The sequence below is a fragment of the Pistacia vera genome, unplaced genomic scaffold (assembly GCF_008641045.1).
Source record: "Pistacia vera cultivar Batoury unplaced genomic scaffold, PisVer_v2 Contig146, whole genome shotgun sequence".
NCBI lineage: Eukaryota > Viridiplantae > Streptophyta > Magnoliopsida > Sapindales > Anacardiaceae > Pistacia > Pistacia vera.
The window spans coordinates 1315546-1438897 of record NW_022195532.1 but is presented as its reverse complement, the minus strand read 5'-3'; the positions used below and the strand labels follow the sequence as shown (position 1 = coordinate 1438897).

The window sequence follows — 123352 nt, the reverse complement described above, 5'->3', positions numbered from 1 at the left end:
CTCAAAGATCTCACCATCAAGGGGATGACAAAAATAAGAAGTATCAGTTCTGAAACTTATGGAGAGAACTCCTCAAAGCCTTTTCTGGAGACACTTTGTTTTGAAGATTTGCCAAATGGAAGCATTGGGAGTCTATCGATGAAAGTGATCATGATGGAATTTTGCCTCATCTTATAAAACTTTCAATTCTGAAATGCCCAATCTCTTTATTAAATGATTAGAAATTTAATTAATTATAACATTACATTATAAATTTATAATACGATTACTTAATTAATTATAATATTATATTATAATTAAATAATTATTTAATTAATTATAATATTATATTATAAACAAATTAATTATAATATATTATATTAAATATTTATAATATAATTACTTAATTCATTATAGTATGATTACATAATTAATTATAACATTACATAATTATTTAATTGATTATTACATTATATTATAAACATTAATTATAACATTACATTATAAACAAATGATTACTTAATTAAATTATTAAAAATTTAATTAATTAAGCATTATATTATAGTTAAATAATTACTGAATTAAATTATAATATTATTACATTACATTATATTATGATCACTTAATTAATTATATCATTACATAGTTAAATGATTACTTAATTAGTTATAAATTTATAACATTACATTATAAACATTAGTAATTTACTACATTATTACATTACTTAATTAAATGATTAAAAATTTAATTAATTATAACATTATATTATAGAGTTATAGTATGATTACTTAATCAATTATAACATTCCATTATAGATTTACTTAATCAATTATAACATTCCGTTATAAACATTAGTATATTAATTAAATGATTAGAAATTTAATTAATTACAATATTAAATTATAGATTTATAGTATGATTACTTAATTCATTATAACATTACATTATAATATGATCACATAATTAATTATAACATTATAAAATTAAATGATTACTTAATTGATTATAACATTATATTATAAACATTAGTAATCTACTACATAAACATTAGCACAATACATTATAAACAAATGATTACTTAATTAAATTATTACGTAATTAATTATAACATTATTACATTGCATTATATTATGATCACTTAATTAATTATAGCATTACATAGTTAAATGATTACTTAATTAGTTGTAAATTTATAACATTACATTATAAATATTATTAATTTACTACATTAGTCATTAGTACATTACTTAATTAAATGGTTAAAAAATCTAATTAATTGTAACATTACATTATAAATTTATAGTATGATTACTTAATTAATGATAATATTAAATTATAAACATTAGTACAATATTTAATTAAATAATTAAAATTTTAATTAATTATAACATTATATTATACATATGTAGTATGATTACTTAATTAATTATAACATTACATTATAATTAAATAATTACTTAATTAATTACAATATTATTATATTACATTATAAACAAACATTAAATTAACAATTTACAGATGAATAATTGCTTGTGTCTTGGTTCTGATTGAGAAATTTTAGAAAAATTGTGATGAATTGATTGAATTCAAGTGTTGCCTAGAGATTAGAGGATTTATGAGTTACATTGGACACAAATGAATGAGTAATCAAAATTTTTTAGGGGTGTATTTGTAAACTTTTATGGTATTTTTGTCATTTTTAAACTATTAGGGGGGTAATTGATTTTTTACAGGTATCCGGGAAAGGAACCGGAACTTTCATTTTAGGTTCTGGTTTCTTGAATTTAAGAACCTACATTGTGTGGTTCCAGTTCCGATTCCTTTTTTTGGGAACCTGAACTATGCGGTTCCGGTTCCGGTTCCGGTTCCCCCAAAAAATGCAGGGTACCCGGAACCGCTCACCCCTAAAAATTGCCATAAAAGTTTTTTGAGCAAAACTTCAACCTTCAGTGCAACATAAATTCTTACCTGCTTTTAGGGAAGGCTTCTATTCATTATTTGATTTGTTAGTAGTAAATCCTTTGCTGCAATCACCGGGAAAAAAATATAAAAATTCATCAAACTATGGATCAGATCTGTTTAACACTGTAACAATAATGTTATCAAAGCAAAGGAGAAGAAATCAAAAGACAATATAGTAACTTTCAAAGATGTCAACAGCAACATCAACAACAAAATAGGGTGGACAATATGCAGCACCCGCCAGAACTAAAAGCCTAAAAAGGCAAAAAATGCAACTATAGTTAATTCCCAGCATTCTCGGAGAATATCAAATGATTCAGAGAAGAAACATGGCAATAAAACTACTCCCACTCTCAACCCAATGAACGCAAATGCAATCGCCTATCAGTTGAATCAAGGGAAATATATAATGCTAGTACGTTATAAATTCAGCTTCTATAAAGAAAAGTAAATGATTTCAACCATGTGCGGCGAATAAATCACCCACCTAACAAACTAACAAAGACTTTTAATGGAGGCCCAAAACATTTAAGCAAAGAGAATTACTATACCATGTCATTTCTGAATTCCCCAAACCAAGCTATGGCTGAGCAACATAACCAGGAAATGTCGTGCCAACAACAGGACCTCCAATATCACAAGGATGATGGCCCCCAAATTTCCCCTCTACCACTAGGAATTGGCCTCTTTATAATATCAAACTACAAGGATATTAAAGGGTTAGACGCATTTTTCATAACACTGACAAAAACCACATTCTGAGGAGATCAATAAACAGAATAATTGATAATCATTGATATGAAAAACCTTGTATGACTTCCCATTATTAGGAAATGCATTTTTTTTTTCATTTGTCAAACCTTGAACTCCATGATTACATCATAAATAATGATCTGAAACACCAAAGAACTAATGAAAAACTAGTAGTATTTTAATATTGAACACTTAAGTTTACATAAATAATAATTGGTGGATTCTTAAAGCAATACGTCTCTAGAAAAGGATTATTGGTAGTATGTCAATGAAAAGTATCATATAAAAACTAAAAGAAGCACAAGTATAAAGTCAAAAGACTATAAATGAAATAATTATTACCAATGGAGTGCAATCCAATGGTAGAATAAGCACGAACAACATTGGATTTCGCAAGACAACCCTCCACGTTTGCTAATGGGACAAGCTTTTGTACACTTTTTTTCTTTTTTCTCTAATTTCTGTTTTTCTATTTTTCTGTTTTTTCTTTTTTTCTCTGTTCTCTTTTTAACTTTCATTTTTCCCTTCCTTTCATTTTTTTTTTTCTTTTTCCTCTATTTTTCTTTTCAACCACCTGTCATGCCGCAATAATGTTATTAAATTGATTGTCGCATGAGTAGCCGTTTGCCATCTGTAACTGCAAGGCCAAAAAATAGAAGAGGGGAGGTTAAGTAAACTCAACAAATGAATGAAAATGAAAGACTTCAGATCAAGAGAAGAAAACAAAAGCTAGTATAAACTACCTAGATTGCATTGGAACAAAAAGCGGCCAATGTGCTGCGAAACAAAAGCTAGAGATCACAAAGGACCTACAAGAAGGCCTGCACCACAAGATAACCAAACTAAGAAACTTTGCAACACCGAATCGGCGTAAAAATCTTATTGAGTAAAACTTTAACCTTCAATGCAACATAAATTCTTACTGAAGGCTTCTATTCATTATTTTTCCTTGTTTTCTTTTCAACAAGGATCAGCCACCTGTAAAGCTGCAATAATTTTCTTAAATTGACTGCAGCATGCACAGGTGTTTGTCATATATAACTGCGAAAGCAAAAATCAAAAAAGGGCAGGTTGAGAAAACACAAGAAATGAATAAAAATGAAAGACTTTGGATCAAGAGAAGAAAACCGAATCCAGTATAAACTAACTAAATTATATTGGAACAAACAGCAGCCCAAAGTGCTACGGAACAAAAGCTGGAGATCAAGATGGACCTGGAAAAAGGCCTACACCACTGGATAACCACACTAAGAAACTTTGCAAAATCAGTGTAAAAGTCTCATTGAACAAAACTTTAACCTTCAATTCAACATTAATTCTTACCTGGTGTCAGGGAAGGCTTCCATTCATTATTTGATTTGTTAGTACTAATTCCTTTGTTGCATTCAATGGGAAAAAATATAAAAATCCATCAAACCACGGAACTGAATTGTTTAGCACCGCAACAATAATGTTATCAAAGCGAAGGAGAAAAGATCAAAAGACAATATAATAACTTATCAAAGAAATGGTAGATATAACACTACTAACCTTGAGGAACCAGTCGAAGATGTCCGACCTAACGAGCAAGGGTGATAAGCACCATCAATAGCAAAATATGGTGCATAATACATAGAATCCAAAGCTTTTGTAGCACCGGCCAGAACTGCAAGCCTAAGAAAGCAAAAACAACAACCACAATTCATTACCAGCATTCTCGGAGAAAGCAAAGCATGAACATCAAAAGATATATAAGAGCAGATACATCAGAGAAGAAACATGGTAGTAACACTACCCCCACTCTAAACCTAATGAATGCAAAGGCAATCGTCTATAAGTTGAATCAAGGGAAATATTTAATGCTGGTACAATATAAATTATGCTTCAATAAAGAAAAGTAAATGATTTCAACATTGAGTAGCAAATCAATCACCCACCTAACAAACTAACAAAGACGTTTAAAGGAAGCCCAAAACAATTAAGCAAAGAGAGAATTACTATACCATGTCATTTCATAATTCACCAAACCAAGCTATGGTTGAGCAACATAACCAGGAAATACCATGCCAATAGGCAATAGCAGGAACTCCTATACCACAAGGATGCTGGCCCCCAAATTTCCCCTCCACCATTAGGAAATGGCCTTTTTACAATATGAAAACAGGAAGGATATTAAAGGGTTAGACCTTTTTTCAGAAGGTTGACAAAAATCACACTCTAAAGAGATCAATAAATAGAATAATTAAAAATCATTGATTTGAAGAACCTTGTATGACATACCATTATTAGAAACTATATTTTTTTGTTCGTTGGTACAACCTTGAACTCCATGATTGCATCATAAATAATGATCCGAAACACCACAAAGTTGATGAAAAACCAAGAGTATTTTCGTATTGAACACTTAAATCTACATAAATAATAATAGGAGGATTCTTAAAGCAATATGACTTTAAAAAATGATTATAAGGAGTATGTCAATGAAAACTATCATATAAAAACTAAGAAATTAAAAGAAGCATAAATACAAACTCAAAAGACAATAAATGGAATAATTATTACCTGTGGACTGCCATCCAATAGCAGAATAAGGACGGACAACCTTAGATTTTAAAAAACAAACCTCCACATCACGCCAATGGGACAAGCATTTGCACACTTTTTTTCCTTTTTTTTTTTCATTTTTTTTCTCAATTTTCTCTTCTGTCTCCTTTTTTTTTTTTTTTTCCTTTTTCTTCTCTTCCTCTCTCACTCTAACTCTCGGCCGAACCCACTCTTTCTTCTCTCCTTCTTTCTTTTTTTTTTTTTTTTTTTTTTTTTCCTTCTTTTTTCTTTTCAACTACCTATTAGGCCACAAGGATGTTATTAAATTGTCTATAGCATGAGCAGCCGTTTGCCATATATTACTGTAAGACCAAAAAATATAAGAGGGAAGGTTAAGTAAACTCAACAAATGAATGAAAATGAAAGACTTCAGATCAAGAGAAGAAACAGAAGCCAACATAAACTACCTATATTTCATTAGAACAAATAGCAACCCAAAGTGCTTCGGCACAAAAGCTGGAGATCACAATGGACCTTGAAAAAGGCCTGCACCACCAGATAACCACACTAAGAAACTTTGCAACACCAAATCATCGAAAAAGTCATATTGAGAAAAACTTCAACCATCAATGCAACATAAATTCTTACTTGGTTTCAGGGAAGCCTTTCATTCATTATTAGATTTGTTAGTAGCTATTTCTTTGCTGCTTTCAATGGGAAAAAATATAAAAATCCATCAAACCATGGTTTAGCACCACAACAATAATGTTATCAAAGCGAATGAGAAAAAAAATCAAAAGACAATATAGTAACTTATCAAACAAATGGCAAATATAACACTACCAACCTTGAGGAACCAGTCGAAGATGTCTGACCTAATGAGCAAAGATGATAAGCACCATCAACAACAATATATGGTGGACAATATGTAGCACCCAAAGCCATTGCAGCACCCGCCAGAAGTGGAAGCCTAAAAAAGCAACAACAGCAACCACAGTTATTTCCTAGCATTTTCGGAGAAAGCAAAGCATGAACATCAAAAGATTTAAAAGAGCAAATACATCAAAGAAGAAACATGGTAGTAACACTACCCCCACTCTCAACCCAATGAACGCAAATGAAATCGCCTATCAATTGAATCAAGGGAGATATTTAATGTCGATACATTATAAATTCAGCTTCAATAAAGAAAAGTAAATGATTTCAACCATGTGCAGCGAATCAATCACCCAGCTAACAAACTAACAAAGACGTTTAGAGGAAACCCAAAACATTTAAGCAAAGAGAGAACTACTATACCATGTCATTTCGACATTCCCCAAACCAAGCTGTGGCTGAGCAACATAACAAGGAAATGTCATGCCAACAGCAGGAACCCCAATACCACAAGGATGCTGGCCCCAAATTTCCCTTCCACCACTAGGAATTGGCCTCTTTATAATCTGAGACATGAAGTATATTAAATCGTTAAACCTATTTTTCAGAACGTTGAAAAAAATAACACTCTTAAGGAGATCAATAAACAGAATAATTGAAAATCATTGATATGAAGAACCTTGTATGATGTCCCATTATTAGGAACCGCATTTTGTTGTTAATTGAAAATCATTTAATATAATATGAGAGGAAGTATATTAAACCGTTAAACCTATTTTTCAGAGCATTGAAAAAAATAACACTCTTAAGGAGATCAATAAACAAAATAATTGAAAATATTGATATGAAGAACCTTGTATGACGTCCCATTATTAGGAATTGCATTTTGTTGTTCATTTATCAAACCTTGAACTCCATGATTACATCACAAATAATTATCTGAAACACCAAAAAAAATTATTGAAAAACTAATAGTATTTTCATATTGAACACTTAAGTTTACAAAATAGTAATTATTGGATTCTTAAAGCAATATGTCTCTAGTAAAGGATTATTGGTAGCATGTCAGTGAAACTATCATATGAAAACTGAAAAATAAATAGAAGCACAAATACAAAGTCAAAAGACTGTAAATGAAATAACAATTACCTGTGGAGTGCCACCAAATGGATGAATAAGCAATGTCTCCACGTTCTGCAAATGGGAGAAGCATTTGTACATTTTTTTCCTCTCTGTTTTTCATTTTTTCTCTTCTTCTTTTTTTTTTTTCCTTTGATTTTTTTTTTTTTTAGATTGTATTGGAACAAACAGCAGCCCAATGTGCTCCGAAACAAAAGCTGGAGATCGCAAAGGACCTGGAAGAAGGCCTGCACCACTAGATAACCACACAAAGAAACATTGCAATATAGAATCAGCGTAAAATTCTTATTGAGCAAAACATTAACCTAGGCCTCCATTAAGTATTTTTCCTTGTTTTCTTTTTCTCTTTTCTTCTTTTTTTCTTTTCAACAAGGATCTGCCTCCTGTCAGGCTGCAATGATGTTATTAAATTGACTACAGCATGCGCAGGGGTTTCTCATATATAACTGTAAAATAAAAAATCAGAAGAGAGAAGGTCGACTAAACACAACAAATGAATGAAAATGAAAGATTTCAAATCAAGAGAAGAAAACAAATAGTAGTTTAAACTATCCATTAAGTATTTTTCCTTGTTTTCTTTTTCTTTTTCATTTTTCTTCTTTTTTTATTTTCAACAAGGATCTGCCTCCTATCAGGCTACAATAATGTTATTAAATTGTCTGTAGCTTGTGCAAGGGTTTCTCGTAAATAATTGTGAAGTCAAAAATAACAAGAGAGAATGTTGAGTAAACACATCAAATGAATGAAAATGAAAGATTTCATATCAAGAGAAGAAAATAGAAGCCAGTATAAACTACCTAAATTGTATTGGAAAAACAGCGGCCTAAAGTGCTTCAAAACAAAAGCTAGAGATCACAATGGAACTGGAAAAAGGCCTGCACCACCAGATAACCACAGTAAGAAACTTGCAACACCGAATAGGTGTAAAAGTCTTATTGAGCAAAACTTCAACCTTCACTACAACATAAATTCTTACCTAGTTTCAGGGAAGGCTTTCATTCATTATTTGATTTGTTAGTAGCTCTTTCTTTGCTGCAATCAATGGAAAAAAAAAATATAAAAAGCCATCAAATCAAGGAACAGAACTTTTAACACTGCAACAATAATGTTACCAAAGCGAAAGAGAAAATATCAAGAGACAATATAATAACTTATCAAAGAAAAGGCAGATATAACACTACTAACCTTGAGGAACCAGTCGAAGATGTCTGACCTAACGCGCAAGGATGATAAGCACCATCAACAACAATATATGGTGGACAATATGTAGCACCCAAAGCTGCTACAACTCCTGCAACACCCACCAGAACTCGAAGCCTAAAAAATCAACAACAGCAACCATAGTTATTTCCCAGCATTTTCGGAGAAAGCAAAGCATGAACATCAAAAGATTTAAAAGAGCAAATACATCAGAGAAGAAACATGGTAGTAACACTACTCCACTCTCAACCCAATGAACGCAAATGAAATCACCTATCAATTGAATCAAGGGAAATATTTAATGCTGGTACATTATAAACTCAGCTTCAATAAGGAAAAGTAAATAATTTCAATCCTGTGCAGCGAATCAATCACCTAGCTAACAAACTAACAAAGACATTTAAGGGAAGCCCAAAACATTTAAGTAAAGAGAGAACTGCTATACCATGTTGCTACAAAAGGACTATTGGTAGTATGTTAGTGAAACACATCATATAAAAACCATCCAATGAAAACAAAGTCAAAAGACTGTAAAAGAAATAATTATTACCTGTGGAATACGATCCAATGGATGAATAAGCAATATGTCTCCACATCATGCCAATGGGACAAGCATTTGTACACTTTCCTTCCTCATTTTTTCCTCTATTTCACTTATTATTTTTTTTTTTCGCTTTTCACTTTTTTTTTTCTTCTTTTTTTCTTTTCAACAACCTGTTAGACCGCAAGGATGTTATTAAATTGTCTGTAGCATGAGCAGCCGTTTGCCACCTATAACTACAAGACCCAAAAACAGAAGAGACAAGGTTAGTAAACTATACAAATGTATGAAAATAAAAGACTTTACATCAAACGAAGAAAACAGAAGCTTGCACTGTAAAAGCAAAAATCAAAAGAGAAAATGTTGAGTAAACAAAACAAATGAATCAAAATCAAACATTCCAGATCAAGAGAAGAAAACAGAAGCCAATAAAAACTACCTAAATATTATTGGAAAAACAGCAGCCCAAAGAGCTTCGAAACAAAAGCTGGAGATCACAATGGACCTGGAAAAAGGCCTGCCAATGGGACAACCATTTGTACACTTTCCTTCCTCTCTTTTATCATTTCTTTTTCTTCTCTTTTACTCTTTTTTTTTTTCACTTTTTTTTTCCTTTTCTCTTTTTTCGCCTTTTCTTTTTTTTCATTTTTCTTCTTTTTCTTCTTTTTTCTTTTCAACAACTTGTCAAGCCGCAAGGATGTTATTAAATTGTCTGTAGAATGAGCAGCCATTTGCCATCAATAACTACAAGACCAAAAAACAGAAGAGAGAAGGTTAGTAAACTATACAAATGTATGAAAATGAAAGACTTCAGATCAAAAGAAGAAAACAAAAGCTTGCGTAAACTACCTATAAAGTATTGGAACAAACAATAGCCCAATGTGCTCCGGAACAAAAGCTTGAGATCACAAAAGACCTGAAGAAGGCCTATAACACCAGATAACCACACTAAGAAACTTTGCAATACAGAATCAACGTAAAATTCTTATTGAGCAATACTTTAACCTTCAATGCAACATAAATTCTTACCTTGTTTTCTTTTTCTTTTTCTTTTTCATTTTTTTTCTTTTCAACAAGGATCTTGCCTCCTGTCAGGCTGCAATAGTGTTATTGAATTGACTGCAGCATGTACAGGGGTTTCTCATATATAACTGTAAAAGCAAAAATCAGAAGAGAGAGGGTTGAGTAAACACAACAAATGAATGAAAATGAGAGATTCCAGATCAAGAGAAGAAAGTAGAAGCCAATATAAACTACCTAAATAGTATTGGAAAAACAGCGACCTAAAGTGCTTTGAAAAAAAGGCTGGAGATCACAATGGACCTGGAAAAAGGCCTGCCAATGGGAGAAACATTTGTACACTTCCCTTGCTCTTTTTTTTTCATTTTTTTTCTTTTTCTCTTATTTCATTTTTTTTCTCTTTTTCTTTTTTCATTTTTTTTTCCTTTTTTCCTTTTCTTTTTTTTCTTTTTTTTTTCTTTTTTTCTTTTCAACAACCTGTCAAGCCACAAGGATGTTATTAAACTGTCTGTAGCATGAGCAGCCGTTTGCCATCTATAACTACAAGACAAAAAAGCAGAAGAGAGAAGGTTAGTGAACTATACAAATGTATGAAAATGAAAGACTTTAGATCAAAAGAAGAAAACAGTTGTATTGGAACAAACAACAGCCTAATGTACTTTGGAACAAAAGCTTGAGATCACAAAGGACCTGAAGAAGGCCTGTAACAAGATAACCACACTAAGAAACTTTGCAATACAGAATCAGCGTAAAATTCTTATTGAGCAAAACTTTAACTTTCAATGCAACATAAATTCTTACCTTGTTTTCTTTTTCTTTTTCATTTTTCTTCTTTTTTTTTTTTCAACAAGGATCTGCCTCCTGTCAGTCTGCAATAATGTTATTAAATTGATTGCAGCATGCGCAGGGATTTCTCATATATAACTGTAAAAGCAAAAATCAGAAGAGAGAATGTTGAGTAAACACAACAAATGAATGAAAATGAAAAATTCCAGATCAAGAGAAGAAAATAGAAGCCAATAGAAACTACCTAAATAGTATTGAAAATATAGCGGCCCAACGAGCTTCCAAACAGAAGCTGGAGATCACAATGGACCTAGAAAAAGGCCTGCCAATGGGACAAGCATTTGTACACTTTCCTTCCTCTTTTTTTTTTTTTTTTCTTCCTTTTTCTTTTCAACAACCTGTTAGACCACAAGGATGTTATTAAATTTTCTGTAGCATGAGCAGCTGTTTGTCATCTATAGCTACAAAGACCAAAAAACAAAAGAGGGAAGGTTAAGTAAACTCAACAAATGTGTGAAAATGAAAGACTTCAGATCAACAGAAGAAAACAGAAGCCTTTATAAACTACCTAGATTGTATTGGAACAAACAGTAGCCCAATGTGCTCCGGAACAAAAGCTAGAGATCAGAAAGGACCTAGAAGAAGACCTGCACCACCAGATAACCACACTAAGAAACTTTGCAATACAGAATCAACATAAAATTCTTATTAAGTAAAACTTGAACCTTCAATGCAGCGTAAATTCTTACTTGGCTTAAGGAAAGGCCTCCACTTAGTATTTTTCCTTGTTTTCTTTTTCTTTTTTCTTCTTTTTTCTTTTCAACAAGGATCTACCTCCTGTCAGGCTACAATAATGTTATTAAATTGACTGCTGGATGCGCAAGGGTTTCTCATATATAACTATAAAATAAAAAATGAGAAGAGAGAATGTTGAGAAAACACAACAAATGAATGAAAATGAAAAATTCCAGATCAAGAGAAGAAAACAGAAGCCAATATAAACTACCTAAATAGTATTGGAAAAACAGCAGCCCAAAGTGCTTCGAAACAAAAGCTAGAGATCACAATGGACCTGGAAAAAGGCCTGCACCACCAGATAACTACACTCAGAAACTTTGCAACACTGAATCGGTGTAAAAGTCTTATTGAGCAAAACTTCAACCTCCAATGCAACATAAATTCTTACCTAGTTTCAACGAAGGCTTCCATTCATTATTTGATTATTTGATTTGTTAGTACTAATTCCTTTGCTGTAATCAATGGGAAAAAATATAAAAATCCATCAAACCAGGGAACAGAACTGTTTAACACAACAACAATAATGTTATCAAAGCAAAGGAAAAGATCAAAAGACAATATAGTAACAGATCATCTAAGTGACAGATAAAACACTACTAACCTTGAGGAACTAGTTCGAGATGTCAGACCTAATAGGCAAGGATGATAAGCACCATTAACAGCAATACATGGTGGACAATATGTAGTACTCAAAGCTCCTGCAGCACCCGCCAGAACCGGAAGCCTAAAAAAGTAACAATAGCAACCACAGTTAATTCCCAGCATTCTCGAAGAAAGCAAAGCATGAACATTAAAAGATTTAAAAGAGTAGATACATCAGAGAAGAAACATGGTAGTAACACTACCCCACTCTCAACCCAATGAACGCAAATGAAATCACCTATCAATATGTAGATATTGGGTTGATTGTTAGAATTGTATTAGAATTCCTATAGAGAATTGAACATGCAAATTTTTTCGTGGAACATGAAGTTTGCATACTCACACATATTTAGGTACCTCACTTATAATAAATGAAACTTTTAGTGTATATAGTATTGAAAACTTAGCATTACTACAAGTGAAGCATGATAAAGATAAAACTATGTAGTGATAATCCTACGAATCTGCACTCCCAAGTCCCATCATCAACTAGATCCACTCTAGTGATTGTCAATTCTTGAATAATAGCATTGAGTTTTGTATAAATTGGTCCCCACTCTCGATTGTGAACCCTCTTCCTTAAACTCACAAGTTTCTCAGCATATGGAGAGGGGCTCATCAAAGCTGTTGATTTCCCTGAGGAATTACCAGATGGTGCTATCACGAAATGCTTAATCCCCGTAACAAATTCAGTCAAGTTGAACTGCATCGCCAAGCTATCTATCTGCTCAGACACTATCTCATAAACCGTGGTAGTGTATCTATCCACCATTCCAGGCACATCATTCTCCTCCATCCACTGCTTAACACCCATTCTCTCGGCATAATTACTCTCTTCAACATGTGATTTGATTGAAATCACAACATCTTTTCCTTCAAAACCAATCTTATAAGAGTAATGAATATTATGTAAACAAGACAAGAAAAGACAAATCACTAATAACTTGTGCTCTTCATATACGCATCCAACTCAACCATCAAACAATTGCTCGAATATACAGACCCCACAAATCGGGATAGATTTCATCCAAACGATGAGATGTCTTGACTTTCATGAACTTTAATAATGGTTTATACAGACCCCACAAATCGGGGTAGATTTCATCCGAGCGATGAGATGTCTTGACTTTCCGATGTTTGTTTCTTATGCTAAAAAAAAGGAATATTCTAATGTAGGTCATGTCTACTCCGACACACACTTTGCATTGAGGTATACTTCTTTTTCAATAGTGACAATTTAAAAATTTAGAACTTAGATCAGAAGATGATACTAATTCAACTTTAAACGGATATAATTTTGAATCATACTACAAATTCAGACTCTCTTATATAAAGCATGGTTGTCTTTTGTAAAAAGCATAAGTGAACGACTTGTCAGTTCTTTTGGAAAGATTCTGAAGTAAAATCTTTAACTATTACATGAACATCTTGAAGCACTTCATTGATATGAAAAAAGAAAACTACCCTTATTCAGTACAAAGACAACAATCAAATGAAGGGGTGCTCTGAAGAATATCACCATCTTCTTTTACTTTGAACTTTGCATGATTGATCTTGAAAGCATTGCACTTGCAGACTTGATACATGAAGGATAAGTGCTTCATCAACCATCAATACTGGTATAATCTGTTGCAATGAAAACATAAAAGAACTGAAAAAGCTATGCATGCCAAAAAGCTAAATGCATACATAAACAGAATCAAATAAAAAGGGTGACCCCAAGAATCTAACAAAAGAAATGCAGTTATAGCTGAACGAAGAGAATCCCACCAATGTAAGTGAAGAAAAGCAAAGCCAAGGTATAGAGGTCCATAGCTTAAACCTGTAACAACAATTCAACCAGGAGAGGCATAGCTTTGGTTGAGAAGGCACATAACCACAAAGGAAGAATCTTATTCCAAGCATAAATTTCTCAACCTTTTTTGGAAAAAAACAAAAATCAATTGCTAAAAGAATGGCTTCTAAGTAAACAATAGTAGTTTTTCACACCATCTTATTATTTATAGGTTAGTATCATCTATGTGACATTGACATATGTAAACAATGAGATTATGGGATGAATGATGTGGGAATATCATACAAGGAAACACATTATTTATGATAAATAATTTGGTGTAAGCCTTGGAAACTCTCACCATTGCAACTCTGTAATTATATAAATCTCAGATAAGTTACCGATACTTTTCACTGAAGGTAGAGAACGAGTTACCAATGATTAAACTATGGATTGAAATTTTAGGTATTGAATTGTAAATTTGACTGACCTGATATACTTGTTTCTGAGATTAAATATAGCTCATTCTTCCTTCTCTGGATCATATAGATGAATCTTCTATCTATTTTAACACAAGGGATGTCGGCTATCTTAGACCATTCTCGACCTTTACCCCTTTTGCATTGTTTTCTTCAGAAGAGGACAGTTATTAATGTATAATTCTAGAAGTGAAGATGGTAGACCATCCTCTGGAAAAGTTGTAAGCTTTGGGCAATCATGAATCCTCAGACATTCAAGAGAGGTTAGATCACGAAAGCCTTTGGAAGATAAGTTTTTCAATCTAGGAAACTCTGAAATGGCCAGATAAGTTAGAGTGGTGGCCACCATCATTCCCTTCTCATCCTCTGGAAAAGACACTACAATTGGACATCCACCTATATCCAGACTTGCAAAGCAGGTGAACTTTGTGCAATCCCCACTCCTTCAGTGGCTTATAGATTTCTTGATTATTGGTAACTGAAAGAGATCTTCGACTGGTGGAGAAACCTTCCATTGGAAACGATTTGATACTCAAACAACCCCATATTGAGAAACATTGGAGACGACTGAGATTATGAATGTCGTCGAGCAGGTCTCTAAGTGTCTTACATTCAGACAAACAAACATATAAACTAGTGTTGGGAAGCCCTCCTTCTGGGAAGGAAACAAGGTTTGAGAAATGTTCATTGGCCGTCAGGTAAAGAATCAAGATGTTCATATCCTGCGATAGTTATTGTCCCAAGAGACATGTTACTATGGAACCTCTCTGCTATCGACTCTAGCTTTGAGCAAAACAGAATATCAACATGTGTGAGCACAATGGGTAACTGGCCTCTTGGTGATAAGCACATGAGAGATGGACATTCTTTGATATACAAGTCCTCAAGAAGAGATGCAGAGGCACTACAATTATCCATCTGTATTTCCAAACAAAAACTGCAATTTCTCACAATCTATTGTTGAAAGTTGTCTTAAGGATGGAGGTAGCTGATCTTTCACCATGAATGCCGAAGTATGACAACCTTTGTGGTCCTTTTGGAGGTTTTTCATAATGGTAACGGGAATGAAGGCGCTGATAGAAGCAAGGGTAGAGCCACTTTATTAACACTAACAGTGATTTTAACGACTTTGATACAAGCTAATATAAGATGGAATGAACCTATCTTTGATATCTCATCTTCAAATAAAGTTTGCACGCTGTAATTTGCTATTGGCCACTTCTCACATACTAAAATGAAGTAAAATGGAACAATAGAGAGGCAAACCTCCACAGTAGAAGGAAAATTTATTACTTAGAGAGAAAAAAATATACACCTAGATAGAGTGGGCCGTGATAAGCCGTACCTCCCAAACTGCTCTAATATATCATAAAAGAACTGAAAAAGCTAAATGCATACATAAAACAGAATCAAATAAAAAGGGTTACCCACCAAGAATTTGAAAAAAGAAACACAGTTATAACTAAAGGAAGAGAATCTCATCAATTAAGTAAAGAAAAAATAGAGCCAAGATTTATAAGCAAGCTACCAGTTAAATTCTTGTTAGGATCCCACATTGAAAGGGAAAAGGGTAGGCATGTGGGTTATATAGGCTTGGGCACCCTCCCTTGACAAGCCGATTTTCCAAGGAGAGTTCTACCCAATCTCATGAAAGACCGATAGCCCAACCCAAATTATTGAGTTATTGAAGTGGGTTCCTATCAATTGGTATCAGAGCATGATCTAGCGCACGTGTGGCAAGCTGACCCGTGGTAGGCTGAACTTGGACCCGGGCTGTTACCCAGAGAAAAGGCATGGAGACCCGAGGAAAAGGGGTTCCGCGTAGTCACCCAAGGGGTAAAGAGGCCGATGTGGACGTCGGTTGCGGAAGCATGGTGGAATGTTAGGATCCCACATTGAAAGGGAAAAGGGTAGGCATGTGGGTTATATAGGCTTGAACACCCTCCCTTGACAAGCCAATTTTCCAAGGAGAGTTCTACCCAAGCCCATGAAAGACCCATGGCCCAGCCCAAATTGTTGAGTTATGGGAGTGGGTTCCTATCAATTCCCCTCTTGAAAATAACAATTTAGCTAGGAAAGGCATAACTTTGATTGAGAAGGCACATAACCACAAAGGAAGAATGTAAAACCTCGTTTTTAATCCTAATATATATATATATATGTATCATACATATTCTTTGTGATTTTAATTTTTATCCAAGGGGAGTTTTTAAAAGTTTCATTGGGAGTGAAAATGAAAGGAATGAGAACCTTTGGGTTTGCATGTGACTAAGGGGAGAAATCTGGGCATTTTTTAACAGAAGCTGATGTGATAGGGTCATCGTGAGAATAAAAGAATTTTGGGGTAGTTTCATAATTTCAAGAAACTGTCTTATATATAAACTGGGCTATCGCCCAAAATGAAGAAGAAGAGAGAAAAACACAGAAAGACGAAAGGAAGAAGAAGAAAACGAAAAGTAAAAAGAGGAGGGAAGAATGGGTTTGGCCAAGAGGTAGAGTGAGAGTGAAAGTAAAGCGAAAATGGAGGAGAAATTTGAAACAGATCACTCCCATTTGGTTTCGGGTGTGGAAGAAAAGAGTGCTTGAAGCTTTCAATTTTAGTTCGGCTGAGCTGAATTTGTGAGTGGCAAAAACCAAACCCTTTTTCTCAATATTCTAGCTTACATGTGTCAATTGAGATGGACATTTAATTGGGTTCTGAAAGTTTGTGCTGAAATTAAGTGTTAATTGTTGAGTCTTGTTTTGAAAATATGAAGAATTTTACATGCATGGAGATACATTGCATCCAAATGTTTGAATCACACGCTGCATGTCATTTCTTTAAGATTATGGTTGAAATCCCTAGAATTTGCTTTTAAATTGAATAATCAGTATGTTTAGTACATGGGTGAAATCTCAATTGGTAAGTGGATTAAACCAAAATTCTTCTTTAAAAACTTAAATTCATGACTGTATGTTAAGTAATGTGTCATATCATGCCGTCTGTTGCATCTTGCTGTTAAGTGCAAATTTCTTTGCTTGCATGTCCTCGGCTGAACATGGAATGAGTGAAACTGTCCTAGATCTGACTTTAATAAAGTTTATTTGTGTTGCATGTCACCAGATTTTCCTATAAACATAAGACTCATGTTTGCATGTTAATATTTTGTTGAGAATCTGGCTATTTTGTGAAGCTATTTAAAAATCTTTTCTCTTCATGCTTCGGCTAGGTTGTTACCAGTGTTAGTGTAAGTAAATAAATGGTGGTTGTGTTGCTGGATAATATACTTAGGTGTTTTGGCCTGGACAATAGACTTGATGGTGTTGGAAGTATGCTTTAAATGAAATAAATAGCTTAATATTAGCTGCATGTACATATTTGATTTTAGCACCTTTTTATTGATGAAAAATCAGAAAAAAAATAAAATAAAATAAATAAATGGGTGTGTTATGATTTGTATTTGTCTTATTTATATACATATAACTAGGCTGAATTGGTTGGATTATTGCACTAGTTTTGGTCCGAAAATGTGTGACTTCATGCATCATATTCTTTGGTAGGAAATTCTAAACTGGTCAGATCAGTTAGAGAGGTGGGCAACATCATTCCCATCTCATCCTCCGGAAAAGACACTGCATCTGGACATCCACCTATCTGCAGGTTTGTAAGGCAGGTGAACTTGTGCAATCCCCACTCCTTCAGTGGCTTATAGATTTCGTGATTACCGGTAATTGTAAGAGATCTTAGGCTGGTAGGGAAACCTTCTACTGGAAACAATTTGATACTTGAATGACTCCTTATTGATAATTCTTAGAGACAGCTAAGGTTGTGAATACCGTAGGGCAGGTCTCTGAGTGTCTTACATCCAGACAAACAAACATGTAAATTAGTGTAAGCCCTCCTTCTGGGAAGGAAACAAGGTTTGAAAACTGTACATATATATGATAAAGATGGTTAAGATTGCATAGGCCCTCCCTCAGGTAACGAATTAAGATTTTCACATCCCAAGATAAATATTGTCCCAAGAGACATGGTACTATCAAAACTCTCTGCTATGGACTCTAGCTTTGAGCAATCCCAAATGTCAAGATGTGTGAGTGCCATGGGTAACTGTCCTCTTGGTGATATGCACATCAGAGATGGACATTCTTTGATACACAAGTTACTTAAGAAGAAATGCAGAGGCACTACAGTTATCCTCTATATCACCATACAAAAATTGCAATTTCTCACAATCTTTTATTGAAAGCTGTTTTAGAGATGGAGGTAGCTGACCTTTGACAATGAATGCAAGTGAATGACAACCTTCAATATGCAACCTTTCAAGACAAGAATTTTCATGCTTCATTCCCTTAGGTAAGGATGTTAACGCAGGGCAATTTATAATCTCAAGTTCACTTAGACTCAGCAAAAAACCGTCCTGTGGAAAAGAAACAAGAGTTGGGCTATCTTTGTCGTGCTTCACTTGTAGTAATGCTAAGTTTTCAATACTATATACACTAAAAGTTTCATTTATTATAAGTGAGGTACCTAAATATGTGTGAGTATGCAAACTTCATGTTCCACGAAAAAATTTGCATGTTCAATTCTCTATAGGAATTCTAATACAATTCTAACAATCAACCCAATATCTACATATTGATATAGAATATTGTATTCAAAGATTAAAGATTAGAAAAACTTGATTCTATCATAGCTTCAAATTCCTTGAATTCCTTGCAAGTAGTGGTCAATCTTTCTTTCCAGGAATGCTCCAGAATGATGACTTTCAAATAGGGTTCAGCATTCAATTGTGTTTTGGAAAAGAGATTTAACCAATTTATGTCAATGTATTGGGCCCTCCCATTAAGGTCTAATAAATTCTAAAAGATCATTACAAGTCCAAACCCACACTTGTCTCAACTCATATTATTCAAAATGAAATATTTTAAATAAATTTTGAAATAATCACATAAACTCATCAGAATATTTCATTAGATTATGTATTTATCCAGTTTTATCAAACCAAAACATAATTAATGTTAGCCCGCAACTAGGGAATTTTCTAACTTTCTGTACTTTTTCAACGTCTTGGACAACCATCAAATTAAAATTTCAGAATATTGAATGAGAGAAAGCAGGTTTAGACCAATTCTTGAAAGTTGATGCATGTAACGCATTGCAAGCCATTTTGTCAAAATTGTTGAAACAAGGATTTAGTCTACAACAGCAAGGCCTATATGGTATTGGCCCAATAAAAGCCTTCCCAGCCGTCGACGCCACCGTTTTAGAATACGAAGAATACAGCGTTCAACTCCCTTCTCTTATTTTTATTTTCATTACATTTCTTACGTAAAGAAATCCAATACGCCCATCGTTTAGATTGCTCTATGTTTGAATTACTTGTTGGCCAATTTCAAACATAGGGCAAGTTCATTAAACACATGGTTCAAAGTGACGTTCAAGGAAGGGAAGTCTTATTTGGCAATGCCAATACAATCTTCTTTTGTCTTTTGTCAACAAAATAATCCTGGCTCGCTGGGTAGTTAGGTAATACTTTTTAGTTTATAATAAAAGATTTATAGCATAATTTAATCTCTGATTAGTAAAAGGGTATCAAGTTTTGATGCATCTCAAAAGATAGAGAATCAGGATTGAGTAATGCTACACTTACATCACTTTTTTATACAATTTTCATTACATCATGATGTGGTATATGTCATAACCACACAAAATTTTAATTATTTTGAATTTTTAATATTATAATAGAATTTGTGTGGTTATAGCATATGCCACATTATGATGTCTACAAAATAGTATAAATATAGCATTACTCATCAGGATTTTTACACCTAGGCTCATTCCATTCGCCCAGTACGCGTAATTGCCGCGCTGGGAATCATTCGAACATCCCATGGCATGAGATATTCTGCTCCACAAGAACATGATCAACCGAAATCTCTACTTCATCAAATCAAACAACTAGTATTAATTCTATACCAATCTGCAATGACGTAAATACCCTTTTTTTTTTACCAAAATTAAATTAATTAATGATAATTAATTTGTATTAGTAGGGTTTAATCTTTGTGCCGATTCTCTTGGGCTCAAGAAAGTAACTCAATTATAGACCGCCTTTCTCTTTTTAATCCACCAACTTCTGGTGCCGGTGGCATCTTAACCTTTATTATCACTCTTGTCTCTGTATATAAGTTAGAAACATACAACATAACTTCCGCAAATCTGAAACTTCTACAAACCCTAATCTCTTAAATTTTCATTTTATTCGTCCATGGGATCAAGCCCGATCAGCCTTCAAACCGTATTGTGTGCACCAGGAGTGAGGGGAAGGAGAGCCACGGCATTCAGAAAAGATGGGTTGACTGAATTTATGCAGTCAATTATGTTCAAAAAACAAGAACTGAAAGAACCCTTTTACGTACTCGATTTAGGAGTTGTCGTTTCGCTCTTTGACAAATGGACCCGCAGCCTTCCTACTGTTCGTCCATTTTACGCCGTCAAATGTAACCCTGAGCCTGCTCTTCTGGGTGCACTTGCGGCTCTCGGGGCAAACTTTGACTGCGCGAGCCGGGCAGAGATTGAAGCCGTTTTAGCACTGGGGTTGAAACCGGACCGGATCGTTTATGCAAACCCGTGTAAACCAGAGTCTCATATTAAGTACGCAGCAAGTGTCGGCGTTAATTTAACAACTTTTGATTCGAGAGACGAAATTCAGAAGATCCGGAAATGGCATCCGAAATGTGATTTACTATTAAGGATCAAAGCGCCAGAGGACGGTGGAGCAAGGTGTCCACTGGGCCCGAAATACGGTGCACTTCCCGATGAAATTGCGCCACTACTCCAAGCCGCTCTAGCTGCGGGACTCAGTGTCACCGGTGTTTCGTTTCATATAGGAAGCGGAGACACACACTCTCGCGCGTATCATGGAGCCATAGCGGCGGCTAAAACGGTTTTCGAAACAGCAACTAGGCTTGGTGTGCCCAAAATGAATGTACTAAATATTGGTGGCGGTTTTACGGCTGACCCGAAATTTGATGAAGCAGCTTCAGTGGTGAAATCTGCTCTTCAAACTTATTTCCCAAACGAACCGGGATTGAGTGTCATATCCGAGCCTGGTCGATTTTTTGCGGAGTCAGCTTTCACGTTGGCCACAAACGTAATAGGGAAGCGTGTTCGGGATGAACTAAGGGAGTATTGGATTAACGACGGGATTTACGATTCTATGAATTGCATTCTGTATGATCATGCAACTGTCACGTGCACGCCCCTTGCTTGCACGTCGAATCGTGCAAACCCCACGTGCAAGGGATTGAGGACCTACAACTCCACGGTGTTTGGACCAACATGCGATGCTCTAGATACAGTATTGACCGGTTACCAGTTACCTGAACTTCAGGTGAACGACTGGCTTGTGTTTCCGAATATGGGTGCTTATACGGCTGCTGCTGGCTCCAGTTTCAACGGGTTTAACACGGCTTCCATTTTGACTCATCTTGCGTACCGTAATCCAACCTAAGCCATTTCATGGTTATGTTATTCTATGCTATGCTTAATGGTGGCTTACTCGAGAAAATGTAATTTAGTTTTTGTTTTGTTACTTGACCAATTATTACTGTCATGTATATCGAAGCAATGTACCAATTAATTTTAGGTCATAAAGACTATCTTTTTAACTCTGCTTCTTACTCTTAATTTGCCCAAATTTAGTTATTTGAAATATAGTACCATTAATATGAATCATTTAGCACATGACAAAACCTTAGGTTAAATCTTATATTACCTGATATATTAGACTTGTAGGCTGTTCGATAGACTCTGGCTTGACCCTTTAAGATGCATGCAAATTGACCAAACACCTAATTAAAAAAAAAAAAAAAAAACACATTAATGTGAACAAAATTGAATATTCTGAATTTCTGATAGAAATAGTGATTAGGCCCAGCTCATATTAGCCTACATTTGGTCCAACCCAGTTTCCTCGATGGGCCGTGACTAAACTAGTGGGATTTATGAGAATTGAGAAGCCGTTAGACTGCTTGCCTGAATTTGTGATCAAGCTCAACAGATAGGTTGCAACGACAGTCACGTCTCTGTTTTTGCGCTCCATCGCCATGGAAACTCTAAGCTCCTCTGCTTCAATCGTTTCCTCATCTTCTTCTCCTCTCTCTGTCTTCTCCATCAAGACTACCAAAAACTCACCAACTAGGCTTCTCCGATTCCAATCTCCTTCCAAAAGTAAGATCCTCTCAATCTTTTTCCATTTTATCATTTCATTCTTCTTTTTTCCTTTTTCTTTCCTAATATAAGTCTTTCTGTTGACACAGAGAACGGTAAAGACTACGATCTCCAATCGAACTCCGATGAGACCAGCATCGTCCCTCTTTTCAGCAACCAAACACTCTCAAAGGTAAAACTTCACAACATAATTTACTGATCAGATTCTGAATTGATTTTTTTGGGTGGAAAAATGGTAATTGCGTTATGTTTGATGGAATCAGGATGATGCGATGGGATTAGTTCTTAGTGCAGCATCAGTGAGAGGATGGACAACAGGTTCAGGTATGGAAGGTCCATCCGTGCCAGCTGGAGCTGAGGACGGATCCAGTACAGAGAAGGTCTCAACATTCCCCTGGTCTCTCTTCACAAAATCACCACGTAGGCGCATGCGCGTTGCTTTCACTTGCAATGTTTGTGGCCAGAGAACTACTCGCGCTATCAATCCTCATGCTTATACTGACGGCACCGTTTTTGTTCAGGTAATTTACGAAATTGATGAAAAAAAATTTATGTTTAATTGTTAGGGTTGTCTTATGTGAATTGATTTGATTCATGGTTTTTGCAGTGCTGTGGCTGCAATGTGTTTCATAAGTTGGTGGATAATTTGAATCTGTTTCATGAGATGAAGTGTTATGTGAGTCCAAGTTTCAATTATAGAGATCCCAAATGGGATTTGGGTGGCTTCAAGTTGTTTGATATGGACGACGAAGATAGTAACGATGTGTTTCCTATGTAAAGAGGTGAAATAATGGCTTGTATACTGTACATTCCTTCTGTTAAACTGTGATGTTTATTTAGATGATGTGTACATAATTACTATTTTAGATGGGTTAGTGTAATTAAATAAGCTATTGGATTCATTTAAAGCTGGTACATTTATGTAGTGGATCTTTATGATATATTGGAAAAACATGGAACCTTAATATTGATAGGGATTTCTATAGCAATATATTGCATGCTTTGCAGATATGAAATGCTCCCAATATTTGTTATTGCTTTGGTTTGGCTACTCTTCACTCAAGGTTAGGATTAATTTTTTGGTTAGATATTGGAATGGCTTTAAGAAGGGCAAAATTTTGTGATAGTATTTATGAAAAGCTATGACTTTTGGTGTGAGTGCTTTTCTTCTTGTGGCTTTATTGGTAGCATATTATTCTCTCTGGTGGTTGTTGATGAACTAAGCTAGAGAGCGGGATATGTTGGTTGGTTTAAAGAATATGTTTGCATTTTTGTTTTTATCTGGGAACTTAGCTTTGATTTAGTTAACATGTTGGTTTCTCTGTGGTATGCTGTGTTAACTAAGAGACTTCCATGTGTGATTGGTTAAATCAATACCACTTTCATGTATTGTGGTATGTTAAATCAGTATTCAGTTGTCCCACTTTCATATATTGTTTTGACTAAGTTAAATCAGTGCCAAGTATTGCCATTTTCATGTATTTTTCTAAGTTTAATTAGTACTGAATATTCCCACAATACTAGTTTGGTTATAGTTTTATTAATATAACCAAAAATCTTGAAGCTGTTTAGGTTTGTAGAAGAAAAAGAGCTCCATGTAGAGTTTTTAATCCAAATTACCCACAAAGGTTTTTATCTGTGAAAAATTATAAAACAAAAATGTAAATCCCATGAACCATTTCCTTAATTTCATTGCAATGGAATTTTTGTGTATAGAAGACAAGTAGATTCTTATTGTTATATTTCTAATTTTCTACAATTATTCATGTTATTTATTTATTTACTTATTTTGTCTTTCTGCTACTGAGGAAGCTATTTACATTAAATAAACTGTCTGCATTCTTTTTAGGTTGCTTAGATAACTTAGTTAACTGCAAACGACAGAGTAAATGGCTTTATTGGGTCGTAAGGGTGTAACTGCTATTCATTTTTAATTTAGGCAAGAAGTGATTGTTTTTAGTTTTATTGCCTTGGCTTTACACTTTTCGGAATAGGTTGGCATTGTTCTGTATGAATGACTCTAGGAAATGTGTAGGGATGGGCTGATAGGCAATTCATAGTTTTTGGCTTTGTTTAGTGACTGATGATGTTTTATTTGAGGTGCTCACATGAATGATGGAATGGAGCATACATAGGACATAACTGGTATCTGACCAGATTAAATTAAAAATGTTATTGCTAGTCACAAAATCCTATTGGTTTTCCATAATAATGAGAGAGGCAGAATAATCTTTAATTGAATTCATACAACATGTGAGTGCATTTATTTATATCATGTGGTTGATTAAATTTACAGAACAGTTACTTCAAAGAAAATTATGTTATTACTAATGTGGTTGATAAGATCACAAGATACCTTTCTCCAGCCTTAAAAATCTTGATAGTAATTAGACTAGAATTCAAGAGATGTTAATCTTCGTGTATCATATTGGGCCATCAGTCTTCTTTTTCCAATTCCGAATGGAGTTTGTGTGATCGAATTCCTTTAGTTACACCAAGCTTTCAAGTTGGCCCATGTTCCTGTAATGTAGAGAGTGCTACGAGATGACCTCTTTAGTATTTGTCCATTGCAACCTTCGACAGTTCTGCGTGTGATTACTCAAACATTGCTGAGGTTTTGAAAGTTTAAACTAGGTTTAATAGATTTTGATGTTTGATTGAAAAGGTTCCATATCCAATTCATTAACGTACGAAATGTTGGCCTCGAACATGAAATCTAATAACCACCATTGCACCTGAGCAACCTGTGTCACATATGTGATTAGGGGCCGGCCGTCTTGGTAAAATATCTATTGCATCAACATCATTTGTACCACATATTTGGTTTATTAAATAATGCATGATATCTTATTGGGGCTGTCCATATTCAAAACTAACCTTTGTCTCATTTTATAACCTCAATACGTGGGAAATATCTTTGCCCAAACTGAACACATAAGGAGGGGAATTCCATTAAGGAATATGTATGTTGTGGGGGTAAGCCCGGTAAGGTAACCTAGTTTATACCATTTTATTAGCCCCTTAAAGCGATGGCATCCACGTGGGGTTAATCTAATGGTACAAAATTGGGGCAACATCTACCATTTGATCATTTGATCAAATCAATCAAACTTCTGGCCCGGAAATACAATCCATCATTTGAAGTAGTGATTAGTTTGTAAATGAAGCCAAATTCGACCCGCAAATTCCAGGCAAAACTTATCCTCTTCCTCTCCAATTCGCTACTTCTTATATATTCCCATTCTCTACCTCACATCACCACGTTGATGCCACGTCAACAGATAGTATCCAACCTAGCCAATGAGATTGATTCTCAGTGGATTACCCATGTCTGTACGCGCCCACTTTGTCATCCATTTATCTAAACATGTTCATCCTCAAATATAAACCACACAAAAAGAACTTGGCAATCGAGTCACCTTAATAAGAACCAACCTCACTCTCTTCCTCTTTTGATTCCCTCAACTCATAGCTCTTTAACACAACCCACAAAGAAGATAAAATTAACTATCAACAATGGCCACTGTCACCTCCGCAGCAGTTGCTATCCCATCATTCACTGGCCTTAAAGCCGGTGCATCTACAGCCAGAGTGAGTTCCAGTGTCAAGGTTTCTGCCTCTCCTGTTCCTAGGATGAGTGTGAAGGCCTCACTCAAAGATTTTGGTGTTGCTGTTGCAGCCACAGCTGCTAGTGCAATGCTTGCTAGCAATGCCATGGCCATTGAGATTTTACTTGGTGGTGATGATGGGTCATTGGCTTTTGTTCCAAGCTCTTTCTCTATTAGCCCTGGAGAAAAGATTGTGTTCAAGAACAACGCTGGGTTCCCACACAACGTTGTGTTCGATGAGGACGAGATTCCAAGTGGTGTTGATGCATCAAAAATCTCCATGTCTGACGAGGACCTCCTCAATGCCCCTGGAGAGACTTATGCTGTTACTTTGACTGAGAAAGGAGAATATTCTTTCTACTGTTCCCCTCACCAGGGAGCTGGAATGGTGGGAAAGGTGACCGTTAACTAAGTGTCCATCAATCAAGACTTTGTTTGGGTCATCTCATAATCTTTTTCTTCTTTTTCCAATTTGGTGGTAATTGAGTGAGTCTATATGAGTATCAGACTTGGGGCCTGGGGGACGAGAGCAGTGTATGTGGTGCACCAAACCAATATATGCTTTTGTAATTTTCATGTATTTTGCAATGTAGATTAATTAAATTTATGCTTTTTATTTCTTTGTAATTATCTGAATATTTACTCTATACCCAATTCTTCCATTTTTTTTATGCGTAATTAAATTATATTGAAATAAGTTGGAGTGCATTTGGGGTAAAGGATAAATCTAAACTTGATGAGACCAATTTCAGTATTAAAAATTCATTACAAGGAAGCAAGCATCACCTCTCAAAAGTTTAAATGACAAGTTTCATTATTTCCTGAACTTCAATTGCCAGAACTCAGAAGTACTTCCAACTTTTATTGCCTCTTTTACAAATTGAATTTCAAGTTAGCTCTCTCTTTCATTCCGTTCCCTCCATATACATAACGGAGGTGGGATGACTGTACAATTACATTACGAAGTGAATCACCTTTTAATGTATCATAAATTAGATTGTACAAGAGAACTATATGTTCACATATACCTTGCCCCACCTTTTGGGTCAAGTTGATTTGTGAGTATGAAAATTAAAGGCGTTTATGTAGTTAGTGCATCAGGAAGATTTGTACGTGCTCCAAGCACCTTACCACCAACATCTGGGAATGTTTCAAATCCAGGCAAAGGGCTTTCTTTGCCATCGCTATTTACCTCCACTGGATATTTGAGAAGGTGACCCTGCAATAGCGTAAAAGCCTCTTCCGTGAAACTCTTCCAGTTATCTTCGGCAATCTTGTTCACAAACTTCACACAATCCAAACTTTCTGGTTCCCTGAAGCGACAATCGACCATCCCCAAGTGTTCTGCCCACAGTGACATTCTGTATCCATAAATCTGCAGATGCCATCAATTACTCTCAGATTCAGAATTAAATGCAGTAGTCTATTTCAAGTAGGCAAGTTTGTAAGCATGCCCAATTTCCCATACGTTAAATAATCAATTAATCAACTGCATTTGATTGGTTCAGCCCACGGTATATAGCAACCGAAAAACTCTAAAGCATGCAATTAATTATGTGATGTAACTTGTCAAATGATGAGGAAGTACAAACCTGACCGCGCGGATGTTCCTTCTTCTTACCCCATGTGTGATGGGGTTGATAGGCCCCTATGGCTATCTCAGTGTCTCTGGAACCAGCCATAGATCGCTGATTAATATTGGCAGATCCCAAAATTACATACTCATCATCAACAATCATTCCCTTGGCATGCACATAAATCATGAAGCGTTGAAATTTCTGTGAGGCTGAAACCTGAAAATAGATTATGAAGTACTTATTTCTCAAATTTGTCATGATGTAATAGAATTATAATGTTCCCAGTCATAAATTTACCAGATGTTGAAGACAACAAGAAAGCATGATAATTGTTTCAACAGTTTTAGTAAAAATAACATAAAATAAAATCAGTGTAGTATAATTACCGACTCTCCACTGGTGGCTGTACGGTTACTTGAATCAGACCCTTCTTTGGGAATTTCTTCTCGATTACCAAGACAGTAAAAGTTTAGGTAGTCTTGTGGATGTGCATCCACCATATCCATGGACTTCAACTCTTTTGCTATGATTCCATACATCATTTGCCTGGTCTGTCCCTGCAAAAGCAAAAATGCAAATTAACACCAAAAATTATGGTTTCACGTCAGTGTCATGTATAAAAACACACCCTCCACAAAACATAAGTCCTGTTGACCACCAAAACCGATTTTGTTACCAGCTTTTGGGTTAAGCATGTCACTGTTGTGAAAAGGCAGAACTATATATTAAACTGCTTCCATTAGGACTTAAAATACCACTTTTGATATGATGGTTTATGATTAGTTAACTCAATACAATCAATATGTTCACAACTCCAATTTAGCACCTCCTTTCTCAACTTCCAGTGCTTTAACTTGCCTACTTGACCTCTTGGATTGAGACGATTACATGTCCAATTACCTGCCAAAAGAGAATTGCTTGGACGGAGGCAGAAGAAGGGACACCCTCGGGCCACATCGGTATGACAACATAAACTGCAAATCTCTCTTTTGCTCTGATCTTACTAGCAATCTTCAATGCCAACTCCATTGGGATCAGATTATCAGCATCTAACAACACCAATACAGTAATGACTTTAAGAAGAAAGATTTAATAATAGGAAAGAAGAAATTGCCAAACTATAACTGAACATAAACCCTGGTCAGAAATAAACATAAAAGCGCATAAAAAAAATAAAAGGACAGGTCAGTGCTGAAAATTTAGGGATAGAAATGTAATATGCAGAAAAGTGAAAGATGGAAGTGAACCTGCATCTTTGTAAGAAGGCCACCCGTATGATGATCCAAGGAAATATTGGTTCTCAATATATATAAAGTGTTGTGCAGATCTAATTGCCTGAATATATGCTTTTTGAATGCTCTGGTCTATCACCAAATTTTTGGCACAAACAAGATTCTGCATTAAAAGAGAAAGTTATCAATAGACCAACTACTTTATATTGCACAAAACATGAGAAATACAACAAGCACACACCAGACTAAAAGAGTGCAAATATGAGTCAATTTATAGATTTTTTTTGTTATGTTCGGTATTTATGTCACAAGGGGGAAAAAAACAAGAATAAGAAACCTGAGCTTCAGCTTGAAAAACATCTTTCGGAAATCCTTTCACAGATCCAGAATCTATAGATCGAAAAACCTGACATTTAGAAAGATCAATAGAGATTAAAATATTACCAAACAATTAAAAAATAATCAAAACTTTGCATCAGGAACTGCCAATTAATTAACCTGAACATGCCAATTTTCAGGATCTTCCTCCTTGGAAACACATAATATAGGATCATCCTTAGTTATCAATGCAGAAGGACTAAGTATCCAAGAGATGCGTTCTAACTTTATTAGAGCATCATCATGCCAACGAGTTACCCTTTTGAACCGTTGTCCAAATTCTGACCATTTTGTGGCTTTTCTCCAACGCTGCTCAAAGTTAGTAAGCACATCGTATGCAGCAGGACCTTCAATTTTGCAATGCAAATCATGCCATGGTTCTCTTGGACCCTTGGTTCCTACCTACACTTAGAAAGGAAAAAAGAGTGAGAATACATTTCATCTGGTAAGATCCAGCCCGAGAATAGAATCATTAAAATCTAGTTGAAACTCTCAGGGTTCTTACGCATCAGAACCAGAGTCATCTATAGAATACTAAGATCTGCAGGAAGCATCCTATAGTTCTTGATGACACTATTAGTATTTAAACTATAATAAACCCCACCTAACAACCACTGAGAAATACCAAGAGTGTTTAACAGGGAGACCATAGGAACTAGGAGTCATACAGGCTAAAAAGTAAAGGATTTGTAAAGTTTGCCTTTTTATCAATCTGACCTGCATTCCTGTTTTATGTCTTTTCAGGAAGAAGGATAATGTTTATGAACCATATAACAATGACAGTAAAAGCTGCAGAACCTTCCAAATTTTCAGTTCAGCACTTCAAAAATTATATCCAGGTAAATTTGGAAAATTAGTACACTTTAAAACAGAATGCAAAATTCCAAGGAAAAAGAAGGTACTCACAGAAAATGTCGGATTGTGATAATCACTTTGAAATACTGTGTCAAGATCCCGAAATAGTCGATGTTCAGGTGTATCATAGCGTCCATCGCAAAGGTCAAGTCCACCTAAAAAAGCATTTATCTTCCGGTTATTTCCAGGTGCTTGAGTATCCACAATCACACATTTCTGATGATGCGTGAAGAGGGTTCCAACGACCTGAAGTCAAATGCCACACAAAAACTGTAAGCCATAAGACAAATCATTCTGTCATAGACTTTTCAATTATTAGATCAGGAAATTGTATAATTTGACACAAAAAAAAAAAAAAATAGACTGCTTAATAGGTTCTATAGATACTTAAAATAAGTTATGCATGCTCGTGCATTCACCATTACAAAAGATCCATTACCTATGAATTCCATAAGTCAAATCATTCTCACATAGCCTTTTCAATTATTAAATCAGGAAAGTCTATAAGTTGACAAGAAAATAGATTGCGTAATAGTTTCTATAGGTACTTTAAATAGGTAATGCATGCTTGTGCATTCATGATTACAAAGGATCCCTGACCAATGGATTCCATAAGCACAGTACTCTTCATTTGACATGCGGGATGGGGAATAAGCAGAAAATGGAACAATATCATAACCACGGGCACAGAAAGATATAAACATATAAAAGTGACAGATAACAGCGTGATGAATAACCAGTAAAATTATAGGTTGAAGAGTTCAAGGAATACATAAGCTGGTTGCAAAAGAAATGGAATAACATCCAGCACAAAACAATCCTTGCTTGGCTTATTCAGATTATATTTCACAATCATGAAATTGAGCAAAGAATATTCTGTTAGAGAATAGAGTCAAACATGATAATAGTTCAAATAGCTTGCATAAAGGTTATTTTATCAGGGAAAACTACTCCAAGTATATGCCATAAAAAGCAGTTCTACAATCAGAAACAAAATTATCAAAAATGGTGCAACATTAAATAGAACAAAACGGTAAAAAGCATGCCTGTTGCTTGAAAACGCTAAGCTTACTGCTAGCATAACGGGGTGACAGCACACAATGAACAGAAGAGTGCTTGAAAAACTTCCGAGTTTCTTCATCATGAGTCTGCATTACTCCTCTCTGCACCATAACCCAGTTCATATATATTAAGATTCACAATATCCAACCTCAACTAACACATTTCTCTTTTATTTTCTTGACTTAAATTTCCAGTTTTAGCAAGAACCTGGTTTCAAAATGACATGTCAATTACACACCGTAAAAATATATGTAAAAACAAACATGCATACCGTTTTAATGAAGAATTTGTTATGCGAAGTCTTATCATCCCAAACCAACAACAAAACTCTGACTCCTTCTTCAGATTTATACTTGAGCAAATCCCCCAAATTCAAATCTCCACCATTAGGTAATGGCCTCGTGGGTTCTCTAACCAGCTTCACTTTATCAAAAACTGACCAACCCAGTATGTAAACCAAATGGTGCGCCTCTAAAATCGCGTGACATATATCTTCCCAGCAACCCTGTTGCCTATAGACATTCCCGTTATCCAATTCAATCTCCGGTAGCATCGATTTCGGCACGTGCGCGTCCTGGTACAGCGTAACTGTCCCACCTTGTCGTACCGGGAAATAACAGTTCTTTACTTCAAAACGGTCAGGATTTGCCGCGATTCCGTAACGGTATAATGGGTTATCTTCACATGGTGTGAATCTCATTTCCATAAGAACTGCTGAGTCAGGCTTTGGCGGTTTGCCATATACACTTAATATTGGGAACCAATCACTTATTGATTCTCCAGATTTGATATTCAGAGCCGGAACAGTTGCGATTCCAATTAAGTCAGCGCCAAACACGTCGTTGTCTTTCACGTAGAACTCGATGTGAGACACCGGGTGAGCCAACGGGATTTTAAAGTGCTCGTTCCAGACAGGGCTTTGTGAATTTGAAATTACGCGAGTGCGCGCCACCGTAGCGCCGCCCAAGCAAACGGTGACGTATGGATCACTGGTGATTATTGTACGGTGAGATTTGTGTTTTACACCTTTAGAGAATGGTTTTCGAAAAGTGTCAAATGCTGTGAAGCATCGGGTAAGTCGCGCTGAGACCAAATCCATATTTGGCAATTCCCGAGCTTCAATTATTTTTAAATCCAGATCACCATGAAGATAAACCACTGTATCTGAAATATCATCCGCCATTCAGTTTAAATTTTATTTTATAAACTGAATGTAAAATAAAATTAATTAGAAGTGGAACGTGAACAACAACGTTGGCTGTAATCGGAGAAACCGTAGAGTAAGTTTCTCTATAGAATTGACCGTTAAATATAACGGCAAAAATATGGTTTCTCCGATGAAAACAACGGCCGAAAACCGATGGCGGTAGCGGTAGGTCGAAATGAAGAATGGACAGGTATTGTTTTGCACTGTATAAGGAAGTTTGTAGAACACGTGGCAGGTTTGTAGGTGAAAATGGTTGGAATATGAGTTTTTTAATTCAAGTGAATAAAATATTGAGTTTGGGGTGTCAGTTAGTAGTCGTTGATCAAAATCTTACCTTTAATAGGCAAAATACAAAAAGGCCAGGTTTCAAAATAGAATCAAGTTGACTCAGTTTCACCAACTACTTTTCCCACCCAAGGTTTGGTTGGGCCTAATGACATCTTTCCATCTATAAAGTTTTAAAATATAACTTTATTACTCAAACATTATATTTAGTTAAACATAGTGATATTTATTGTGAAAATGAAAATACACTTCACTATTTGATTTAATTTTTTTTATTATTATTATCTAGACCGTAAGTGGCGATAGGCGGCAATGTAACTCGGATGATGAACAATCAGCAAGTGGGTAGTAGGGTGGTGATGGCTTGGATTTTGGCCACCAAATTTGGTCAGAATTCAGTTGGAAGCAGCAAAACCCTAATCCAAACGGCAATGGGCAAAGGTGGGAGCAATCAGGCAATAGTCAAAGGGGTTTTGGAGTATGGAGGTCAGGGAATTAGTGGTGGGGAAAGGGCAAGCCAACGCCACCGATTTTGGTCATAATCGGACCTGAAAACAGAGGTTGTGCAATCGCTAAAGAAAATGCCAAATACGACTTGGAAAAGGTCATTCCAGCTGGAGAGTTATGAAAATGAGAAAATGGTGATTAAATATGTTAGTTTCGATGAGAAAATTGATAAAGATCAATGCAAAATGTCAACGACTACAAAAGAAGAAAAAGGAGAAGCAACTGGCCAAAGAAATAAGAAGAAAAATGAGAAAAACGAAATTAATGTTAATCGACCATCTTGCCATCACTTATAACGAACTTTCGACCATTATGCCTTTCTTTATAATGAAATCTACTAATAAAACTATGCAATGAGTAATAAAGTTGTATTTTGAAACTTTTTGAGTAGAAAATATCATTAGACCAAACCTTGGGTCGTTTAATCTAATTCAAATGGAGGCAACATGTGGCATATTATTATTTAAAGCAGTCAATCACGTGAAAACGTAATGGGTTTAATCTATACGTGTGATTCTTTTGCTTCACCCTATTGTGGCTTGTGACACTCATCGAGAAAACCCATATATTTTATTTATGATTTAATATTATAACCATGAAAATTTTGATTAGTCAATAATGCATGTTTTTCTTAATCATGTGATGATGTGTGATTTGAGTGAAGAAAGGAACTACTCCCACGTCTATGTTTTTAAAATATGAAAGAGGCATGTGAACGACTGAGATACAGGTGTGATCAAACGCATTTTACAGGGAAGGAAATTCAACTGATTCCTTATACAATGGTCCATAACCAGCATCGTTTTAGCCTATATAAATATGCAATCTGTGATATAACACAGGAATTGTCAAAATGGAGTGCTTCTACAATTAGACTCCAGCATTGTGGAAAATTCTGATGTTTGATAACTTAAAAATCTCATACTTCTCTTAAATATGTTGGCCTCATTGAAAGATTTGGAGTATAGTGAGGCCCAACAGGAAGATTTTAGACTGCTAGGAATGATTTAAGCTCTAAAAATCACATCCCCAAGACTAGGCCAGAGCAGGGTTGCAACAGCTGACTCTCTGAAATGGGATTCGAGGAGCTGCCCTTATCATGATACTCTGAATGAAGGCTATCATCTACACAAAAAAATTTCTCTTGGTGATTGGTTCCCACAACCAAAATCAATAAGTCTGAAATGCAGATATGCATGCAAGTAAAAGGGCAATCAGAAAAATTTCATCAGAGTGTAAAAGTTTTTACCGAAGCAAATCCGATGCACATAATACTGAAACCAGGGAAATTGAAGGGTGCTCTTTCAGACAGGAACAGAGCTGAAATAAAGTTTTAATGTATTAGTCTTAATTAAAATTTAGCTTTAAATTATACAAGGGTGAATCTGCATTCACCTGTTAGAGGGGAAAAAGCTAAGGGAGAAACAACACTAGCCAAGGAACAAATGCCCGAAATGCAACCTTGAGCCTTCCCCTGAATACCAAAAAAATTACAATAAAAGAATAAGTGCAAAAGGGAGTGGTTTCTATATGAAAGTAGTCTTGAGAAGGGAAAATTACTCGCTGACAGCAAGACATTCAATTAAGCATGCCAAGATTGAATTTGTCAGAAATCAAATCTTAGATTTTCTCTTAGTTATTTTCAGAAGTCAGCTGGAAGGTACATGTTTTTATCATTTTGGTCTGTTATGAATATGATTTCAAGTCTGATATTGACCAAGATAATGCGCATAAAGTGCAAATCAACCCCAAACATAAATACCTGCTCACAGGACCCAACTTGTTTAGATACAATGGTCCGCATCTGCACATTACCAAAATTACTCAAAAAACAATTCTTAAACCAAAGTTTGTTTTTTGTAACGAGAAGTGCAGTAAGAAGCTTACACAAGGATGTGCAAAAACGAAAAAAATGGAGAATACAGCAGCTGCATAAGGAACCTGTCATATTCAAAATGTTAACAATGATAACAACTAAGATGTAACTGAAGTTATCTAAAGTTTAATACAAAAAACGAAACAATATAATTGGTAATTATCAATATAGTGTGAAAGAAGAGAAAACAGATGGTCCAGAAAATTAAGAAACTTGTGATTGTCAGTGAAGTAGCAAAGAAAAAGTACCCAGACGGACCACGCAACGCTGTACAGAAACATCTGCATTCAAACCAATAAACTATCAAATAGGGGGGTTTTAAGTGTTATAATTACATTTTTCTGCAAGTGAAAAGGCAACAAACAATACAATATAATAGGAGAACGGTATGCTTAGCAAAAGGCAGCGAGTTGCATACATGAGCACAGTTAAATAGGAGTCCAATTGAAAGCAGTCTCTCCTCTCCTAGAACAGGAGCCAATATGGGCATCAGAAGTAGCTGCAAAAATGTTTCACTTCTCAAATCCACCAAGGAAGAATGAAGATATTGCAACAAAAATTAAACAAATGGAATAACAATCAAAAGGAATGGCAATCATGATCGGTACTAATCAATACAAGGCAAACCTGAGATATAGTCCCTGCAATCCCTGAAATCACCATTAAGTCAGCAAACTGATTCTTGTTGAAGTGAAACTTGGCCTTTAAGTAGTACTGCATAGAAAACATTAAAATCAAATCCATGCCCATACATCTCCTTATGTGCATAACAGACTGAATGTGACAACTTGCTATATATATCTGCTACAAGCAACAGCTGTTACGCTAAAATGTTTAGGGACAATTTAAAAAGTGCACAAACTAGTTCAGCCTAGAATAAACCGAACCCATTTTTATTTAGTTGGCAAAGAAAACGTACCATCATTGAAGCATGGAGACCAAGATCAGCAAGATTACTGAAAAATGCAACTACTGCAGCCTGTGAAAATGTTGTGCTGAAAATTTGGTATGTATTGTCAGTCAAAAAAGAAAGTCAATGTAAATATTGAGATTAGAAATAAAGGATAGACATCAAAGAAAGACGACTCTAAGGCACTAACTAATAAATTGAAATTATCAATATCAAAATGAACGAATTCACAATAATGACCTGCTCTTCAACAAGAAGACCATATCCTCAATAGAAGGAAGTCCTTCGAATAGTTGAACTTTGTCAGTTGAATCTTTCTCTTCCACTGGACAATTAATGTCTGCTTTCCCCTTTGAGAGTATTGGAGTATACAAACTTCCATCCCTGATTGAATCCGGGAGGAAAATCCTCATATACAATGCAGCTACAATAGCCACTGATGTAGCAACCTGATAAAGCAAAGTGAATTAAATGGAATCACATTATAAAATTAACAGGAGAAAGAGAGAGGTAATATACCTGGAAAGTGGAGGAAGTGGAAAGGAAACGAGTGGATACGTTTCCACAGACGAAAGCACACGATCCCATCCCAGATAATATTCCAAACACAGAAGCTCGTCGCCCTTCTGGAACATTGTCTGCCTGAAATTTTTGAGATGGAATAAAACTCCAAAATTGGGGAGGGAAATTTAAAAAAAAAAACGGTTATGTTTAGGCAAATAGAATCTTCACGGGCCTAGCCTAAACTCAAAGCCCAATTAAATACATTCGGGTCACTCTCAGTGTTAACAAACAAGAGTCATAAACGTAAGAGCTAGGCAATAATGTCATGAAGTTAAAAAGAGGGAGAGTTGATTAATTACCACATAAGCAAGAGAAAGGCAATGGACACTTCCTTCACAAACCATGGCAGTGAGAGTCCTGAGAATGTAGTAGGCGTAGAAGAAACCCCTCGTCCTGCTGTAAGCCAATATGGCTGAAAGTCAAAAGAAAAAGAGAAGTGAACTTCACTTCAGCTGTCAAAACAAACCCAGGTTTTTTGCCAAATTTTAAGGGAAACAAAAAATATGTGTAGAGTGAATTGCATACGCACCTAATGGAATTATGGTGAGACACATTGGAACCGTGAGCAAAGCTTTCCTTCCATATTTGTCGGAGAGATTCCCCACCAAAGGCATCATCACAAGAGTTCCCAGCCCTATAATCTGCGTTTATAATGCTTTCTTTAAGTCATGATATGAATAAGAAAATGTTATTGGGTGCTCTGGGCAATTTTTTAATATGTCATATCGGTCACACTGAAAGTCAAGAGCAAAAAAGGATGGATGCCTTCTATTTTGAAACAGATGGGAAGTTTCATTCACGAGATAGAGAGAGATTTAATCATTCAGTAACAGTCAATACAAAGACTACAGTTAAATTTGACTTTAAGTTACATTTACCATCTTGATGTTGAAGTTAATAGTATAGCAAAGCACAAGTAAATATGAATAAGATAATAGAAGTTGCTGTTGCAATTAAAGGTATAGAGCCATTTATATATAATATATTAATATCTATGTCAATATCGAAGCCCAAAAAAAGGAAAAGGGTGACACCCAATAATCCATTTCCACATGAGAACAAAACCAACACTAGGCCAAGAACAGTAACTGAGAAAACGACAACCAACTCAAATGGGAGCTGGCCCATCGTGGAAAATTGTGGTGGTTTAGTTTTATATACAGATTTCGGTAAAACGTACATGGACGGCTGACAATAATATATAAACTTTTTTACCAGATGAGCTTGGTAGAATGACGATAGAGTTAACTACAGAAAAGAGGAAATAGGACGAATGAACGGTGTTAACAATGAGTGTAAGTTTAGGCAATGACATAAAAGAGAATTATTTTGTTAGCCGTATAATCTTTTTAGTTGGGGTAGAGAATGCAATAGCAAGAGCTAGGTGAAAATTTCAAACATAACTTTGTATTTCACAAAACAAGACGGACATTTTGGTACGGAGCAGTAAATGCATCCCATCATCAGGAAATTTCTGTTAGGTGATGCAATGGACAGATAAATCCAAGAGGATTGGATTTTAACCAACGCTGAAAATTAACTAACCTTGACCTTTGGCCTCTAGCAGTTTGTCCATATACCAAAAAGCACTCCAATGGAAACTCAACGGAAATTTCATATGAAGAGACATATATACACACTATTCTTTTGTGAGTATGTTTGGCACACAAGCTTGATTATGATTTTTATGTTCTCTAACTTAATTATTTACCATGATCATCAATTGAAGATTAAGATGTAATGAAGTATATAATCATCAAAATTTCAGCTGCGCCACAGCAATGAAGTCATAAACTAAATTATATTCATATGCATGCATATATATTATGTTATCTGTTTAATCGTAAGTGCGGTTGACCATGCATGAAGCTTCGTTGCAGGAGAAATGAAAAATGATGAACCGATCAAGCTGAAAACTAGAACATAAAACAATTAAAGCAAAAGGTAATTGGGTGAAAAGAAATTAAATACCGCTTGTTGAAATCCCGTCAGGTAAATGGCCAATGAACATTCATCTCTTCCGGGACAAAGCGCAGACATTGTAACATCGGTAATGGCGGGGATCACCATGAATGTGGAGAAGTGATGGAGAAAAATGGTCATGAAAAGATGGCTCAACCCGAATGTCTTAGCCATGTTTCTCCGACAAGAATTAAACGAAAGATAGCAAAAGAAAAAAAGCCAACCCTCTCTCACCGACTGGAACTCAGTCACTGCCTGATATCACTTAAAGCAACAAAGAACGGTTATTTAAAGAACAAGTGAAATGTATGCTTTGCTATTTGACATCGCTCTTATTGTTCAAGTATCAATTTTTAAATTTTTTAAAAGCAAAAGATACAGTGACGGTATGCTTTCAACTTAGATAGTGACTGCCCAACCATCTTCAGCGTATGAATCCGTCCAAACAATAGAAAGTTTTATAATCTGTCTTTCTGTGCATAAATAGGTCTATCTGTAGTTATCTGGGTCTGTCATATGAGACATATACGGTTCATACTTTTATTTTTGACAGCCGAAAGGTGAAATGACGAAAAAAGAGCAATAAAGAAAAAAGAGACAAAAATGAAGGATGCGTAGCTTGTAAGTTCATGCAAGGATTAAGCTCAAAGTTCAAATTCGGGCCCCTTTAGACGCATGCACTATGTTATTACGCAATGAAACGTACAAGTTTGATTTAGGCAATAATCAAACACCTAACTAGCCGAACAAACCATAGTTAGCAATCTCACTTTCAGTGCGGTTGTCCAAACAGTATTTGCCCAAGGGTGAAGAGCAGTAACATTTTTATTCCGTTTTTGACAAACAATGTCCAGGCATTCCGTGTTTATAACACTTTGCCAAAGAGTCTACGATACAGCATAAGTAGTCAAGTACGCATCATTTTATGTACATATCACTGTTTGGACATGTTGATGTTGTTTGTCTATGGGCGTCTGGTCTTCATTTTGCTCATGGGCTGAGCATGGAGTCCGCTCTTGCCATTCGGATGGCTTGAATCGAACCTAATTTCATTCCGAAACAAATGGGCTTGAATTTACTCATAGGCTGAATCACTGAGTCCACTCTTGCCATTCGGAATGTTTGAAGTCAACATTGTTTCAGTACGAAACAAACAAAATGGGCTTCAATGTACAGAAAATAGAGAGAGTTACGTCTTAGGCCCAGCTTTATGAACANCTGACAATAATATATAAACTTTTTTACCAGATGAGCTTGGTAGAATGACGATGGAGTTAACTACAGAGAAGAGGAAATAGGACGAATGAACGGTGTTAACAATGCGTGTAAGTTTAGGCAGTGACATAAAAGAGAATTATTTTGTAAGCCGTATAATCTTTTTAGTTGGGGTGGAGAATGCAATAGCCAGAGCTAGGTGAAAATTTCAAACATAACTTTGTATTTCACAAAGCAAGACGGACATTTTGGTACGGAGCAGTAAATGCATCCCATCATCGGGAAATTTCTGTTAGGTGATGCAATGGACAGATAAATCCAAGAGGATTGGATTTTAACCAAGGCTGAAAATTAACTAACCTTGACCTTTGGCCTCTAGCAGTTTGTCCATATACCAAAAAGCACTCCAATGGAAACTCAACGGAAATTTCATATGAAAAGACATATATACACCCTGTTCTTTTGTGAGTATGTTTGGCAAACAAGCTTGATTATGATTTTTATGTTCTCTAACTTAATTATTTACCATGATCATCAATTGAAGATTAAGATGTAATGAAGTATATAATCATCAAAATTTCAGCTGCGCCACAGCAATGAAGTCATAAACTAAATTATATTCATATGCATACATATATATTATGTTATCTGTTTAATCGTAAGTGCGGTTGACCATGCATGAAGCTTCGTTGCAGGAGAAATGAAAAATGATGAACCGATCAAGCTGAAAACTAGAACATAAAACAATTAAAGCAAAAGGTAATTGGGTGAAAAGAAATTAAATACCGCTTGTTGAAATCCCGTCAGGTAAATGGCCAATGAACATTCATCTCTTCCGGGACAAAGCGCAGACATTGTAACATCGGTAATGGCGGGGATCACCATGAATGTGGAGAAGTGATGGAGAAAAATGGTCATGAAAAGATGGCTCAACCCGAATGTCTTAGCCATGTTTCTCCGACAAGAATTAAACGAAAGATAGCAAAAGAAAAAAAGCCAACCCTCTCTCACCGACTGGAACTCAGTCACTGCCTGATATCACTTAAAGCAACAAAGAACGGTTATTTAAAGAACAAGTGAAATGTATGCTTTGCTATTTGACATCGCTCTTATTGTTCAAGTATCAATTTTTAAATTTTTTAAAAGCAAAAGATACAGTGACGGTATGCTTTCAACTTAGATAGTGACTGCCCAACCATCTTCAGCGTATGAATCCGTCCAAACAATAGAAAGTTTTATAATCTGTCTTTCTGTGCATAAATAGGTCTATCTGTAGTTATCTGGGTCTGTCATATGAGACATATACGGTTCATACTTTTATTTTTGACAGCCGAAAGGTGAAATGACGAAAAAAGAGCAATAAAGAAAAAAGAGACAAAAATGAAGGATGCGTAGCTTGTAAGTTCATGCAAGGATTAAGCTCAAAGTTCAAATTCGGGCCCCTTTAGACGCATGCACTATGTTATTACGCAATGAAACGTACAAGTTTGATTTAGGCAATAATCAAACACCTAACTAGCCGAACAAACCATAGTTAGCAATCTCACTTTCAGTGCGATTGTCCAAACAGTATTTGCCCAAGGGTGAAGAGCAGTGACATTTTTATTCCGTTTTTGACAAACAATGTCCAGGCATTCCGTGTTTATAACACTTTGCCGAAGAGTCTACGATACAGCATAAGTAGTTAAGTACGCATCATTTTATGTACGTATCACTGTTTGGACATGTTGATGTTGTTTGTCTATGGGCGTCTGCTCTTCATTTTGCTCATGGGCTGAACATGGAGTCCGCTCCTGCCGTTCGGATGGCTTGAATCGAACCTAATTTCATTCCGAAACAAATGGGCTTGAATTTACTCATAGGCTGAATCACTGAGTCCACTCTTGCCATTCGGAATGTTTGAAGTCAACGCTGTTTCAGTACGAAACAAACAAAATGGGCTTCAATGTACAGAAAATAGAGAGAGTTACGTCTTAGGCCCAGCTTTATGAACAGCTAAACTCATGGTTATGAATATAACAGAGTCAGCCCTATAGAATAATATTGGGCCATATATGACCCCAAAGAAGAATCCCACAGTATCACAAGATTTGTTGAAATTCTTTTAAAATGGAAAAATAAATAAAAGAGCAAGACTATACTTACTAATTCTGCAAACCGTCTCTCCATCGTGGAGTGCAACGCGGTTGGTTTCCAGAATCGATAAGTGTAGTATTTTCCTAAATAAAATCTAAGTTGTCTAACTCGAGTGCTTCTTTTTTTTAGCTAATACATAATGGCACACGATGGTTGGCCACTGGGTGGCGCTTACTTTTACAAATCATTTCATTTTGTGCTTGTTTGTGATGGTTGTTTTGGATTCTAAAACATTTGAATTAGCAAAGGAATTTCACCAATTTTAGCATATAACCAACTAACATACCTAATCAATGGAGCTCTGCAAAATTATCAGGTGGCCCAACCCGATTTGAACCAATGAGTTTGGTTCTTGTTCTTATACTTGAATGCAGCAGGGGTCCGAGATCTTTTTTGGTACAGTGACAGCTATTAAAGGCATGCGTTATTTGGAGTCTTTAGTGGGTTACAACAGACGATGGGATTATCAAAACCTCATAGCTTTCTGGTCATGTCAGCCTCATTCATATTTGGTTTTGGAGTTTAGCTCGTGTTAGCCATGAGTAAAAAGGGGGCCAAGTCATGTGCCTTCCCTTCTCAATTATCGTGGTACTATATTTGTCATCATCATGACTCTCCTCTTTCAATCTTTTTTGTAACTTCAAAAATGTTACCTTTACCATAACTATAAGAACAAGATGATGCCTTTCTCTACAAATTGAGGCCTTTAAGCGATTAATCACAATTTTCAAATCGTGGGCTCAACCAGAATCACAGTCGCCATTTTTTTTTCAAGAATTTTTCATAAATATCCCAATTTGTCAAAGACTATGGGGCCTTAGTGGATTTTTTTTATTTATTAAATTTTCCATGGGGCTATGAGGGATTTCATTTGTTAAAAAGAAAAAGGAGATGAAGATGGGATATCCCTTGCTACTTTTCATGTAACAAAGGAAAAGAAAGGTGAAAGATGTTAAAATTTCACACATCCAAAGGCAAAAAAGTGTCTTTTGGACTGCTTTTTGATTTTCCAGGAAAATGAAGTACAAATCAGCAAAGTGAAAGCTGCTTTTACTACGAAGGTTCCACGTGAGTGCTAACACTACACAACAGATACCCATCTGAAAGTGCTCCTAAAAACAGTTTCCTAGTCCTAGCTACCTACTAATGGTTAATTTCTTTTGACAATTTCAACAAAGTAATATATATTCATTATTTCAATGTCCAGTGGGAAAGCAGCAACTTGTCTCAGCACCCCACTCACCCACAGCCATAAGTATCAGCTTTTTTCAGTTGTGAGCAGATACTGGAAGAGAGCTGGGGACCTTCTACTGAGAAATCAGAATTAACTTTTTTTTTTTTTTCTTTCTTCTTTTTGTGAACGAAAAATATTCAAAATAAGAATATATAAAGAGATACGATGTGACCAATTATATCTACGTTACCCACAACACCATAAATAAAAAATAATTATAATTTTTAACTACGCTTAACTTAATACATGATGTTTCATAAAACTTACATGCCCTATAAATATAGATAAGATATGAGATATTATATTTATAATAGGATTTATATTTCAATTTTTAATTGTATTTCTATAATTCTATTCATGTTTATAATTGTATAATTTATTAAATAGTTTTCCTAAAAGACATCAAATTGTATCTAGAAACAAATAGAGCACAATTGTATTATTTATTATATAGTTTTTCAATAGACATACAAAGAGAGAGCAAGCCAAAACATCCCACACTTTTCTAACTTAAAAATGGGCAGAAAATTATGTCAAACTTTGGAAATTCAAGCAAGCACATTTCTCCCGTTATAATTTAGCCAGAGAGATATTTAATTTCTTTGTTTTTTACTTCAATTTTTACAACATGCCCTCAGTAATATTAATTTTTTTTTAATTGAAAACAATTCATAGTAGCCAAGAAATTAAAATCCTATCTTCTTGCAATAATAATATATGTATGTTGAAGAAAAAAACAAAATTTTGCGTGATTGGACATATCGAAAGTAAAATCAACACGGGCGGCCTCAATATCAGATTACATAACTATCTAGGACAAAATTAATTATCAAGATAAAGTTGAAATTATCTTTCTTAATGGTTTAATACTCAAATTGGAATTTTTTAATAACATAGTTAAATAATCAATGTCTTATGTCCAAACAGATTGCCTAGACTATACAAGTTGGGAGTTGGGATAGCGATAGCCACGGCCGGCTAACTTTGAATGGATTAGTAGTACAAAATTGCTTCTCAAGGGACGGAGTGAGTGTAGTTTTGAGTGTTGAGTGGTTGGCTATTCTGGCTCTGATGATGCCATTTCGCCAGCCCATTATGCGAATTAACTATGCCAAACATGTCATGACAGCACGTGAGAAAAATATTAAAACAATCTTAAAAGATTCTTGTAGGTAATGAATGCAGGTGAACATACATCTGTTATTCAGTTCATTTCCTAACAAAAATATCCTCCTTTATTTATTTATTAAAACTGTATTCCGTTTTGCACGGATCACGGATTGAGATTTGAGCGGAGAAGCCTGATTTTTTTTGACATTGCCAACTGTATGATATCCAGGGAGATGATCACATGTAATGAAGCCTACAACAGAGTTCGGTATGGTCTTAAAATTTTGTGTTAAAGACTTAAGAACCGTCAGATGTCAAAAGTGAGATATGCATTAGACGTTATAGATTTTGACAAATCAAACAACTGACACGTCCTCATTCTGAGCTACACAATCCACACTTCCACAGCCATAGGCCCACGACACAGCACAAAGCTTCTGATCCATATTTACATACAATCTGTCAAGGGTCCCCGACAGAACATAAATAAAAATTAATAAAATAAAATAAAATAAAATAAAAACACATGACATAACATACAACATGTCTACGTAGCAATTACATTTATTTAAACCAATAAATCCCTTTGAACGGACCCATACGAGGTCCATTAATGACTATATATTAATTTGTATTAAATGAAAAAATCTGTTCAACAAATCTCTTTATTGCTCTATTTTGATTGTGATAATTAAAATTCATATCTTAATAATGAAAATGGAACCAAAAATATAGTAAAGGAGGGTTTGATTGTAAATGTACATGCCTTTTGATTTTTGAGCTTCAAAATAAGCCCACGTCAATTTCCTTGTTTGGGTTCCACGTGCTCATGGGTAAAGCAACCTATCACGCGCATAGCGCGTGATTTTTTCAGTCTACTTAAATCCCTACACATATTACTCTCCTTGACAAACGGGATAACATAGGAGACGCGAGACTTGCGTTTCCTCTATTTATTTCTCTCTCTCATTCTCTCTCGTTTCACTTCTCACTTAATGGACTCTCTTGCTCTCTTCTGTACCGGGGCTCTCCTAGCTGGTGGTCTCTTCTGGTTCGTTTGTATATTAGGCCCTGCTGAACAAAAGGGCAAACGAGCTGTCGATCTATCGGGAGGCTCGATCTCAGCCGAGAAAGTCCAAGACAATTACAAGCAATACTGGTCTTTCTTCCGCCGCCCCAAAGAGATCGAGACCGCCGAGAAAGTTCCGGATTTTGTGGATACTTTTTATAACTTAGTCACCGACATTTACGAATGGGGATGGGGTCAGTCCTTTCACTTCTCTCCCTCCATCCCTGGCAAGTCGCACCGTGATGCCACGCGCATCCACGAAGAGATGGCCGTTGATCTCATCGATGTCAAGCCAGGACAGCGTATCCTGGACGTTGGATGCGGCGTTGGTGGGCCCATGCGTGCCATCGCCGCCCACTCGCGGGCTAAAGTGGTGGGCATCACAATCAATGACTACCAGGTGAATCGCGCTCGTTTACATAACAAGAAAGCGGGTTTAGATTCGCTTTGTGAGGTTGTTTGTGGAAACTTTCTTGAGATGCCTTTCCCTGACAACAGCTTTGACGGCGCGTACTCCATCGAAGCAACATGTCACGCGCCGAAGCTTGAAGATGTATATGCGGAGGTGTTTAGGGTTTTGAAACCTGGATCTCTCTACGTGTCGTACGAGTGGGTTACAACTGACAAGTACAGAGGAGACAACGCTGAACACGTGGAGATCATTCAAGGGATTGAAAGAGGAGATGCTTTGCCTGGGCTTAGAAGCTACGGTGATATTGCCGAGACAGCAAAAAAGGTTGGGTTTGAAGTGGTGAAGGAGAAGGATCTGGCTAAACCACCAGCTCAGCCATGGTGGACCAGACTGAAGATGGGTAGGATCGCTTACTGGAGGAATCACATTGTGGTTACAATACTTGCTGCATTGGGGATTGCACCAAAAGGAACAGTTGATGTTCATGAGATGCTTTTTAAGACGGCTGACTATTTGACCAGAGGTGGTGATACTGGAATTTTCACTCCGATGCACATGATTCTCCTCAGAAAACCTGAGGCTCCAAAATCTTCATCTTAGCTGAACCAACCCACCCAAGCCTAGGCCAATGTTTTGAGGTGTGTTTTGGAGTATCTCTATTCCACCTCTAGTTAATTTAGTTGTTTTTTCTAGGTTTTTGATTTTCCTGTTAATTTACTTATTATCATCACCATGTATCCTTTTCTTTTTAAATTTTATTTAAATTGGGTTGTTGGATTTTGATTTTAAAATTGTTTGACATAGCTAGGGAGAGGTCTCTCTATTAATTCAAATAATTGTCTCTTAGAATGGTTGGAATCTGTTGGATTATGGATGTATGTAAAATGTGAGTGTGGAGTTGCAGGATCTGTGAGTAAAAGCTGTTTGCTTCTGGGATTTTCCGCCAGACAGACCAAAAAAAAAAAGTGAAATAAACGGTGTAGATCTATGATCTGTTAGGGTGGGGATTCTTGGAAGTATGTGCAAGTGAGAAGTAGAGAGACTGAGAGAGTAGATGACACGCACATGGATAGTTTAGGCACTTATGTGAAGTGCTTAGGTGGCGACCACTGGGTTACTGACTTTTACTGTATTGTCATATTTATGAAGTCAATACCCCGCCAAATCGTTTAACCTTTTGTGATGTTTGGCATATTATGCTGTAGTTTTCAGGCGTTGAAGGGGCTACATATAGGAGGCCGACATGTGGGCCATTCCTTACTTTGGATCTTTCAACATTGTTACCTTCTTATGTCCCTCTGTCTTAAGACTTTTAACCTAACAATTTCATCTTCTGTATGGCTCTATGCGATACGTGTAACATATTTAATTATTGAATGGATCTTTCGTATAAGCCATTGACGAGCATGGCCTTCAATTTGTATGTCATAGACACTGAATTTTAAGGCAGGTAGAGGGAGGGGCTTGCCTGAAACTGAGTATCCACTATCACGGGGCAAACAGGAGAGATTTGTAGAAGAGAATAAATGAAGGGTTTGGCAGTAAATTGAGTTGGTAAACACTGCAGAGCATTCAATTTATGTGGTAGTTGCCCCGTTTAGTTTGTGTGGTAGTAGTCAATTGTTACAATTTGAATAATGAATAAATTATTTGAAACAATAGAAGGAAGATCCGAATCCAAAATCTTAAACTGATGCTTGAAACTGACAAAAGGTAATTTGTCTCAACTCCAAATCAGGTTATGCCTTGGAAGGGTTAAGATTATGAAGGATTTATTGGTTTCAGGTGGCCTGCTCTGCCAATGACTCTAATGAAATTCAGAAATATAGCATTTTGGCTGTTGTGTGAATTGGGAAACCTCAAGATTTACCATCAATCCCGGAGACAGTTCAAGTAACTAATCTCTCTATAGGTGATTCCTTGTAATAATTTTCCTTAATGGTTACTTGCTGTATTTTCAGATATATTTTTATGGCTTCTCCTGACCTCCAAAAGGCCACTCCTCCAACCATTCTCGCCCAACTACATATTTAGTGATTCTTATAATTTATGTGTTGGAAATTACTCTAGGTGTTAAGAGAACACTTGTCATAAGAAAAATTCATGACATTTAAGGCCTAATCAATCTGTAACATTTGTATTTAGAATTGCTCTTGTTCTTACAGAGTGATCATCCTTAATGTGCAATCCCAAGATAACTGGTTTACTATATAAAACTTAGAAAGGCATACCAAATTATCATCGGACTTATGAGTTTTCAGACTTTAAATTCTTTAATAAAACACAGGATGGTTAAATCAAGTGCCATACGTGCCACACTAGGATCTCGGGCCATTTGCTGCTTTGTGGAAAAACTCAAGAGTACATCAAGATTTGGGCCTTATTATCGTAAAAACAAATTTGGACTCCAGGCCCTGCATGACCCGTACATGTTTCTGTGTAAATAAAAATGGAAAAGAGAAGAAAAGAAAAAGATATAGCTGGCCACATAACCAAGATCTTTTCCTGGCGAAGATATTCAAATATGGATAATTATAATCCACAAACCAAACGAGTGGACTCCATTACTGATTAGTGAGATTTTCTTGATAAAATCCTTAGCTTCTCTATCATATCTCTCTGCTTTTCTCTGAAGCCCCATACTTTCCCATAAGTCAATTCTCCTTCATTACTGTTACTCAGCACCTCTTCCCTCTCCCCTGCTATGGCTGCCGTTACTAATTTCATTTCCAAACTACCTTCGTCTCTGTCGACCACCCGTAAAATAACTCCTATTTCCTTCAGCAATTCCTTTTTGTTACCCTTTGTCACCAAACCGAAATCTCTAGCAACGAAACTAGATCTAAACCGAACAAACTTCATAGTAAAGGCTACAGCTGTTCCTGGGACTAAAAAGTCTGCAAGTGATGAGAGAGTACAGAAAGTCCATAGCATAGAAGAATTTGATGAAGCCTTAAAAAAAGCCAAAAACAAGCTTGTTGTGGTAGAATATGCTGCTACTCGGAGTGACGAAAGCAGTAAAATCTACCCTTTTATGGTTAATCTTAGCAAGCAATGCAGCGACGTGGAGTTTCTTCTTGTCATGGGCGATGAATCAGAGAAAACCAGAGAACTTTGCAAAAGAGAGAAGATAGACAACGTTCCACACTTCAGCTTTTATAAAAGCATGGAGAAAATTCATGAAGAAGAAGCGATTGGCCCGGATCAGCTTGTTGGAGATGTGCTGTACTATGGTGATAATCATTCAGCTGTGGTACAGTTGCATTGCAGAGAAGATGTTGAGAAGTTAATCGAAGAACATAAGGTTGATAATAAGCTGCTTGTTCTTGATGTGGGGTTGAAGCATTGTGGACCATGCGTCAAGGTATATCCAACGGTTCTAAAGTTGTCCAGGCAGATGGATTCAGTGGTTTTCGCAAGAATGAACGGTGATGAGAATGATAGCTGCATGCAGTTCTTGAAGGACATGAACGTGATTGAGGTGCCGACATTTTTATTCATCAGAGATGGCAAAATATGTGGAAGGTATGTGGGTTCTGGTAAAGGGGAGCTTATTGGGGAGATCCTTAGATACCAAGGAGTTCGAGTGACTTATTAAAAACAAGGTGACTGTTTCAGCAAAAAAAATTTAGTGAAACGGGTCATATACAGAAATTAATTTGAAGCCTTACGAAATTACATAATAGTAAGTTATGGGGTGGTAAAGGAAAATTTTAATTGTACTCATAGATGAATTGCGGTGGCTGTTGGTATTGTAGAACCAGTTTATCGTATGCTTTGTGATGGATGATTAATATAAAACTTTTACCTGTCTGTTTTATTATGTAGAATCGTTCTACAATTGAGGTGCTACTCTACAAGCAATCTGTGCCTCCCTTAAATACATACGAATGCTTTGAAAGGGTCCAATCGGGTTTTGTTCATTAAAAAAATTGTGAGAAAAAATTATTATTTGGAATGTGAAGACTGAATATGACATCAATATTTGATGTAGGTTTGATTGATTCTTGAACCCTTTTTGTCAAATAAACTTGTGTTGCTCTGCAATGAATTATCCCTTTCCAGTCATAAATTGTAGGCATTGTATTTATGTAAGTCTTTGTCACTGGGTGTGTGGTTTGAACATGTAAAAAGGTTTTAAATCTAACAAAAACATTCCTAGAAATTACATATAAGTCTTTATAGGTCTGAAGTCTTGAAAAAAAATCTCAAATGCAAATCGGTGGTTGACAACCCAGGCCAAATATGGCATGTTTCCGGCATTGACAACACTCTCCATCACCATTCACCATGAAAACGCCCCTCTCAACCTCTTGACCAAAACTCATCTCATCTCACACTTGTTCGCCTCACCAATCATCAACGGCAACCATTGTTGCTATCGCCCGATTTTGGCAATATCTGATCGTTTTACTTATCGGAAATCGCTTCTATTGCCACCTTTAGGCCCATCGGCCCTTCCTCTTCAAAACCTCCAAGATCCCAACCACCAATTGCTCACCGATCGTCGTCCTCAATTGTCGGCAAGCTGCCATGCATTTTTGTGATTTCCGATTGTTTCACCCACTGGAAGTCGCCTCTATCGCCCCCTTTAGAACTCACCAACCCCTATTCTTCAAAACCTCAACATCCTAACCACCAATTGCTCATCGATCATCATCCTCCTCTCTAGGGTTTTCCATGAATAGTGGAAAATTAGAAACCCAGGTCCCAGTTAAACCAATTCCACCGGCCAAGTTGGGGCCTAGTTTTAAAACCTTTGATTTTTTGTCGTTGCAATTGTAAACGGTAACTAGTAATCTCGTAAATATAAGATGATTTACAAACATTCCTGATTCAACTCAAATTAAGTACTGAAATCATGTTCATTGTCAACAAAATTTCATACCTACAAAGGGCTAGCTTTTTTCTTTACCAAAAGTCAAGCAAACGATTAATTAATTACCAGGGTTGGATTACAGCATTTGATTAGGCATATGTGATAGAGAAATTGGATGACCATTGAGATAAAGTTGGAGAGTACCATTCACCTTAAAGCATTAATTTCATCCGATAATGTTTATCAAATCAGGTCAGGATAAAGTTATTTTACTGACTAAAGGGGATTCAACGTGCAACTTTTAATTAAATAATAAGCGCGGCCGCGCCTTATTTTCTATCCCCCCTCCAAAAAACTTTGAATTGGTATTGACTCATTGGGATAAATAAATTCATAATTGTACGAGCGCCAGCCGGCTAAAATATGACAGCTTGGATTGATCTTGCAAACAATACCATTTAGGAAAGCAAAGGACTTTGTCTGACAGAGATGCCATTTTAGTTTTTGTTTAAGAGTCATATTCAAATTACTCTGCATACCTAACAAGGAAATTGACAAATTCTCTTTGATTTTGATGGCTTATTAGATCAAGCACTTCATTTGGAAGCAAACCCTAATGGATGATTGAAAACAAAAACGTTGAATATATAACAATTATGTGTTTAAACATTTATGTATGAATATGAACAAGATTTGATACATCATCAAGCAAATTTCAGAATTGATCTACGTATCTCATCACAGATATGTACATAATCAAATCTAAGATAAACAAAACAGAAGAACCCTGTAAAAACCTAATGAAGAATTAATGTACTTCATGAATTTGCTCTGACCATCGTATTCAATTGAAGAGGCCTTGGTGGATTCATTGTTCTTCTCTTCCATAAATTAACTTCTTTCTTGGGCTGCAAAGCCACTCCTCCACCTACAGTTATAGGTGCCGAAAATGGAATGATGTAATCTTCTTCTTCTTCTTGATCACTGTCTCCTCTCTCTTCATCTGAATAATAATTCCGGTGATCGGAATCCAGCGGTGCTATCTGATGAGCCGTCCAATCAAAATCGGAAAAAGCATCACGACCACTCGCAAACCTTTTCATCTGATTCAAAGCGGGTGCTCTATCTGGTAGTTTCTGAACATGGTCATCAGAAACATCAGATTTTCTTGCTGGTTTTACACCACTAAAGAGTCTCATAAACTTTGATGCCTGTTTCTTTACTTCTCGCGGAGAAGATACTACCGGCTTAGTATCTTTAGGAAGCGAGGCCGTTTTCATATGTTTCATCTTCATCTTGTGATTGGCCTTGTGTTTTTTGATTTGGCCCATGCACGAAACTTTCGGCGAAGTGGGTTCCTGGTTTTCTTCAAAGCTTTCATTCTTGGACTTTCTTCGAGCTTCATCAGGAATTATTGATATGATCGGACCGGAGAATCCTTTACCGGCATGAGCTTTGAGCTTGTTTATGTGAATATCTGATCTCTTTTCTCTACCTGGGCTGAAAGGAAGGTTTTGAAAGGTGACTGCAGAAGCTTTTGGTAGAAATTTTAAGATATTGGTTTTGGGTTTAGCATGTTTCTCCATTCTCAAAAATCTCTGAATCTCTTTGCTTTGCTCAACTTATATATACACTTATCCAAGAAAGATGATAAAATGATATGAAAATTGCAAGGCGTTGGATTTTTGAAAATGTCAAGATCAAGAAGGCAGATGATATGGTCAAAGAAGAAGATTGGTGTGCAGTCGACTGAGCAAGCCCACCTTCTTTACCCACCACCTTTCCTCATTTATTAATACAGCTTGCATTTCTGTCTTCTTGTTACATAATTTAATCTTGCCATCAAAATACACGACTCCGCGGGCTCAATTTTTGAATTATCTAATTATATCCACAACTTATACCTATACTTCGTCAATTTAAGACTTTCATCATTCTTTACACATGGCTTAAGACATTACATTAAACAAAGTTTTGTTTGACCAATCACAAACCCTAATTTTAATCACCGATTTTTTCTATAGTACTTGAAATTGTCACCATTTAATATTTGAGAGTTTCCGCTGATGTTAACCTTTTTGCTATAAAATATGCGATAGACTTGTAATCATGTTGTGCCTTGAATAGTATTAATCTTCGTCTGGTCTGACGGCACTAAATTTGGAGAGCTAATTAATTGAGATGAAATTGTCCACCATATTATTAATTTGGTAATTGATGTTTGCTTCGTTATGGAACACATGAAAGTAAAGCTTTATTTGTTTGGTTTAATTCTCAATCAAGAAAGACATGTATCATGTGGCTTTTAAGACTAATCGAGCCAGCCAACACATTTTCCATTAGTTTGTCGCCAAAACAAATTATTGTGTTGTGTGCGTGATGTGTGAATATAGGAGATGTGTTATTAGGGGTGGGATGCGGTGGTGGTGAGATTGTAGGGTAGGAGGAGATGGGGGGTTATTGGGCTGTTGAAGGTGTGTGGGTAAAAACCACTTAGGTTGTGGTCGGATGACAAAATTTTGGGTTACCCAGAAGTCTTGTGTTCAAGTCTCACAAAGTAATCACCTACCATATTTGTGACTTGGCCTTTTGAGTTTGTAGGTTGTTCAATAGACCATTTGATTCATTGGGCTTGTAAGATATTCAATAAACCTCAAAAATTACTTAAGATGCACGCGAGCTGGTCTGAATATCCCAATTACCAAAAAATAAGAAGGTGTGTGGGTAAAGTGTTGTTGTTACCTTCATTACGTCAGTTTTAACGAAAGAATACTAATGATGGGGTCTAAGAGTAATTATTGATACCTTAGGGGTGTTTGAAGAAAACTTCGGGGGGTTTAAGTAATATTCCTGTCCAACTCAACTGCAGCTCTGAAGGTGAAACGACAGAGTTTTCTTCTTACGCCATTTTACACTTCCAAGCCTCGATTGATCTCCGTTCAGCCCAAGGTATGTTCACACAACATAATCTTTGTGTATAATGTTTATCTATTCATTTCCAAATGAAATCGTAGTTGTACGAGCTGGTTTGCATATAGTTTTCTTCATGAACATTTGATTTTAGGGTTCAATTGGTTTGCATTTAGGGCACACACTGAGTTTTTGATCATTTTATATCTGCGGAGGAGAATCAGTTATGGTTCTCTCCTTTGATTTGAAGGATTTTATTATCCGTGCTCGAGTGCTGAAGTTGTACAGACAAGCTCTAAGGACGGCTCGAAGAGCCCCGGAACAAGCTGGAGGTGAATTTTACTTTACTTTAAAGAATCATTCATTTGAATAAGAATTTTCTTAATGATAGATTTGACCAGGCAACTAATTCTGTTTATAAGACTTTTGGAAGATGACCAAAGCTTTAATTAAGTAATGAATTTTTTGGTCAAGGTAAATTATAAAACAATTTTGTAACGAAATAGCTGGAGTGGAGTTTCAGTCTTCTTGTTTTTATAAAATTGATGCAGATTATTCTAGTTCTTCCACATACATATATTAAAATTCCAATGGAACAACTTGGTGTAAGTGAATATGAAACATGCAACCTGTTGTACATGTTTGGTAAAAATCCTAATGGATTTAGGTAAACTGCATTTGAATTTACAGCTGAATTGAGGCAGACGATGAGAGAAGAGATGGAGAAACATCGTGACTGCAACGACAAACAGAAGATTCGTTACTTGATTAGTGAAGGTTTAGAGAGATTAAAACGTCTGAATGAGATGCTTGACATGCAGGGTCACTCTTAGAAACTGCATTTGGAACGTCCAAGGACATGAAACTAATGGAATATTGAGACAAATGACAATGCAAGCTACAAAGATGGAAGTTCTGTTTTTTGCACTTTTTGTAGTTTTAGTCTCTGTATCTTTCATTGGAGCCGGTTTTTGCCATTCTAAACTGTGGAAATATTTAGCAATTTTCACTTTTTGTTACGGATTAAGAATTTGTTTATTGTTATGATTTATATTATATCCACTCTGCTAAACTGCCCTCATACCTTGTTCTGTTATGATGGCTGTAGTAACTGCAGGCATTTGATCCCAAATATCGTTGTTACTTTTCATTTTAGTCATGCGAGAATGGGATTAAATTACATGTGAGACCAATGAGAACAAAATTGGAATAAGCCCGCTTTCAAAATTGGGGAAAGGACAAGCTCCAGCATAAACAATGAACCTTCCCTTAAATCTGCAGTAGGGGTGTAAGTTGAGAATTGTAAGTACATAATAATTGTCAAATATATGATTTCACGCATGGCACAAACTATCATTACCATAATAGGGATGATATGACAAAGATACACTAATCAGAACTTAAGTCGTGTAGTAACCTGCCTTGACTGACGTTAAAAGCATCAGCAAAATTCATAAAAGTAATATAAAACCAAAAGGAAAAAAGTCACCTAAATGTACCCAAAACCCACTTTTAACAAATATTTAAAAGGGATAGGGAGAGTTTAGAATAACCGGGCTGGCATATTTCCAAAATTAATTGCAAGGAGTAAAAGTACATCATATGGCACAAAACTTTCACTATATTAAGATTGCGTAACCAATTATATCATAATTCAATGAAGAAAATAAATAAAAAGAAAAAAACACTGAAGGTTACATAGTCCAGTTCAAGAATTCAGAAGTAGCTACTGTTACAAGGGCCGAGTAACAAAACCCCTGTCAACCATTTTCTCCACCAACTCCTCATGCTTCTTAATCTGTCCAGCCTCTCTCAGTTGTTTCAGGACCATTTCATAAACCGGCAGACTTGGTTTTATGCATTTCTCCTCCATCATCTCCTTAAACGCCTTGTAGGCATTGTTCCAGTGTCCCATATCACAATACATTGAAATTAAAACCCGGTAGGTATTCACATTAGGCTCAATGTCATTCTCATCCATCTCCTTCTTCAGTTTGACAACCATGTCAATTGATTTTGAGTTAGCAAACATTTGCATCAAAGTATTGTAAGTCACAGTGTTGAGCTCACATTTCAACTCCTTCATCTTTGCATACATCCGGTGAGCCCCATTCACATCACGTACCTTCGCAATGCATCTGAATATTGTATTGAAAGTAGATGCATTTGGGCTACACCCTTTCTTAATCATCGTATTAAGCACTTTAATAGCATCGTCAATATTATCATCCTTACAATGACTTTCTATCAGAAAATTATACGTAATGGTATCAGCAGCACAACCAAGTCTTTTCATCTGATTATAAACTTGCAAAACCTTCTCAGTCCTACCAGCCTTGACATGAACCCGCATTAGATTATTAAAAGTAATCGAATTAGGCTCACAACCCACATCAAGCATCTCTGCAAAAACATCATGAGCACGCGTAATTTGCCCGCACCTACACAAGGCATCAATCACAATACTGTAGGTATACACATTAGGACTAATCCCAGCCATTTTCATTTCTCCAAATACCCGCTCGGCCTCTGAAATATTACCAGCTCGACACCACCCACGAACTAAGTTAGTGTAAATTATAACATCAGGCTCAAACTTATCTTTTAAGCTATCAAAAAACGACTGCGCTTCACTAGCTCTTCTTTTTCTACACAAAATACTAATCACAATCGAAAATGCAATCTTATCAGGCACGCAACCGTACTCCTCCATACGGTTGAACGCGTGCACCGCCTCAGCAGCCAATCCGGCCCTCACATATCGGCGAACAAGAATCGAGAAGGTCTCGACTGTAATGTTAACATTCCTTGATTTCATCAAATTAATAAAATGCCAAGCCAAATCGAATTGCCTTACCTTTCCAGAGAGACTAATCATTTCGTGATACGGCTCCGTGGTGTGGATATATTCGGGCCGGCCAGTGGCCCAGTTGAAGAAAGATAAATTTTGGAGGAAGGGGATGCCGTAGCGATGCCCACATGATCTCTCGATGACGTGGCGGACGATGGCAGGGGATACGGAGTGAACGGTGGAGATTTGAGAGAAGTCGAGGGAGAGAGATGGGATAGTGAAGCTGGGGCTTGGTGGCGCTGGGTTGGGATCAATGTTAGGGTTTTTACGGTGGTGTTCTTTGATTAAGGAGTAGAATTTGTCGGCGATTAGGGTTTCTTCGGGTGATAAGGAAGCGTTTGGTTCGTTTTGGGTATCGTTGTTTATATCATCAGAGTCATCTTTAAGGGAGACTGAAGAAGAGGAGAAAGAGGAAGCTTTGAAGATGTGCTGAGAGATAGAGTGTGGGAAACGAAGCTTGGATTTGATTAAAGCCATCAATGGCGTATTCTAGCTTACTCTGTTTCAGTGGGGAAGGGTTTTAGACTTTTAGTTTTCTCTGCTTCGGTAAAGCAATATTTCAGAGGGGCACAATGGGGATGAAGCAAGATTTTAAAAGGGGCATTATGGGGATGAAGCAAGATTTTAAAAGGGGCATTATGGGGATGAAGCAAATTTAATATTGTAGGAGATAAACGACTCTGTTAAGACTGTGATGGACAAGAAGTTAGGTTATAAGAACTCGTTAATTTTTATACGTGATCTGTCAATGACGTGGCGGATGATAGCGGCGAATATGAAATACAGAAATAGGACGGGGGAGATTCAAGAGAGGGGATTGTGAAGCTGTTGTGTTTGGATAAATGTCAGGGTGGATATGATTAAAGCCATGACCAACTGCGTCCTCCAATTCTGCTTCAGTGGTTTAGGGTTTTAGAGATCTCTGTTTCTGCAAAGCAAAGATGTAAGTAAGAAGGGCATAATGGTGACGAAGGAAAGTTTAACCAAGGGCGTAATAGTGATAAAGGAAGATTTATGAAGGGCATAATTGGATTTGTAGGATGAAAAATGGCGGAGTTAAAACAACGCCGTTAGGACTGTAAAAGACAATACTTTACTCCGTTTGTTTTAAATCATGTCTCCTACAAAAATTGAATTATATATTTAAGTTTCCTTTTATAAGAACTCGGATTCAATATTACATTTTACCCTTCTTTATATGGTTAAGGAGTCTTAATTATTATAAGATAATTATTTCTATATATATTATTTGCTTATCTCAGACTTCCTCCTATATTTGCATCACACAAAAGTATAACGTTAATCATTCAGACTACGTCTTCTTAGAGGAGTTCACGCTCTTCAGTCTAAAGGGAACTCCAACTCCACCATATCCTACTAACTTAAAGACGCGACATGTCAAGAGTAAGAAACCCTTGTTTGAAGATAGAGATAGGATTTCTTGGGAAGAAGCTGCTCTAGTACTTGGAGAAGAAGATGAACATCATAACCTCCGAAGGCGTCAGAAGGTACGTAGTCTCATGGGCTGCTTTTTTTTATGGTTAATTGCATTTAGCCATTCAGAAGTATTTTGCAAGTTGAGTTTTCTTAAGTTTGATAGATTTTGCTATGCATGTATTGTACAGGTGAAAACCAAAGGCTTGCAGAATATATGACGCCGGATTCATTCCTACATTTTATGTATTTGTTTTGATGTTATAACATACATTACATAACATAATATTGATCTTAAAAAGACGTAAGTAACATTAGGAGCCTACATCAATAGATAGTTCAGTTCAATAAAATACAATACAATAGAAGAAATCTCGACGGGACTAGTATTATCGAGTCAAAGGAACTGATGATGTAAAAGGGTTTAGCTCTCATTGTTTATAATTTTTTAAATGAATGAAATTATCAATCAAATATATATTCTTATAGTTATTGAATAATATATTCCCTTGCTGTAATACAAGATAGTATTAACCATCTAAAATATATGTTGAGCTCTTTTCTTTTTCAAGTTTATCTAATTTTACATCTCCAAAACATGCGTCACAACTAAACTCTTTGCTGGAGGGCAATGGACCTGAGCTATAGATGTAAAGCATTCTAGCAGAGGAAAAAGATCTTTGTCAGGATTGGAAAGTTGCCACTTAGCAATGAAAGAGGGCATCAGAATCTGAAGATAGCTAGACTGCAAATTATGAAATTGAGAAATAAGAAACAATACTTAAACTATTGGAAAAGAATGAATTAAATTATCATGAAGTTTGAAATTCTTTACTAAATGACCATCTTGAACCCGCTTGTTAGTGTCTGAAATTCTTCATAAAAGACCCATAGAACTTTGTCGAACTGTTCATAGCCCTTTTGATGACTGGGACGCAAAAGTCCAAATTTACAATGTCAATGTATTTCAAACTGATAGCCCTAAGTTTTATATTATTTTACAGATATTATATTATATATACCTCTAAAACAAATTGATATATAAATTTGGGACGTAAAATTTTGATACATAATCCTATTTTTCCAATTTGAGTTGACAGATTCTCACTTACTCCTTTGTTTGCCGTAAATTTGTGGGCCTGTTCTGCTTTAAAAAATAGGCCCACTTAAATTAAAGCCCGTTACGCCCAATTAAATCTAAGCCTGTGAGGCCTACATGATTCCAGTATGTCGTCACTAATTGTATAGCAAATTTTTGCTCAAAACGCGAATCTTAGGCAGAGAAAGATGTGGAAGACAGTGCAAAAATGCCAGAAACTATCAGTCTTAGCCCGGAGAAACGACATCGTTTCAATCCAGCGTCTCTTACACAACGGTCCGGACACTTTGGAGGAGTTATTAGATAGACACGTGGTTAAGAAAGAGAAATCCCTCGACGATGACGAGGAAGAGCTGTTAACTCAGAGGCGACTCACCAGCACACGCCGAGAGGCACTCGGTCTGTATCGAGACATTCTACGGGCCACCAGATTCTTCATGTGGCCGGATTCATGTGGCGTTTTGTGGCGGGATATTTTGAGAGACAACGCCCGAAAGGAGTTTGAAGAGGCTCGCTTTGAAAGGGATCCGGAAATCGTCACCCGGTTGCTAATTGGAGGGCGTGATGCGGTGCAATCGGCTCTTGAGAAGCTTGCTGAGAAACAAAAGCAGCAGATTGAGAAGGAACGTGGCGGCGGAGATCCACGGTGATTGATTTATTCGGATTCTTCTGTAATTAACACTTGNGTCTCCTTGGAGGAGTTCACGTTATTCAGTCTAAAGGGAACTCTAACTCCACCATATCCTGCTAACTTAAAGACGCGACATGTCAAGAGTAAGAAATCCTTGTTTGAAGATAGAGATAGAATTTCTTGGGAAGAAGTTGCTCTAGTACTTGGAGAAGAAAATGAATACTAAAAATGATATATATTTAGAATGTGATAAGAGAGAATAGCCGCAATCAAACTCTGCCACTTTATATTTGGAAAATAGATAAAGAATGATATGTATTTACAACTAGAAGATACGACCATAAAAATTCAGTTATGGTATCAGAATCTTAAGATAGTTAGACTGCAAATCATGGTTATCAAATCGTGTATCGTATCGTGTATCGAAAACCTAATTTTTTAAATCGTGTATCGCGTATCGTATCGTATCGTAAGATACGCCTTTTTCGAAAAAATTAATAAAATAATCAAAATTTTATAAAAATTAATATAATCTCCAAGATTAATTAAAGAATTTGTGGTATTATTGACTTTAAATTACGGTATTACATAATCAAAATTAATCACAAAATTTCAAGATCAATGTCAATATCTATATCTCCACTTACATTATTATTATCATGTAAAATGAGTAATACATATTCCTCTTCACTTTCTTCATGCAAAATAGGTAAATTTGGATAGGTTTTAGTGAATCGGGTTGGGTGACCCGGTTTCGACCCGAAATTTTTTTTGGACCTTTGGCCCAAATTAATAAAGTCGTATCAATTTATATCGATATTTTTAAGGATACGAACGGATACGTATTGTATCGTAGGATACATATCAACGTATCGAATGGTTTAGGATACACTCTCTGATACGTATCGTTGACGATCTGTATCGAATCGTATCGTATGATACGTATCGGGTATCGTAGGATACTAACAACCATGCTGCAAATTATGAAATTGAGAAATAAGAAACAATACTTAAAGCTATTACAAAAAAGGCCACAATGAACTAATAATTTAATCTCTTTGTGGCATCCCAAATCGGAGAAGCAAAACAAGGATGGACCTGATTCAGTTCTTCTCCAACAGCATCAGCTAAAGTACAGATAGCATCATAGACAATTCTAAGGTTTCCTCTCTAAGTGCAATCAAGGAAAAAGCCATGAGAAAACAGCTGATAATTATATAAAATCATATGTTGTTAAATATGTAAATTAATTGTCTGAAAAGCATTATAAGTTAATTCATAGTGTTACGATAAACATGAATGTATATGCATCTAGAGAAAAAACCTAATATCTTCCAAAAACGGGAAAATGTAATTAAAATACTATTTCAAGTTTGGAATAAATTAAATTACTATGAAATTTGAAACTCTTTACTAAATAACCATCTTGAACCCGTTTGTTAGTATCTAAAATTCTTCATAAAAGACCCATAGAACTTTGTGGAACTGTTCATAGCCCTTTTGATGACTGGGACGCGAAAGTCCAAATTTACAATGTCAATGTATTTCAAACTGATAGTTCTAAGTTTTATATTATATATACTTCTAAAATAATACCGCGTGGGGCAAATTGATATATAAATTTGGGATGTAAAATTTTGATACATAATCCTATTTTTCCAATTTGAGTTGACAGATTCTCACTTACTCCTTTGTTTGCCGTAAATTTGTGGGCCTGTTCTGCTTTAAAAAATAGGCCCACTTAAATTAAAGCCCGTTAGGCCCAATTAAATATAAGCCTGTGAGGCCTACATGATTCCAATATGTCGTCACTAATTGTATAGCAAATTTTTGCTCAAAACGCGAATCTTAGGCAGAGAAAGATGTGGAAGACAGTGCAAAAATGCCAGAAACTATCAGTCTTAGCCCGGAGAAACGACATCGTTTCAATCCAGCGTCTCTTACACAACGGTCCGGACACTTTGGAGGAGTTATTAGATAGACACGTGGTTAAGAAAGAGAAATCCCTCGACGATGACGAGGAAGAGCTGTTAACTCAGAGGCGACTCACCAGCACACGCCGAGAGGCACTCAGTCTGTATCGAGACATTCTACGGGCCACCAGATTCTTCATGTGGCCGGATTCATGTGGCGTTTTGTGGCGGGATATTTTGAGAGACAACGCCCGAAAGGAGTTTGAAGAGGCTCGCTTTGAAAGGGATCCGGAAATCGTCACCCGGTTGCTAATTGGAGGGCGTGATGCGGTGCAATCGGCTCTTGAGAAGCTTGCTGAGAAACAAAAGCAGCAGATTGAGAAGGAACGTGGCGGCGGAGATCCACGGTGATTGATTTATTCGGATTCTTCTGTAATTAACACTTGAAGTTTATGTGTAAGGTTTTTGTTTTTGTTTTTCTGTTTATTTGTCAATTGTTTTGTTATGATATGAAAATTATGGAATTGAATGTGGTTTCAAGAAAAAAAAAACTAATTTTGGTGGAGATTTGAGAGAAGTCGATGGAGAGAGATGGAATAGTGAAGCTGGGGTTTGGTGGGGTTGGGTTGGGATCAATGTTAGGGTTTTTGCGGTGGGGTTCTTTGATTAAGGAGTTGAATTTGTCGCCGATTAGCGTTTCTTCGGTGATAAGGAAGTGTTTGGTTCGTTTTGGGTATCGTTGTTTATATCATCAGAGTCATCTTTAAGGGAAACTGAAGAAGAGGAGAAAGAGGAAGCTTTGAAGATGTGCTGAGAGATAGAGTGTGGGAAACGAAGCTTGGATTTGATTAAAGCCATCAATGGCGTATTCTAGCTTACTCTGTTTCAGTGGTGAAGGAGGAAGCTTTGAAGACGTGTTGAGAGAGAGTGTGTGGGAAACGAAGCTTGGATTTGATTAAAGCCATCAATGGAGAATTCTAATTTTTTGCTTTGTTGGTGGAAATGTAATAGAAAATGAAATGTAGGTGGGGATGGGGATCGCTTTAAGATTTGGATTTAATTTATTAAGAATTGGAGCGTAATTTTGTTAGTTGAGTAGAATTTAATCATTTTGAGCATGTTATTGGCATAGTTTTCTGTCAGCTGGTACATTTTTGGGATTCGTTTTCCATTGGAACAAAATAGAGGTTGACCCTTCAAAGATCAAGGCAATACTCGAGATGCCACCTCCGTTTACTCTGAAACAACTAAAAAGTCTCATGGGCAAGATATCCTACATTGGCTGATTTATTCCAAACCTCTCGAAGAAAGTAAAGCCCTGGTCAGTTATGATGAAAAGAAGGTATCTTATAATCAAACATGATTTTTGGCAGGATACGTGATGGTATTGGGAGGAAGATGCCTTCCATGGGCTATGTTAATTCTTTCCCAATTTTTGTTAGTGACTCATGTAGTGTTAGTGAATCATCTTTAGTAGTTGTAGGTTGATTTTCAAACCTTAGAGCCAATAAGTCTGGGGTTTAAATTCAGTTGTCTACATCTACAAAGCTATTGCAATTTGGCATGTAATATCTCGTATGCATATGTATCAACAGATGCTTGGAGATGGAGCATGGCAACAGTGCCTGTCTGCATTAAAGCCTCAAGTGAAGGACAAACTTTTTCAATACCAGGTATAGATCACAAATCAGAAGCTGCTTGCATCAACATGATTCTGCCTTCTGCAGATCAGAAGGTTTTGTTGAAGAATTTTTTGAGTGAATTGTTATTTGGTGAAGCGAAGCCTGCAGCTGCAGCCAATTTTATTTCTTTCAAAACCATCAACACTCTTAAAACAAACACTTATATAGAAATGGAAGCAACTGATATAGTATCATTAAAAGAGTGAATCAAATCGCAGTAGTTAAAGAAACCCTGAAAGTACCTCGACATGAGCGAAGATGGAACCGAGATGGTTGTTGAAATCAGGAAAATGACTATAGTGTTGGTCCTGTTGGAGCTGTTGCCAAATAAGAGACTTGTCAGCAGTTGGCGTACTGTGTTGTTTAAGAACACCGCATAATATATCTCTCAGGCCGCCTTCTTTTGTTTGCCATATGTTCTGTGCCGCCGTTTCTGATACCTTCGCCGATTAATTTCTTTTAGTAAGAAAATTCCATTCAGAAATCAGAATAAAAGCTGTATTTTCAAATTTTGCAAAAAGAGGCCCTTAAATTTCATCAAATTCTCTTATCTCCAGATTATTTCATTTTAATTACAATAATTTCCAAAAACGTTACCCAATTTACAAACAACCCCAAACACGGAGAGACCAATAGGAATAGTCTTGGCTCTTGACATGAAATTCTTTGACATTTGTGGTAAGATAAGGCTTAGTGGCTTACAGTACGAGCACTAATCTAGATTTAAGCATTAAATTATAGTCTCTGATGACAATTGACAAATCTATGGACCAATAAAAATATTCTTCTATTTCAATTTTCAAGCCCCGTCGTAAACCTTGTGCTGCCCACAATAACTGCTGAAAGGACTTAAACGTAAACCAGGAGCAGATAGGTCAAAGGATGACAAAATTACCAACGACTAGACTAACCGAATTTCTAATACAGACCGACAATTAGGGGTAAATTGGTCAATTGACTTTTGCCCAACTTCCTACCATATTTAAAAAAAATTTGCATATATATAGGTTTGTCGATTCGTGGATCTCCGATGTAAATTTAGTTCTGTACCTTTACATGGTAAAAAACTTAGTTGATTTCTGGAAGTAGAATTGTAATATTCAACGATTAGACTTTTGGTTTCGTGAATCGCTGTTTTAGGGTTTTGAGCGGTTTCATTAATGGCGAAAGTGAGGCATTCTCGGTTGCAAGCCAAGAAATTGTCAACGCTAATGCTGGTTTTGTCAATGCTATTCATGCTAACACTTGTTCTTTTGATGCTTTTGGCTATGGGGATTTTCTCTCTTCCAATAGACGACGATGATTCTCCGCCCAATGATCTCAGCTTCTACAGGCGCCTCACCATTGAAAAGTATGCATCTATCTCTTTATTCACTTTTTTTTTTCCTTTATTCAAAATTTTATTCTTTGCCCGTAAAATTTTACTAGCGGGAATATATTGCAGACATAATAAGACGGAGGAGATTAGAAAGCAATGGACCGAAGTCATTTCTTGGGAGCCTAGAGCTTTTATTTATCATAATTTCTTGGTCAGATTCATCTTTCCTTTCTCTGTTAATTAATGCTTGTTTTGTTTATTTATATAAAGCAGCAACCGGCACAGTGTATACAGCTATCATTTTTTTTTTTTAATCTTTGAAAGATTATTGGTCTCGAAACCAATTTGATGAACATATGACTAGTTTGCTGACAATATAATGCTTGTAGACATATTATGCGGGTTCCATGGATGAATAATTTTGATTCTACAATTATAGGGGAGGGATTGTACAGTGCCCTTCCTTTTAAGTGCATGTTCGCATTCGAACATAATTATTTTATGCACAAAATGGTTTTGAATAGATTAGCCTTTGTGTTCTTAGAAATATTGACTCTCTGACATACTAATTTGTACAGTCCAAGGCAGAATGTGACTACCTAATAAATCTTGCTAAACCACATATGGCAAAATCAACTGTTGTTGATAGCAAAACTGGTCGGAGTAAAGATAGCAGGTTTGCTTTCCTTGCAACCATCTCCATTTGCTTTGCTGATTAAATAAAAAAATTGAGGGTTTACGGTAATTTTTTCCCTGCTAAACAAAACTCTATTAAGGAACTTGGCATCTCGCCTGCAGGGTGCGTACAAGCTCCGGTATGTTTCTGAGGAGAGGACAAGATAAAGTAATTCGGAACATTGAAAAGCGGATTGCAGATTTCAGTTTCATTCCTGTTGGTGAGAGCCTATGCGTTTATCTAATTTTGGCTACATAAAATTGAAAAGCTCTTGCAAATTATATAACATTTTGTTTTGTTTTAACTAGCACGAGAGTGTTTCCAGCTAAAGTGCTTTACTAATCACTTTTCCATGTTGCATTTTGTGGCCCTGTAGATAAATGCTGAAATTTTTTTGTTATTCTTTTCCTGCATATCTATGTTCATGATTTTTCTTTAATCAATGATTCTGAACCAAAAGAAAACTGTAAATCTCTGTTTTGCTATTACCAGTTGGTTTGTCAATTCATGAAATTGCTCTGTTTAAGTGAACTTTACATTCTACAGAGCATGGAGAAGGACTTCAAGTCCTCCACTATGAAGTTGGACAGAAATATGATGCTCATTATGATTACTTCCTTGATGAGTTCAACACTAAGAATGGAGGGCAGCGGATAGCCACTCTTCTTATGTATTTGTAAGAGCTAATTGCCTTTGCCAACATCGTTGGAGCTGCTCACCATGTACCATAATTTTTTATTTAGTTACATCTTGTACAGAAAGCTGATGTTTGCCTTTCCACTTCTCTCTTTCTACTGTTGTTGCAGGTCAGATGTTGAAGAAGGGGGTGAGACAGTGTTTCCTGCTGCCAAAGCAAATTTCAGTTCTGTGCCATGGTGGAATGAGTTGTCTGAATGCGGAAAACAGGGTCTCTCCATAAAACCAAAAATGGGCGATGCATTGTTGTTTTGGAGCATGAGACCTGACGCCACGTTAGATCCTTCAAGTTTGCATGGTTAGCAATTCTGCATTTTTCTCTATTTGTTATGGACCTTTAGCTGTAATTCAAGAAATGATTCTGCAGTTTGTCACCTTTAGCTGTAATTCAAGAAATGATTCTGCAGTTTGTCTTGCATTTCAGAAGAAAAGTATTTGCCTCTTATCGTCTTCTTCTAGCATGAAACACTGACAGTTGCAAGTTATTTTACATTTTTTAGCAAGTGGTTTTCATTCACCAACACAATGTTATTGATGAGTTAAAATCATTTTGTGGTTGATTTTAGGCGGATGTCCTGTAATCACAGGAAACAAATGGTCATCTACAAAGTGGATGCATCTCAATGAGTACAAAGTCTGAGCTATTATCTGTAAAGGTAATTCTCAATGCCAAAACTAGTAAACTGCATGTAAAGGTTGCTGGCTTTGGCTTTCGAATTGGATGGTGTTCTAGGATGCTTATTGATATGTTGTTGCAATACATTCCTATTAAAATTGTTGGCTCAATTTTGTTTTCCAAAACATGCTGAATTACGTCTACATTATGGATGTGCATACTGTTTCTTTCACCAAACAAGTTCTTGGCTACGGCTTGTCAAAATGGAATTGTAGGGGACATCAACTTACATTTTTAACAAGTATGGCTAGTGGTCATTGAAATAGTGAGTATGTTTAATTATATGAGTAGGTAGCAATACGAGCATGGAAAATACAGAACTTATAGGCTTGGTTACACTCATTGTAATAGGATGTTATTTTAAGGCCTTATGGAATTGCTCCTTTACTCGCTACTTATATTTGCTCATGATTACTATCATTAAAGAAAGTAAGATATGCTATTGTAGTAGTATTTTTCTGCATAACATGGGTGAAGATTCGAAGTGATGTTTCTTCAAATTGGTATACGTAATTCTCATTCCTAACTGCAATTTGCTGACTGTACAATGCAATGCTGTTGCATGAAGCTAATTACTTGGCATTGATACAATTTCTTCTACTATGTCAAATTGGCAGGACTTAAAAGACATCAGAGTTTGTGTGGTTAATGGAACATTCTGGTGTGCCCCTCCGAACTACCATTTAAACATCATCATTACAACTGAGGTGACATGATTCTGTATATGACGGGTTTTTGTATCTTTACACCTGCATTTAGGTTGAAAGAAGCCCATCGTTCACTTGGAAAATAAAATGTGGTTCAGAGGATGTGATCTTCTACTTAGAAAATTATTAGCAAAATAGGAATTAGGTTGTTGCAAGTGATGTGTTGACAGATTAGTATAAACAAACCAAATAAATTCTGAACCACATTATATATACTTACTTTACTTAGGAACATGCGCATACTTCATGTTTATTGATACTACACGTTACCTTGGAGTCGTTTGATTTATTTGGGATCAAAGCGACTTGAACTATCCTCTGTGTTCAACAAAGCTACGCACACCGAAAATTTTGCACCAAAAATGTGTACCGGCCTACGTGTACCCTTGACTCACACCACAGTCCAGACGCCTGATTTTTTTATAAATATTTTTCTAGTGAACGGTCGTCCATCAAATATGGACGACCGTTCACTCATATGGACCCCCGTATATAGACGGGGGTCCATATACGATGGACGAGCGTCCCCATTTAAAGGACGCTCGTCTATAAATAAAATACAATAAAATTTTTTTATAAACATTAGGGATGGTCGTTCATCCGTTATGGACGGCTGTCCCTTCATTTTGAATGGGCGTCCGCAAATAAGGGACACTTATTTTTAATCAAAATATGAAAATAAAAAATAAAAAACTTTGGGGACGCCCGTCCATACTTTTAAACCTAATGGACACTCGTCCATACTTTTAAAAAAAAAAAAATTTCTAAACAAACTTCGCTCTTCTTCTTGTCTTCATTCCCTGTCTCCTCTTTTTTTCTTCGTCTTCATTCCCCATCTCCTCTCTTCTTCGTCGTCTTTGTTTTATGAGATAAACGTGCCAAATCCAAAGGCTCCAAATCCCAGAAAACTACAGAAGCAAAACAGAGAGAGCTTAAACATTGCACCTATATACCAAAAAATACAGTTAAAAGATAAAGTTGCAGGTGGCTTCCCCTTCCTACAAAGGTATCTTCAATTTATACCACAAATGAAAATAAGGGAGTTAGTATTACCAGATCTCATGAGGTTTCGGGAAAATCTAGTACATATGGGACATCATAAGCTGCTGGGAAAAGTGGAAGTCTATCTCTAGATGCTTTAGCCAAAGCTAAGAAAGCTTTACAAATGCAGAAGGAATTGTCAGAATAGCTGAAGAAGATACCATTGGTAAGAAGAATCTCCACTGTTAAGAAAGTTGTTTCTTTCCTCTTCTCTCATGTGGTCAATTTTATGTTTGTTTAGTAATATGTATTCTTTGGTAGACACTGAATGCACTGAATGCCGCTTTTCATTTTTTTAGTTGAACAAGGGCACAAGTTCAGATGGTAGCTCAGTCTCTGGATTGAAAGACGGAGAGAAAGTGCCATCCCCTGGTACTGGAATAATGCAGGGATCAAGATCAAGAACTGCAAATGCTTTATCATTTGGTGCAATGCCTAGTTCATCAAACTTACAAGTTGCCACAGCAGCTTATGTGAAGCCACCTGCAAGTGGGGTGCCTACTATTCCTGGCCTTACTAATATACCCAACATTGAAGCTGTTAAATGTGCTCAAGAGCTCGCTGCTAAGATGGGCTTTCGTCAAGACCCTTAAATTTTTGGGTAAATAAGTGCAATGTTTAAGCTCTCCCTGTTTTGCTTCTGTGGTTTTCTGGGCTTTGGAGCCTTTGGATTTGGCACGCTTATCTCATAAAACAAAGACGAAGAAGAAGAGAGGAGATGGGGAATGAAGACGAAGAAAANGTAGACACTGAATGCTGCTTTTCATTTTTTTAGTTGAACAAGGGCACAAGTTCAGATGGTAGCTCAGTCTCTGGATTGAAAGATGGAGAGAAAGTGCCATCCTCTGGTACTGGAATAATGCAAGGAACAGGATCAACAACTACAAATGCTTTATCATTTGGTGCAATGCCTAGTTCATCAAACTTACAAGCTGCCGCAGCAGCTTTTGTGAAGCCACCTGCAAGTGGGGTGCCTACTATTCCTGGCCTTACTAATATACCCAACATTGAAGCTGTTAAACGTGCTCAAGAGCTCGCTGCTAAGATGGGCTTTCGTCAAGAGCCTTAAATTTTTGGGTAAATAAGTGCAATGTTTAAGCTCTCCCTGTTTTGCTTCTGTGGTTTTCTGGGCTTTGGAGCCTTTGGATTTAGCACGTTTATCTCATAAAACAAAGACGAAGAAGAAGAAAGGAGATGGGGAATGAAGACGAAGAAAAAGAGAGGAGATGGGGAATGAAGACGAAGAAGAAGAGCAAAGATTGTTTAGAATTTTTTTTTTTTTTTAAATTATGGACAGCTCCAAACGTAAAGGACGGTCGTCCAAAATTCATGGACGGCTGTCCGTAAAGTTTTTTTTTTTTTTTTTCATATTTTAGTTAAGGACGGACGTCCCTTATTTGCGGACGCCCGTCCAAAATGAAGAGACGGCTATCCATAACGGATGAACGACCGTCCCTAATTTTATAAAAAAATTTTATTGTATTTTATTTATGGACTAACGTCCTTTAAATGGAGACGCCCATCCATCGTATATAAACCCCTGTCCATATAATATGGACGAGGGTTCATGTGAGTGAACGGTCATCCATATTTGATAGACGGTCGTTCACTAGAAAAATATTTATAGAAAAATCATACGCCTAGACTGTTAGTGTAAGTCAAAGGTTCACGTAGGCCGGTACACATAGGCCGATACACATTTTCGGTGTCCGTAGCTTTGTCGCCTCTATGTTTTATCAATTTAGTAATTTATTTCTCTCTAACAGAAGATGATGATGCGGCAATGAGATCGACATAAAAAATTAAAAATAACAAAAATAATAATAGTTTTTTTTACAACATTAAAAAAAATGAACTGTCACAAAGTTATCATGGCAATGGTCACCTTCTTAATAAGAAAGCCACGTTGATCCGGTACTTGATTTTGGACCCAATAATAATTTGACCTGAAAACAATTTGTTGAAGCATTTGCGCTTTCTTCCAGACATGAAATCGAAGTCATCTTTGTTAATATGTAATTCCACGAATGGTTGTTTAAATTCTGGGACAAAATGGTTACAAGTCCCGTTCAAGAGAATCTGGACATGATTATGATCATCTGTAGCACTGCTCACAAGTATCTTGAAATGATCATGTTCATCTACCTAACAGTATACTTTACACCCAAACATGCGTTGTAATGTCAGCCACTTCTCTCTGCCAATGCAGTGTCTTTAGTCATTACACCATGCGCTTTCTTTCTAACTTCAATCATGTTTCACGTTTAGGCTGCACATCAGGATATTGATAGCCAGAAAACAAGTTCTGAGAATCATTTCCTCAAATCATTAATAACAACATTAAATAGAAAATGAATAGATAAAGAGTTCAACCAATGGAATTCTCTAACTTCTATCAGTCGACAAGTTTCATCAAAAAGTTGGCCCGATAACAACTTGACTGGGCTAAACCCCAAAAGCCGACAAGGCAAGATTGGCTTGAGAAACGCAAATCCAACATGTGTGTAAATGTTAAATTTTGGGTTTCTTTTTAGTTAAGTACCCACCAAAATTCTTTCCAATGCAACAATTACAAACAAGAGAACTTTGGTGAGCTTAATTTGGTAACTCCGTTTTTTTCTCAAAAGCCTTCAATCCTACTAAAGCTTTGGAGATGAATGTCGAGGGCATATGTGAACCAATGTTCAATTGACAAGTAATGTAAACAATCTCTGAACATGTATAGCAAATTAGATGCCCAATACCTTCTCGGTGCCAATTTCCCGCAGTTGGTGCAAAGCCTCAGCAAAATCAGGAGGTGGTGGGCGTGAAAAGTGTATATTGTCCCGTGTGTGTGGATGTATGAACCTACAAATTCGAAGCAATAATCTTATGGTAAAACACATAATTAAATAAGAAGTTAAATGTTAGAGATAGCTTTATTATGTACCCAAGAGCAAAAGCATGGAGGCAAGGCCTCTCTAATCCAGACACCAACTTCAAGAGTTTGCCATCACAGCTAGGTGGAGTTCTGGGCTGAAGCAGTGACATGGCCATGTTCTTGGTCCCTCCATACACTTCATCACCTAATAGAGGAATTCCCAGGTACTTTGCATGTGCACGTATCTACTACATAGATTCCACACCAGGAATTGAGAGTATAAACTATAAGAGTCAAAAACTTTTATAGTTGGGATTTACAGCATAGTGATTTAAATGACTACAGCTAAAAACTATATAGATTTTCAATGTTAAATAGAACAAAAAGACTTTGTGGTGCTATTTCTCCACCCAGCTTACACAACCTGGCCAAAAGAATTTTGCTTAATTCAAGGTGCATAGAAGACTAAAGTGATCATCACTCGATTTTTTTTTTTTTTTTTTTTCACCTGTATTTTTAAGTAACAAGCATTACTCGCTAAAAGCTCTTTTTGACAAGTAGATGGCAAATCTTATGGGTATAATATTTCTTTTAAAACTAACGAAAACTCTTTGAGGTTTACTCAAAAACTATGCTAGGCAAAGTATNTGTACTTGATTTTGGACCCAATAATAATTTGACCTGAAAACAATTTGTTGAAGCATTTGCGCTTTCTTCCAGACATGAAATCGAAGTCATCTTTGTTAATATGTAATTCCACGAGTGGTTGTTTAAATTCTGGTACAAAATGGTTACAAGTCCCGTTCAAGAGAATCTGGACATGATTATGATCATCTGTAGCACTGCTCACAAGTCTCTTGAAATGATCATGTTCATCTACCTAACAGTATACTTTACACCCAAACAGGCGTTGTAATGTCAGCCACTTCTCTCTGCCAATGCAGTGTCTTTAGTCATTACACCATGCGCTTTCTTTCTAACTTCAATCATGTTTCACGTTTAGGCTGCACATCAGGATATTGATAGCCAGAAAACAAGTTCTGAGAATCATTTCCTCAAATCATTAATAACAACATTAAATAGAAAATGAATAGATAAAGAGTTCAACCAATGGAATTCTCTAACTTCTATCAGTCGACAAGTTTCATCAAAAAGTTGGCCCGATAACAACTTGACTGGGCTAAACCCCAAAAGCCGACAAGGCAAGATTGGCTTGAGAAACGCAAATCCAACATGTGTGTAAATGTTAAATTTTGGGTTTCTTTTTAGTTAAGTACCCACCAAAATTCTTTCCAATGCAACAATTACAAACAAGAGAACTTTGGTGAGCTTAATTTGGTAACTCCGTTTTTTTCTCAAAAGCCTTCAATCCTACTAAAGCTTTGGAGATGAATGTCGAGGGCATATGTGAACCAATGTTCAATTGACAAGTAATGTAAACAATCTCTGAACATGTATAGCAAATTAGATGCCCAATACCTTCTCGGTGCCAATTTCCCGCAGTTGGTGCAAAGCCTCAGCAAAATCAGGAGGTGGTGGGCGTGAAAAGTGTATATTGTCCCGTGTGTGTGGATGTATGAACCTACAAATTCGAAGCAATAATCTTATGGTAAAACACATAATTAAATAAGAAGTTAAATGTTAGAGATAGCTTTATTATGTACCCAAGAGCAAAAGCATGGAGGCAAGGCCTCTCTAATCCAGACACCAACTTCAAGAGTTTGCCATCACAGCTAGGTGGAGTTCTGGGCTGAAGCAGTGACATGGCCATGTTCTTGGTCCCTCCATACACTTCATCACCTAATAGAGGAATTCCCAGGTACTTTGCATGTGCACGTATCTACTACATAGATTCCACACCAGGAATTGAGAGTATAAACTATAAGAGTCAAAAACTTTTATAGTTGGGATTTACAGCATAGTGATTTAAATGACTACAGCTAAAAACTATATATATTCTCAATGTTAAATAGAACAAAAAGACTTTGTGGTGCTATTTCTCCACCCAGCTTACACAACCTGGCCAAAAGAATTTTGCTTAATTCAAGGTGCATAGAAGACTAAAGTGATCATCACTCGATTTTTTTTTTTTTTTTTTTTCACCTGTATTTTTAAGTAACAAGCATTACTCGCTAAAAGCTCTTTTTGACAAGTAGATGGCAAATCTTATGGGTATAATATTTCTTTTAAAACTAACGAAAACTCTTTGAGGTTTACTCAAAAACTATGCTAGGCAAAGTATAGGTTGATGAAGTAACAACCTATAATCAATGCAATTAATATTATTCATCAACATTGGGAAAAATAAGCTTAAATTTTATACACCATGTAGTACCTGATGAGTGCGTCCAGTTTCTAATCTCCACTCCACCAGTGCACAAGCACCACCAGCAAGAATTTCAATTACCTTGTACCTGATAAAGGTTCAACCAACTTTAACCAACAACATCAAAAACTGGGAAATGTTTACTCTTGTGAGTGTAATCTCTCAGAGAATAATCTATATTCTGTCAGATGACACAGAAATAGAATATTCTTGCTAAAATGGGTTTGAATCAAACATATAAAACTGCCCTCAGAATAGACTTTTATTCAAGTCCCAATCTTCACCTTTTTGTGTCTTTTCCCCGACTTTTTAAGCAAAAGTCAATAAATCAATCACAATTATATTCTACAAAATTTGCGTTCCTGCCTGAATCTCAATTTCAATTAGTTTAAGGTATTTTATAATAAACTTCTTAATCAGATGGGTGTTTTTATCAACCCAACTGTTAGATTTGCTACTTACTAATAAAGTGGAGAACCATAATTCACCTACTAGCTGCATAACGAGCCTGCCCATGTTTGATTGGTCCAGGTATAGCAGTCATACGAATCCGGTTGTTTGAATCACGACCAATTGGAACCTCAACACGTCCAGAAGATTGGGAAGGAAATCCAGAAGTAAGACTGATATAGACTCTCTGGATACTGTGCAACTTGAATTGTTCTGATAAATGGGCATGAGAATGTTCATCCTGCCATTGACATGTAATTAGTCAAGAAGACTAAAAAAGTGCACATCAGGCTAACCCATAAATTCAACTATGGGAGGCAACCTTAAATAGACTAATAACTGCTGATGCTTAGAGAAATTATCAGAAGTGGGCAAAATTCACCTTTGCAACAACAAGCAATCCACTGGTGCCTTTGTCCAACCTGTGCACAATTCCAGGTCGAACAGATGCTGCTGCACATATACTTGAAGTTAACTCTTCCTCATCAGAAATATCCTCAGCATCTGAAAGAACTTCCTGGTTTTTAAATGCAACCGTTGGAAGACTGCAATGGTGAAGAATGCCATTGACAAGTGTGCCAGTAACATTGCCTGGTGCTGGATGAACGACCTGGTAATGAAGAAACACATATTTGCAGCATCAGAAAATAGGCAAAACACCAATAATATTTCTCAAAGCTAAATAATCAATAATTGGAAATAGTATTCAGCTAATTTTTGCTTTACAACAATTTCAATGAAAAAAAAAAATTATTTTATGTTCAATGAAAAAATAATTTCAACCCAAACTTTAAAAAAAAAAAAAATTAAAAAAAAATTCAAAATTAGTTACCATGTGAGCAGGCTTGTTAACAACTAGTACATGATCATCTTCATAAACTATATCCAAAGGTATATCTTCAGGTACAGCCCTTAAAGGTTGCAACTCCGAAATCGTGCAATTCACCTTATCCCCAACTTTCACACTATGCGAAGCCTGCTCAGTCAACAATAATTCAACTCTAAAATAATTCGAATATTATAATTAATATTGAGACCTCACTTAAAAAAAATATCAAAATACAACAACAAACTTACCTTGTTAATAACTTGTCCGTTAACACTAACGAGGCCGGAACGGATACTTGACTGAACGCGAGCTCTGCTAATTCCAACAATGCGAGATGAAATCCAAGAGTCGAGTCTGAGTTTGCCTGCAGCTTTTAAATTGACTGTTTCTTCCAATTGGACGCCACCGAAGTTGGTGACAGGTTCTTGGTTTTTGTCTCTGCTGGAACAACAACGAACTCTCAGGAATTTATAAACCCTAGAAGAGTTTATTATAGGAGAGGATTTAAGGGCTCCTGTAGAGGGAGCTGAGCAATAAGATAGTGAGTGGAGAGAGCTGAGCATCTTGCTGTTCTGTTAAGTTTATTTGTTTGTTTGGTCACTCCTTATATAATCACAATTACGACGTCGTTTACCATGACGTCTTTGACAAATGATCTATAACTTTAAATCCGAACTAGGCCTGCAAAACAACTCGACGCACGAGCCGCTTGGGCTTGAACTAAACTCCACAAAAGTAAGTCAAGACCAATAATACTCAACTTGAACAATTTGCAAGTTTATTCGAGTTCGCATAGCATATAATATTTCAATTACAATATATATATGTAAAATTAAACCTATTATAACTGAGGTCGAGTTCAATTTTAACTTAGTTGTAATCAAACCGACTATACACCTATTGACAATGGCGGATATATATATATATATATATATATATAAACCGATTATAACTGAGGTCGAGTTCAATTTTAACTTAGTTGTAATCAAACCAACTATACACCTATCGACAGTGGCAGACCCAGGATTTTTGCCGGGGGAAGGGGGGTTCTCTGCGGTTCCTTCATTATTTGTCAAACAACTAGGAAAAACTTTAAAAAAATCATCAAACCTTAAGCAAATGAAATAATATAATATCAATAATATGAAAGAAAATTATACAATAACATAACACTTTACTACTTGAATAAATCTATGAAAAGCAAAACCTTGAACAACTTATGTTGAAAATAACATCAAATTCAAGAGGAAACACAAGAAAATTTTTACGTGGAAAAACCTCTTCAATTAAAGAGAGCAAAAGACCACGGGAATCTAACGGTCTACTTAAATCCAATATAATTAAAAGAGTTTACAACAATCACAATTCACCAAAAAAGTTCTACACAAATTTCTTATTTCTCCTTCATTTTTTTTTTTTTTTTTTTTGGCTTTCAAAGATTATAATATAAATTTTCATGACTTTGATCAGGCCTAACCTAAGCTAAAATCAATCAAAACTTAAATTAAGTCAGCGTTACCTTAAGCAGTCAAACGGTGATATGTTTCAAATGTAGGAAAGTGATGGATGAAGGATAAAGAATAACATTCAGTAAAATATAGTTAAGGTTTAGTTTGAGAAAGCATGAACATTCTTAAACACAAAACAAACTCACAAGATCCATGCATTTTTCCGTCAAATTAGAGTAAAAAACCTTCAAACAATAAACATGATTCAACCTAAAATAAACTAAAATGAAATGAGCAATACACATATCTAAAATTGATAAAACAGAAAACGAAATTAATTGTGACACCTTGATTAGTGAAAGCTTCAATAATTTCAATCTTCAAAAGTTTTAAAAACGAATAACATAGAGAAAGTGAAAAAGAGAGTAAAGAATTTTAGGGATAAAATCATAAAAAATAGGTGGACGTAGAAAAAAGTGGAAGAAATTTTAAACTTTTAATATAATGTAAGCCTGGAATGCATATATATTAATAACAAATTTTTTATAAGTCTGGATATATATATATATTTTAAATCTAAATGTAGACCTAAATATATATATTAATAGAATTTTTTTATGGGCCTATATAATGGGTCCGCCCTTGCCTATCGAGTAAGAGCTCGAGCTCGACAATTGAAGTTTAATCGAGCTCAAGCTTCGACTATTGTAGTCGAGTGAGGTCGAGTTTCTCAAGACTCGACTCGACACGACTCGACTCAATTACAACCCTAATTATTCCCAATTATTTAGCGGAATTATAATCTTATATTAAATTTACAAATTGAAAATACAAATAAGTGTTGGCAAATTTAGCCCCATGATGAGCTGGAGTTGCATTGTGTAGTTTTGACATCACGAAAGCTGCAAGGAGTTTTATTAACACATGCACGAAGAATAAAGCTCAATTTGCAAGCTAACAACTGCGACTCGGCCATCTATTGGCTTTTATTATCTTCACAAGGTATAAAAACCTGCTTTTACGTGAGTTTACTTTCCCATTGTATCTTGCGGTCCTTTTCTCATCATGGTTGCAAACTCCTCGTAGTTAATTCTTCCATCCTGTTTACAAGAATCCCATTATGATAAAATCAGTCATCATTGATAATGCCAGTCAAATATTAAGATGCATGCGATTGAAGTAGAGAAAGTTACTTTATCGGTATCAACATCTTCAATAATTTCATCTATTGTCGCCTCATCACCCATTCCATGTTGAGTCATAGCTTGTCTCAACTCCTCTCTTGTAATAAAACTGATACAAATAAATCCAGTCAGTTCAAATTGAATAATTCTGATAGCACATGCTCAAAACTAATGAATTGATTGATTTTAGTTCGAAATTCCGAAATACTTGTGGGATTTTACTTCATAAGCATTAGGATCAATCCTTACAAGGTAATGGGTAACTCTTAGAGAACATTGACAGAAAAAAAAATGTAACAGTACTACTAACCCGCTGTTGTCCTTGTCAAAATATTGAAATGCTTCGTACAAATGTTCTTCCTTCTCTAGTTTATGCCTTTGCATAGTAGCAGTAATGAATTCAGTGTAATCAATGGTTCCACTTTTGTCAACATCAGCCTGAAAAAATTTAAACCAGTCAACAACTTTTTACAGGGCAAGAGGGAACCATATAATTTTTGCTTGAAGTAAGTTGGCTATAAATATCCATAAACATTAATGCAGAATTTCTTTTCTCACAGAAAGAACACTAACAATAGGGAATGATAAAAGTTCTTACGGCATCCATTAGCTGCTTTATTTCTGCTTCAGTAAGCTTAGATCCCAGCCTGGACAATCCATCTTTTAGTTCTTCATACGTGATTGTGCCACTTCCATCAGTATCCATGTTGTTAAACATCTCTTTCAAGCCCTTGATTTCTTCTGTCGAGAGGTTTTCTGCTATGATCTTCAGTAATCAAGTTTTCAAGTTTTCAGATCAGGAAAGCAGCCAGCAAGAAAAATTAAACAGAAAATAGAATAAAGAAATGCAGAGAGTAGATAGCTGTAGCCTGTAGTCTATAAGATAAATTTGAAGATATAATAACTGAACCACTGAAATAACTGAGGATCCGGTCTGCACAGACTGTTTTCTTAGCTTATATATTCAGATATCATCGATCATACCTTTAAGGCAAGCTTCTTCATCTTGTTCATTGCTCTGAATTGCTTCATCCTAGTTAGAACAGCACTATCAATTGGTTTATCAGATGTTTCAGCACCCACCTGTAGCCATGGATGTGCTGTTTCAAATACATAACATGAATGATGTTAATGTAGTCACTGCCTAAAAATAACAGTGACCTATATTTACAATGGAGCTAAATACATATATTACATCCAAAACCCTTTATATATACATCAAGAGAATTCAGAGATGGTGACACTTTGCCACCTGAAATTCTTTCCCCAGCTGATGATCACATCTACAGCAAGATCAATCAACTGGGGACATGGTTATTTAAGACACAACTTAGAAAAGGGGTAACCTTCAAAATGAGATCATGGGATTAGTTTAAACATGTTTCCCAATTCAAAATTTTAATTCAAGTATGTCCATACCAAGGGTGTCTGCAGCAGTGATTCGTTTCTTAGGATCCTTTGTTAACATTTTCCTGACTAGATCTTTAGCAGAAGACGATATGGAAGGCCATGGTGAGCTCTGTAAGTCCACGTTACCTTCTAAAACTGCTTCAAATATGCCCTTCTCGGTCTCTATAACAAAATTGAACCCATTACAGAAGATTAGAGCCAAGAAAGAAAACATAAAAGTAAATAATTTAATATGGTGGAAAGATAAATTTTTCAGAATCAGCAAAACATAAAATTTCTCCAGGTAAACCAAAGGCACGGTTTAACCAAGTGGAAGTTCCATAATCTCTGGCAGTATATTTTGCTCCTCTACAGTTGTTTCAACTTTCAAAATGTTTTTAAATACAACATGCAGCATGTTCATTAAAAATTAGGAAGCATGAATAACTCAAATGTCCAAAAATAGTTAGCAAAATAATATTAACTCTTTCCATGCAAAAATGTGTCATATTGTCAAGGCCTACTAGCGGACAATTGTAATGATAAATACATGCAAATTTAGTTCACCACTTGTCTGCTATATATGTTTGCTAGCAAGATCCATTTAAAAGGTAATTTTTGGTGTCCATTTTGTGTTCTCTGGTGTCAAATCAACTGAAAAAGATACCAACAATCTTCACATACCACCCCAAAATGGAGGCACTCCACTTAATAGAATGTATAAAATGACTCCAGCACTCCATACGTCTATCTCCTTCCCATAGTTTCGCCGCAACACCTCTGGGGCAACATAGTATGCACTTCCAACAATGTCCTTATACACTTTCCCTAGTGAATCACATAAGAGGATATAAGACCAATGATTACTTGAGACATCACACACAGAAAAGTCAGACAATATAAGTACCAGAAAATGAAATTTGTACAAGAAAAAGCTTCTATGCAACAATAAAACAGATTATACAAATGAGATCTTGTTAGTTATCCTTCACTTTGGAGTTTTCCTAATGCAAAAATATACTTTCCTGCACAACTTTGTAACAAAAGTTCCAAACTCCGTAGAATCAGATTGTAACAACTTGCATGTTAGCAATACCAATATAAGACATTACTAGTATTATCAATGGCAGCTTAAATTTTGACTGCTCGATATTTAAGTTCCCATTAAGGCCATTATTCTTCCATTTCCTTAACAATCTACAAGCATTTTCATTGTCTCACAGTATTATACACAATTCCTCTATTTCATTATAACCTACTACAAGCTCAAGCACTGTTCTCATAGTGTTATATAAGATTATTCATTGTCATGCTAACAAAAATAAAAACATTAATTATTGATCAATAACTCAAGAAATGCAAGGCCGATATTGGGGGAAGAAAAAGTACCCTATTCAACATTCATATGAGTGGACATGCATCACACCATTGACTTTACCGTGTCTTTTGGTTCCAATAGTCTTTTAATGCTAACTACATTTGTCTCATTGGTTGTTTAATTATTCAGCAAGTGACAGGCTAAATCATATGACGTGAATCATGTGATGAATCCAGTATGAGTTTTTTTTTTTCCTGTAATCCTTTAACTGATATAAAATCATTGACTTGGTTGACCAGTCCTTATCTCCATTGACTTAGGTCATCTTGACCTATAATTGCATCTAAATCGAAGTCCCTTTCCAGCTCCTATTTGATGTATTAAGTTTACAAGTTCAGATGGTAGCTCAGTCTCTGGATTGAAAGATGGAGAGAAAGTGCCATCCTCTGGTACTGGAATAATGCAAAACAGGATCAACAACTACAAATGCTTTATCATTTGTGCAATGCCTAGTTCATCAAACTTACAAGCTGCCGCAGCAGCTTTTGTGAAGCCACCTGCAAGTGGGGTGCCTACTATTCCTGGCCTTACTAATATACCCAACATTGAAGCTGTTAAACGTGCTCAAGACTCGCTGCTAAGATGGGCTTTCGTCAAGAGCCTTAAATTTTTGGGTAAATAAGTCAATGTTTAAGCTCTCCCTGTTTTGCTTCTGTGGTTTTCTGGGCTTTGGAGCCTTTGGATTTAGCACGTTTATCTCATAAACAAAGACAAGAAGAAGAAGGAGATGGGGAATGAAGACAAGAAAAAAGAGGAGATGGGGAATGAAGACGAAGAAGAAGAAAAGATTGTTTAGAATTTTTTTTTTTTTTTTAATTGGACAGCTCCAAACGTAAAGGACGGTCGTCCAAAATTCATGGACGGCTGTCCGTAAAGTTTTTTTTTTTTTTTTTTCATATTTTAGTTAAGGACGACGTCCCTTATTTGCGGACGCCCGTCCAAAATGAGAGAGCTATCCATAACGGATGAACGACCGTCCCTAATTTTATAAAAAAATTTTATTGTATTTTATTTATGGACTAACGTCCTTTAAATGGAGACGCCCATCCTCGTATATAAACCCCTGTCCATATAATATGGACGAGGGTCATGTAGTGAACGGTCATCCATATTTGATAGACGTCGTTCACTAGAAAAATATTTATAGAAAAATCATACGCCTAGACTGTTAGTGAATCAAAGGTTCACGTAGGCCGGTACACATAGGCCGATACACATTTTCGGTGTCCGTAGCTTTGTCGCCTCTATGTTTTATCAATTTGTAATTTATTTCTCTCTAACAGAAGATGATGATGCGGCAATGAGATCGACAATAAAAATTAAAAATAACAAAATAATAATATTTTTTTTTACAACATTAAAAAAAATGAACTGTCACAAAGTTATCATGGCAATGGTCACCTTCTTAATAAGAAGCCACGTTGATCGGTACTTGATTTTGGACCCAATAATAATTGACCTGAAACAATTTGTTGAAGCATTTGCCTTTCTTCTCCAGACATGAAATCGAAGTCATCTTTGTTAATATGTAATTCCACGAATGGTTGTTTAAATTCTGGGACAAAATGGTTACAAGTCCCGTTCAAGAATCTGGACATGATTATGATCATCTGTAGCACTGCTCACAAGTACTTGAAATGATCATGTTCATCTACCTAACAGTATACTTTACACCCAAACATGCTTTGTAATGTCAGCCACTTCTCTCTGTCAATGCAGTGTCTTTAGTCATTACAACCTATGCTTTCTTTCTAATTCAATCATGTTTCACGTTTAGGCTGCACATCGGATATTGATAGCCAGAAAACAAGTTCTGAAATCATTCCTCCAATCATTAATAACACATTAATAGAAAATGAATAGTATAAGAGTTCAACCGGAATCTCTCACTTCTATCAGTCAACAAGTTTCATCAAAAAGTTGGCCCGATAACAACTTGTGGGCTAAACCCAAAAAGCCGACAGCAAGATTGGCTTGAGAAACGCAATCCACATGTGTGTAAATGTTAAATTTTGGGTTTCTTTTTAGTTAAGTACCCCCAAAATTCTTTCCAATGCAACAATTACAAACAAAGAACTTTGTGAGCTTAATTTGGTAACTCCGTTTTTTTCTCAAAAGCCTTCAATCCTACTAAGCTTTGGAATGAATGTCGAGGGCATATGTGAACCAATGTTCAATTGACAAGTAACGTAAACAATCTCTGAACATGTATAGCAAATTAGATGCCCAATCCTTCTCGGTGCCAATTTCCCGCGTTGGTGCAAAGCCTCAGCAAAATCAGGAGGTGGTGGCGTGAAAAGTGTATATTGTCCCGTGTGTGGGGATGTATGAACCTACAAATTCGAAGCAATAATCTATGGTAAAACACATAATTAAATAAGAAGTATATGTTTAGAGATAGCTTATTATGTACCCAACAAAAAGCATGGAGGCAAGGCCTCTCATCCAGACACCAACTTCAAGAGTTTGCCATCACAGCTGGTGGAGTTCTGGGCTGAAGCAGTGACATGGCCATGTTTCTTGGTCCCTCCATACACTTCATCACCTAATAGAGGAATTCCCAGGTACTTTGCATGTGCACATCTACTACATAGATTCCACACCAGGAATTGAGAGTATAAACTATAAGAGTCAAAAACTTTTATAGTTGGGATTTACAGCATAGTGTTTAAATACTAGCTAAAAACTATATATTTTCAATGTTAAATAGAACAAAAAGACTTTGTGGTGCTATTTCTCCACCCAGCTTACACAACCTGGCCAAAGAATTTTGCTTAATTCAGGGTGCATAGAACTAAAGTGATCTACACTCGATTTTTTTTTTTTTTTTTTTCACCTGTATTTTTAAGTAACAAGCATTACTCCTAAAGCTCTTTTTGACAAGTAGATGCAAATCTTATGGGTATAATATTTCTTTTAAAATACGAAAACTCTTTGTGGTTTACTCAAAAACTATGCTAGGCAAAGTATAGGTTGATGAAGTAACAACCTATAATCAATGCAATTAATATATTCATCAAGATTGGGAAAATAAGCTAAAATTTTATACACCATGTAGTACCTGATGAGTGCGTCCAGTTTCTAATCTCCACTCCACCAGTGCACGCACCACCACAAGAATTTCAATTACCTTGTACCTGATAAAGGTTCAACCAACTTTAACCAACAACATCAAAAACTGGAAATGTTTACTCTTGTGAGTGTAATCTCTCAGAGATAAGCTTTATTCTGTCAGATGACACAGAATAGAATTCTGCTAAAATGGGTTTGAATCAACATATAAAACGCCCTCAGAATAGACTTTTATTCAAGTCCCAATCTTCACCTTTTTGTGTCTTTTCCCTGACTTTTTAACAAAATTCAATAAATCAATCACAATTATATTCTACAAAATTTGCGTTCCTGCCTGAATCTCAATTTCAATTTTAAGGTATTTTATAATAATTCTTAATCAGATGGGTGTTTTTATCAACCCAACTGTTAGATTTGCTACTTACTAATAAGTGGAAACCATAATTCACCTACTAGCTGCATAACGACCTGCCCATGTTTGATTGGTCCAGGTATAGCAGTCATACAATCCGGTTGTTTGAATCACGACCAATTGGAACCTCAACACGTCCAGAAGATTGGGAAGGAATCCAGAAGTAAGACTGATATAGACTCCTGGATACTGTGCAACTTGAATTGTTCTGATAAATGGGCATGAGAATGTTCACCGGCCATTGACATGTAATTAGTCAAGAAGACTAAAAAGTGCACATCAGGCTAACCCATAATTCAACTATGGGAGGCAACCTTAAATAGACTAATAACTGCTGATGCTTAGGAAATTATCAAAGTGGGCAAAATTCACCTTTGCAACAACAAGCAATCCACTGGTGCCTTTGTCCAACCTGTGCACAATTCCAGTCGAACAGATGCTGCTGCACATATACTTGAAGTTAACTCTTCCTCATCAGAAATATCCTCAGCATCTGAAAGAACTTCCGGTTTTTAAATGCAACCGTTGGAAGACTGCAATGGTGAAGAACATTGACAAGTGTGCCAGTAACATTGCCTGGTGCTGGATGAACGACCTGGTAATGAAGAAACACTATTTCAGCATCAGAAATAGGCAAAACACCAATATATTTCTCAAAGCTAAATAATCAATAATTGGAAATAGTATTCAGCTATTTTTGCTTTACAACAATTTCAATGAAAAAAAAAAAAAAAACTTATTTTAGGTTCAATGAAAAATCATTTCAACCCAAACTTTAAAAAAAAAAAAAAAAAAAAAAAAATCAAAATTAGTTACCATTTGACAGCTTGTTAACAACTAGTACATGATCATCTTCATAAACTATATCCAAAGGTATATCTTCAGGTACAGCCCTTAAAGGCTGCAACTCCGAAATCGTGCAATTCACCTTATCCCCAACTTTCACTATGCGAAGCCTGCTCAGTCAACAATAATTCACCTCTAAATAATTCGAATATATAATTAATATTGAGACCTCACTTAAAAAAATATCAAAATACACAACAACTTCCTTGTTAATAACTTGTCCGTTAACACTAACGAGGCCGAACGGATACTTGACTGAACGCGAGCTCTGCTAATTCCAACAATGCGAGATGAAATCCAAGAGTCGAGTCTGAGTTTGCCTGCAGCTTTTAATTGACTGTTTCTTCCAATTGGACGCCACCGAAGTTGGTGACAGGTTCTTGGTTTTTGTCTCTGCTGGAACAACAACGAACTCTCAGATTTATAAACCCTAGAAGAGTTTATTATAGGAGAGATTTAAGGGCTCCTTAAGGGAGCTGAGCAATAAGATAGTGAGTGGAGAGAGCTGAGCTCTTGCTGTTCTGTTAAGTTTATTTGTTTGTTGGTCACTCCTTATATAATCACAATTACACGTCGTTTACCATGACGTCTTTGACAAATGATCTATAACTTTAAATCCGACTAGGCCTGCAAAACAACTCGACGCACGAGCCGCTTGGGCTTGAACTTAGCTCCACAAAAGTAAGTCAAGACCATAATACTCAACTTGAACAATTTGCAAGTTTATTCGAGTTCGCATAGCATATAATTTCAATTACAATATTATATGTAAATTAAACCTATTATAACTGAGGTCGAGTTCAATTTTAACTTAGTTGTAATCAAACCGACTATACACCTATGACATGGCGGTATATATATATATATATATATATAAACCGTTATAACTGAGGTCGAGTTCAATTTTACTTAGTTGTAATCAAACCAACTATACACCTATCGACAGTGGCAACCCAGATTTTTGCGGGGGAAGGGGGTTCTCTGCGGTTCCTTCATTTTTCAAACAACTAGGAAAACTTTAAAAAAATCATCAAACCTTAGAAAGAAAAATAATTAATATCATAATATGAAAGAAAATTATACAATAACATAACACTTTACTACTTGAATAACTATGAAAGCAAAACCTTGAACAACTTATGTTGAAAATAACATCATTCAGAGGAAACAAGAAAATTTTTACGTGGAAAAACCTCTTCAATTAAGAGAGCAAAAGACCACGGGAATCTACGTCTACTTAAATCCAATATAATTAAAAGATTTACAACAATCACAATTCACACAAAGTTCTACACAATTTTTCTTATTTCTCCTTCATTTTTTTTTTTTTTTTTTGGCTTTCAAAGATTATAATAAATTTTCATGACTTTGATCAGGCCTAACCTAAGCTAAAACAACAAAAACTTAAATTAAGTCAGCGTTCCTTAAGCATCAACGTATATGTTTCATGTAGGAAAGTGATGGATGAGGATAAAGAATAACATTCAGTAAAATATAGTTAAGGTTTAGTTTGAGAAAGCTGAACATTCTTAAACAAAACAAACTCACAAGATCCATGCATTTTTCCGTCAAATTAGAGTAAAACCTTCAAAAACAAAACATGATTCAACCTAAAATAAACTAAAATGAAATGAGCAATACACATATCTAAAATTGATAAAACAGAAACGAAATTAATTGTGACACCTTGATTAGTGAAACTTCATAATTTCAATCTTCAAAAGTTTTAAAAACGAATAACATAGAGAAAGTGAAAAAAGAGTAAAGAATTTTAGGGATAAATCATAAAAAATAGGTGGACGTAGAAAAAAGTGAAAAATTTTAAACTTTTAATATAATGTAAGCCTGGAATGCTATATATTAATAACAATTTTTTATAAGTCTGATATATATATATATTTTTTTAAATCTAATGTAGCCCTAATATTATATTAATAGAATTTTTTTATGGCCTATATAATGGGTCCGCCCTTGCCTATCGAGTAAGAGCTCGAGCTCGACAATTGAAGTTTAATCGAGCTCAGCTTCGACTATGTAGTCGAGCTTCTCAAGACTCGACTCCGACTCAATTACAACCGTAATTATTCCCAATTATTTAGCGGAATTATAATTATATTAAATTTACAAATTGAAAATACAAATAAGTGTTGGCAAATTTACCCCATGATGAGCTGAGTTGCATTGTGTAGTTTTGACATCACGAAAGCTGCAAGGAGTTTTATTAACACATGCACGAAGAATAAAGCTCAATTTGCAGCTAACAACTGCGACTCGGCCATCTATTGGCTTTTATTATCTTCACAAGGTATAAAAACCTGCTTTTACGTGAGTTTACTTTCCCATTGTATCTTGCGGTCCTTTTCTCATCATGGTTGCAAACTCCCGTAGTTAATTCTTCCATCCTGTTTACAAGAATCCCATTATGATAAAATCAGTCATCATGATAATGCCAGTCAAATATTAAGATGCATGCGTTGAAGTAGAGAAAGTTACTTTATCGGTATCAACATCTTCAATAATTTCATCTATTGTCGCCTCATCACCCATTCCATGTTTGAGTCATAGCTTGTCTCACTCCTCTCTTGTAATAAAACTGATACAAATAAATCCAGTCAGTTCAAATTGAATAATTCTGATAGCACATGCTCAAAACTAATGAATTGATTGATTTAGTTCGAAATTCGGAATACTTGTGGGATTTTACTTCATAAGCATTAGGATCAATCCTTACAAGGTAATGGGTAACTCTTAGAGAAACTTGACAGAAAAAAAATGTAACAGTACTACTAACCCGCTGCTGTCCTTGTCAAAATATTGAAATGCTTCGTACAAATGTTTTCCTTCTCTAGTTTATGCCTTTGCATAGTAGCAGTAATGAATTCAGTGTATCATGGTTCCACTTTTGTCAACATCAGCCTGAAAAAATTTAAACCAGTCAACAACTTTTTACAGGGCAAGAGGGAACCATATAATTTTTGCTTGAAGAAGTTGGCTATAAATATCCATAAACATTAATGCAGAATTTCTTTTCTCACGAAAGAACACTAACATATGGAATGGTAAATTCTTACGGCATCCATTTATTTTGGAGCATGAGACCTGACGCCACGTTAGATCCTTCAAGTTTGCATGGTTAGCAATTCTGCATTTTTCTCTATTTGTTATGGACCTTTAGCTGTAATTCAAGAAATGATTCTGCAGTTTGTCACCTTTAGCTGTAATTCAAGAAATGGTTCTGCAGTTTGTCTTGCATTTCAGAAGAAAAGTATTTGCCTCTTATCGTCTTCTTCTAGCATGAAACACTAACAGTTGCAAGTTATTTTACATTTTTTAGCAAGTGGTTTTCATTCACCAACACAATGTTATTGATGAGTTAAAATCATTTTGTGGTTGATTTTAGGCGGTTGTCCTGTAATCACAGGAAACAAATGGTCATCTACAAAGTGGATGCATCTCAATGAGTACAAAGTCTGAGCTATTATCTGTAAAGGTAATTCTCAATGCCAAAACTAGTAAACTGCAGGTAAAGGTTGCTGGCTTTGGCTTTCGAATTGGATGGTGTTCTAGGATGCTTATTGATATGTTGTTGCAATACATTCCTATTAAAATTGTTGGCTCAATTTTGTTTTCCAAAACATGCTGAATTACGTCTACATTATGGATGTGCATGCTGTTTCTTTCACCAAACAAGTTCTTGGCTACGGCTTGTCAAAATGGAATTGTAGGGGACATCAACTTACATTTTTAACAAGTATGGCTAGTGGTCATTGAAATAGTGAGTATGTTTAATTATATGAGTAGGTAGCAATACGAGCATGGAAAATACAGAACTTATAGGCTTGGTTACACTCATTGTAATAGGATGTTATTTTAAGGCCTTATGGAATTGCTCCTTTACTCGTTACTTATATTTGCTTATGATTACTATCATTAAAGAAAGTAAGATATGCTATTGTAGTAGTATTTTTCTGCATAACATGGGTGAAGATTCGAAGTGATGTTTCTTCAAATTGGTATACGTAATTCTCATTCCTAACTGCAATTTTCTGACTGTACAATGCAATGCTGTTGCATGAAGCTAATTACTTGGCATTGATACAATTTCTTCTACTATGTCAAATTGGCAGGACTTAAAAGACATCAGAGTTTGTGTGGTTAATGGAACATTCTGGTGTGCCCCTCCGAACTACCATTTAAACATCATCATTACAACTGAGGTGACATGATTCTGTATATGACGGGTTTTTGTATCTTTACACCTGCCATTTAGGTAGAAAGAAGCCCATCGTTCACTTGGAAGATAAAATGTGGTTCAGAGGATGTGATCTTCTACTTAGAAAATTATTAGCAAAATAGGAATTAGGTTGTTGCAAGTGATGTCTTGACAGATTAGTATAAACAAGCCAAATAAATTCTGAACCACATTATATATACTTACTTTACTTAGGAACATGCGCATACTTCATGTTTATGATACTACACGTTGCCTTGGAGTCGTTTGATTTATTTGGGATCAAAGCGACCTGCACTATCCTCTATGTTCAACAAAGCTACGGGCACCGAAAATTTTGTACCAAAAATGTGTACCGACCTACGTGTACCCCTGACTCACACCAACAGTCCAGACGTCTGATTTTCCTATAAATATTTTTCTAGTGAACGACCGTCCATCAAATATGGACGACCGTTCACTCACATAGGCCCCCATCCATATTATATGGACGGAGGTCCATATATGACGGACGAGCGTCCCCATTTAAAGGACGCTTGTCTATGAATAAAATACAATAAAAAAATTTTATAAACATTAGGGACAGCCGTTCATCTGTTATGGACGATCGTTCCTTCATTTTGGACGGGCGCCCGCAAATATGAGACGTCCGTTCTTAACCAAAATATGAAAATAAAAAATAAAAAACTTTGGAGACAATCGTTCATAAATTTTGGACGGGCGTCCATTAGGAATGGACATTTGTCCATACTTTAAAAAAAAAAAATTCTAAACAAACTTCGCTCTTCTTCTTCGTCTTCATTCCTTGTCTCCTCTCTTTTTCTTCGTCTTCATTCCCCATCTCCTCTCTTCTTCCTCGTCTTTGTTTTATGAGATAGGTGTGCCAAATCTAAAGGTTCCAAAGCCCAAAAAACTACAAAAGCAAAATATGGAGAGCTTAAACATTGCATCTATATACCCAAAAATACAGTTAAAAGATAACGTTGCAGGTGGCTTCCCCTTCCTACAAAGTTATTTTCAATTTATACCACAAATGAAAATAAGGGAGTTAGTATTACCAGATCTCATGAGGTTCCTGGAAAATCTAGTACATATGGGACAGCATCAGCTGTTGGGAAAAGTGGAAGTCTATCTCTAGATGATTTAGCCAAAGCTAAGAAAGCTTTACAAATGCAGAAGGAATTGTCAGAAAAGCTGAAGAAGATACCATTGGTAAGAAGAATCTGCACTGTTAAGAAAGTTGTTTCTTTCCTCTTCTTTCATGTGGTCAATTTTATGTTTGTTTAGCAATATGTATTCCTTGGTAGACACTGAATGCTGCTTTTCATTTTTTTAGTTGAACAAGGGCACAAGTTCGATGGTAGCTCAGTCTTGGATTGAAAGATGGAGAGAAAGTGCATCCTCTGGTACTGGAATAATGCAAGGAACAGGATCAACAACTACAAATGCTTTATCATTTGGTGCATGCCTAGTTCATCAAACTTACAAGCTGCCGCAGCAGCTTTTGTGAAGCCACCTGCAAGTGGGGTGCCTACTATTCCTGGCCTTACAATATAACCAACATTGAAGCTGTTAAACGTGCTCAAGAGCTCGCTGCTAAGATGGGCTTCGTCAAGAGCCTTAAATTTTGGGTAAATAAGTGCAATGTTTAAGCTCTCCCTGTTTTGCTTCTGTGGTTTTCTGGGCTTGTGAGCCTGTTGATTTAGCACGTTTATCCATAAAACAAAGACGAAGAAGAAGAAAGAGATGGGGAATGAAGACGAAGAAAAAGAGAGGAGATGGGAATGAAGACGAAGAAGAAGAGCAAAGATTGTTTAGAATTTTTTTTTTTTTTTAAATTATGGACGCTCCAAACGTAAAGGACGGTGTCCAAAATTCATGGACGGCTGTCCGTAAGAGTTTTTTTTTTTTTTTCATATTTAGTTAAGGCGGACGCTCCTTATTTGCGGACGCCCGTCCAAAATGAAGAGACGGCTATCATAACGGATGAACGACCGTCCTAATTTTATAAAAAAATTTTATTGATTTTATTTATGGACTAAGTCCTTTAAATGGAGACGCATCCATCGTATATAACCCTGTCCATATAATATGGACGAGGGTAGTGAGTGAACGGTCATCCATATTTGATAGACGGCGTTCACTAGAAAAATTTATAGAAAATCATAGCCTAGACTGTAGTGTAAGTAAAGGTTCACGTAGGCGGTACACATAGGCCGATACACATTCGGTGTCCGAGCTTGTCGCCTCTATGTTTTTCAATTAGTAATTTATTTCTCTCTAACAGAAGATGATGATGGGCAATGGATCGAATAAAAAATAAAAATAACAAAATAATAATAGTTTTTTTTACAACATAAAAAAATGAACTGTCACAAAGTTATCATGGCAATGGTCACCTTCTTAATAAGAAGCCACGTTGATCCGGTACTTGTTTTGGACCCAATAATAATTTGACCTGAAAACAATTTGTTGAAGCATTTGCGCTTTCTTCCAGACATGAAATCGAAGTCATCTTTGTTAATATGTAATTCCACGAATGGTTGTTTAAATTCTGGGACAAAATGGTTACAAGTCCCGTTCAAGGAATCTGGACATGATTAGATCATCTGTAGCACTGCTCACAAGTATCTTGAAATGATCATGTTCATCTACCTAACAGTATACTTTACACCCAAACATGCGTTGTAATGTCAGCCACTTTCTCTGTCAATGCAGTGTCTTTAGTCATTACAACCTAGCTTTCTTTTAATTTCATCATGTTACGTTTAGGCTGCACATCAGGATATTGATGCCAGAAAACAAGTTCTGAGAAACATTTCCTCCAATCATTAATAACAACATTAAATAGAAAATGAATAGATAAAGAGTTCAACCAATGGAATTCTCTAACTTCTATCAGTCGACAAGTTTCATCAAAAAGTTGGCCCGATAACAAGACTGGGCTAAACCCCAAAAGCCGACAAGGCAAGATTGGCTTGAGAAACGCAAATCCAACAGTGTGTAAATGTAAATTTTGGGTTTCTTTTTGTTAAGTACCCACCAAAATTCTTTCCAATGCAACAATTACAAACAAGAGAACTTGGTGAGCTTAATTTGGTAACTCCGTTTTTTTCTCAAAAGCCTTCAATCCTACTAAAGCTTTGGAGATGAATGTCGAGGGCTATGTGAACCAATGTCAATTGACAAGTAACGTAAACAATCTCTGAACATGTATAGCAAATAGATGCCCAATACCTTTCGGTGCCAATTTCCCGCAGTTGGTGCAAAGCCTCAGCAAAATCAGGAGGTGGTGGGCGTGAAAAGTGTGATATTGTCCCGTGTGTGTGGATGTATGAACCTACAAATTCGAAGCAATAATCTTATGGTAAAACACATAATTAAATAAGAAGTTAAATGTTAGAGATAGCTTATATGTACCCAAGAGCAAAAGCATGGAGGCAAGGCCTCTCAATCCAGACACCAACTTCAAGAGTTTGCCATCACAGCGGTGGAGTTCTGGGCTGAACAGTGACATGGCCATGTTTTTGTCCCTCCATACATTACACCAATAGGAATTCCCAGGTACTTTGCATGTGCACGTATCTACTACATAGATTCCACACCAGGAATTGAGAGTATAACTATAAGAGTCAAAAACTTTAAGTTGGGATTTACAGCATAGTGATTTAAATGACTACAGCTAAAAAACTATATAGATTTCAATGTTAAATAGACAAAAAGACTTTGTGGTGCTATTTCTCCACCCAGCTTACACAACCTGGCCAAAGAATTTTGTTAATCAAGGTGATAGAAGACTAAAGTGATCATCACTCGATTTTTTTTTTTTTTTTTTTTCACCTGTATTTTTAAGTAACAAGCATTACTCGCTAAAGCTCTTTTTGACAAGTAGATGGAAATCTTATGGTATAATATTCTTTTAAAATTAACGAAAACTCTTTGTGGTTTACTCAAAAACTATGCTAGGCAAAGTATAGGTTGATGAAGTAAAACACTAATCAATGCAATTAATATATTCATCAAGATTGGGAAAAATAAGCTAAAATTTTATACACCCTGTAGTACCGATGAGTGCGTCCAGTTCTAATCTCCACTCCACCAGTGCACAAGCACCACAGCAAGAATTTCAATTACCTTGTACCTGATAAAGGTTCAACCAACTTTAACCAAACACATCAAAAACTGGGAATGTTTACTCTTGTGAGTGTAATCTCTCAGAGAATAAGCTTATTCTGTCAGATGACACAGAAATAGAATATTCTTGCTAAAATGGGTTTGAATCAAACATATAAAACTGCCCTCAGAATAGATTTTATTCAAGTCCCAATCTTCACCTTTTTGTGTCTTTTCCCTGATTTTTAAGCAAAATTCAATAAATCAATCACAATTATATTCTACAAAATTTCGTTCCTGCCTGAATCTCAATTTCAATAGTTAAGGTATTTTATAATAAAATTCTAATCAGTGGGTGTTTTTATCAACCCAACTGTTAGATTTGCTACTTACTAATAAAGTGGAGAACCATAATTCACCTACTAGCTGCATAACGAGCCTGCCAGTTTTGATTGGTCCAGGTATAGCAGTCATAAGAATCCGGTTGTTTGAATCACGACCAATTGGAACCTCAACACGTCCAGAAGATTGGGAAGGAATCCAGAAGTAAGACTGATATAGACTCTCTGGATACGTGGCAACTTGAATTGTTCTGATAAATGGGCATGAGAATGTTATCCTGCCATTGACATGTAATTAGTCAAAGACTAAAAAAGTGCAATAGGCTAACCCTAAATTAACTATGGGAGGCAACCTTAAATAGACTAATAACTGCTGATGCTTAGAGAAATTATCAGAAGTGGGCAAAATTCACCTTTGCAACAACAAGCAATCCACTGGTGCCTTTGTCCAACTGTGCACAATTCCAGGTCGAACAGATGCTGCGCACATATACTTGAAGTTAACTCTTCCTCATCAGAAATATCTCAGCATCTGAAAGAACTTCTGGTTTTTAAATGCAACCGTTGGAAGACTGCAATGGTGAAGAATGCCATTGACAAGTGTGCCAGTAACATTGCTGGTGCTGGATGAACGACCTGGTAATGAAGAAAACACTATTTGCAGCATCAGAAAATAGGCAAAACACCAATATATCTCAAAGCTAATAATCAATAATGGAAATAGTATTCAGCTAATTTTTGTTTACAACAATTTCAATGAAAAAAAAAAAAAAAACTTATTTATGTTCAATGAAAAAATCATTTCAACCCAAACTTTAAAAAAAAAAAAAAAAAAAAAAAAAATCAAAATTAGTTACCATGTGAGCAGGCTTGTTAACAACTAGTCATGATCATCTTCATAAACTATATCCAAAGGTATATCTTCAGGTACAGCCCTTAAAGGCTGCAACTCCGAAATCGTGCAATTCACCTTATCCAACTTTCACACTATGCGAAGCCTGCTCAGTCAACAATAATTCAACTCTAAAATAATTCGAATATTATAATTAATATTGAGAATCACTTAAAAAAAATATCAAAATACAACACAAAACTTCCTTGTTAATAACTTGTCCGTTAACACTAACGAGGCCGGAACGGATACTTGACTGAACGCGAGCTCTGCTAATTCCAACAATGCGAGATGAAATCCAAGAGTCGAGTCTGAGTTTGCTGCAGCTTTTAAATTGACTGTTTCTTCCAAGGACGCCACCGAAGTTGGTGACAGGTTCTTGGTTTTTGTCTCTGCGGAACAACAACGAACTCTCAGGAATTTATAAACCTAGAAGAGTTTATATAGGAGAGGATTTAAGGGCTCCTGTAGAGGGAGCTGAGCAATAAGATAGTGAGTGGAGAGAGCTGAGCATCTTGCTGTTCTGTTAAGTTTATTTGTTTGTTTGGTCACCCTTATATAATCACAATTACGACGTCGTACCATGACGTCTTTGACAAATGATCTATAACTTTAAATCCGAACTAGGCCTGCAAAACAACTCGACGCACGAGCCGCTTGGCTTGAACTAGCTCCACAAAAGTAAGTCAAGACCAATAATACTCAACTGAACATTTGCAAGTTTATTCGAGTTCGCATAGCATATAATATTTCAATTACAATAATATATGAAAATTAAACCTATTATAACTGAGTCGAGTTCAATTTTAACTTAGTTGTAATCAACCGACTATAAACCTATGACAATGGCGGATAATATATATATATATATTATAAAAACCGATATAACTGAGGTCGAGTTCAATTTTAACTTAGTTGAATCAAACAACTATACACCTATCGACAGTGGCAGACCCAGGATTTTTGGGGGGAAAGGGGGTTCCTGCGGTTCCTTCATATTGTCAAACAACTAGAAAAAACTTTAAAAAAATCATCAAACCTAAGCAAATGAAAATAAATAATATCAATAATATGAAAGAAAATTATACAATAACATAACACTTTACTACTTGAATAAATCTATGAAAGCAAAACCTTGAACAACTATGTTGAAAATAACATCAAATTCAAGAGGAAAAACAAGAAAATTTTAGTGAAAAACCTCTTCAATTAAAGAGAGCAAAAGACCACGGGAATCTAACGGTCTATAAATCCAATATAATTAAAAGAGTTACAACAATCACAATTCACAAAAAAGTTTACACAAATTTCTTATTTCTCCTTCATTTTTTTTTTTTTTTTTTTTTGGCTTCAAAGATATAATATAAATTTTCATGACTTTGATCAGGCCTAACCTAAGCTAAAATCAATCAAAACTTAAATTAAGTCACGTTACCTTAAGCATCAAACGGTGATATGTTTCAAATGTAGGAAAGTGATGGATGAAGGATAAAGATAACATTCAGTAAAATATAGTTAAGGTTTAGTTTGAGAAAGCATGAACATTCTTAAACACAAAACAAACTCACAAGATCCATGCATTTTTCCGTCAAATTAGAGTAAAAAACTTCAAACAATAAAAATGATTCAACCTAAAATAAACTAAAATGAAATGAGCAATACAACTATCTAAAATTGATAAAACAGAAACGAAATTATTGTGACACCTTGATTAGTGAAAGCTTCAATAATTTCAATCTTCAAAAGTTTTAAAAACGAATAACATAGAGAAAGTGAAAAAGAGAAGTAAAGATTTTAGGGATAAATCATAAAAAATAGGTGGAAGTAGAAAAAAGTGGAAGAAATTTTAAACTTTTAATATAATGTAAGCCTGGAATGCATATATATTAATACAAATTTTTAAGTCTGATATATATAATATTTTTAAACTAAATGTAGACCAAATATATATTAATAGAATTTTTTATGGGCCATATAAGGGGTCCGCCCTTGCCTATCGGTAAGAGCTCGAGCTCGACAATTGAGTTTAATCGAGCTCAAGCTTCGACTATTGTAGTCGAGCTTCTCAAGACTCGACTCGACTCAATTACAACCGTAATTATTCCCAATTATTTAGCGGAATTATAATCTTATATTAAATTTACAAATTAAAATACAAATAAGTGTGGCAAATTTAGCCCCATGATGAGCTGGAGTTGCATTGTGTAGTTTTGACATCACGAAAGCTGCAGGAGTTTTATTAACACATGCACGAAGAATAAAGCTCAATTTGCAAGCTAACAACTGCGACTGGCCATCTATTGGCTTTATTATCTTCACAAGGTATAAAACCTGCTTTTACGTGAGTTTACTTCCCATGTATTTGCGGTCCTTTTCTCATCATGGTTTCAAACTCCTCGTAGTTAATTCTTCCATCCTGTTTACAAGAATCCCATTATGATAAAATCAGTCATCATTGATAATGCCAGTCAAATATTAAGATGCATGCGATTGAAGTAGGAAAGTTACTTTATCGGTATCAACATCTTCAATAATTTCATCTATTGTCGCCTCATCACCCATCCATGTTGAGTCATAGCTTGTCTCAACTCCTCTCTTGTAATAAACTGATACAAATAAATAGTCAGTTCAAATTGAATAATTCTGATAGCACATGCTCAAAACAATGAATTGATGATTTTAGTTCGAAATTCGGAATACTTGTGGGATTTTACTTCATAAATAGGATCACCTTACAAGGAATGGGAACTTTAGAGAAACTTGACAGAAAAAAAATGTAACAGTACTACACCCGCTGCGTGTCCTTGTCAAAATATTGAAATGCTTCGTACAAATGTTCTTCCTTCTCTAGTTTATGCCTTTGCATAGTAGCAGTAATGAATAGTGTATCAATGGTTCCACTTTTGTCAACATCAGCCTGAAAAATTTAAACCAGTCAACAACTTTTTACAGGGCAAGAGGGAACCATATAATTTTTGCTTGAAGCAAGTTGGCTATAAATATCCATAAACTTAATGCAGAATTTCTTTCTCACAGAAAGAACACTAACAATATGGAATGGTAAAAGTTCTTACGGCATCCATTAGCTGCTTTATTTCTGCTTCAGTAAGCTTAGATCCCAGCCTGGACAATCCATCTTTTAGTTCTCATACGTGATGTTGCCACTCCATCGGTATCATGTTGTTAAACATCTCTTTCAAGCCCTTGATTCTTTCTGTCGAGAGGTTTTCTGCTATGATCTTCAGTAATAAGTTTTCAAGTTTTCAGATCAGGAAAGCACCAGCAGGAAAATTAAACAGAAAATAGAATAAAGAATGCAGAGAGTAGATAGCTGGGCCTGTAGTCTATAAGATACATTGAAGATATAATAACTGAACCACTGAAATAACTGAGGATCGGTCCAGAGACTGTTTTCTTAGCTTATATTCAGATATCATCGATCATACCTTAAGGCAAGCTTCTTCATTGTTCATTGCTCTGAATGCTCATCCTAGTTAGAACAGCACTATCAATTGGTTTATCAGATGTTTCAGCACCCACCTGTAGCCAGGAGTGTGTTTCAAATACATAACATGATATGGAATGTAGTCACTGCCTAAAAATAACAGGACCTATATTTACAAGGAGCTAAATACATATATTACATCCAAAACCCTTTACATATACATCAAGAGAATTCAGGATGGTGACACTTTGCCACCTGAAATTCTTTCCCCAGCTGATGATCACATCACAGCAAGATCAATCAACTGGGGACAGGTTATTAAGAACAAACTTAGAAAAGGGTAACTCCAAAATGAGATCATGGGATTAGTTTAAACAGTTTCCCAATTCAAAATTTAATTCAGTTGTCCATACCAAGGTGTCTGCAGCAGTGATTCGTTTCTTAGGATCCTTCGTTAACATTTTCTGACTAGATCTTTAGCAGAAGACGATATGGAAGGCCATGGTGAGCTCGTTAAGTCCACATTACCTTCTAAAACTGCTTCAAATATGCCCTTCAGTCTCTCTAACAAAATCGAACCCATTACAGAAGATTAGAGCCAGAAAGAAAACATAAAAGTAAATATATTATATGGTGGAAAGATAAATTTTTCAGAATCAGCAAAAATAAAATTTCTCAGGTAAACCAAGGCACGGTTAAACCAAATGGAAGTTCCATAATCTCTGGCAGTATATTTTGCTCCTTACAGTTGTTCAACTTTCAAAATGTTTTTAAATACAACAGCTGCATGTTCATAAAAATTAGGAAGCTGAATAACTCAAATGTCCAAAATAGTTAGCAAAATAATATAACCTTTCCATGCAAAAATGTGTCATATTGTCAAGGCCTACTAGCGGACAATTGTAATGATAAATACATGAAATTTAGTTCACCACTTGTATATATGTTTGCTAGCAAGATCCATTAAAAGGTAATTTTTGGTGTCCATTTTGTGTCTCTGGTGTCAAATCAACTGAAAAAGATACCAACAATCTTCACATACCACCCAAAATGGAGGCACTCCACTTAATGAATGTTATAAAATGACTCCAGCACTCCATACGTCTATCTCCTTCCCATAGTTTCGCCGCAACACCTCTGGGGCAACATAGTAAGCACTTCCAACAATGTCCTATACACTTTCCCTAGTGAATCACATAAGAGGATATAAGACCATGATTACTTGAGACATCACACACTGAAAAGTCAGACAATAAAGTACCAGAAAATGAAATTTGTACAAGAAAAGCTTCTATGCAACAATAAAACAGATTATACAAATGAGATCTTGTTAGTTATCCTTCACTTGGAGTTTTCCTAATGCAAAAATATACTTTCCTGCACAACTTTGTAACAAAAGTTCCAAACTCCGTAGAATCAGATTGTAACAACTTGCATGTTAGCATGACCAATATAAGACATTACTAGTATTATCAATGGCAGCTTAAATTTGACTGCTCGATATTTAAGTTCCCATTAAGGCCATTATTCTTCCATTTCCTTAACAATCTACAAGCATTCATTGTCTCACAGTATATACACAATTCCTCTATTTATTATAACCTACTACAAGCTCAAGCACTGCTCTCATAGTGTATATAAGATTATTCATTCTCATGCTAACAAAAATAAAAACATTAATTATTGATCAAAACTCAAGAAATGAAGGCCGATATTGGGGAAGAAAAAGTACCCTATTCAATATTCATATGAGTGGACATGCATCACACCATGACTATACCGTGTGTTTTGGTTCCAATAGTCTTTTAATGCTAACTACATTTGTCTCATTGGTTGTTTAATTATTCAGCAAGTGACAGGCAAATCAATGACGTGAATCATGTGAGAATCCAGTTGAGTATTTTTTTTCCTGTAATCCTTAACTGATATAAAATCATTGACTTGGTTGACCAGTCTTATCTCCATTGACTTAGGTCATCTTGACCTATAATTGCATCTAAATCGAAGTCCTTCCAGCTCCTATTTGATGTATTAAGTTCAGTTTTTTCTTCTTTTCATACCTTAATTTTTGGAAATATCTCACATTTAAACCATGTAAGACAAAGATCCCACCTAATGGCTTTAAATTTTTATTTATTCAACTTGCTTAAAGTTAGTCTCTTCAACTGATTCAAATGTTTTTCTAAGTGCTTAAACCTGATTAGTAAATTTTAAAACAACATAAAAGAAAAAAACATAAGAAAAAGGATCAAATAAAATTTCGATGAATCAATACAATTGTAAATCAGTGGATGCAAAATATAAAGCAACATTAGCAGAAATAAAATACATCACAAACATAAAAGCAACGAGCTGGAGATCAAAACAAATGAAGAGGAACAGGAACAACTAACCTTTTTCAATGAAGACAGAGAGTCCAAAATCTGTTCTTTTATAGGAGATTTTTCATCCTTACTCACCAACAAGAAATTCTCAGGCTTCAGTCTCTATGCATCACACCATAAAATGCAAACATGAACCACATTCACAATCTGGCGACAAATTGAAGTGCTTCACGCTCTGAATAAGTCCCTTTGGCGATAATTCGATCAAAAAGCTCACCACCGGAGCACAACTCCATAACCAAATACAGATTCTGTTTATCTTCATAAGCACCTTTAAATTCTACATATTGGGTTGCCATTCAAGTTGTAGAATCAAAATCTCCCTCCTAACGTCCTCAATATCTTTCACGCACAAGTTTACGCCTTGCAATGGACTTGCAGGCGTATTTCTGCTCATGATTTCTCAGTACAAAGATAAGTAACGCCAAACTGACCTCTCCCTAACTCTTTATCAAGAACATACAATGAGTGATGTCAACATAAGGTTTGCCTAAAAGGAACCAATCTGTGAAGTTGAAGGAGCTTTAACTGGGTTTGGTTGTAAAGGAGCTGGTATGTACTGCCGAGGTTGTGGCTGTCTTGGGTTCTTCTGGGTAATGGCTGATAGGACGGGAGGTGAACTATCAGAAGAGGGGAGATTGGGACATCATGAGAACGGGACCTTGAGAAGCAGTGTCCCATTGAGAGAGATTATTTAGCAGGGATTTAGATTTATTTTTTCAGGTGGTTTCAGATGATTTGGCAGGGGGTTTGGTTTGTCACGAACTTAAAAAGCTCATTGAGAGAGTTTAAGAAGTTGATTTTGCTAAAATAAGTTCTTTTTGTGCTTTGCTTGACCTGTTGGATAGAGTTGGGTATCATTCCCACTTTTTGCTTACATACGCTTTGTTTTCCTGACACAAAGACAAGAGGGACTCCGCAAGTGGCAGGAAGGATTTCGACTCTTTGCTTATAAGGTTTTGTTTCGAAGAATGCTTTGGTTGCTAGCTCACCGTTTTGTACTTTTGTTGGGCTGTTGTCCGAACCTTCTTTTAAGCCCACAACAACACGGTACTCTCTCGGCTTTAAAGGCCTTGCAACCCACCAGATGCCCCAATTCTGTGGTCGCTTTGACTAGGCCATTGACTATGCAATTTGTAACTTTCCAAGTGAACTATATAATTTCAAACGAGAGAGCTTCTAAATTCTAATTATACGTAATTAAATGCATTGAGTTAGTTGACCTTTTCTGAATTGTGATTCAGGATATCAAGCATTTCTGCTTCGTCAAACACGAAATGATGATCACTCAGACTTTGTATGCAAAATTATGTATGTGTAAATGTTATTCTACCTTCCCATATATACCAGAAATTCTAGTCTTATCCATTAGTCCCAATTCGTGCATCCAAAACAGAATAACCTACAGAAATAAACTATCAAGTGTGCACCTACCAAAGTGATTATGAGACTTGATTTTGATGTGTAGCGATTGGAAGGACGATTTGCCTGAATTATGACTTTTACAAACTTGAAGGGCACGGTACGGTACTGACACCCCTGTTTGGTTTAAAATTCTTCAATTATGATTGCCAGACTGGTTTCCAAATTACAACTAGGCATTGGCAAAATAATGAAACATACAGTTCTTAAAAAAGGTTTAGTGACCTCAGACCAACAAATTCCCATGGCTATTATAAATAGACATACAAATAAATTGCTTTGTAATAGGGAACAGAAGCCACTCATTCATACTGCTTTGCACAAGTGACGCAGCCTGGGCAAGAAATTGGAGGTAAAACATTGACCAGGAATCCATACTCAATCGAAGTCGCAACTGGACTAAAACAGGGAGACAAACACAATTTATCAAATCAGTTTGCTGCATCACGACTGTAATAATTATCCAGTGTCTTGGCTGGTATACGGTGGAGAAGCTCACGGGGAAAGATACGAAGCAGTGTCCAAGCCAAATCAAGTGACTGAAAGATGTTACGGGTGTCATAGGCCCCTTGGGCCACAAATTTCCTCTCAAATTTGTCTAAGAATTCCAAATACAGCTGAAGATCCAAAATGAAAAACATATTGTGTTAGTAAGGTAGGTGAAGTCTAAATATATAATTACACATTACTACAAAGAAAATCATACAAACAACACAAAAGATACACACAGAGAGGAACAGAGTTAGAGAGAGACCAGATCCTCAGAAGAAAGTGCTTCTTCTCCAACCACAGCTTTCATAGCTTGGACGTCTTTTCCAATAGCATAATTTGCATACAGCTGAAATTGAAAAAATTGGAAACCAAACAGGAAAAAATTAAGAGGCCTTAAAGCTGGAATTAAGGAAACGGGAGAAAATCACTTCAGACTACCAATCAGACCTGGTTGGACACATCAGAATGGTCTCGACGAGTCATTCCCTCCCCAATAGCACTCTGAACAAAATCATTAACAAAATGGTCATCATAAACTCCCCAGAGTTCAATTATTAAAGCAGGCACAATTGGAGATAGGAAGAACTATCAGTTACAACAGTCTTACCTTCATTAGCCGAGAAAGTGATGGAAGCACATTGATAGGTGGATATATCTGTCCAAAGAAGGAATAAATAATAGATCCATCATTTACACATACGTTTCATAGAGACACAGCTGGTATTCCTATAAAATGCGTCTTTTCAAAGGTTAATTACTCCATTCAGCAAAGCTCAATACATGAACAATCCAACTAATGACATAACAGCTGAGTTTCTATGATTAATGTTGAATATAAATTAATCTAACAATGACTCTTTGTCTGGTCATCAACTGGCAGCATTTAAGAATATGCAGATTGTGCATATGGTTAACACAAACTTCAACACTCATACATGATCCCAATCACTTCAAATTTTCTGGGGTGTATAAAGCCCTTTTTGTGCCTGGACTTGCAACAAAAGCAATATAATTCACAGTATAACCGGTAGCTCAACCGTCATAGACTAATCTGAATATTCATTCGCACAGGCAGATGCAACCACAAACAAAAACAACAGAAAAAACAATAATCATAATAACAACAATAGAAACCCTATAGACAATATCATAAGGTAATTGGTTTCACATCTGCTTCTACACAAGTATTGGTTGAGAATTTGTTTCCAACTGACCTGTCGATTCTGGAGTTGCCTATCAACGTAGATCTGCCCCTCAGTGATATAACCAGTAAGATCTGGGGTAGGATGCGTAATATCTGGTAGATAAACAAAACAATAACAAGTGATATCTATAACTATAACAATAGAAAAAATATGCTAAGAATATCTCCGCATGCTGTTAAGATATGTAGGCAACTATACCATCATTAGGCATCGTTAAAATAGGAATTTGAGTGATGGAGCCCTTTCGTCCTTCAATACGTCCAGCACGTTCATAAATTGTTGCCAAATCAGTATACATATATCCAGGATATCCACGCCTTCCTGGTACTTCTTCTCGGGCAGCAGATACCTGCAGTTACCAAAGACAGCTGTAAATCACATTGGTAAAGTATCTGCAGAATGCATCAGTGATCAGTTTCAAAATTCAAGAGTCGCAAGACAAGTCGTTTTATAAAGCAAAATGCATATGAAGCCAGCCAATAAAGTAAGTTCAAAATTCATTACCTCTCGAAGAGCATCAGCATAAGAACTCATATCTGTCAATATAACTAAAACATGTTTTCCACATTCATAAGCCAAATACTCTGCAGTTGTGAGGGCAATACGAGGAGTGATAATTCGTTCGATGGTGGGGTCGTTTGCCTACAAAAAAGGCAAGTCAAAAAAGCAGGGTGCATCAGGGTGAGATCACATCAATAACGTAAGAAAACATAGAGCAAAGACCCTTCCCCAAAATTTAGAAGAAAAGGTCATCAAAGAGAACAAACTCACAAAATAAGTATTAAAGACATTTACTGAAATTACCAGGTTTAAGAAAAGAGTCACTCTCTCCATTGATCCATTCTCCTCAAAATCACGCTTAAAAAATTGGGCTGTCTCCATGTTTACACCCATAGCAGCAAATACAATGGCAAAATTGTCCTCTTCCCCATCCTGTTGATTAAGTCAGGACACCAAAAGGACAATTACATAATAAATTCAGCAACTAAATCATCTCGCAGCAGAAAAAGATAATGACAGTAATAGGCAACGAACATCTTCAATTCCAGATATAAGAAGCAGAAAAAGCATATCGAGAATAGCTATGAAGATACATTTGATCTGCTATCCAAGAAATAATTTTCTTGCTACATGGATGTTTTAACTTACATGATATAATCCCAACCCCATATACATTTTCTAATATGTGTCCCTTTAAAAGGTTTTGTAAGTCTGTGCTTAGTCACAAATTTAAACAGGGGAATTAGGAAATTATGAATGGTTGCCAATTTAGATTCCATAAAATGAAAATTCAATTCATCAGTTGCTTCTCATGACTAAGAAAGATCGATATTTAAATAACTTGAACATTAGTAACTTAATGATCTCAGAAAAAAAAAAAAAAATCTCCTACTTCTGGTTCGCACAAAAGAAAACACACTCAACTCCCAAGCATGTAACTAAATTGCTGCTTTAAATTAGAAGACATGATGCAGGCACGATATACCATGATGTGATCAATAGACTTCTCCAGCCGCTTTACAAGACCGGCCTGACGACAGATCTGAGCAGCTATTTCATTATGGGGAAGACCAGCAGCAGAAAAAAGAGGAATCTTCTGTCCACGAGCAATGGAGTTCATCACATCAATAGTAGAAATCCCTGTTTGTATCATCTCCTCAGGATAGGTTCTCTCACTAGGGTTTATGGAGCTTCCTGAAAAGGCAAGCAACAATTTTACTTATAATCATATGGTCATTGCATAAGCTTGGTGGTTTATATTGACAATTTAAAAATCATGCAATCTCCATAATCACCAGATATATCAAGGTAAGCCTCAGGCAAAATCGGTGGACCATTATCAATGGGCTTTCCAGAGCCATTAAATATGCGCCCAAGCATATCCAATGACACAGGTGTTTTCAGCACCTGCACAATAAACATTTGAAAGGACTCAAAACTCAGAAAAATGATTAAATAACCAAATAGCAAAAGCTGGCCTAAGAAAAGACATAAAAAATGTCCATCATACCTATGTGTTTATCAGTTCATGTATATATCTGAAGGCTTGAAAGTATAAACTTAATGGTTTTTAGTTTTAAATATTCTTTAGTAGTGATCAACAACAAGTTTTAACAATTTGAGAACCAAAAGGTCCCTACAACATTAACAAAATGTGTTTGGGAACTAAAAGAAAATACCTCCCCCGTAAACTGCACAGTTGTGAATTTGTTGTCAATTCCTGAGGTTCCTTCAAAAACCTGAAAACCAGAAGGGAAATATACAGACGAACAATGTAAAATTGGGGAAAATATGAACTCCTAATCATCTTAAATTTTACAGCTAACTTCTTTGTTTAGTGAAGATTGAAAAATGAAAAACTATGCTGACATCAAATATAAAACCAATGGTGTTACATATAAAAAACAGCCCCAAAAGTTTTTTGTCCATAAAGGTTATGATGATATACTGAAACACATTTTATGCCAACAACTACTTTTCCCAAGAAAGTATAACATCAGTGTCACATTAAACCACAGAGATCATCTACCACTCCATGCTAAAGGAATAGTCATGCAAAGTGAAGAAACTTAGTTTTTGATATGCTAACTCGTATACTTTAGGCAGCAGTTGAATAAGTCCATATCATTTGCATATAAAAATGCTTTTAAATACAGCACTTATAGACAAAGACACAGGCAAAGCGATGGCAGCAGAAATATTAAACCTGCACAACTGCTTTCTCCCCATCAACTTCCAAGACCTGTCCTCGTCTCATTGTTCCATCTCCCAGACGGATGTTGACAATCTCCTGATACTTTGGACCCTGAAACAATAAAAAGTTAAAAATCATACCACTGGGCAAGTGACATTAAATTCTGAAGGAAAATTATCTTTTAAATACAGAACAGGTAAATCTACCTTGACTTTATCAAGAATGACCAGAGGCCCTGCAACACCAGAAACAGTTCTATACTCTGCAAACGGAAAGCACCCGATGAATGTTAAGAACCATGTAGAAANGGACAATTACATAATAAATTCAGCAACTAAATCATCTCGCAGCAGAAAAAGATAATGACAGTAATAGGCAACGAACATCTTCAATTCCAGATATAAGAAGCAGAAAAAGCATATCGAGAATAGCTATGAAGATACATTTGATCTGCTATCCAAGAAATAATTTTCTTGCTACATGGATGTTTTAACTTACATGATATAATCCCAACCCCATATACATTTTCTAATATGTGTCCCTTTAAAAGGTTTTGTAAGTCTGTGCTTAGTCACAAATTTAAACAGGGGAATTAGGAAATTATGAATGGTTGCCAATTTAGATTCCATAAAATGAAAATTCAATTCATCAGTTGCTTCTCATGACTAAGAAAGATCGATATTTAAATAACTTGAACATTAGTAACTTAATGATCTCAGAAAAAAAAAAAAAAAAAAAAAAAAAATCTCCTACTTCTGGTTCGCACAAAAGAAAACACACTCAACTCCCAAGCATGTAACTAAATTGCTGCTTTAAATTAGAAGACATGATGCAGGCACGATATACCATGATGTGATCAATAGACTTCTCCAGCCGCTTTACAAGACCGGCCTGACGACAGATCTGAGCAGCTATTTCATTATGGGGAAGACCAGCAGCAGAAAAAAGAGGAATCTTCTGTCCACGAGCAATGGAGTTCATCACATCAATAGTAGAAATCCCTGTTTGTATCATCTCCTCAGGATAGGTTCTCTCACTAGGGTTTATGGAGCTTCCTGAAAAGGCAAGCAACAATTTTACTTATAATCATATGGTCATTGCATAAGCTTGGTGGTTTATATTGACAATTTAAAAATCATGCAATCTCCATAATCACCAGATATATCAAGGTAAGCCTCAGGCAAAATCGGTGGACCATTATCAATGGGCTTTCCAGAGCCATTAAATATCCGCCCAAGCATATCCAATGACACAGGTGTTTTCAGCACCTGCACAATAAACATTTGAAAGGACTCAAAACTCAGAAAAATGATTAAATAACCAAATAGCAAAAGCTGGCCTAAGAAAAGACATCAAAAATGTCCATCATACCTATGTGTTTATCAGTTCATGTATATATCTGAAGGCTTGAAAGTATAAACTTAATTGTTTTTAGTTTTAAATATTCTTTAGTAGTGATCAACAAGAAGTTTTAACAATTTGAGAACCAAAAGGTCCCTACAACATTAACAAAATGTGTTTGGGAACTAAAAGAAAATACCTCCCCCGTAAACTGCACAGTTGTGAATTTGTTGTCAATTCCTGAGGTTCCTTCAAAAACCTGAAAACCAGAAGGGAAATATACAGACGAACAATGTAAAATTGGGGAAAATATGAACTCCTAATCATCTTAAATTTTACAGCTAACTTCTTTGTTTAGTGAAGATTGAAAAATGAAAAACTATGCTGACATCAAATATAAAACCAATGGTGTTACATATAAAAAACAGCCCCAAAAGTTTTTTGTCCATAAAGGTTATGATGATATACTGAAACACATTTTATGCCAACAACTACTTTTCCCAAGAAAGTATAACATCAGTGTCACATTAAACCACAGAGATCATCTACCACTCCATGCTAAAGGAATAGTCATGCAAAGTGAAGAAACTTAGTTTTTGATATGCTAACTCGTATACTTTAGGCAGCAGTTGAATAAGTCCATATCATTTGCATATAAAAATGCTTTTAAATACAGCACTTATAGACAAAGACACAGGCAAAGCGATGGCAGCAGAAATATTAAACCTGCACAACTGCTTTCTCCCCATCAACTTCCAAGACCTGTCCTCGTCTCATTGTTCCATCTCCCAGACGGATGTTGACAATCTCCTGATACTTTGGACCCTGAAACAATAAAAAGTTAAAAAATCATACTACTGGACAAGTGACATTAAATTCTAAAGGAAAATTATCTTTTAAATACAGAACAGGTAAATCTACCTTGACTTTATCAAGAATGACCAGAGGCCCTGCAACACCAGAAACAGTTCTATACTCTGCAAACGGAAAGCACCCGATGAATGTTAAGAACCATGTAGAAATCATCAACTAATCTATAAATGAATCAAGAGAACATGATCACTAAGATGCAATAAAACCAATAAGAGACAACAAATCCTATTATGAGGAAAAGAAAATATCTTCCCTTCTAGGTTATAAGATGTGTATATAAAAACCTGAGCCGCGAAACTAGTGTACCTCAATAAAAATAACAATCACTTAAGAATAAACAGGTGAAAACAACTCAAAGGTCCTCACTGTATCCGCAATTACAGAAAATGAAAAGGCCAAATTCATGAAAATTACGAAACAAGAACAACAATAACCCTCTTCAGAAACTGAACTTTCACAGACCAAGCAAAAATTAGCCCGAAATTACTGACATTTATACCATTTAGTTAAATAGAGCACTCACCCATGCCGATCTCGAGAGTGCCCTCCTCCATGTCAACAACGTTTGTAGCCGCTCCCATCTCCAAGCCCAATCTGATAACACTTAACAACCAAAATAATTATGTACAAATCACAAGCACAGCATTAAACTGATTGATAATAGTTCAGAAACTAGATTCATAAAAATAACTTCTAAAAAATCTAGGAAACGATTTCACAGCAAAACGACAGAAAGAAAAACTTCAGTTCCATACTACGGTATGTAATTGAGTGAAGATCAAGACCTTAATCGAATGGCAGAGGTTTCGATTTTGATTGGAGCAGATGGTTGTGTAAACAGAAACTGCGCTCTTTTTTTTTTTTTTTTTTTTTCAAGATTTAGGAATTATTAAGAACTAAACGACAAAAATATTATGAGGCTCAAGACAGAAGAAATGGCCGAGATCTGGTAAGGGACGTACCAGTGACAGTATATGCTAGAGATCGAGAGCTCAGTGTCCTGACTCCTGATAAACTAACACGTCTACGAATTGAAATTTTTTGTCAGCCAATCCACTCCGGTTCTGTTCTATATGGTTTTGACAGTGCCACGGAGGAGGCTTTTTTTTTTTTAATTTTCCCTTAAATATTGTATTATTTCTATTTGTCTTCAATCATATAGATAAAAGGAAGCTGTTATATATCACTGTCAATTTAAGAGAGAACTCTAAAGCGTTTAGCCTTTGTGTTATGTGTTAATTATTGTTAGTTTTTGGGTTTAAGCTATTAACACTTATAAATTAAACTGTGTGGGAAAGTGGTAAGAAGCTTCGCCAATTTATAAAGCTTGTGATTTGGCAGCTGGTGTGATGACTCACGTGGGTTCATGGACAGCTATGTGTCACATGTCCACGTAATGCAAAATCATTCACATACGTCCAAAGATTGCAAATGCATTTACGAATATGCCTTGATGCATAATAATTTGATGATCCAGGTGGACCATCCGCGGGGATTAGGCCCAATATGCACAGAGACAAGTCCAAGTCCAATTAGATTGTTTTGGTCTTAACAATCCAATATGTACAGTACTAACACTTAAACACTTAAAGCTTATTTTCACCCACAACTTCAACTGGGTGCGAGGAATTGTAATACACAAGATACCGGAAAATATTCTTAGTGTTAGCTAGAATAAATTTCACAAATCAAACCACGTAGCATATGCTTGCTGTTCTAAGGGAAGCTAATCCCTGTACTGAAATTAACAAACGAAATACAATAATACATACTCCTGGGCAAAAGTATAGTAACCCAGCAGAGCTGATCAGCAACATTTGGAAAAGCAGGCTCATATACAGTCACCTCTCCATATGGGAGCCACGATCAACAGCTCTCACACACTTGGTGTGCACCTCGTAGCCACATTCAAGACACTGGTAAGCCCAACCAGACCCCTGCTCATCACAATCACAGCATATGAAAGGGCCTCCTCCAGAGCCTTCTGATACCAAATTGAGCTCATGGCGATGTCCAGCATGAATCTCAGATCTTGGCAAGTTCTTAGCCTCTTCGTCCATTTGTTTGTACAGAAATTCCAATTTGGCCTCAGTGAAAGGGTACGCCTTTTCCTGGTACAAATTTATAAGATTTCTACCTTGTTTGGTGACAGTTTTACCATCAGGGCCAATAATCACCAAACATGGGATACCCTGCACATCGAAGTACTTGGCAAGTTCTTTGTTGGTTGGGTCTCCAAAAGGCAATGCTAACCATGGCATGGTAGCAAAGTAGGATTCAAAAGCTATTTGGTCACGATCACTTGATACGAAGACTACTTCAAAGTCCTCGTCCCCCTTTTCGACAAGCATTTGCTTGACCTTCTGGTAGATGGAAACCAACTTGGGAGCGAACTTTGCGCATGGAATGCCCCACTGTGCTGAGAAGTAAAGTCCAACAGTCTTCCCTACCAAAGAAGCAACAGGTACCTGCACAACTCAAATGAATACACACATGAAACTTCAGGCCTTATGGTTTAACCTACTTAATAATGTTACTTGGCAACATGCATATCAAGTAAGAACATCTGCAACATTGCACCTTGAGTGAATAAGTTATACGCTGGCCAAACTCTTAATCCTACCTCCTTGATGATCATTTTTTCTTTTTCTTTTTGTCTTCTTCTATTATCCCCAATTAGGTCTAATCACTAAAGAAGACGGACCTTATTGATTTTTTAGCCAAAATCAAGTAAAGCTTGATCAACGGCTTGAATCAAGCAAGACTTGATCAATGGCTTGAATCAAGCAAAGCCTAATTTTAGCCAACATGATTAACAAAAAGAGTGGAGAACAAAGATGAGAGACAAGGAAAGAACTAGAGGAAAGATGACAGAATTAATAATTTAAAAAAAGTATTCTATCAATCTATCAAATACTTAATCCCTACGTATTAATATGTAACTCATACGACAAAAACTATTCGTCTTGATTATTTCAATTTAATACGTAAAACTTAGCAAAATAGTAATAGAAATAGAAAAGGAAATAAAAACTTTCTAAATCAAAAAATTGGATGATGAAAATGAAGTATTCAAAATGAGAAAAATTAAAATGAAATTTGCCAGATCAAAAATAAGGTATCAACCCAATACAAGATAGGTTTCTTAGGATACTTTCAATCTCATATCCTATGTGCCACATGAGTCGGATGCCATTTGTATTATTGGAGTGGGAAATGGAGAGGTAAAAGCAAGCAATACTGATTCTGTGTAATTGTGCAAGGTGTCGGCAAAAATAGTAAAAAGAGGAACCTTTTCAAACCAAATTTGAATAAAAAGGAACTCCTGTGGTCGTTCTTATCCAAATGAGGATGAGGTATTTACTTAGAAGTGGCTTCTAGCTAAGCAATGACATGACAACACATTTCATCTTTTTCTCTCCAGAAAGCATAGACGAAAATGAGATTATAGGTGGTAGTGGTATTGTTCTAGAAATGGAGTTGGACCAACCTAATATAAAACGTGCCTGATTAATACACCAAAAACAAATTTGCTCCTCCCTAAACGGAACCCTCAAAAAAGAATATTGATTGAAAAATTTAGTGAAATAAGAATCATATCCTTAAAATTCGAAAAAAATATGTATATATATAAATGTGTACAGTGTAAAACTATAGAATGGCCTCATGGAAGAAATAAGGCTAAGTGGCTAGAAAGTTTCGCAAGCCAGTAGACATGAAAAGGGAGAAGCCTGAAGCTTAAAATCATACCCAAGAATTAGAATATATATATATATATATTAAGACTTACCTGTTTAGAAGCGGGATGACCCAAAAGATAATCTCTATCGTGGTTTGTTAGTAAATTAGTTAAGGTCTGGCGCTCATGTTTCTCCTGCTCTTCTTTTTGCAATTCCCCAACTTCTCCTTAGTAAACGGGAAAGCTTTTATCCCATACCTATAAATGAGTTCAACACCATCGTGCAATATTGCATCATCCTTATCATCATCAGGTTGCAAAACAACCAAGCAAGGAATACCTTCAATGTCGAATTTTCTGTTTAAGGCCCTCTTAGTCTCCAAATCAGAAAATGGAATTGCCAGCCATGGCATGCATGCACGATAGGTGTTGAAGGCATCCAAATCTTCATCAGATGACACAAACACAATCTCGAAACCAGACCCACTATTCCTTAGCTCTTCGTATGCACTAATAAGGACTTGGGTGAAATTTCGACATGGTGGATACCAGTTTGCTGAGAAGTAAAGGGCAGTCACCTTGCCTTCAAGATCAGAAACTTTCACCTACACAAAGTAGTAAAGTATTTCACAGTTCAGATAAATCAGTTTGGCCAAATTTATTTTCCCACAATTTACACGTATTTTCTATTCCAGGAATAACCCAATTAAAACACTGAGCCGTAAATATACGTATACATGTATATAACTTGATTTTGCTGAATACTATTATGTTATTCAGTAAGATTGTGAGAGTTATATCAACTCAATAACCAAGATATTAACGGACCTTAGAGTTAGATGAAAACTAAGGACAGAATGGATGAAAACGGCAAGGCCACCGAGAATCCAATTACACAAAAACTTTGAGCCTAGAAATGATGTGCCACCAATTTCTATAAATGTATGTAGGTGGGGATGGGTTTAAGTGTTGTACACATAGCGTAAATGTGAGGCTAAAATGATACAAAGGTGATAACACGTGTCCACTCAAATTGGTTGTTCTTGAATATGTACAGTGTGGGAACCCATATTGATTACGACCGCATATTTTACATGTTTAGCATCGTGACAACTAGCATTTCAGTAAACAACCCTCACCACCCCACAATAGGGACCCCTCCCCTAAAACAGCAACAACCACAACAACAACAAACAGAATATTAACATCTTTCTATTCTACCGCATTTCTTGTTTTAAGCTTTGTAACAGGATAAGATGAATAAGAAATTCAAATCTGCCACATGTATATCATCTAGACCATTCATCAATTCTTAATTCTTCTCTTCTAGACCTTCTTTAATTCATAACTGGCTAATAAGACTGTGATTCTCCACATAATTAGAAAATTGAAAGAAATAATATATGTTATGATCGTTCAACTTAAAATAGCATGTTCTTATCCAATCCACGCATATCACACTGTACATTATCTGTATTCATGGCTCGTTGGCTAAGCGTCAACATGGTTTTTATTCAGCCAGCTGTGTAAAATAACGTCAGCCAAAAGTGGCATAAATAGCATTACAAGATTACAGGTCTCAAACAGTTTGTCCACATTTACAGTACACTCAAACATAATTGAATTCTCAAACGACAAGTTTTTTAACAGCTAACTCTAGGATTCTTATCAGATGCATCTTAGCTTCGTTCCCAAACCACAATTAAAACAAGTTTGATAATCGTAATCGTAATAGCACATAAAATATACTATGTCATGATTTTTCCTGTGAAAAGCAATAAGTTTGGTGAGATTTTAAGCATCTAAACTGGTTTGAGGGCAAGAACAAACGAATCAAAAATTGTAGGATGATTTCATGAGAATATTCTATATTTATTAAGAGGTTTATCTATTAAAAACCGTCAGGCTTTGGCATCTTTCTCATAACTTTTAAGATCATCCGGCCGCCAAGTAATTTTTACGTTCAACAATCTCGTCTAATAGTCAAAACAACTTTACCAGGTAAAATAAATTATTAATCTGCAATTTTGACTTCAAATAATACGTTAAATTAGAGAGAAAATTATATTATTATATGGTTCCAGAAAGTTCCTAGCTAAATATATGAATTATCAATATTGTTTTTTTTTTTTTTTTTTTTTTAAGTTACAGTGCAACATGCATGTGTTCCCTATAAACCTGGAGAACTAAGAAAGAGATAATCTCGATCTATGTTCATCATATAATTTTTTTTTCCCTCTTTCTACAAATAAAACACACAAAGAAAATACAAGAGAATAATATATTATCTTCTACGAAAGCCAGCAAGCTGTGGATACAGTTATTAACCTATGGATGATAAAGAGGCTCCTAGAGCAGTTAAGCTCCTTGCTGCAAACTGAGAACAGCTGGACAAAAGAGAGAAAGAAGAAGAATTAACCTGATTTCCATTCGGAGAGAGAAGAAAATCACGATCCTTTGAAGCCAAGAGACCTGAAAATCTAGTAGAGTTAGATAGCTTCCGTTCATGAGAGTTGCCGTTCGTGGGAGGTTGAACCGGCTGCTCCGAGCTCATTTCCCTCGTCTCATTTCTCATCACTCTCTCTCTTCTCTCTCTCTGTCTCTCTCTCTGTCTTTTTTATTCAGCGGCTGGAAATTAGAAATAAACACCAGCCTCTACTCTCTCTCCAAAATGCTTATATTCCTCAGAACCCCATTCTTTCCACATCATTACATCCTATGCAAAACTCATCATACGTCAACATACTCACACGTAGCATTCACTCTTTTCTAAGAGAAACTACTATCATATTCCTAACCTACATTAATTTCAATGCTGCATCATGTCTTGCCATTATATGTCATATCAAAAATTGACTCCATCGCATATTAATAAGTCAACTCTAGTAAAATGTAACGGGACACGTGTATGGTTGTTATTGAATTTATTGGTGTGCATAATACCATCATAACATTAAGGTCCGTGTTGGCGTAAAAGACTTTGAATTGAGGCGCTATAGAAAGGAAATACAGACAGAGGGACACCTGTCTTTCTCTCTCTCACCATTTCATCTTTTTTTCCACCATTACCTTTTTTTGCCAAAAATTTAAGGGCTTTACGTACGAGACCCACATCTCAAGTAAAACTTGATCCAACGGTCGTGATCACGACACCATAGTTTCTCTTTTAGGGAGGAAACCCTAGTGTAGTTATGACGATAGTGACTATTAGTTTGAGTCCCCACTATGGACGATGATGGAGTTTTCATTTGTGGGACCGAGTGCTTTTAATCAGCTTTCGATGCACGGCTGCCGTGTTTAAATATCAATGTTGAGGAAAAAGTACTGTAGCATTGCTGTCTGGTCACCCAAGAAATGATAAATAAATACATATAAATAATGTTGGTTGATAATTCGAGCGTTTAATCCCTTTCAAAATTATTATTATTATTATTAATTTTTTTTTATCTTAATGCGTTTAGACCTGTTGGTATCTTAATTAATTTTGAGTTTATTAAACACCTTATAAATAAAATATTCTAAGTTAAAAAGCAAACATTACTTATACATATCATGACTGATCTCGAATATATTAACATCCTAAATTTAAAATATTCTAAGTTAAAGGGGAACAGACATCGTCTCAACAATGGGGGTAGGAATTTCCTTTTGCTGTCTATCTCCGAAAAAAAAGCAATCCCATTATCTGGACTTGGATGATTGTAGTCAACAATTCTAATTCCAATTTCATTTCTAATGTATCAATCAATCAATCTAGTAAGAAAAATAGAAAATAGACTTATTTATTGTCGTCTGGCCTATAAAAAAAAAAATCCAATAACAAAGATTTTATATGTTGTCATTTGAACCCTTTTTCCACTTTTTTGTTTGTATTGCTCTTCTATTACGTATTGAAATTTGATATATTCGTCGAAAGTGATGGTTTTATTCCTATGTAGATTCCCATTTTATAGCTCTAAATAGATGGGACATTATTTGCAAAATAAGTTTAAACTGTATATATTTACAAAAATAAAATTGTTATTATAAGAAATTTATTGAAATAAATATTCAAAGAAATAATCGTATTGGTTTACCTGATCTTCATCTCACAAAAGCCGTGACGCAGTGTGTGATGAAGAGTAAGGAAGGAGTCGAAATTCAATGTAACAAAAGAGAGGAAAATTTGGTTGCAAACAAACTGGAAGAGCTACTCTTTTCTCAATAAAACACCTAAAATAATTACTCTCGTACGATAGATAACACGTGTAAAAGTAAGAGGACATGTGTCACATGCCAGATATGAAAGTTGTTGGATTGCTTCAATGACTTATCATTCGAATCTTTTTCTGGCCCCACCATAAAGGCTAGGAGACACCACGTGTCCTCCCCAAACGCCGTGTGGAAGTAAGCAAAAGGCCAAAGCGTCCATCTTTTAATGAAATGAAACTTCGTGACTGCAAGCCAGCAAGAAAGGTGTACGTGACAAGACCTTATTCCGACACGTTGCGGAATTTTACATGGGTTGGTGCTTTTACTAGCCGGTACTGTTTCAATATCAATTACTTGGATTATTTATAGTAAAAGTCAAATAATACTAATTTAACCAAAAACATGGGCCACGGAAACGTATTTCACTTTAAAAGATTTTGGTACAACAAATTAATATTATATAATAGATGGTTACACTTCCACACAATATAAGATCTTGAGCTATATTTTTATTAGATGTTAGATTTGATTAAGAAAATGTTTTATTTTAAATATGTTAAGGAATTGATTTGTATATCTGTACAATTGTACTGTTAGTTAAAGTGTAGTCAATTGATTAGTGATTTGTATAGTTAAGTTTGCTGGTCAACTCCAGTTAAGTTTACTCGAGTTAGCTTGTACAGTTAGTTGGGTTAGTTGAAATTAGTTTATTGTAAGAGTTAGTTGAAATTAGTTTATTGTAACGGGGCGTTTAGATCATATAATATTTTATTATAGGGTTATATTATATTAACAGAAAGAAAGATCATCTTGAAGATTACTGAAAATATTTAAAAAATGTGTTTGGTTGGTTCGAATAAATTGGTGAATAATATGTTTGGTTGAGAGGATAAATTGGTGGGTATATTATATGGATCACTAAATCGCTCTTCTTTTTAAATATTAATATTATAGTATTTTTTATTATTATTTCTGTTAACCCTTTACAGTTGAAATGTTGTTAAAACACCTCAATCATATAAAACTTTAATTTGTAGCTAAATCACCCCTACCCACCCCCAAGTCACTGCCGACTGTCAGTCACCATCACCGACCATCGTCAACAGTCGACGGAATAGTGCACGACTAGCTGTATATGACCCACCGTGTGCCGGTTCATGCACACACCCAAACAGTCACACATGAATGCAACTCTTAAAGTGGTCAAGTACATAAAGTCATCTCCAAGATTAGGCTTGTTATTTCCAGTAGAAAATGACATGAAATTGACAGTTTTTTGTGACTTTGATTGGACATCTTGCCTAATGACAAGGACAGAATATCGTGTTTTCCTTGGAAAATCCTTAATCTCAGAGGCAGGCCACAATTTCTAAATCATCTTCAGAGGCAGAGTATAGGACAGTGGTATCAACTGTGTATGAACTCCTTCGGTTGGTGCAACTATTCTCATACCTTGGTTTTGCTAAGTCTAAATTTCTGCCTATTCCTCTTTATTGTGACAATCAAATTGTTAATCGTATTGCCTCTAATCCCATCTTCCATGAAAGAATAAAACATATTGATATTGATTGTCATATTATAAGAGACCAGCTCAAGCTTGGCTTCATCACAACTGCTTACATTCCTTCTATAGAGCAACTAGCAAACTTATTGCAGTAGTTGGGGGTTTTAGACACTTATCACCCACCAATTGAAGGGGGATGTTAAGGAATTGATTTGTATATACTGTACAATTGTATTGTTAGTTACAGTGTAGTCAATTAGTCAGTGATTTGTGTAGTTAAGTTTGCTGGTCAACTCCAGTTAAGTTTATTCGAGTTAGCTTGTACAGTTGGTTGGGTACTTGGGTTAGTTGGAATTAGTTTACTGTAAGTATAAAAGTGTTGTAACATTATTTAATAATTAATTAATACAGAAAAGTTTCTTCCCCAAATTCATCGATTACATCTTCTTCAACAATATATATATATGGTTCCACCTAATACATGCAATTTCAACTAAACTATCTTAGTTATTGGATATACATGATAAGAGAATTTTTGAGTGGGACCAAAATCCAAACTACAAGCTCATTGAAATGTACTCACTTAGATAATGTGATAATATATATATATATATTAAATGTCCATATCAATTTACGCATACAATCTCCGACTTAAATCTTAGGATAAGAGGATTTAAACTTGAATTGAGACTATATGCCGTAACTACACATCCTAGCACTCATCCTACTACTTAGCTATCCAAGAGTGGGTCATGTGATAATATTATTTTGACCTAAATCTCTTGTATTCATTGAATTATTTCAAATAATAAAGATTAGCTCACAATAAAATCTCACAAACTCTCTCTTATAATCCTTATATGCCAGTTTTCAATTTACAAAAAAAATGAAACTACTATCTAGATGTTATAAAAGAAAATTATAAAAAAAAATTTACTAGATTGGGACATGCAATATTACCGTTATTTCAAAACACTGCTTCTAATAGCAGAAGACTGGTAATTTAGTGAAACCGTTGTACTCTGTCCAGTACTATAATCAAACAGTGTTTTTTATTTTTGAAGTAGTTTACTGTTCCTCAGCTGGCAATAATTTTCATGAATTCCCACGGTTTCCCATTCGGCTACAATATAATACGGGATCCACCGAAACACCATCTGGGCCCAGATTAGTCAATATGGCCCATTGACCACTGAGTTGGCTGCTTACAAAGCGATGGCCGATGCCATTCATTTGAATTTTTGGCGGTGTGTGCAGTCTTATGTCATTAAATGGATGAATGTACATAAAAAGTTAACCCATTAAATGTTCAACAGATTAAATGAACGATGTATCAATTAAAGAGTGGTGACAGGTTGTATAAAAAGGTTTTTACAAAGAATTTATACAATGGTGTTACTCATTGATTATCTTTAAATGGAAAAGTTTAACTATTAGTTAAATGGGTTATATTGATGTCCATTTGGAACTTTATTGGACCATCATTTAATAGGTGTACTTGTTTTCTGGCCAAGATATATCGAGTATGTTCTGACTAAAGAATTATCGTATTTATACATTATTACGATTTTAGATTGAATAAACATTATTTAATAGACTAGTCTTTTTTTTTTTTAAATCATCGGTAAGCATCCAATTTATCACAAGTGTTTTCTAAGTAGACCTAAGGTGAGTTGACCTCGTGATACTATAATTTGATGTATTTAATTTAATAAATCAAAGACCATTTCTCCTTATACTAATAAAACGGGATGAAACTTGCACAATTCTGATAGAGTAAACGACTTTTTCCCACCAAAGATTTGCCTTAATAGCATTTTTCCACAAAAAAAAAAGTTTCAAAATACCATTTTTCTATCAAAAGTTAATATTTCGTTATTATTCAAAGCCAATTATGGTGGTAAAATTTCGTTTCATAATCACCATTTGAACCTCCAATCTCTTCTCTATAAAACTCCTCTTATTCTAGCACTTAATTTCTCACCGATTATCGCTTACAGTAAAACTTGAGTTTCTTGTTTTTAGTTGATTTCTTGCTGATTTCGACAACAAATATTCAATCGATCGCTATCTTTGAAAATTCACCGGCCTCTACTCTACAAAACCCCTTTTATCCTGACTCCTAGTAACTCGTCAAATGCCAATTGAGAAAATAAAGTGTATTTTAAATATTAACAGAATATAAACTTTGGGTGACAAAATAGTATTTTAAAACTTTTTGAGTGAAAAAGTATCAGTAAGGCAAGCTTTGGGTGGAAAAAAGTCGTTTACTCATTCCACTAGTACCAATTTTGAGAGGGAGAGATTGAAATTTGAAATAGATATAATGTATTAAAGAAGTGTATTAAATGGTGTGTAGTATGGTTAATTTCTTTGAAACCAAGCGGACCCTTATATTAAAAAGCAAGATTAAATCAACATTACTTCGTTGAAGCATTCACATGGAGTGTTTGAGGATTGTAAAATTTTATGGGTTTGTTATTTCTTTAGGGTTTGGTTGGGAGCTTCTTTTTTTTTTTTTGGTTGGTTTTTAGTAGTTTTTAATTAGACTGGTTTTGAGATATTTTAAAACCATTACTTATCAGATTTTTTATACACTGGTTTTGACTGGTTTAAAAATTCTTCAAAACCAGTGTAGTGTATTTTTTAGGGGTTTATAAAACATCCTAAATCAGGAGTTTTGACTGGTTTTAAAATTTTATTCCACAAATACCCTATCTATTATAAAACTATCCCAATTATATCTAAAAAAAAAAATAACCAAATTATGGACGTCTTCAACCATATTAAATATAAAATAATTCTAAGTAATCATAAAAAAAAAAAAAAAATTATTAAAATCTTATTTCTAAATGCTTTCTTGGAGTTGTGGGGTTACAATTTTTTAATCATTTCAAATGTTAAAGAATAGCAAAAAAGAATAAAAAAACTTTATCACATTTAAAGTTATAAAATATTAATAAGTAAAAAACAAATAAAAAACTTTTACCTTATAATTGAAAAAATAAAATTCTCAAGTACTAATTAGAGCTTGGGTATTTTTATGAATATATATATAAATTTATCATTTTAAAAAACAGTTAGAATCGTTAAAAAATAAACTCTAAAATACAGATTAGATGTTTTAAAAATCATTACTAAAAATTCCTCAAAATTACTATAATAGTTTACCCTGAAAACTGATATGTTGATTTTAAACGTTACCATGAAAATCCTAAGCGGAAGCTTAATTTTCTTTGCTGTATCTGGTGGGATTAGGTATCAGGTGATAAAGCACTATTATATTTTTAATTAATTTGAGGTTCTTATCTAATAATTAGTAATGGTAATCAGGTGTCAAGCACTAACCAGTTGCTGATTCCAGGGGCCGAGGCTAACCCAACACACAATCCAAAACCTGCCACTTTTGAGCATTGTTTAATTTGGATTTCAGACGCCTGGATGCAGCGCCACTTCCTTTCCATGCAAGCATGCCTGCAACTTAAATTATAGGCGTTCATTTTCCCAACTGAATTGACGCAGGCAGGCTGCCGTTTGGTTTGCAAATCAAGTAAACCATCCCAACCTTTATAAACGAGTCCTCTAATTGGATGGTCCACAAAAACATACCCGAATTATACTTTAGGTTAAGTACAAGGGGACCATGGTGATGCCACTTTGTCTCTCTCTCACACTCAGCTTTCTTCTTCCCCACCAGTAAAAAAGGTAAAAAGCAAAATGAAACCCAGACAATTTCCATCAAGTAACCATGAAAACAGACTCTCTCAATTCATAAACAAGAAGAAACCATTCACATAAAACTCAGAAAATTGATAAAAATAGTAAAAGAAAACACCATATATTTATTAATAACTAAGTAAATATTACTAAACCCCTAATCATTTCTGTATAATACGAAACCATATCTTAGTCTAGCAGGGATTTTCTAAAGCATTGAAGAAGTCAGAGTCAAGCTTCGCTCTGCAAACAGGACACGCCGAGTGCCTTGAAAGCCAAGCATCAGCACACTGCAAATGAAACCCGTGATTGCAACCGGGAACAAGTCTAACCAGTTGTTCACTCTCGATCTCGTCCAGACAGACCGCACAATCTGTCCCCATAACCAAATCTTTCCCGGTAACCTTAGGCAACTTCTCAAGTTCAGACGCTGACAAACCCAGTACCGTCACGGGCTTAACCGGTAACGGCGGATCAGGTTGGTTAAGGCTGCTAACGTACCACAAGAGGCAGATGTAGACAATGAAAATTCCACTCATGCCCAAACAGGGTAAAAAAAGTGCCAACAAAACCGAAGCCAGCATGTCGTTGTGATCGTTGTTGGTGATGGTGGCGGAAGAACTATTAAGGGGGGTCCTGGATAAAGAGACGGAATTGGTTGTGGTGCGTAATGGACACCATAGCGCATACTAGTGGTAATTGATTACTATTTTGTGAAACTGTTGAAGGAGAATGATTGGATTTTTTGGTTTTGGTTTTGGTTTTGGTGAGAAGAGATAGGATGGGGTTATATATGGTTATAGCTTTTTCAGTGGGCTTTATGTGACATGTATCTGTAATTGGTTGTTTGGACTACTTTGGAGTTTAGCGGAAGGTAACGGCTGAATGGGAAAAGGATGCAAAAGATTTTTAGCGGTGAGGATGACAGTGATGCAGTTTCGTGAGCGAGAATAAAGTATGACATAGCATAATTTTCTTTTTATTTTTACTGACCAATTAAGACTCTGAAGTCTTAACAGGTTTCCCAGATGGAGCTGTGGGCCGTCTCCTGAAATATTAATTTATGGTTTTAACCATTTTTACGAGAGGATGTATACAGGAGTTTCCAACCCAAGTTTTCATCCATTGATTTCAAGTATTTATGGCCGTTCATTTTGAGGACAATGTCAATCCAGAATGGAGTGCAGGTGGACCCTTTCAATCTAATGGACCTCACTACTTGGTTGATCACTAAAACAAAATCTTAGTTGATTTTAATTTTTTATGGGATGCTAAAACCATGCCGTAAATACAAGGATAATATCCAATTATTCTAAAATTCTTTATAGCGAAAGATAAACAGTACTTTTTGTAACTGAACCGATGAATATATATTCCTAGTTTATCGAGGATTTTCTATATCTAACATTTGGTTTATATTAGAGTCTACATGAATCTACACCGATCCATCTAGATTACATCAATCTACACAAACTCTTCCAACAGTCAGCATCATATAAAGTTATAGATTATGCAACTATGAGAGAGAATAGTCTAGCAAAATATAGCTGTCTCACACTAAAGAAGCGTTAGTTTTGTTCTGATCTCTAGTTACCGAGAAGAATATAATTTTACATTGAGTGATCAGGTTTCTCCGACACATTGCAAATAAGCAATTAAATCAACATAGTCAGCCAACGCCTGTGAAAAAGCATAACCATAACTGTTGTAACTCTTACAAAATATAATCAGCCAGCAATCTAGCAATTAACGAATGATGTGACCAATCTCTAAACATAAGTAGTTAATTAGATTGAAGGTAAATATGTTATAGGTGCCACTTCCCCAAATTAGCTCAAAATCTGGAAGGGTTAGGCACTTGGAAAATGTATATTTTCTCGTGTATGGATAAATGAACTTACAAATATAAAATAATAATCCTAAAATATACCGCATACTGAAATAAGAAGCTAATGCAAGAGATTTGGCCTAATCATCTACCCAAGACCAAAGCATGGAGGCAAAGCCTCTCTATTTCGGAGACCAGCTTCAAGATTTTTCCATGACAGAAAGGTGAAGTTCTGGGCTGAAGCAGAGACATATCTGTGTACGTTGCTGTCTATCTCCAAAAAAAAAAAAAAAAAAAAAAAGCAATCCCCTTATCTGGACTTGGATGATTGTAGTCAACAATTCTAATTCCAATTTCTTTCTAATGTATCAATCAATCAATCTAGTAAGAAAAATAGAAATAGATCCAATAACAAGATTTTATATGTTGTCATTTGAACCTTTTTCCACTTTTTTGTTTGTATTG

The 123352-nt window shown here is 35.7% G+C and overlaps 18 protein-coding genes, 1 long non-coding RNA gene and 2 pseudogenes across 26 annotated transcripts; 10 read left to right on the top strand and 11 right to left on the bottom strand.

The window, feature by feature from the left end:
* The first annotated feature begins 20724 nt into the window (after positions 1-20724).
* LOC116123840 (ornithine decarboxylase-like) lies at positions 20725-21969 on the top strand. Its single transcript, XM_031409573.1, has one exon. The coding sequence runs from the start codon at positions 20725-20727 to the stop codon at positions 21967-21969; it is 1245 nt and encodes a 414-aa protein (XP_031265433.1).
* A 558-nt stretch (positions 21970-22527) lies between these two features.
* LOC116123909 lies at positions 22528-23673 on the top strand. The gene is made up of 4 exons (XM_031409647.1): positions 22528-22688; positions 22778-22860; positions 22952-23209; positions 23296-23673. The coding sequence occupies exons 1-4, from the start codon at positions 22565-22567 to the stop codon at positions 23464-23466; spliced, it is 636 nt and encodes a 211-aa protein (XP_031265507.1). The 5' UTR covers positions 22528-22564; the 3' UTR covers positions 23467-23673.
* Positions 23674-26088: 2415 nt separating this feature from the next.
* LOC116123897 (plastocyanin) lies at positions 26089-26923 on the top strand. The gene has a single exon (XM_031409638.1). The coding sequence runs from the start codon at positions 26205-26207 to the stop codon at positions 26706-26708; it is 504 nt and encodes a 167-aa protein (XP_031265498.1). The 5' UTR covers positions 26089-26204; the 3' UTR covers positions 26709-26923.
* Positions 26924-27080: 157 nt separating this feature from the next.
* On the bottom strand, positions 27081-32834 carry LOC116123912 (phospholipase D delta-like). Its single transcript, XM_031409648.1, has 10 exons — positions 31672-32834; positions 31385-31501; positions 30390-30584; positions 29604-29885; positions 29443-29511; positions 29121-29268; positions 28774-28922; positions 28260-28430; positions 27889-28089; positions 27081-27671 (listed from the first exon to the last, which is right to left on the bottom strand). Exons 1-10 carry the CDS (start codon positions 32581-32583, stop codon positions 27378-27380), a joined length of 2538 nt encoding a protein of 845 aa, XP_031265508.1. The 5' UTR covers positions 32584-32834; the 3' UTR covers positions 27081-27377.
* A 1262-nt stretch (positions 32835-34096) lies between these two features.
* Positions 34097-41133, bottom strand: LOC116123848 (tetracycline resistance protein, class H). Of its 2 annotated transcripts, none has more exons than XM_031409582.1 (14): positions 40713-41133; positions 37279-37390; positions 37049-37161; positions 36705-36827; positions 36426-36634; positions 36195-36270; positions 35903-35989; positions 35694-35774; positions 35524-35556; positions 35287-35340; positions 35162-35203; positions 34795-34873; positions 34649-34719; positions 34097-34524 (listed from the first exon to the last, which is right to left on the bottom strand). In XM_031409582.1, exons 1-14 carry the CDS (start codon positions 40875-40877, stop codon positions 34435-34437), a joined length of 1335 nt encoding a protein of 444 aa, XP_031265442.1. In that variant the 5' UTR covers positions 40878-41133; the 3' UTR covers positions 34097-34434. The 2 variants fall into 2 exon arrangements, with proteins under 2 accessions (XP_031265442.1, XP_031265441.1); XM_031409581.1 differs by lacking the exon at positions 40713-41133 and adding an exon at positions 38721-39140 and having other exon boundaries at positions 34100-34524.
* Positions 41134-45306: 4173 nt separating this feature from the next.
* Positions 45307-46668, top strand: LOC116123849 (24-methylenesterol C-methyltransferase 2). The gene has a single exon (XM_031409583.1). The coding sequence runs from the start codon at positions 45402-45404 to the stop codon at positions 46485-46487; it is 1086 nt and encodes a 361-aa protein (XP_031265443.1). The 5' UTR covers positions 45307-45401; the 3' UTR covers positions 46488-46668.
* A 1812-nt stretch (positions 46669-48480) lies between these two features.
* On the top strand, positions 48481-49714 carry LOC116123898 (thioredoxin-like protein CDSP32, chloroplastic). The gene has a single exon (XM_031409639.1). The coding sequence runs from the start codon at positions 48592-48594 to the stop codon at positions 49483-49485; it is 894 nt and encodes a 297-aa protein (XP_031265499.1). The 5' UTR covers positions 48481-48591; the 3' UTR covers positions 49486-49714.
* A 1615-nt stretch (positions 49715-51329) lies between these two features.
* LOC116123927 (uncharacterized protein At1g76070-like) lies at positions 51330-52368 on the bottom strand. The gene has a single exon (XM_031409665.1). It carries the CDS (start codon positions 52290-52292, stop codon positions 51525-51527), a length of 768 nt encoding a protein of 255 aa, XP_031265525.1. The 5' UTR covers positions 52293-52368; the 3' UTR covers positions 51330-51524.
* Positions 52369-53543: 1175 nt separating this feature from the next.
* Positions 53544-54864, top strand: LOC116123928 (LYR motif-containing protein 2). 2 transcript variants are annotated; one of them, XM_031409666.1, is made up of 3 exons: positions 53544-53655; positions 53841-53948; positions 54307-54864. In XM_031409666.1, the coding sequence occupies exons 2-3, from the start codon at positions 53843-53845 to the stop codon at positions 54447-54449; spliced, it is 249 nt and encodes an 82-aa protein (XP_031265526.1). In that variant the 5' UTR covers positions 53544-53655; positions 53841-53842; the 3' UTR covers positions 54450-54864. The 2 variants fall into 2 exon arrangements, with proteins under 2 accessions (XP_031265526.1, XP_031265527.1); XM_031409667.1 differs by having other exon boundaries at positions 53577-53655; positions 53833-53948.
* A 350-nt stretch (positions 54865-55214) lies between these two features.
* Positions 55215-57063, bottom strand: LOC116123901 (pentatricopeptide repeat-containing protein At1g20300, mitochondrial). Its single transcript, XM_031409642.1, has one exon. The coding sequence runs from the start codon at positions 56942-56944 to the stop codon at positions 55349-55351; it is 1596 nt and encodes a 531-aa protein (XP_031265502.1). The 5' UTR covers positions 56945-57063; the 3' UTR covers positions 55215-55348.
* Positions 57064-59143: 2080 nt separating this feature from the next.
* On the top strand, positions 59144-59677 carry LOC116123932. Its single transcript, XM_031409675.1, has one exon. The coding sequence runs from the start codon at positions 59189-59191 to the stop codon at positions 59648-59650; it is 462 nt and encodes a 153-aa protein (XP_031265535.1). The 5' UTR covers positions 59144-59188; the 3' UTR covers positions 59651-59677.
* Positions 59678-61448: 1771 nt separating this feature from the next.
* On the top strand, positions 61449-62060 carry LOC116123933. The gene has a single exon (XM_031409676.1). It carries the CDS (start codon positions 61494-61496, stop codon positions 61953-61955), a length of 462 nt encoding a protein of 153 aa, XP_031265536.1. The 5' UTR covers positions 61449-61493; the 3' UTR covers positions 61956-62060.
* A 2160-nt stretch (positions 62061-64220) lies between these two features.
* On the top strand, positions 64221-67340 carry LOC116123851 (probable prolyl 4-hydroxylase 3). Of its 2 annotated transcripts, none has more exons than XM_031409587.1 (8): positions 64221-64577; positions 64671-64755; positions 65123-65220; positions 65343-65440; positions 65767-65896; positions 66027-66214; positions 66504-66572; positions 67210-67340. In XM_031409587.1, exons 1-7 carry the CDS (start codon positions 64387-64389, stop codon positions 66554-66556), a joined length of 843 nt encoding a protein of 280 aa, XP_031265447.1. In that variant the 5' UTR covers positions 64221-64386; the 3' UTR covers positions 66557-66572; positions 67210-67340. The 2 variants fall into 2 exon arrangements, with proteins under 2 accessions (XP_031265447.1, XP_031265446.1); XM_031409586.1 differs by having other exon boundaries at positions 66483-66572.
* Positions 67341-70328: 2988 nt separating this feature from the next.
* LOC116123852 (RNA pseudouridine synthase 2, chloroplastic-like) lies at positions 70329-71810 on the bottom strand. The gene is made up of 3 exons (XM_031409588.1): positions 71270-71810; positions 71085-71187; positions 70329-70537 (listed from the first exon to the last, which is right to left on the bottom strand). Exons 1-3 carry the CDS (start codon positions 71374-71376, stop codon positions 70499-70501), a joined length of 249 nt encoding a protein of 82 aa, XP_031265448.1. The 5' UTR covers positions 71377-71810; the 3' UTR covers positions 70329-70498.
* Positions 71811-72267: 457 nt separating this feature from the next.
* On the bottom strand, positions 72268-75369 carry LOC116123850 (RNA pseudouridine synthase 2, chloroplastic). 3 transcript variants are annotated; one of them, XM_031409585.1, is made up of 7 exons: positions 75054-75369; positions 74809-74952; positions 74359-74586; positions 74015-74217; positions 73536-73614; positions 72865-73040; positions 72268-72782 (listed from the first exon to the last, which is right to left on the bottom strand). In XM_031409585.1, exons 1-7 carry the CDS (start codon positions 75366-75368, stop codon positions 72665-72667), a joined length of 1263 nt encoding a protein of 420 aa, XP_031265445.1. In that variant the 5' UTR covers position 75369; the 3' UTR covers positions 72268-72664. The 3 variants fall into 3 exon arrangements, 1 of the variants encoding a protein (XP_031265445.1); XR_004127105.1 differs by lacking the exon at positions 72268-72782 and having other exon boundaries at positions 72993-73043; positions 73989-74217; XR_004127106.1 differs by lacking the exon at positions 72268-72782 and having other exon boundaries at positions 73022-73040; positions 73989-74217.
* A 1642-nt stretch (positions 75370-77011) lies between these two features.
* Positions 77012-100583, bottom strand: LOC116123894 (calcium-dependent protein kinase 29; the record flags this gene model as incomplete). The annotated part of the gene is given in 15 exon segments (XM_031409635.1): positions 77012-77353; positions 77447-77546; positions 77748-77875; positions 78036-78203; positions 78422-78537; positions 78857-79009; positions 79511-79654; positions 99950-99985; positions 99988-100104; positions 100107-100226; positions 100229-100287; positions 100289-100336; positions 100338-100410; positions 100413-100439; positions 100442-100583. Coding segments are annotated over 15 exon segments (1503 nt in total), but the record flags the coding sequence as incomplete, so codon positions are not given.
* LOC116123843 lies at positions 82646-98139 on the bottom strand (annotated as a pseudogene).
* Positions 87618-89484, top strand: LOC116123853. Its single transcript, XR_004127107.1, has 3 exons — positions 87618-87666; positions 87935-88024; positions 88662-89484. It is a non-coding gene; the product is annotated as an uncharacterized LOC116123853 (long non-coding RNA).
* A 1210-nt stretch (positions 100584-101793) lies between the features above and the next one.
* LOC116123859 (V-type proton ATPase subunit B 2) lies at positions 101794-108819 on the bottom strand. Of its 3 annotated transcripts, none has more exons than XM_031409600.1 (15): positions 108754-108819; positions 108492-108562; positions 108017-108072; positions 107822-107920; positions 107295-107354; positions 106911-107022; positions 106601-106809; positions 103864-103992; positions 103564-103701; positions 103258-103408; positions 103069-103151; positions 102462-102509; positions 102302-102355; positions 102117-102200; positions 101794-101979 (listed from the first exon to the last, which is right to left on the bottom strand). In XM_031409600.1, exons 2-15 carry the CDS (start codon positions 108547-108549, stop codon positions 101794-101796), a joined length of 1467 nt encoding a protein of 488 aa, XP_031265460.1. In that variant the 5' UTR covers positions 108550-108562; positions 108754-108819. The 3 variants fall into 3 exon arrangements, with proteins under 3 accessions (XP_031265460.1, XP_031265462.1, XP_031265461.1); XM_031409602.1 differs by having other exon boundaries at positions 108492-108571; positions 108754-108813; XM_031409601.1 differs by lacking the exons at positions 106601-106809; positions 106911-107022; positions 107295-107354; ... (2 more) ...; positions 108492-108562; positions 108754-108819 and adding exons at positions 104546-104754; positions 104856-104967; positions 105240-105299; positions 105767-105865; positions 105961-106035.
* A 713-nt stretch (positions 108820-109532) lies between these two features.
* Positions 109533-114388, bottom strand: LOC116123861 (probable nucleoredoxin 2). The gene is given in 4 exon segments (XM_031409603.1): positions 109533-110436; positions 111759-111865; positions 111868-112252; positions 114067-114388. Coding segments are annotated over 4 exon segments (1275 nt in total). The 5' UTR covers positions 114223-114388; the 3' UTR covers positions 109533-109809.
* Positions 114389-121095: 6707 nt separating this feature from the next.
* Positions 121096-121932, bottom strand: LOC116123915 (annotated as a pseudogene).
* Positions 121933-123352: the final 1420 nt, after the last annotated feature.

Coding starts and splice junctions, on each gene's coding strand:
- LOC116123850 (XM_031409585.1), bottom strand. CDS start 75,368: ATGCTCAGCTCTCTCCACTCACTATCTTATTGCTCAGCTCCCTCTACA. Junction 74,953..75,053: donor ACGGACAAGTTATTAACAAG/GTAAGTTTGTTG, acceptor TTGACTGAGCAG/GCTTCGCATAGTGTGAAAGT. Junction 73,615..74,014: donor GCTCGTTATGCAGCTAGTAG/GTGAATTATGGT, acceptor AACCTTTATCAG/GTACAAGGTAATTGAAATTC.
- LOC116123901 (XM_031409642.1), bottom strand. CDS start 56,944: ATGGCTTTAATCAAATCCAAGCTTCGTTTCCCACACTCTATCTCTCAG.
- LOC116123840 (XM_031409573.1), top strand. CDS start 20,725: ATGGGATCAAGCCCGATCAGCCTTCAAACCGTATTGTGTGCACCAGGA.
- LOC116123859 (XM_031409600.1), bottom strand. CDS start 108,549: ATGGGAGCGGCTACAAACGTTGTTGACATGGAGGAGGGCACTCTCGAG. Junction 108,073..108,491: donor CACTCTCGAGATCGGCATGG/GTGAGTGCTCTA, acceptor TTCCGTTTGCAG/AGTATAGAACTGTTTCTGGT. Junction 107,023..107,294: donor CTGTGCAGTTTACGGGGGAG/GTATTTTCTTTT, acceptor TTTATTGTGCAG/GTGCTGAAAACACCTGTGTC.
- LOC116123912 (XM_031409648.1), bottom strand. CDS start 32,583: ATGGCGGATGATATTTCAGATACAGTGGTTTATCTTCATGGTGATCTG. Junction 29,886..30,389: donor ATCACAATCCGACATTTTCT/GTGAGTACCTTC, acceptor TTCTAAGTGTAG/GTAGGAACCAAGGGTCCAAG. Junction 29,512..29,603: donor CTGAAAATTGGCATGTTCAG/GTTAATTAATTG, acceptor TCTAAATGTCAG/GTTTTTCGATCTATAGATTC.
- LOC116123933 (XM_031409676.1), top strand. CDS start 61,494: ATGTGGAAGACAGTGCAAAAATGCCAGAAACTATCAGTCTTAGCCCGG.
- LOC116123909 (XM_031409647.1), top strand. CDS start 22,565: ATGGAAACTCTAAGCTCCTCTGCTTCAATCGTTTCCTCATCTTCTTCT. Junction 22,861..22,951: donor GCAACCAAACACTCTCAAAG/GTAAAACTTCAC, acceptor TGATGGAATCAG/GATGATGCGATGGGATTAGT. Junction 23,210..23,295: donor ACGGCACCGTTTTTGTTCAG/GTAATTTACGAA, acceptor TGGTTTTTGCAG/TGCTGTGGCTGCAATGTGTT.
- LOC116123852 (XM_031409588.1), bottom strand. CDS start 71,376: ATGGCCATGTCACTGCTTCAGCCCAGAACTCCACCTAGCTGTGATGGC. Junction 71,188..71,269: donor CTCCATGCTTTTGCTCTTGG/GTACATAATAAA, acceptor TCGAATTTGTAG/GTTCATACATCCACACACAC. Junction 70,538..71,084: donor GGGAAATTGGCACCGAGAAG/GTATTGGGCATC, acceptor CTGCATTGGCAG/AGAGAAGTGGCTGACATTAC.
- LOC116123928 (XM_031409666.1), top strand. CDS start 53,843: ATGGTTCTCTCCTTTGATTTGAAGGATTTTATTATCCGTGCTCGAGTG. Junction 53,949..54,306: donor AGCCCCGGAACAAGCTGGAG/GTGAATTTTACT, acceptor TTGAATTTACAG/CTGAATTGAGGCAGACGATG.
- LOC116123848 (XM_031409582.1), bottom strand. CDS start 40,877: ATGGCTAAGACATTCGGGTTGAGCCATCTTTTCATGACCATTTTTCTC. Junction 37,391..40,712: donor TGACGGGATTTCAACAAGCG/GTATTTAATTTC, acceptor TTATAAACGCAG/ATTATAGGGCTGGGAACTCT. Junction 35,775..35,902: donor TTGCAGGGACTATATCTCAG/GTTTGCCTTGTA, acceptor ACATTTTTGCAG/CTACTTCTGATGCCCATATT.
- LOC116123851 (XM_031409586.1), top strand. CDS start 64,387: ATGGCGAAAGTGAGGCATTCTCGGTTGCAAGCCAAGAAATTGTCAACG. Junction 65,221..65,342: donor GGTCGGAGTAAAGATAGCAG/GTTTGCTTTCCT, acceptor TCTCGCCTGCAG/GGTGCGTACAAGCTCCGGTA. Junction 65,897..66,026: donor GCCACTCTTCTTATGTATTT/GTAAGAGCTAAT, acceptor CTGTTGTTGCAG/GTCAGATGTTGAAGAAGGGG.
- LOC116123927 (XM_031409665.1), bottom strand. CDS start 52,292: ATGGAGAAACATGCTAAACCCAAAACCAATATCTTAAAATTTCTACCA.
- LOC116123897 (XM_031409638.1), top strand. CDS start 26,205: ATGGCCACTGTCACCTCCGCAGCAGTTGCTATCCCATCATTCACTGGC.
- LOC116123898 (XM_031409639.1), top strand. CDS start 48,592: ATGGCTGCCGTTACTAATTTCATTTCCAAACTACCTTCGTCTCTGTCG.
- LOC116123932 (XM_031409675.1), top strand. CDS start 59,189: ATGTGGAAGACAGTGCAAAAATGCCAGAAACTATCAGTCTTAGCCCGG.
- LOC116123849 (XM_031409583.1), top strand. CDS start 45,402: ATGGACTCTCTTGCTCTCTTCTGTACCGGGGCTCTCCTAGCTGGTGGT.